General features: G+C 44.4%; 1 protein-coding gene across 1 annotated transcript; it reads right to left on the reverse strand.

The window, feature by feature from the left end:
- Nucleotides 1-47,695: 47,695 nt before the first annotated feature.
- Nucleotides 47,696-99,012, reverse strand: AS3MT (arsenite methyltransferase). Its single transcript, XM_044299693.1, has 11 exons — nt 98,909-99,012; nt 98,223-98,271; nt 97,847-97,974; nt 95,500-95,650; nt 93,362-93,498; nt 88,242-88,311; nt 75,410-75,491; nt 73,967-74,095; nt 69,960-70,102; nt 68,569-68,679; nt 47,696-47,782 (listed from the first exon to the last, which is right to left on the reverse strand). The coding sequence occupies exons 1-11, from the start codon at nt 99,010-99,012 to the stop codon at nt 47,696-47,698; spliced, it is 1,191 nt and encodes a 396-aa protein (XP_044155628.1).
- Between the last annotated feature and the right edge of the window lie 30,828 nt (nt 99,013-129,840).

A 129,840-nucleotide genomic window follows, 5' to 3' on the forward strand; every position in this document is an offset into this window, starting at 1 on the left:
AAAATCAACGCGGCCTCCCTGCCCACCCCCTCCAGGTACCTATCCCCAGGGGTGAGACCCGTGCACTTACCAGTGGAAACCTGTTGCTGGTCAGGTATAAGGACAAGAGGGATGTCCTTATGCTGTCCACAATCCACGGTAACAGCACCACCCCCGTCTCTGTGCGAGGTACCAAGGCAACGGTCCTCAAGCCCGATTGTATCGTCGACTACAATCGGTATATGGGAGGAGTTGATCTCTCTGATCAAGTCTTCAAGGCATATAATGCCATGAGCAAAACCCGGGCATGGTACAAAAAATTGCGGTCTACTTGGTACAGGTTGCCTTGTACAACTCTTTTGTACTATCCCGAAGCGTTGGCAGCACAGGGACATTCCTCCAATTCTATGAAGCAGTCCTCAAAGACCTTATCTTTTCGGACCGGGAAAGAGCAGGCCGGAGTACCTCGGGAACTGGAGGCGCCATGGATCGTCCCTGGCCAACACTTTCCAGGTGTGGTTCCCCATACTGGAAAGAAGGGACGAACCCAAAAAAGATGCAGAGTGTGTCACAAGAGGGGGATATGGAAGGACACCACCACTCAGTATGACACTTGCCCCGATCATCCGGGCCTCTGCGTTATCGATTGCTTCAGGGAGTATCATACTTCCATGGAGTACTACATTTTTATAATCCCCAACAGTCCACTAGAGAACATAAAAAACTATGGCTCTCAGACTTTGGAGATACGGAAAAAAAAAAATTCCCCCAAAAAATATTAGTTTTTGTGCAGGCATCCTCAAACTGCGGCCCTCCAGATGTTGTAAAACTATAACTCCCAGCATGCCCAGACAACCTACAGCCATCAGCAGGGCATGGTGGGAATTGTAGTTTTACAACATCTGGAGGGCCGCAGTTTTAGGATGCCTGCTTAGTGTCTCCAAAGTCTGAGAGCCATACATATTGGGCATCGTCACGTGCGTAAAAATCGTCTCTATAAAAATAACATGTAACCCAACCCCCCCCCCCCCCCCGGATGAACAGCGTTAAAAAAATAAAAAAAATTTGTCACCTAACATCAGAAAAAGTGTAATAGTGAGCGATCAAAATGTCATCTGCACCCCCAATTAGTGCCTATAAAACCGCCATCTCATCCCGCAAAAAATGAGCCCCTACATTAGATAGTTGCCCAACAAAAAAAAAAAACTGTAGCTCCCAGGCTATGGACATCTAAAATCTAAATAAATTAAAAAATATAGACATATTAGGTATCGCCGCGTCCATAAGAATCTGCCCTATAAAAATAACATTTGACCAAACCCCTCGGATGAACAGCGTTAAAAATATAAAATAAAAAGGTGCCAAAACACCAATTTTTGGGCAAAATTTCCATTTGAATCCTTTTTTCCGGTAATAAAGTAGTTTGCAGAAACACCCCATATGTGGTCGTAAATGGCTATATAGCCGCACGGCAGGGCATAGAACGAAGGGAACTCCATATGGTTTCTGGAAGGCAGATTTTGATGGACTGTTTTTTTTTTACACCATGTCCCATTAGAAGCCCCCCCGATGTAGCCTAGATTAGAAACTCCAAAAAAGTGACCCCATATAAGAAACTACACCCCTCAAGGTATTCAAAAGTTACTTTACAAACTATGTTAACCCTTTAGGTATTCCACAAAACTAAATAGCGAATGTAGAAACATTTTTAGAATTTACATTTTTTGTTACCTTGCCTCAAAAAAGTGTATATAGAGCAACCAAAAATTTACCCCTAAAATAGTCCCAAAACAACAACCACCTTATCCCGTAGTTTCCTAGATGGGGTCACTTTTATGGAGTTTCTACTCTAGGGGTGCATCAGGGGGCTTGAAAGGGTACATTGTGTAAATAAACCAGTCCAGCAAAATCTGCCTTCCAAAAACCATATGGCGTTCCCCTTCTTCTATGTCCTGCCGTTTAGCCAAATAGTAGTTTACGACCACATATGGGGTGTTTCTGCAAACTACAGAATCAGGGCAACCCATTTTGAGTTTTGTTTGGCTGTTAACCCATTTTTTCCAGTAATAAAGTAAGGGTTAAAATGGAAAATTTTCCAAAAAATAGAAATTTCTAAATTGTTTCTCCATCTGCCATTAACTCTTGTGGAACACCTAAAGGGTTAACAAAGTTTGTATACCCAGTTTTGAATACCTTGAGGGGTGTACTTTCTTAGATGGAGTCCCTTTTTTGAAATTTCTATTCTAGGGGTGCAACGGGGGGCTTCAAATGGGACATGGTATAAACAAAACCAGTCCTGCAAAATCTGCCTTGCAAAACCCATATAGTGTTCCCCTCCTTCTATGTCCTCCTGTTTGGCCAAACAGTAGTTTACGACCACATATGGGGTGTTTCTGCAAACTACAGAATCAGGGCAACCCATATTGAGTTTTGTTTGGCAGTTAACCCTTGTTTTATTCCTGGAAAAAATTTATTATATTGGAAAATTTCCCAAAAAATAGAAATTTCAAAATTGTTTCTCCATCTGCCATTAACTCTTGTGGAACACCTAAAGGGTTAACAAAGTTTGTAAACCCAGATTTGAATACCTTGAGGGGTGTACTTTCTTAGATGGAGTCACTTTTTTGAAATTTCTATTCTAGGGGTGCAACAGGGGGCTTCAAATGGGACATGGTATAAACAAAACCAGTCCTGCAGAATCTGCCTTGCAAAACCCATATGGTGTTCCCCTCCTTCTTGTAAATTTTGTTTTATTAACAAGTACAATAATAAAATGATACAAGTTTAACATAATATAAAATGGGATAAAACATCACCATTACAGATGGAAGTTTGCATATATTATAACCTGTTGAGACATCACAGGAATGACACTTCCTAAATTCAAAAAGCATATTAAAAAAAGTGATTATTTGAAAAAACATCAATATAAATCAGTTCAGAAGTTGATTCAGAAAATGGTGAAGGGAAAGGAGGGGTGGGAAGGGGGGAGGGGAGAAGAGGGAAACAAAACAAAGGGTCAAACAATGTGGGGGAGAAGAAAAAATTGTCACATGTTTCATTAGATAGTTCAAGAGCATAAGGAAAGAAAAGTAATAAGAGATCCAAATGTATAGACTCAATCAAAGAACTTGGACAGTTTGCCAGTGGAGATATAGCTACACCACTTGTTCCAGATCCCGAGGTACTTTTCAGGGCTGCCGGCAATTATCCATTTTAGTTTTTCGAAGCGACTGATAATTAGGACTTCCTCCATCCAGTCCTGAATAGACGGAACCTCCTCACTCAGCCAATGTCTGGGAATTATGGTTTTAAGTGCAGCAATGAGAAAGGGAAACAGACGGTCTTTAATGGCGTTATGTTTTTTATTATATAGCCCAAGCAGAACAAGTTCTGCATCCATCTCTATTTGTGACCCATATATTTCAGTAATAATTTGGTTGAATTTTCCCCACAATGGCACAATCTTAGGGCAGGAATACCAGATATGAGTTATGGACCCAACTCCTTCACCACATCTCCAGCAGCGTGCAGGAATTTCGGGGTTAATTTTGTTCAAAATAACAGGAGTCCTGTACCATCTGGAAAGTATTTTGTAGTGCGATTCTTGGAGTCTAGTGGACGTGATTTTGGGAATAGAGGAATGTAGAATTGCCATGGCTTCTTTCTCGTTAAATTTGTTAAGTTCTTTAGACCAACTAGACAGGAATGATGGGGAGGATACCGTGTTATTAACAATGGAGTAGAACCTAGAAATTGCGTGGCTTATTGGAGTCTTATTAATCATCAATTTGGTAAGATCATGTTCGCTAACTTGGGTCATGACTCGAGGACTTAGCACTGAGAGATGCTTCGTTATCTTGTCGTATTCCTTCCTATTAAATTTGGGGAGATCCCCATTTTCCGTATATTTGGCGTAATCCACTGGTGAGGTGGCTGAGTATAGGGCTTTCAAAGGTATCATATAGCCATTAGGATGTGAGGTGATTCTATTCCTAATCCGTCTCCAACCGTTTGGGATTGATGCTAACAAGGGGAGTTCCAGGCAATTAGAGAATGGGATGGTATGCTTCTTGATAAGACTATGCCAAACATGAATAGCATGCTTGGTGTAGGGGTTATCAACTTTAGCATAGAGATGTTTATTGCTCTTGGTCTTCCAGATCAGGTAATGGAGGGGGCATGGAGCACATCCCTCTTCCAGATCTACCCAGAGTTTTCTGGGAGGAAAAACATTCCATTCTTTGATTCTTGTCAGGGTCGCAGCAGCACTATATTTACCAATATCCGGAAGCCCAAGTCCACCCCTATGTTTTGATCTCGTCAAGATATCAAACGAAAGTCGGTTTTGCCCTCGTTTCCACACAAATGAAAGAATCTTCCTTTTAATAGCCGTATAAAAATTTTTGGTAGTGCCATAGGAATACCTTGGAGGAAGTACAAAACCCTGGGGAGGGTGATCATCTTAATTTCTTAATTAAGTTAATACGACCGAACCATGAAATGGATAGGTCATTCCATTCTTCTAGATCAGTCTTTATCTTCTGCATAAGAGTGGAGAAATTCAGTCGGTAAAGGTCATTTAAATTATTAGAGATGTTCACGCCTAGATACTTAAAATATGTAACCGTGGGCTTTAGGCCACTAATCGACTTTATGGTCTCCCACGTGTAGCTATTTATGTTAACATAAAAAATCGTGGATTTGGTTAAGTTAACTTTAAAAAAGGATAAGGTACCGAACTGGTCTAGCTCCGAGAGAAGATTTGGGATAGAGGTAAGCGGGTTGGTGATAAAAAATAATATGTCGTCTGCGTAAGCTGCAGCCTTGTGGGTAAGTCTGTTCGTTTTCAAACCTGATATGTTGTTATTCTGTCTGATTTTGGCTAAAAGTGGTTCAAGAGAAATAATAAATAGAAGGGGAGACAACGGGCACCCCTGTCTAGTGCCATTTCGGATCCTAAAACCTTGAGAAGCAGTTCCATTCACCAATATACGTGCGGAGGGAGTGGTGTACAAAGCTTGTATTTTCCTAATGAAGGAAAGTGGAAGACCGAACCTGGAGAGGGTAGCCATCAGAAAACTCCAATTTAGCCTATCAAAAGCTTTTTCAGCATCGGTTGAGATGAAAGCTAAAGGTATCTTATTTTTTTTACAATACTCCATGCCTAACAAGGCCTTCATGATGTTGTCCTTGGCCTCCCCTCCCGGCATAAAGCCCACCTGCTCCGGATTTATAATTGAGGGTAGAATGGACTGCATTCTATTTGCCAGGACTTTGGCATAAATTTTTAAATCATTGTTCAGGAGTGAAATAGGGCGGTAATTCTGGCATAATGTGGGGTCTCTATCCTCTTTAGGGATGAGTGTGATATTAGCTGTCATTGTTTCCTGTCTAAAACTATTTGATGGGCCAACTTCATTGAAATATTTAGTAATGTAGGGAACCAGAATTTCTTTATACTTTTTATAATAAAAAATTCCGAAGCCATCCGGACCCGGGCATTTACCAGATGGCAACGTAGCAATTGCGTCCTCTATCTCGGCCTGGGAAAAGGGGGATTCTAATTGTTCTTTTTGAGTTTTGTCGAGGGTTGGCAGATGTATCTGCTCAAGGTAATCTTGGATAGCCGCATCAGTCGGATTCGAGACCAGTTCAGCACCCTGTAAATCATAGAGTTTACTATAATAGTCGCGAAAGACTACTGCTATCCTATCACTCAACTGTTCTGTGTCGCCTTTCTCGTTTCTGATCTTCTGAATAGTGGATTTGTTTCTTTGTTTTTGAGTCAATTTAGCTAGATCCCTTCCACATTTATTTGCGTGGATGAAATACCTAAATTTACTCTTAAACAAGTATCTTTCAGATTCCCTATTTAGGGCTTCTTTGAGCTCCATTCTGAATTGTATAAGTTGTCTTTCGGTGTCTTTGGCGCATGACTTTTTATGTAATTTTTCTAAACTTTGTATTTTAGCTGTCAAGTCCAGGATCTTTTGCCTTCTTTCTCTTTTTTTTCGCGCTCCAATTTGCATCAAATGTCCCCTAATAACAGCTTTATGTGCTTCCCATAGGGTAGCCCAAGAAATATCTTCCTTATTATTTTCCTCAAAGAAAAATTTTATTTGTGCGGCAATAAAATTACAGTCTGGGTCCGACGATATCAGGGTATCGTTGAGTTGCCAATTAAGGGGCCTAGTACATTTGTCCACTGCAGATAAAGTGACGATGAGTGGTGCGTGATCCGAATGTAAGAAATAGTCATATTTAGCTCCACAAATTGTGTCAAGTGTATTATGCTTAACATAAATCTGATCTATCCGCGAGTACTGGTTATGTACCGTTGAAAAATAAGAATAATCCCTATCCCCAGGGTTGCAAAATCTCCAGGCATCTACAAGCAATCTATCGTGTAACATTTTTTTAATCTTTTTAAGCTTGTTATATGGAAAAGAGGTTATACCCTTGGAGGTATCCATATTAGGTTCCATAGAGATGTTAAAATCTCCACCCAATATCAATTTACCTTCGTAGAAGGAGTCGACGAGATCGAAAACATGTCTCAGAAACCCAACTTGTTCCCTATTTGGGACATAAATATTGACAAAGGTAATGAGCTCTTCCCCTATCCAACCCTTCAAAAGAATGTATCTGCCTTCTGGATCGATTATTTTATCCTTTTCTTTGAAGTCTAGCAATTTATTGATTAAGATAGAGACACCTTTGTTTCTTCTAAGTGGGGTATTGGCATTATACCATTGTGTATAAACCTTGTTCTTAGATTGAGGAGTGTAAGATTTTTTGAAGTGCGTTTCCTGAATCATTGCCACACCAACCTTTTTGTCCCTTAGGTACCTCAGGATCTGTGACCGCTTTTGTGGCACGTTAAGTCCGTTGACATTGTATGATACAATTATGAGCTCCTGCATAGTGAGATAAGTGACAAGGTTATGCTCTTACATGTGACAAATAAATGGTAAATCAACAAAACAGCATGAATAAACAAAATTAACTCAGAACAATAATGTTTGACGCTGCACATCTCATTCATGAGCATTAGTACAGCAGTAGGAGAAAAGAAAAAGCCTTGGACTAGACACAGGCCTGCTCTATGCCCGGTGGTCGTCCAAGAAAGGAATGGCTTCCACGGAGGGAGATCCCTGGGGGGGGAAGAGAAAGCTCCCTCAGGAATTGACAATTTCAATCGTCCTGTGCAGGAAAGAGACTATGCACAGGGAAAGCTAGAAAATTTTGGTATAACTATTAGTGGGCAGGAAAAAAAAGAAAGAAAAAATCGACATACGTCCCCGACGCCTGTGAAGGAAAAATAATATCACCATAAATTTGAATTACCTATCATTCAACATGGGTATAAATAAAGTAAAGAGGAGTAGGATACTAAATAGCATGGAAATGGAAAAAATGAAAAGATAAGCATAAGTAGTACTATAATCAACTACATCATGAGTTGCATTTGCGCTACTTGTAAAGCATTGCGAGGCACACATAATACAAATGTGTAAGGAATGGTATTACATGTACGAAGTTCATTTCAGTCACCACTCAAAGATCTACGGTTCTTGTACGGAGTCTTAGGAAATGACTGGTCCAACACTTTAGATCTTTTGGCTTGTGTAGGAGTCACCGAGTGCCAGTCGTCTCCTTTCGGAAGAGTGGGAAAGGGGGCTTCTTCATCTCCCATTGTGGTCCAGTCTTTAATTTGGATATGTGTGAGGTCCATCTTTTGTAGAACCATAGGGAGGTCCTCAGGCGACTTAACAGTAAAAGTCCTGTTCTGAAAAGATATCAGCAGACCCAGTGGGAACAGCCATCTGTATTTTATTCCTTTCTCACGTAGCTCCCTAGTGAGCGGCTGTAGAAAACTTCTAACATAGAGGGTGTACCTTGAGATATCCTGGTAAAGTGTGACATCTTGACCTTCCCATTCAATTTTTTTAGCTAAACGGGACTTGTACAAGATAGCTTCTTTGGTACGGAAGCTTTGCAGACAGCAGAGGACGTCCCTCGGGCTATCACTTTGTATGTGTTTTGGCCTAAAAACTCGGTGGGCCCTTTCAATATAAAGCTCCGTCTTCTCATCCTGTTGCAGGAGCTCGTTGAAGATCTGGGTGAGAACAGTTTGGATATCTTTGTCTAGGACCGTCTCGGACAGACCCTTAATCCTAATGTTATTGCGTCGAGATCTATTCTCTAGATCATCGACGTGTAACTTAAGTTTATACATTTCCTTACGGTAATGATGTAGTGTCTTTTCTGTGTGAGACGCATGCTGAGTCAGTTTTTGTGTGGATTCCTCTATTACTTCTGTTCTAGAGGCAATGTGTCTCAAATCGGTCTTAATTTCAGAAAGTTCCTCTTTCATGGTAGCAGAAAATTCTTTAAAGAGGCCTTTGATGCATTCAGCAGTTGGAAGCGCTTTGACGTAATTTTTAAGTTCGTTTAAAGTGCCCATGTCGGATTCTTCCTCACTGTCTGAGCCGCTATAAAGAGCTTCAGCGACTTTCCTTTCTGAATGTTTCGCGCTTTCCGCCGATTTTTTGGGCGTCTTGATGCTTTTACCGGATGCCTCTAGCAGTTGTTTTGATTTGCCCATGTTTGCTATTCACAGGCGTCGGGAAGAATTTTGTGGCTTTACTTTACATCACAGAGAATCAGCGAGTTGATCTGGTCCGCTGTGCAGGTAAAAGACAGTGTATCGCGTCAGCTTGCAGTTGAGTGATTACTCACAGTATATGCTCCATTTCTCAAGTATTACACAAAATTTTGGCTGGAGATGCGATTTTGTAGCAGATGCGATTATTAGCGACAAAAAAGTTCGCAACAAAAAATTCGCGGCCGATTTTGCGATTATTTTTGCGAATATTCGCAGGGCGAAAAATCGCTGCCGGACTTGTAAACCAGCTTTCTTTTGGGCGAATGTCTATCGGTGCTCCGGTAGTAACGGATGCAGGTCAGATGTTATCTTTATAGGCGGAGGGGACTGCGGGAGGTAGTGTTGGTATGTTTGTGTCCTTGGGTCTCCAAGACTTACCCCAACCACCGCGTGCACCAGGGAACCGCTGCTATTAGCTTCCGATCGGTCCGCAGGCAATTCTGATCCAATTTGGGTCTAGGTGATGATTGCAAGACGTGTCAGACTTTCCAGCAGGCTTAGATGTAGTGGAAGTCCTGGTCGTTTCTTTAGCTGGCTGGATCTGAGGCAGCTTCACCTGAAAATTTAGCTCCCGGCTTTTGATTGCACAGTAGGCCGCAAATATAAAAGTCAGTTTAGAGCCTTAATTTTGGTACCGGAGTGATCCGGACCGTGTGCTGAGCACAAAGAAGTGGTTTTCGTGGATTTACCACCAGAAATAACGCCGATGCAGAGCTTTAAAGATGTTATAGAGCAGAGCTCTGCAGCAGTGTGACTTGCTCCTTCAGTGGCTAGCTCCGCCCCCCGGTGTTCCCCTCCTTCTATGTCCTCCCGTTTGGCCAAACAGTAGTTTATGACCACATATGGGGTGTTCCCCTCCTTCTATGTCCTCCCGTTTGGCCAAACAGTAGTTTATGACCACATATGGGGTGTTTCTGCAAACTACAGAATCAGGGCAACCCATATTAAGTTTTGTTTGGCAGTTAACCCTTGTTTTATTCCTGGAAAAAATTGATTATATTGAAAAATTTTCCAAAAAATAGAAATTTCTAAATTGTTTCTCCATCTGCCATTAACTCTTGTGGAACACCTAAAGGGTTAACAAAGTTTGTAAACCCAGTTTTGAATACCTTGAGGGGTGTACTTTCTTAGATGGAGTCACTTTTTTGAAATTTCTATTCTAGGGGTGCAACGGGGGCTTCAAATGGGACATGGTATGAACAAAACCAGTCCTGCAAAATCTGCCTTGCAAAACCCATATGGTGTTCCCCTCCTTCTATGTCCTCCCGTTTGGCCAAACAGTAGTTTACGACCACATATGGGGTGTTTCTGCAAACTACAGAATCAGGGCAACCCATATTGAGTTTTGTTTGGCAGTTAACCCTTTCCTAGAAAAAAATTGATTATATTGGAAAATTTTCAAAAAAATCAAAATTCTTAAATTGTATGTCCATTTGCCATGAAGTCTTGTGGAAGACCTAAAGGGTTAACAAAGTTTGTAAAAACTGTTTTGAATACCTTTTTGGGAGGTTTCTATTATCTAAGCCCCACAATATGACTTCAAACCTGAACTGGTCCATAAGATTTCTGAAAAATTTCAACATTTGCTTCTAAACTTCTAAGCCTTGTAACATCCCCAAAAAATAAAATATCATTCCCAAAATGCTACAAACATGAAGTAGACATATGGGGAATGTAAAGTCATCACAATTTTTGGGGGTATTACTATGTATTACAGAAGTAGAGAAACTGAAACTTTGAAATTTGCTAATTTTTCAAAATATTTAGTAAATATGGTATTTTTTTATGCAAAATAATTAACTTTTTTGACCCAATTTTAGCAGTGTCATGAAGTACAATATGTGACGAAAAAACAATCTCAGAACGGCCTGGGTAAGTCAAAGCGTTTTAAAGTTATCAGCACTTAAAGTGACACTGGTCAGATTTGCAAAAAATGGCCAAGTCCTTAAGGTGAAATAGGGCTGAGTCCTTAAGGGATTAAAGTAAGCATGATGAGTCTTTCAACAAATGAAGTTGGAGATTTGGTGAGGATTATTGGTGTCCTCAATGCTAAGAAATAGAGGCCGATACTACATGCTCTACTATCAAGGAGGCATCGGAATAGCTTCAAATGTATTCTTCAGCAGGACAACAACCCCAGATATACAGCCAGTGTCATTCAAGGGGTTATCCAAGAGTCAGACAGACCTCCCAGAGTGGTCGACCTGTAGTGGAGATGATACTTACCTGGTCACCGCTACTAGGTTCTGTGTGCCTGCTGCGCTAATATCAACATCAATTTAAGGAGGGCACGTGACAACTGGTCACTTGACGCAAGCAGAGCAGGTCACCGCTGCAGCCTGTGATTGGCTGAAGTGGTCATGTGTCCACCCGTCAACGGATGTTGATCTCAGTGTGTCAGGTAGAGGAAGGGTCGGCCCATGAGCTTTAGACACCATACCCAGCGGCAGGAACTTGGAAAGTATGATCTCCACCAGCCGCTCTGGGAGGTCTGTCTTACTCTTGGATACCCCCCTATAGAACTATGTTCTGCGTAAAGGAGAACAAGGAGTCCTGAAAGTGATGATTTGGCCCCACCAGAGCCCTGATCTCAACATAATCGAGTCTGTCTGGGATTACATGAAGAGTTAGAAGGATTTGAGCACATCAACAGAAGATCTGTGGTTAGTTCTCCAAGATGTTTGGAAAAACCTCCCTGTCAAGTACTGTACCTTCAAAAACTGTGTGCAGGTGTACGTAGAAAAACTGGTGCTGTTCTTTAGATTTAGTCTTTTGTTCATTTACATTGCATTTTGTTAATTGATAAAAATAAACTATTAACACTTCTGTTTTTGAAAGCATTCTTATTTTTTCACAGCAAAAGTTCAGCTTGCCCCCCTTCACTCAGCGCTGGTGCACATAGCTTTTCTGCTGCCCGAGGCAAATATTGAAACGTCCCCCCCATGCCAAATTCTCAACCGAACCCCTTCCCTCCAGTCCTACTGTTAAAGGGGTTGTCCTCTTTTTACTTCTGATGATGTATCCTCAGGATAGGTCATTAATATCAGATCGCCCAGGGTCCTCTGGCACCCCCGGCCGCAACGATCAGCTGTTTGAAGAGAAGGCAGCACTTATATGAGAGCTTCTTTTTCTGCTTTGTTCACTGGCTCGCCGTAGCATTTGCAGATAAGCAGGTAAACAGAGCAGAGAAGGCAGCGCTCATACAAAAAAAAGTGGACAGCCCCTTTAAAGACATACTTGGAAAACATTACATACAGCCCTACAGAACATACAGGATAATAAAGCGCCACATATGTACCTCTTACATCCAGTGTCTTCTCTGATGTAGACATTCTCTTTCCTCTTCTCCTGTCAGACCAGACCGCCATGATGACTTCTTTCAGCCACGCCTCTTCTCTGCAGAGTTTAAGAGACATCTTACTTTCCTACTTTTCCATCATCCTCCCATTTTCTCAACACCCCATCCTGCCCCTCCATATTGTGTCCACTGTGCCCTCCAATACTTCTCTGCAGAAACAGTCCCCCTGAAAATACTGGTACCGCACAGATAGTGTGTCAGTACAAAAACACCCCTTTATATTGTACGCTAGTACAAAAGAATCCCCCCTTCATTTCAGATTAGACCCCCATATAAAACCCTAAATGAGATCCCCCAATTTTAGACCAAACCTGCTTTAGACATCTATGTCATCAGAACCCATATAAGACCCCAGTTTTAGACCTCAGATCAGACCCCCAATAGACCTCCATGTAAGACTCCGACCCAATATCAGACCTCAGCTAAGACCCCCATTAGACCTCCAGACACCCATATAAGACTTCCAGACCCCCAGACCATACCTCCAGACCCACATATCAGACCTCAGACCAGATCCCCATATCTGACCCTTAGACCCCATTAGACCTTCAGACTCCCACTAGACCTCTATACCCCCATATCTGCCCCCTATTAGACATCCAGACCCCCATATCTGACCCCCATTAGACCTTCAGACCCCTATTAGACTTCTAGACCCCCATTAGACCTCCAGACCCCCAGTCAGACCTCTCCAGATCCCCAGACCTCCAGACCCCCCATTCAGACCTCCAGACCGCCCAGTCAGACCTGCAGACTACCCAGTCAGACCTCCAGACCCCCCAGTCAGACCTCCAGACCCCCCCCCCTTAGTCAGACCTCCAGACTGCCAGTCAGACCTCTCCAGATCCCCAGACCCCCCATTCAGACCTCCAGACCGCCCAGTCAGACCTCCAGACTACCCAGTTAGACCTCCAGACCCCCCAGTCAGACCTCCTCCAGACCCCCCGGTCAGACCTCCAGACCCCTCATTAGACAACTCCAGACTCCCAGTCAGACCTCCAGACGCCGCCAGTCAGACCTCTCCAGACCCCCATTAGACCTCCATATTAGACCTCAGATCAGACTGTAAAATAATAAAGTAACTTACCTCTCCTGTCGCCACTCTCCCTGTCCTGGCTGTCTTCTCTTCTCAGGGCCGGTGCTGCAGTCACCTGACCTCCTGCAGTGTCAGGTCAGAGTGCGCTCTGTATGTCCTGACGCTGCAGACAGCCAGGACACAGCAGCGTGGGCTTTGAAAAGAGCAAGTAGGAAGAGGTGTAAGTAATGGACAGCACTCACAGCGCTTCTCTCCCCCTCCTCCTGCAGACTAGTGAGCGCTTATAAAGGAAAAAGTACAGTACCACCCCCTGGCTTAGGGGCCCGGTCGCAACTGCGACTACTGCGACCCCTATAGTTATGCCAGTGTGTATATATATATATATATATATATATATATATTCTGTATATACACACACATTAGCCCTATTTCCATCAAACACACCTGGCAGCTATGTCGGACTATCTAAGGCTACTTTCACATCTTCTTTCATGAAAATAAAACCGGCTGCATCCGTTCTAAACGGATCCAGTTGTATAATCTGTAAAATAGCCAAGACGGATCCGGCACTAAAACCATTGTAGGTCAATGGGGGATGGATCCGTTTTCTTTTGTGTCTGAGAAAACGGATATGGCACCTTTAACTTACAGTATAATGTGTTTCATGCCAGATCCATCTGTCTCCGCATCCTATGACACACTCAAAAACACTGCTTGCATTTTTCTGTCCGGCACGGGAGCGGAACCAAACGGAATGGAATACATTCTGGTGCAATACGTTCCGTTCAGTTTTGTCCCCATTGACAATGAATAGGGACAAAACTGAAGCATTTTCTTCCAGTATTGAGATCCAATGACAGTGAAAGTAGCCTTATGTGTATGGGGCCTCCTGACAAGTTGGATTTTAGCAGCCCAGTCTTTCTGTTCTCGGAGATATAAGCCACCGTTAGAGATGTCCAGCAATGGTTTTATCCCCTCACCTATTCTTTACATATGCATGCTTGGCCGGGCATGCAAATATATGAGATGATCGGGAGAGATAGCTGTCAGCTGGTGTATTGCAACCTTAAAGAGGACCTTTCACTAATATACAAACTAAAAACAAACTATACCTGTGGGCAGTGCGGCGCCCAGGGGTCCCCCTGCACTTACTAGTATGCCTGGGCGCCGCTCCGTTCACCCGGTATATGCTCCTGTGTCTCAGCTCCGTCTGTTGTATTGGACTGATTTTTTTGTAGGAGGCGTGTCCCTTGCTGCAGTGCTGGCCAATCGCAGCGCACAGCTCATAGCCTATGGTGGGAGCTTTACAGGCCACACATTTTATGCCTTCTTTTATCAATTCAGTCCACTCCTTATCATAATTTAAAACTGGAAGGTGTTGCTTGACAATTTTACATACAGTGGGATGCGAAAGTTTGGGCAACCTTGTTAATCATCATGATTTTCCTGTATAAATCGTTGGTTGTTGCGATAAAAAATGTCAGTTAAATATATCATATAGAAGGCACACACAGTGATATTTGAGAAGTGAAATTAAGTTTATTGGATTTACAGAAAGTGTGCTATAATTGTTTAAACAAAATTAGGCAGGTGCATACATTTGGGCACCACAAAAAAGAAATGAAATCAATATTTAGTAGATCCTCCTTTTGCAGAAATTACAGCCTCTAAACGCTTCCTGTAGATTCCAATGAGAGTCTGGATTCTGGTTGAAGGTATTTTGGACCATTCCTCTTTACAAAACATCTTTAGTTCATTCAGGTTTGATGGCTTCCGAGCATGGACCGCTCTCTTTAAGTCACACCACAGATTTTCCAATTATATTCAGGTCTGGGGACTGAGATGGCCATTCCAGAACCTTGTACTTGTTCCTCTGCATAAATGCCTTAGTGGATTTTGAGCAGTGTTTAGGGTCGTTGTCTTGTTGAAAGATCCCGCCCCGGCACAGCTTCAGCTTTGTCACTGATTCCTGGACATTGGTCTCCAGAATCTGCTGATACGGAGTGGAATCCATGCGTCCCTCAACTTTGACAAAATTCCCAGTCCCTGCACTGGCCACACAGCCCCACAGCATGATGGAACCACCACCATATTTTACTGTAGGTAGCAGGTGTTTTTCTTGGAATGCTGTGTTCTTTTTCCTCCATGCATAACGCCATTTCCTCAATATTTTCCTAACTGTGGAAACAGACAGCTGAAATCTCTGAAACGGCTTTCTGTATCCTTCCCCTAAACCATGATGTTGAACAATCTTTGTCTTCAGGTCATTTGAGAGTTGTTTTGAGACCCCCATGTTGCTACTCTTCAGAGAAAATTAATAGAGGAGGGAAACTTATAATTGACCCCCTTAAATATTCTTTCTCATAATTGGATTCACCTGTGTATGTAGGTCAGGGGTCACTGAGCTTACCAAGACAATTTGAGTTCCAATAATTAGTTCTAAAGGTTTTGGAATCAATTAAATGACAACAGTGCCCAAATTTATGCACCTGCCTAATTTTGTTTAAACAATTCAATTATAGCACACTTTCTGTAAATCCAATAAAAATCATTTCACTTCTCAAATATCACTGTGTGTGTCTCCTATATGATATATTTAACTGACATTTTTTATCGTAACAACCAACGATTTATACAGGAAAATCATGAAGATTAACAAGGTTGCCCAAACCTTTGCATCCCACTGTATGTCCCTGTACTCTTCACTATATATAGAGTAATAAAGGTCACCGTATTTTGTGTGGAGTAGTCTCTCGTTATCTTCTTTTTATATGAATCCTGTTTTAAGGGAAAGAGCAAGAAACTCATATCTAAGGAAAGTGCCCAATCTCTTGCTCCTTGTGTTCTCTGTGTAGCATATAATCTCCTATTTAACCTGCTGTCGATACCTTTCACCTCCCGCAGAAAAGCTTCCTCATTAGAGCAGTTGAGCCTCGCTCGTATCATTTCCCCCTTGGGAATATTGCGAATCACATGCAGGGGATGACAGGAGATAGCTAGGAGAATGGTGTTACCTGCTGTCTCCTTCCTGTAAGTTGATGTACATATTCTAGATCTTCCAGTATCGCCTCTCAAGCATAAATTCAAAAAGTTAAAGGGGTTGTCCGGGTTCAGAGCTAAACCCGGACAATCCTCTATTTTTACCCAGGCAGTCCCCCTGACTTGAGCATCGGGGCAGTTCATGCTCCGATGCTCTCCTTTGCGGTGCGCTAAATCGCACAGGGCAAAGGCTCTTTTGTTTACAATAACACACTACAGGGCAGAGGCTTCCGCTGGGCAGTGTGTTCTGTGACGTCACCGGCTCTCATGGGCGGACTTTAGTGCTGCCCTAGCCGTTTTACTGGCTAGAGAAGCTCTAAAGCCCGCCCATCAGTGCCGGTGACATCACCGGGCTTCCTGAGCAGCCGGAAGAAGATGCTTCAACGCTCCTGCAAGGGACCCGGTACGTCACCGAGTCTAAGAAAAGTTCACTTCCGGTGAGGAATTTTTCTATAAGAAAACGGGGCTTGAAAAATGTCACGGAAGGTGTACAGGAAACAAGACACCGCAAAATGAATATATAACTCACTGGATCCAAAACTAAGGAACAAAAGGGAGACCCCTGCATAAGACCTGGCACTCTCCCTGACTGCTCAGCCTATGCGAACACCCCAATGGTGGATGATCGCATATCCTCGTACCTCGACTATATAACACCTGAACACCCTACAATAGTGAGGGGGCACGACCACCGGCTCCCTACACTAGACACGGAGGGAGTCAGGGTCACCTGGGATCCAGCAAACAGAAAATCACAAAAGAATGTACAACACTTATCTTATAGAAGACTGGGAAATAGGATCAGCATGCACACACACTCCAGGAAGTTGTATAAACCGCACACTAATGCATTATGGGGAGGAATTTAAAGGGATGCAATCAGTCCAACTACATGACAGCTGAGAGAGGCTAACAAGATGAGGAACTGAAAACCAAAACAAAGAAAGCTCAAGGAGGAGGTTCTGAAAGGCATCTGTCAGAGCTTCTCAGATGTCTGGTTGTGACAGTACCCCTCCCTCTACGAGTGGACTCCGGACACTCAGAGCCCACCTTCTCAGGATGGGACCTATTGAAAGCCCTGATGAGACGAGTGGCCTTAATGTCCGTCACTGGGACCCACATCCTCTCCTCAGGACCATAACCCTCCCAATGAACGAGGTACTGGAGAGAACCGCGGACAACACGAGAATCCACAATCCTAGAGACCTGAAATTCAAGATTCCCATCAACCATAATCGGAGGAGGAGGCAAAGGCGAGGGTACAATGGGTTGAACATAAGGTTTTAATAAGGACTTATGAAAAACATTATGGATCTTCCAAGTCTGAGGAAGATCAAGACGGTAGGCAACAGGATTGATGACAGACAGGATTTTGTAAGGCCCAATAAACTTAGGACCCAACTTCCAGGAGGGAACCTTCAATTTGATATTCTTGGTAGACAACCACACCAGATCACCAACATTCATGTCCGGACCAGGCACACGTCTCTTATCTGCCACACGCTTATATCTCTCACTCATGCTCTTTAGATTATCCTGAATCTTTTGCCAAATCGATGACAAAGATGAGGAGAATCTGTCCTCATCAGGTAAACCAGAAGACCCCTCTCCCGAGAATGTCCCAAACTGCGGATGAAACCCATATGCACCAAAAAATGGTGACTTATCAGAGGACTCCTGACGACGGTTATTTAAAGCAAACTCAGCAAGGGACAAAAAAGAACACCAATCCTCCTGATTCTCCGCCACAAAACAGCGCAGATATGTCTCCAGATTCTGATTGACGCGCTCTGTCTGGCCATTCGACTGCGGGTGGAAAGCAGAAGAGAATGACAACCGAACCCCCAAGCGAGAACAGAAAGCCTTCCAGAATCTGGAAACAAACTGCGTGCCCCTATCAGAGACTATGTCTGAAGGAATACCATGCAATTTGACAATGTGATCAATAAATGCCTGCGCCAGCGTCTTAGCATTGGGCAAACCAGGAAAAGGGATGAAATGCACCATTTTGCTAAAACGGTCCACCACCACCAGAATCACAGTCTTCCCCGAGGAACGAGGCAGGTCCATTATGAAGTCCATGGACAGATGTGTCCAAGGACGGGAAGGAATGGGTAGGGGAAGGAGAGGACCTGATGGCCGTGAATGAGGGACTTTGGCACAGGCGCAGGTCTCGCAGGCTGCCACAAAACCCTCAACCGACTTACGAAGCGCAGGCCACCAGAATCTCCGAGCGATGAGATCCACTGTGGCTCTTGCCCCCGGGTGCCCAGCAAGGACCGTATCGTGGTGTTCCTTAAAAATCTTGTGTCTTAAAGCGAGAGGCACAAAATTCTCACTACCCCCGGAGAACGTATCCGGGAGCGAGATCTTAGGCTCAGAACAAACTCCATGAACGCAAGCTGAACCGGTCACTAGAAACTGAGAAAGAGTCTTACGGAGATCATCTACCTCCAATGAAAGACCCTGGAAGCGTTCAGTCAAAAGTGAAACCGGATCCATGCTTGAGACGGTTTGGGCGGTTTATAATGTCACGGAAGGTGTAAAGGAAACAAGACAATTCAAAATGAATATATAACTCACTGGATCCAAAACTAAGGAACAAAAGGGAGACCCCTGCATAAGACCTGGCACTCTCCCTGACTGCTCAGCCTATGCGAACACCCCAATGGTGGATGATCGCATATCCTCGTACCTCGACTATATAACACCTGAACACCCTACAATAGTGAGGGGGCATGACCACCGGCTCCCTACACTAGACACGAAGGGAGTCAGGGTCACCTGGGATCCAGCAAACAGAAAATCACAAAAGAATGTACAACACTTATCTTGTAGAAGACTGGGAAATAGGATCAGCATGCACACACACTCCAGGAAGTTGTATAAATCACACACTAATGCATCATGGGGAGGAATTTAAAGGGATGCAATCAGTCCAACTACATGACAGCTGAGAGAGGCTAACGAGATGAGGAACTGAAAACCAAAACAAAGAAAGCTCAAGGAGGAGGTTCTGAAAGGCATCTGTCAGAGCTTCTCAGATGTCTGGTTGTGACAAAAAAGCTGTGGAAAAGGTAGGACATGGATGTATGTTATATGTTTGTCTGTCTTGTACTAATGTAACAAAGTCCTCAATCCCGGACAACCCCTTTAATAGATGACAGTTCATGATTTACACTAAAAGACAGAGACTCCACACATTGATTTAAATATGAAGAGAATGAAGGTATGTTCACCACATCGCCAGAGCAGACAAACAGCAGGTCGTCGATGTAACGCCCATACCAACGTATACAGTTGCAAGAAAAAGTATGTGAACCCTTTAGAATGATATGGATTTTTGCACAAATTGGTCATCAAATGTGATCTGATCTTCATCTAAGTCACAACAATAGACAATCACAGTCTGCTTAAACTAATAACACACAAATAATTCAATTTTACTATGTTTTTATTGAACACACCATGTAAACATTCACAGTGCAGGTGGAAAAAGTATGTGAACCCCTAGACTAATGACATCTCCAAGAGCTAATTGGAGTGAGGTGTCAGCCAACTGGAGTCCAATCAATGAGATGAGATTGGAGGTGTTGGTTACAGCTGCCCTGCCCTATAAAAAACACACCAGTTCTGGGTTTGCTTTTCACAAGAAGCATTGCCTGATGTGAATGATGCCTCGCACAAAAGAGCTCTCAGAAGACCTACGATTAAGAATTGTTGAATTGCATAAAGCTGGAAAGGGTTATAAAAGTATCTCCAAAATCCTTGCTGTTTATCAGTCCAAGGTAAGACAGATTCTCTATAAATGGAGGAAGTTCAGCACTGCTTCTACTCTCCCTAGGAGTGGCCGTCCTGTAAAGATGACCGCAAGAGCACAGCGCAGACTGCTCAATGAGGTGAAGAACAATCCTAGAGTGTCAGCTAAAGACTTACAAAAGTCTCTGGCATATGCTAACATCCCTGTTAGCGAATCTACGATACGTAAAACACTAAACAAGAATGTATTTCTTGGGAGGATACCACAGAGGAAGCCACTGCTGTCCAAAAAAAACATTGCTGCACATTTACAGTTTGCACAAGAGCACCTGGATGTTCCACAGCAGTACTGGCAAAATATTCTGTGGACAGATGAAACCAAAGTTGAGTTGTTTGGAAGAAACACACAACACTATGTGTGGAGAAAAAGAGGCACAGCATACCAACATCAAAACCTCATCCCAACTGTGAAGTATGGTGGTGGGGGCATCATGGTTTGGGGCTGCTTTGCTGCGTCAGGGCCTGGACGGATTGCTATCATCGAAGGAAAAATGAATTCCCAAGTTTATCAAGACATTTTGCAGGAGAACTTAAGGCCATCTGTCCACCAACTGAAGCTCAACAGAAGATGGGTGTTGCAACAGGACAACAAGCCAAAGCATAGAAGTAAATCAACGACAGAATGGCTTAAACAGAATAAAATACGCCTTCTGGAGTGGCCCAGTCAGAGTCCTGACCTCAACCTGATTGAGATTCTGTGGCATGACCTCAAGAAAGCGATTCACACCAGACATCCCAAGAATATTGCTGAACTGAAACAGTTCTGTAAAGAGGAATGGTCAAGAATTACTCCTGACCATTGTGCACGTCTGATCTGCAACTACAGGAAACGTTTGGTTGAAGTTATTGCTGCCAAAGGAGGTTCAACCAGTTATTAAATCCAAGGGTTCACATACTTTTTCCTCCTGCACTGTGAATGTTTACATGGTGTGTTCAATAAAAACATGGTAACATTTAATTCTTTGTGTGTTATTAGTTTAAGCAGACTGTGATTGTCTATTGTTGTGACTTAGATAAAGATCAGATCACATTTTATGACCAATTTTTGCAGAAATCCATATCATTCCAAAGGGTTCACATACTTTTTCTTGCAACTGTATCTTGAGAGAAAGGATGTGTGTCGATGAGGAGAAAGTTTCTCTTCCACCATGCCATAACAATATTGGCAATGGAGGGAGAGAACTTGGCCCCCATCGACACACCTGAGACCTGCAAGTAAAAATCGCTATTGAACATAAAAAAAAATTGAGTATGAGCCTATCCCAGCCACAGGCGCCATTTAATCCAATTCAAATGAATGGGGCTGAGCTGCAATACCAAACAGCTGATCGGTTGGGGTGCCGGGAGTCAGATCCCCACTGTGACCTATCATCAATTATAAAATCTTGGAAAACCCCTTTAACTGCATAACATGCAGCCAGCAAAGAGTTTGTTGCAGCAAGGAGTCCAATCACATGCATGCGTGTGACTGACGTGTGCGACTATAGCCTTAAGGGGAATATTCACACATAGTCGATATGCTGCATATTTCTCATCAAAGTAACAAATCTCATCCACATGCTGCAGAAAAAATTTGCATGGAAATTGACATAACATGTGTGTCACGCCCATGTTCATGGTCGTGACTCCTTGGGAGCTGCATGCAGTTGCCCGCGGTCTGGGTGTTGTGTCAACCACAGCTGGGGGCACTTAGTTGTTTGCCTCAAGTGCGGTTGCCGCGGACAACAGGTATGCGTGCGGTTGCCTTTAGTTGTGTGGGTGTTTGTATGCACTTTCTATGTCTGGTGTGCACAGGGTTTATGTATGTGTGCACTGTGACACTTCCCTTCGCCTGTGGCTGCCCGTGGCAACGTGTTGTATTGTTTACATGTGTTGGCAGTGTCTCGGCCTTCTGGCCGGCTCCCAGGACACGGTTGCCATGCATGGCGTTGTCGCCGGTAACAGCTGCAGTGTGATAGTTTGTGCACTTCCCCTTTTAGTGGCTTCACTACCCTGTTTGGTGATGAAAGGGTTAACTCCCTTTCCACAGTGTGTCTATGTGGGTGTGGCCACTTTGGGCTATAAAGCCTCTGTGGAGACCTGAAGCTGAGGGGTTCTTCAGCCATGGTTTGCTGGAGACATCCTCCTGGTTATTCTCCATCTCTCCAGTGAGGGCCACTCTTGTGGTCATAACTCTTGTTTGATGTTATGAAGATGTGTTTGTGTTATGCTTGTTTATTGCACCTTATGGTCCTGGGTTCCTGTGTGATGTGTGTTGTGTGCTGTGTCCCTTGTAGTGGATAGCAGCACTTGCACATGGGTTCCAGGCTTAGTGTCTGTGGCAGGTGAGTGTTGTGTTTGTGGCATGTACCTGCCATTGCCATAAGTTGTATATGTTCTCCCTCCTTTTGCAGCTTGGCCACTTTAGACTCCGGTTTCTCCGCGTCCAGGAGGAACAGATAGTCTACCCAGCTCCTAGCTCAGGGACCTGCGGAGGGTTAGTAGGGATCCGAGGTTCCGGAGCATGAGCCCTCCTACCATCAAGGTCGGCTCATGCAGCTAGGAGTTATGGTCAGAATAGGGAAGCTCTAGGAGGTGACCTGCTCCTTAATTCTGTCTCCCTGGTCGAGCAGCGACTACCATCATCTGGCATCGCACGGCTGAGGGTTTTCCCCATCCTCAGCCTTGACAGTATGACCACAATGGCTCCTCACGTGGTGTGACCTTCGGAAGAGGGTGCAGCATGCATCGTCATAGGTTTGTGCGGTGCATGCACGTTCTCCGGAGGGAGAGCGGTTTTATGGATCACCGCTAACGGCGCGGTTGGTGGCTTATTCCCTGCCACCTTACCTTCTGTGTCCGTGTTGGTGATCCCTCGTCCCTCTCTTTGTTCCTATCTCTGGTCGTTTGCTGGCAGCATTCCGTTTGTGTTCCGGCTGTGTGCTGGTTAGGGGTGTCTGTTGGCAGCGACTGGAGTGGGAACGTCAGTAGAGAGTGGACGCAGCTTCAGTGCGGTCTCCCCGGGCTGTTTCTTTGCTGGTCTCTGGTTCCTGTGTGTTGCTCCAGAGGCTGGCAGTCGGATCCTGGTTCCTGTGTTGTTCCAGGGTCCGGCAGCAGTCCTGGGGAGACTCGCATGTACCGGCGCTGATTCCCATTTTTTCCCTTCTCCCATCCCCTTTTGAGTTCCGCTTTAGTTTCCCCTTTTTTTTGGTGGGGGGGGCTTTGAGGGGTGGGAGTGTCACACCCATGTCCATGGTCGTGACTCCTTGGGAGCCGCATGCAGTTGCCCGCAGTCTGGGTGTTGTGTCAACCGCAGCTGGGGGCACTTAGTTGTTTGCCTCAAGTGCGGTTGCCGCGGACAACAGGTATGCATGCGGTTGCTTTTGGTTGTGTGGGTGTTTGTATGCACTTTCTATGTCTGGTGTGCACGGGGTTTATGTATGTGTGCACTGTGACACTTCCCTTCGCCTGTGGCTGCCCGTGGCAACGTGTTGTATTGTTTACATGTGTTGGCAGTGTCTCGGCCTTCTGGCCGGCTCCCAGGACACGGTTGCCATGCATGGCGTTGTCGCCGGTAACAGCTGCAGTGTGATAGTTTGTGCACTTCCCCTTTTAGTGGCTTCACTACCCTGTTTGGTGATGGAAGGGTTAACTCCCTTACCACAGTGTGTCTGTGTGGGTGTGGCTACTTTGGGCTTTAAAGCCTCTGTGGAGACCTGAAGCTGAGGGGTTCTTCAGCCATGGTTTGCTGGAGACATCCTCCTGCTTATTCTCCATCTCTCCAGTGGTAATAACTCTTGTTTGATGTTATGAAGATGTGTTTGTGTTATGCTTGTTTATTGCACCTTATGGTCCTGGGTTCCTGTGTGATGTGTGTTGTGTGCTGTGTCCCTTGTAGTGGATAGCAGCACTTGCACATGGGTTCCAGGTGTAGTGTCTGTGGCAGGTGAGTGTTGTGTTTGTGGCATGTACCTGCCATTGCCTTAAATTGTATATGTTCCCCCTCCTTTTGCAGCTTGGCCACTTTAGACTCCGGTTTCTCCGCGTCCAGGAGGAACAGGTAGTCTACCCAGTTCCTATCTCAGGGACCTGCGGAGGGTTAGTAGGGATCCGAGGTTCCGGAGCATGAGCCCTCCTACCATCAAGGTCGGCTCATGCAGCTAGAAGTTAGGGTCAGATTAGGGAAGCTCTAGGAGGTGACCTGCTCCCTAATTCTGTCTCCCTGGTCGAGCAGCGACTACCATCATCTGGCATCGCACGGCTGAGGGTTTTCCCCATCCTCAGCCGTGACAATGTGTTGCAGACTCGCAGCATTTCTGTGGATTTTCAACACAGCTTTCACCTTTTGCAATTCATAGGATAAAAACCTTCCAAAATTCCCCTCTCAAATGTTCATTTTGCAGCGGATCTGCCATACCCCAGACCTGGGAGAATCTGCAATTGTTCTGTGTTAATAAATTGTAATGTCATATTCTGCATCATACTCATGCAGTTTAGGTATGGCTGGCAGGAACAAATCTAACCGCCCTGTTCCTCCCCTCTTGGTAGGAGTGTGGAGGAAGGAAGCACCTGCTTGAGCTTCTTCTCCAAGAGCCTCATACTATTCTTCTGTGAGACCCTTACTCCAGGAAGATTGCCCGAACCAAGATACAGCTTGCCCAAAAGTCACAGCGGATAAAGTCAGCAGAGTGACTAGCAAGATTCAGCTTTACAGACCCTGCTGCTGTTGAGGGAAAACAGATCAGACACCCATCACCTAGAATAACCACCAGGCCGTGCTCATGTTAAGCCTGTACCTGTAACAGCGGCTGCTGTGCACCACTGTTCCCCTGCTTACCGCCGTGGTCCTGGGCGCCGCGTTTAGCGGTGATCTGCTGCCAATGCTTATAATTCACCGCTGCAGTCCTGGGCACTGTCTGTGTAGGTACTGTTGTTCTGGGATCCGCTCCACAGTTTCCTTTCAGCCTTGGCCACAGCATGCTTGCTGCTTGTTCCCTGCAGCATTTTCTTAAGGGCCGAACCGCGTCACTTCCTGTGCTTTATGGGTTAGATCATGTGACCTTGCTGACCAATCCTAGCCCTCCTCCAGATATATAAGTGGCTCAGCCACCTTCCCAGATGCTTCAGTGTCAAGGTCCTTGTGTCCAGCTAAGGTTCCTGATATCTGCTTGTGTTCCTGATTCGTACTTGTATTCCTGGACTCTGCTACCTGTTTCATCCCTGCCTGCTTGCCTTGACTCTCCTGTTGGTGACCTGAATTGCCTGACCTGTACCTGTGCCACCTGCCCTGACCTATTGCCTGTATGACTTCGCCTCTGCCTCATCCTTCGGTCCTGCACTGTTGCTCCTGGTTACGACTCAGCCTGCTGACAATGCCTGTACCTCTGGTACCTTTCTCAGGTACAGTCATGTGAAAAAATTAGGACACCCTTTGAAAGCATGTGGTTTTTTGTAACATTTTTAATAAAAGGTTATTTCATCTCCGTTTCAACAATACAGAGAGATTAAAGTAATCCAACTAAACAAAGAAAACTGAAGAAAAGTCTTTTCAAGATCTTCTGTAAATGTCATTCTACAAAAATGCCTATTCTAACTGAGGAAAAAGATAGGACACCCTTGCCCCTAATAGCGAGTGTTACCTCCTTTGGCTGAAATAACTGCAGTGAGACGGTTCTTGTAGCCATCTACCAGTCTTCGACATCGGTCTGAGGAAATTTTACCCCACTCCTCAATGCAGAACTTTTTCAGCTGTGAGATGTTTAAGGGGTTTCTTGCACGTACAGCCCTTTTCAAGTCACCCCACAGCATCTCAATGGGATTCAAATCTGGACTTTGACTTGGCCATTCCAGGACTCTCCATTTCTTCTTTTTCAGCCAATCTTTGGTTGATTTACTAGTATGTTTTGGGTCATTGTCATGTTGCATGGTCCAGTTCCGCTTCAGCTTTAATTTTCTAACTGATGGTCTCACATGTTCTTCAAGCACCTTCTGATACACAGTAGAATTCATCGTGGATTCTATGATGGTGAGCTGACCAGGTCCTGCTGCAGCAAAGCAGCCCCAAACCATGACACTTCCACCTCCATGCTTCACAGTTGGTATGAGGTTCTTTTCTTGGAATGCTGTGTTTGGTTTACGCCAAACATGTCCTCTGCTGTTGTGTCCAAATAATTCAATTTTGGACTCATCTGTCCAAAGAACATTATTCCAGAAGTCCTGGTCTTTGTCAACTTTATCTCTGGCAAATGTCAGTCTGGCCTCGATGTTTCTCTTGGAAAGCAAAGGTTTCCTCCTTGCACACCTCCCATGCAAGTTAAACTTGTACAGTCTCTTTCTGATTGTAGAGGCATGTACTTCTACATCAACAGTAGCCAGAGCCTGCTGTAGTTCTCGAGATGACACTTTAGGGTTTTTGGAGACCTCTTTTAGCATCTTGCGGTCTGCTCTTGGGGTGAACTTGCTGGGGCGACCAGTCCTGGGCATGTTGGCAGTTGTTTTGAAAGCCCTCCACTTGTAGACTATCTTCCGGACAGTGGAATGGCTGATTTCAAAATCTTTTGAGATCTTTTTAAATCCCTTCCCAGACTCATAGGCTGCTACAATCTTTTTTCTGAAGTCCTCTGACAGCTCTTTTGCTCTCACCATGGTGCTCACTCTCACTTCAACAGTCAGGAGCACACCAAACTAAATGTCTGAGGTTTAAATAGGGCAAGCCTCATTCAACATGCAGAGTAACGATCTACTAATTATGTGCACCTGGTGTGATATACCTGTGTGAGATCTGAGCCAATTTAAGAGGGAATACATGTGAGGGTGTCCTATCTTTTTCCTCAGTTAGAATAGGCATTTTTGTAGAATGACATTTACAGAAGATCTTGAAAAGACTTTTCTTCAGTTTTCTTTGTTTAGTTGGATTACTTTAATCTCTCTGTATTGTTGAAACGGAGATGAAATAACCTTTTATTAAAAATGTTACAAAAAACCACATGCTTTCAAAGGGTGTCCTAATTTTTTCACATGACTGTACCTCTTAGTCCACCCGGACCAGCTGCCTCGTGTGCCAATCCCCCTCAAGAGATAGCGACCTGGTGTTCCCCTCGGGAAAGTCTATCCCCACCATCCGGGGTACTGTGAAGAATCGAGGGGTTCACTTAGACAACGCCCTTAGAGGAGGTAGGACATGTGGCACAGTGGGTTCATACCCGCTGGTTCGTGACAGTACCACACAGTGGACATCTATATATATATATATACATGCCTGCAAGTGCCATTTACTTGTCAAACAACCAGCCACCATACCTCCTCATCTGGTGCCAGAATCTGTACTTTGTGCTTAAAGGGCTTCTGTCAGCCCACTAAACCGTTTTTTTTTTTTTTTGTTTAATAATAATCCCTATACTGCGAGCTCTGCATACATAAGCTAAATAATCATTTTGGTTCAGTAGAATTTGATAAAAAGCTATTTTTATAATATGTAAATTACTTTGCTACCAGCAAGTAGGGCGGCTACTTGCTGGTAGCAGCCGCATCCTCCGATCCTAATGACGCCCCCTCCGCATTGTGATTGACAGGGCCAGGGAACGGAATCGTTCTCTGCTGGCCCTGTTTGAATTCCAAATCTCGCGCCTGCGCCGTACCTGTCTTTAATTGGCGCAGGCGCACTGAGAGGCAGCCGCTCTCTCGGCCGCTCCATCCTCAATGCGCCTGCGCCGGGTGTAGATGTGACGTCATCGGCGCAGGCGCATTGAGGATGGAGCGGCAGCCTCTCAGCGCGCCTGCGTCGATTAAAGACAGGTACGGCGCAGGCGCGAGATTTGGAATTCAAACAGGGCCAGCAGAGAACGATTCCGTTCCCTGGCCCTGTCAATCACAATGCGGAGGGGGCGTCATTAGGATCGGAGGATGCGGCTGCTACCAGCAAGTAGCCGCCCTACTTGCTGGTAGCAAAGTAATTTACATATTATAAAAATAGCTTTTTATCAAATTCTACTGAACCAAAATGATTATTTAGCTTATGTATGCAGAGCTCGCAGTATAGGGATTATTATAAAAAAAAAAAAAAAAACGGTTTAGTGGGCTGACAGAAGTCCTTTAATGCTGTTGGATGTGCTACTAGTTTGTAAAGAGAGACCTATATCTATACCTTTACTTCTGGCCTGATTCTTCAAACCTCCTTTCCATTGCACTGATCCCCAGGGAGCAACGACCTTAGGGAGTGCACCGTGACACAACATCTCAACTTTTCTTTCACCTATGGACCTGTCCTAATAATACAATGTACTTTCCCTAAACTAAACCTCCTGCTGAAAAGTACAGGTGCTGATATAAACAGACTGGAGTATACTTTGCAACTTGGAGGCTAACTACCATGAGAAACATAGCAAACCGTCTACGCAGGGTCCCCCGGGTGTCATTACACGATCTTGTTAAACATTAATAGATAATATGCTGATAGCGATGGTAAGACTAAATTATCAAAGTCAATCTGTATCTTTATCTACAATCAATCTGGAATGTACCAGAGATGAATAACCAGGTTGAAGATCGCAGGATCTATTTATCAGTTATGTCCGCCATAAACATTTCATTATCTCCTGCACTGCAACATCTCTTTTAAACTGGATCTACAAAACCTTTGCCTTTGCTTTGCATAAACCTGGGTCAACAATGTCAGGAAGCTCTCCTACGGCTACTTTCACACCTGCGTTCGGTGCGGATCCGTCTTGTATCTGCACAGACGGATCCGCACCTATAATGCAAACGCTTGTATCCGTTCAGAACGGACCATTTGCATTATTCATTGAAAAAAAGTCTAAGTCAAAACGGATCTGTCCTGACTTACATTGAAAGTCAATGGGGGACGGATCCGTTTTTAATTGCACCATATTGTATCAGTGAAAACAGATCCATCCCCATTGACTTACATTGTAAGTCAGCACGGATCCGTTTGGCTCCGCATCGTTAGGCGGACACCAAAACGTTTTGGTTTCCGCCTCCAGAGCAGAATGGAGGCGGAACGGAGCCAAACTGATGCATTCTGAACGGATCCTTATCCATTCAGAATGCATTGGGGCTGAACTGATCCGTTTTGGGCCGCTTGTGAGAGCCTTGAAACGGATCTCACAGGCGGACCCAGAAACGCCAGTGTGAAAGTAGCCTAACCTGTAAAGACTGTGCTTTAATAGTTACAGAAGATAGGAATTGATTATTATTTTTGCTGCATGGCGCCCTCTTCTGGTGCCAAACTGTTCAAACACACTGGAGCTCTAAAGGCTGACAAGTTTCCGCTTCTTGTTTCTCAGGTCAGGATGACCGCGCTGTTTATGAGCAGATATTAAACTTTATTACAGCATTTGTGTATCATCAAAGCCACTTCTCCATTTTCTTTGTCTTACAGGATCATACTTTAAAGAGGACCTGTCCATACCTCCCAACCGTCCCAAATCTGGTTGGACAGTCCTGGATTTCGGCAGCTGCCCCATTGTCCGGGAAGTGTGTCCCGATTTACACTTTAACCGCATCCTGGGGACGCAGATACAGTTGAGTGCAATGGTGACGCAGGGATCCATCTGCTCACTGCTCCACCATTCACTGGCTTGTGCTCTCCCCGGCGACATCCCCTGTCTGTTTTAGTAACAACTTGCATTCCTCATGTAATAACAATTCTGGAGCATCTATCCTCATGCCCCTGTGATGTACCATTCCTTTATCATTCCTTCTAGAAGTTATGTATGAATTGCTAGCAGTCTGCAATGAAGGTCCAGCTGGGAGTTACCAGGTGATGGTGTGTCCCTGCACAGTCTGACTATATCCAATCAGTACTACAAGAAAATTTAGACTAGCACATTCATGGTCACAGGTGCATATCCATAAAGCAAGCATACAGAGAACTAATAAAAGCATGGCTGCACACCATTTCACATGCAAACAATAGTACTGAGAAATTGGGATCATTCTAAATTAAAGTGGTATTGTATCTACTGTAAATGGAAAAATAGAAAAGAAGCTGTCACACTGACTGGTAACACCCAGCTGAACCATCTTCATTGCAAACTACTACAGAATTGTTATTACATTAAAATATAATTTCAAGTAGTTGCTAAAACAGGAGAGGTGACAGGTCCTCTTGAACACAATATCTGAAGATTCACATATTTTTGCACAAAAGGGCATACGGAGAGTGTGGTAAATGAGACAAGTGACGTAAAACAGGACTATCAATAAGAGGAGAGCAGTAAAGAGTTGTAGCAGTAAATACTGGAGCTTTCCATAGATAAGGAGTGTGAAAGTTTTATCTGATTGAGATCTGGTCCATGGTTGTGATGCCTCCACCAGGTCTTAGGCTAACATTCTTCAAGTGATGCAGAAGGACCTAAATCCATGCTGCCCATTCATTCCTGTGTCTCAGATTATTTACTCACAGACTCTCCATTCTCTCTGAGATTTGAAGTTGTGTTTTAAAAGAGTTTTCTGGGTGTACTATTTTGATGGACTATCCTCGGTGTGTGAGGGTATATTAGGTGCAGGGAGATGTTCCTTTTGTTGGAGAGGACAGTGAGCTCCTGACAATGAAGTTTCTCAGAGATTAGAGGACTACCTATAACACAGAAGAAGGGGTTCTGCAAATATTTCAAACAGTGATCTTTTTGTAATACGGGATGTAATTTCCATGTATCTCCCCTCTGCATGTGGTTTGGAGGTGACTACCAGAGGCATCTGATGTTTTCTTGCTTTGGTCTGTATTGTAGGAACTCACTTTTTGGTATCCTTCCTGATGGTTCCGGTCATTTGATTAATAAATGTTCTTGGACGGTAACCCAGATTTAAAAATATGTTTCATGTTTGTCCCTATGTGTAGGGTTAGAACATTTACGGTTGTATGTAATAGCTTAACTGTACACGGTGGGGTTTTTATGACTTTAGGATGGAAGATGTCCCATCTGAGGTACAGTATGTTGGGCAGCCAGTTGGCTTCTGGTAAAGTGATGTCTCTATTTTATTGTTATGTATTTTGACTGTGGTGTTCAGAAAGTTTGTTTCAGGAGAGAAGTAATTGACTGTTAATGTGTAACTGCCGATCTATTTTTATTTGTGTAATCTGTAGGGCCAGTGATACTGACATTTTTTGTAATATACTTTAATTAATGAAATCATACATTTCTATTAGAAAGATAGCTCCAAAGTGGCCCATTTTGAGTCTTAAAAACTGTCCTCTGTCTTCTGTTTACATAACACAGTGTTGAACAAGTCTCCACAGTTATGTAAACAGAAGACAGAGGAGCGTTTTTAAGACTCAAAATGGGCCACTTTAGAGCTATCTTTCTAATAAAAAAGTATGATTTCAGTCATTAAAGTATATTACAAAAATGGTTGGTATCACTGTCCCTATACATTACACAAATAAAAATAGAACGACAATTACACTGTAAGTTGATGGCAGAATGAAAATGAGTGAAATGCTCATGGGATGTTTTTAGCATTCAGACTCAGTCTAGATAATTAATATACTGTCTGTGTAGCAATAGTAGGCCAGAGGTCTGATGGGACAGGAGGACAAGAAGTCCCTTTCATGCTTGGCCATAACAATGTTTGCATATTGAGGTGTCATTTTATTTCCCATTGCTGTACCGGGCTGTTATAAATATATACACACTGTGACCAAATAAAAAGTACTTATAGATGAGAATAAACTGTAAAGCTCCACCACAGATTCACTAAGAATTATTTTATTTTCTATGAAGACTTACGGTACTTCATCCTGGTGTGGAATATTACTGCATAAAAAATTCAACATAGTTGGCAGCTAGGATGGTTCCTTCTGATAGAGGACCATTTATAATACGTTATATAATAGGTCCATTGTGTCTTGACGGTGGCAAACTTTATCCTTCACCAATGATTTAAAAACACCTTCTGCAGAACCCGAAGGGGACTACTGTAAAGGGTTCATTGCTGTAATGTTGTGTTATTGAATTAAATGTTAATAGCACTGTATGGACAACTAAAGGTTAACACCTTGGCTCAACAGCCGAGGAAGCAACTTTGCTACCAGAGTACTCCAGGCTATTTTCGGAACTTCCATAGCAGTGAATGGCCTTTAATTTGGAAGCCCCATTCTGCAGATAGGAGATTGGATTTTACCTTTTTAATAAATATTTGCCATTTACTATCTTGTTTTATGTTTTCACCTTTTTTGGAGTGCCTTGTGACCATTTAGTTGCTGTAATTTATTAGTTGTGTGAGTTTTTGTTTATTGGTCCAAAGTACCCTTCTGGGCCACCTGCTCTGCGTTTAATGTATTTTGGCTGATGAGAAAACTGTCTTTCCTTGAAATTTCTTAGAGTATTTGTGTGCCCCCACTATTTATACTTGTTGCTGGTGAGTTCTGTTTACCTGCTGAGAGAATGAGAGGACTAGCTATTGAATCCTTGTTTTGTAAAGGGAAGGTGGTGGCCAAGGATTCTTTTGCAAGAATAACTGTCCAAGGTACATATTTTTTCTAGACATTTGGTAATGTTAATTTACGGTTTTAGGAATCCTCATTTGCAAGTTTGCTTTTGTAAAGATGGAAATCTGATTTCAGCCCCCCGATGAAATTCAGCCATTTACTGATACAGCACTGTCAATTGGCTTTCATGCATTTTTTCAGGGAGGTTGAGGTGCTATCAAGTGGCACCAGTCCTGGGTTGGCAATGATGTGGTCAAGAATCTTGTTTTATTGGAGCTCTTCCCAGTTGTGGACTCTTTGGCCTTATGGGTGCAATCTTTTAGGGACTAGAGCATTTTGTTACACACTGAGTTTTATTTGCCGTGAACTGATTATGCTCTAAGAGTAGTATGGTTGTCAACTTGTTGCATCATTTGGGTTTGTCATGCTTGCAATTAAATATCTGGATTAAAGCTGTTCCAATTCCTGGTTTTGCTATGATGTTGCACTTTATCCCATTTTGAGTTTGCCAGGTTCTTGGAGTTGGTGCCATGAATCAGTTTAGAGGAGGTGGGGTTATTCCCAGAGAATCTCTCAAGCCTGGAATGGTCTTCATGTGGTGGACCTTACAGCAGTCCATTTCCACTTGGTCAAGTCATGTTCATGCATGGAACAGATGCTGTAATTTTATAATTGGTTTATCCCCTTTTTGGCTCTGATGCAATCTTAACTGGCCTTTTGTCTTTCTTTAAGTCAAGACCATTTGGTTCATTTGTCCATTCAGCTACTGGCTGTTGTCTTTTTTTCATTATGTCCGGGGTAGTAAGCTTTGAATGATTGCTTTATCATTAAACAGTTGTTGAAGGTTTATAAGGAGATCTAATTTGGTTCTGGATGGGAGGTGCCCTATTTCTCCTAGTATCCTGTAGTCCTTATGTCAGGTAAACTGCAGAATGTTCTTCAGAATATGAATCCAGCTGCTTTAGGAAGTTGGTTCCAAGGAGACATTATGACAAATGTTATTATTTCCATTCCTTTAGAATTGGGGTGGCAACTGAAGATAGTCATCTAAATGTCTAGAACTTTTACATTGGTGGTCCGTGTCTGCCAGTGCCCCTACTTCTATTAGGAACATTACTCATTGAACTACTAATACTCCCATTTTTTCCTTTACCACCACTCCCCACCTCTCCTTGCTGTGTGTACAGTTGCATGGCTGCTTCTGATTGATTTATCAGCTTCTGATATAAATGCTGGAGTGCAGTCGCACTGTCCTGTAATGTCCCATGCAATGTAGGACATTACAGGACAGTCCGACTGCACTCCAGCAGGAATGTACCCCTCAGACCTGGACATCACAACCATAGACCACATTTTTCAATCAGAGGATAACAGAACTTTCACACCCGTTAGGCTAGGATAAAATCACTGTTTAATTGTCCGTTCTTCTGATCCATCACAAGAACAGAAAAATAAAGAAAAAAAGGATCCTGTATTTAACCACTTCAACCCCGCTAGCTGAAACCCCCTTAATGACCAGGCCACTTTTTACACTTCTGCACTACACTACTTTCACAGTTTATTGCTCGGTCATGCAACTTACCACCCAAATGAATTTTACCTCCTTTTCTTCTCACTAATAGAGCTTTCATTTGGTGGTATTTCATTGCTGCTGACATTTTTACTTTTTTGTTATTAATCGAAATTTAACGATTTGTTTGCAAAAAAATGACATTTTTCACTTTCAGTTGTAAAATTTTGCAAAAAAAAACGACATCCATATATAAATTTTTCGCTAAATTTATTGTTCTACATGTCTTTGATAAAAAAAAAAATTTGGGGGTAAAAAAAAAAATGGTTTGGGTAAAAGTTATAGCATTTACAAACTATGGTACAAAAATGTGAATTTCCGCTTTTTGAAACAGCTCTGACTTTCTGAGCACCTGTCATGTTTCCTGAGGTTCTACAATGCCCAGACAGTACAAACACCCCACAAATGACCCCATTTCGGAAAGTAGACACCCTAAGGTATTCACTGATGGGCATAGTGAGTTCATAGAACTTTTTATTTTTTGTCACAAGTTAGCGGAAAATGATGATTTTTTTTTTTCTTACAAAGTCTCATATTCCACTAACTTGTGACAAAAAATAAAAACTTCCATGAACTCACTATGCCCATCACAAAATACCTTGGGGTGTCTTCTTTCCAAAATGGGGTCACTTGTGGGGTAGTTATACTGCCCTGGCATTCTAGGGGCCCAGATGTGTGAGAAGAAGTTTGCAATCAAAATCTGTAAAAAATGACCGGTGAAATCCGAAAGGTGCACTTTGGAATGTGTGCCCCTTTGCCCACCTAGGCTGCAAAAAAGTGTCACACATCTGGTATCGCCGTACTCAGGAGAAGTTGGGGAATGTGTTTTGGGGTGTCATTTTACATATACCCATGCTGGGTGAGAGAAATATCTTGGCAAAAGACAACTTTTCCAATTTTTTTATACAAAGTTGGCATTTGACCAAGATATTTATTTCACCCAGCATGGGTATATGTAAAATGACACCCCAAAACACAACTTCTCCTGAGTACAGCGATACCACATGTGTGACACTTTTTTGCAGCCTAGATGCGCAAAGCGGCCCAAATTCCTTTTAGGAGGGCATTTTTAGACATTTGGATCCCAGACTTCTTCTCACGCTTTAGGGCCCCTAAAAAGCCAGGACAGTATAAATACCCCACATGTGACCCCACTTTGGAAAGAAGACACCCCAAGGTATTCAATGAGGGGCCTGGCGAGTTCATCGAATTTTTTTTTTGGGCATAAGTTAGCGGAAATTGATTTTATTTTTTATTTTTTTCACAAAGTCTCACTTTCCGCTAACTTGGGACAAAAATTTCAATCTTTCATGGACTCAATATGCCCCTCAGCGAATACCTTGGGGTGTCTTCTTTCCAAAATGGGGTCATTTGTGGGGTGTTTGTACTGCCCTGGCATTTGAGCGTCTCCGCAATCATTACATGTATGGCCAGCATTAGGAGTTTCTGCTATTCTCCTTATATTGAGCATACAGGTAATGAGATTTTTTTTTCCGTTCAGCCTCCGGGCTGAAAGAAAAAAACAGAACGGCACAGATTTCTTCATTCGCATCGATCAATGTGGATGAAAAAATCTCTGCCAAAAAAAAAAAAGGAGGGGAAAGGCGTCTGCCAGGACATAGGAGCTCCGCCCAACATCCATACCCACTTAGCTCGTATGCCCTGGCAAACCAGATTTCTCCATTCACATCAATCGATGTGGATGAATAAATCATTGCCGGGATTTTTTTTTTTATATACAAAGTGTTTGCCAAAGCATAGGAACACCGCCACCTCCTCAGCTCATATGCCTCGGCAAACGTATCTTTTACTGCAGAGGAGAAATCTCGTCTTGCAGCGCCGCATACACCGACTTGTGTGTAATCTGACAGCAGCGCAATGCTTCTGTCAGAATGCACATCAGTGCTGCAGCTAGTCGATCGGTTGGTCCACCTGGAAACTTAAACAGAACAATTACTTTTTTTTTTTTACCTTTTATAGGAACAAACCTCTCCTTCCCCATGGGTACAATGTGCAAAGCGCAAATCGCCCAAAGATGTGGCGAAGTACAGTTATGCACTTTATCCCAGGTGAAAGGAGAGGTTTGCAGCAGCTGTGATGTGAATGGGCCCTAATAGCCCTGTGTGCCTGTCCTGGTGAGATGTGATCCCTATGCTAGGTGTACCTGTGTGTGGGTACTTCTGGAAACACTCTCCAAGCATAGGGCAGGGTGGTCAGGACAGTCAGGACAGAATAGGCGTGTGTCACGCCTTATTCCACTCCTGCTACAGACACGACATCTTTTTCGGGGTGACGGTTGGGTTGAGGTCCCAGGCACGACATTGGGGAAATGTCGCTTCGTGTAGACGGCAAACTACACTGGTGGATGGGGCCACGGAACCTCCTGGATACAGGAGGTTCTCGATGATCTCTTCCTGAAATTTGAGGAAGGATCCTGTTCTCCCAGCCTTACTGTAGAGAACAAAACTATTATACAGAGCCAATTGAATCAAATATACAGACACCTTCTTATACCAGCGTCTGGTGCGTCGGGAAACTAAATACGGAGACAACATCTGGTCATTGAAGTCCACCCCTCCCATGAGCGCATTATAGTCGTGGACACAGAGGGGCTTTTCAAAGACACGGGTTGCTCGCTCAATTTGTATTGTCGTGTCTGCGTGAATGGAGGAGAGCATGTAAACGTCACGCTTGTCTCTCCATTTCACCGCGAGCAGTTCTTCGTTACACAAGGCAGCCCTCTCCCCCCTTGCAAGACGGGTGGTAACGAGCCGTTGGGGGAAGCCCGCGCGACTAGTTCGCGCGGTGCCACAGGCGCCAATCTGTTCTAGAAACAAATGCCTAAAGAGGGCCACACTTGTGTAGAAATTGTCCACATAAAGATGGTACCCCTTGCCGAATAAGGGTGACACCAAGTCCCAGACTGTCTTCCCACTGCTCCCCAGGTAGTCAGGGCAACCGACCGGCTCCAGGGTCTGATCTTTTCCCTCATAGACACGAAATTTGTGGGTATAGCCTGTGGCCCTTTCACAGAGCTTATACAATTTGACCCCATACCGGGCGCGCTTGCTTGGGATGTATTGTTTGAAGCCAAGGCGCCCGGTAAAATGTATAAGGGACTCGTCTACACAGATGTTTTGCTCAGGGGTATACAAATCTGGTTGAAGTGGTCTATGAGGGGCCGAATTTTGTGGAGCCAGTCAAAAGCTGGGTGGCCTCTGGGACGAGAGGTGCTATTGTCACTAAAGTGCAGGAAACGCAGGATGGCCTCAAATCGTGCCCTGGACATAGCAGCAGAGAACATGGGCATGTGATGAATTGGGTTCGTGGACCAATATGACCGCAATTCATGCTTTTTGGTTAGACCCATGTTGAGGAGAAGGCCCAGAAAAATTTTAATTTCGGAAACTTGGACTGGTTTCCACCGGAAAGGCTGGGCATAATAGCTTCCCGGGTTGTTTCTGCCACGACTAAGTCCAAGAGCTCCGCAGTCAAGAACAGCTCAAAAAATCCCAGGGCCGAACCGATCTGAGCTGTCTCAACCCGAACTCCAGACTGGGCGGTGAAAGGGGGAACTACAGGTGCGGCTGAAGTTGGGGACTGCCAATCAGGGTTTGCCAGCACCTCTGGGATTCTAGGGGCTCTACGGGCCCGTCTGTGCGGTGGCTGCGACGGGGTAACTAATGCACGTGCCACCGTACCAGCTTCAACTGCCCTTCTGGTGCTCGCCACTTCACCATGTTCTACGGCAGTGCTGGTACTAGGTCCAGGGAGGGCTGCGCTGCTGGTGTATGCCTCACCACGTAATCCGACAGCGCCAGCCCCACTCTGCTGCCCTTGAAGCGGATCCTGCACAACCTGTGGTCTAGCGACACGGGGCCGGGTACGCCTGGTGCTATCAGGGACCTCAACCTCCTCGTCCGAACTTTGGGTCAGAGAGCCACTGCTTTCTACAGGTTCATATTCTGACCCGCTAGATTCATCAGATGAGGGTTCCCATTCCTCATCCGACTGGGTCAGAAGCCTGTAGGCCTCTTCAGAAGAATACCCCCTGTTTGACATTTGGGCAACTAAATTTAGGGGTATTCCCTGAGACTACCCAAGAAAAAAAGCAAGCCTGTCTTACAAATGGGAGGCTAGCAAAGTACCGGAGGCCGCTGCGGTTGATAAAAAATATCAAAACTGATTTTTTTATCGCCGCAGCGCGTGTAAAGTGATTGTGCAGTGATCAAAAAATAATAATTTTTTGTCACTGCGGCGGGGCGGGCGTGGGCGAACGCACGTGTGGGCGACCGATCAGGCCTGATCGGGCAAACACTGCGTTTTGGGTGGAGGGCGAACTAAGGTGACACTAATACTATTATAGATCTGACTGTGATCAGTTCTGATCACTTACAGATACTATAAAAGTACAAAAGCTGATTAGCGATACGCTAATCAGCGAATAAGTGACTGCGGTGCGTTGGGCTGGGCGCTAACTGATCCCTAAACTACCTAACCAAGGGGCCTAAACTATCCCTAAAACCTAACAGTCAATACCAGTGAAAAAAAAAAGTGACAGTTTGCACTGATCACTTTTTTCACTTTCACTAGTGATTGACAGGGGCGATCAAAGGGGTGATCAAAGGGTTAATTGGGGTGCAGGGGGTGATCTGGGGCTAGTGTGTGGTGTTTGGTGTACTCACTGTGAAGCCTGCTCCTCTGCTGGATCCAACCGACGAAAAGGACCAGCAGAGGAGCAGGGAAGCCATATAACACATCATATTTACTAATATGATGTGTTATCTGGCTTCTCATTGGATTTTTAAAAAATTAGCAACCTGCCAGCAACGATCATTGGCTGGCAGGTTGCTGACGTGACCCCCCTTTAACTTTTGCCGGCCCGCGATGCGCATGCGTGACTCTGCGCAGCGCTGTCACCTCCGGAACGCGAATCTGCTTTAGGCGGTCCGGAGGTGGTTAAAGCATCTGTTATGCACATTTGGCATCTGTTTTAGCCATTTCTGTCTGCGATCAGTTATTTTAGATGGGAAAAAAAAGACCTGCATGCAGAAGAATCTGTTTTTTTCTTTATTTTTCTGTTCTTCTGATGGATCATAAGAGCAGAAAAATAAACAGTGATGTGATCCAGGACTTGTCTATGCACAGCTCCAATATTTACACCTCCAACTGTTTAATCCCCTCTTGGATCTGCTTTTATTACTTATCTCATTCCCACATTGTTCCTAGATCCTTTTCTCTATAAACATAGGACTCTTCAAATATTGTGTTAACCTCTTTATAACCCGGACTGATAGAGCTTTTTTATTTGCTGAGCTACCAAAGTAGTTGATTAAAATGCAGTCATTTTGATATGTATTATGAATAGTCTTAGGTAAACTTGAGCATCTTTCGCGATAGTTTTGTTATCATGGACGTTACTGTTTTCATTTTCCTTTTGTTCTCGTGGACGTTACTGTTTTCTTTTTCCTTTTGTTCTCATGGACTTTACTGTTATCTTTTTCCTTTATTTATATTTTATTTGATGTGTTTTATATCTATTTCTGTACATATATATTTTTTTTACATAATATGTCCTCCACAAGGTCATAAAAGACCCCGGGGGCCAATCACCATTTTTCTTTTTCTTCATTTTGCAATTTTTCTACTATGTTTATCATAAAAAATTCGCTCTATGGTGACAACAGTCACTGACAGAGTCTGCTAAGACCCAGAAGCTCTGCTTTGCTGGTAGACAACCGGCGATCATGTGATCCCCAGGTCCAATGAGGGCAACAGCATTGCCGCTTCCTGTATTCAATGAATAGACCTCTATGTATCCTGGAAAAGAGAAGATGGAAGCCATTATAGACTGCTTCTATTCTCTCCTTAGGAGCCCTGGCAGCAGAAACAGATTGACCGCAGAAGCGTTAATGCTGCAAAGGCAAAAACACCACTGCCAATTATAGACTTGAACTACCCTAGTCAGCCAAAGACAGTGGGTGGCCGCTAAGGGGTTAAATCATGTCAATAAAGGGGTTATCCCATAACTAATGTAAAAAATTTAAATCTGATCATATAGTGCATAATAATACCTTTCTAACAAAGCTAGAACCAGCCCTGTACCTCACATGGACCCAGAGAGCTCCCCATTCATTGCTCTGCTAAATTTATATCAAGCTGACAGCTCAAGGGGAGTGTCTTTTCTGCTGCAGCTCAGGGGGCGTGTCCATGCTTTTCTTATCACAGCTCCGGGGGGCGTGTCCATGCTCTCCCTATCACAGCTCAGGAGGCAGGTGACAGATGAAACTGAGCATGTGCGGCCATCTCAGTGAGCAGGACAAAGAAAAAGAAAACAAACAGCTGGTGGCGCTATACAGATACATTTTATTGAATAACTCAGTGGCTATGCAAAATTTTTAATAACATACAATTACAAAAGTATTCAGATCCAGGTGCTAGTTTGAAAGCTGTAAAATATTTTTCGTGGGGCAACCCCTTTAAGTCAGTAAATGGCTTTAACAATAGGGGACTCAAATTTTTTATCTTTTTTTTTTTTATCTACCATGATACAAATATAATATTCCCTTTATCAACAGTGGTTTACCAAAACGAACGATTAACCATTATAACTTATAACAATACTAACCATAAGTGTGACCCTGGTACATATCTATTCAGACTAGTATGTTACCAACGTATCATTGTCAGTTTGGGTCAAAGAGGTGAGTAAGTAATTACAGTGACAAATTTAGCCGTTCTTAGGTCCAATTGCAAGGCAGTTGTAAAAGGATACTGTAATAGATCTCATGTCAAGCTCAAACCCATCTCAAGTATAGTGTCTTGTGAGTATAGTCTTTATACCAGCGACTGTGGGCTGCACCCCAGATGCACAACTTGAAACTTGTTCATGGGCTTCAAGAGGAGGAAATAGATAATTATTGAACAATAAAGGATCAACATGTGACCATTTATCACAATTTTTATTTTCTTGCTCCTATTCCTTGTGCCCTGGCTCCAAATACTGTGGAAAGTCCAGGGCTCCTGGGTTACCAGAGAGTATCTGCACTGAAGTACCATGACACACAATGTCTGGACTACAGTGGATCTTAAAGACAATCAAACTGAGATCTAGTGAAACCTGATCAAATTTTATCCGTTCTTGGATTTGGAGATTAAAATGAAACAGGGCCTGGTCTGTAGGTTTCTCTCCATGGTGGCTGTATTACTGCAGAACTGGACGGGAGAAGAGCTTCGCTTACAGTATAAGGAAAATCTGAATAAAAAGCAAATCTTCGCTTTCAGGCAACCAAATTAATAGCAGATTATTCATGAAATCCCAGATTAAATCTTTCTGCCGGCAAAATGGGAGAATGTGGGGAAGCAAAATGGAGGTACAGTACTGTGCAAGTGTTAGGCAAAAGTTTTTGTGGCAAAAATGCTGCAAAGTAAGAATGCTTTCAAAAATACAAGTGTTTAATGCAAAAAAATGAAAATGATACATAATCTAGTACATGACAATCTCTTTCTAACAAGCTAGAACCAGCCCTGTACCCTATATGGATCCAGAGATCTCCCCATTCATTGCTCCAGTTGTTCTGCTAGATTTATTTCAAGCTGCCAGTTTAGGGGGGAGTGTCCTTACTCAGAGGGCATGTCCTGTCTGCTGCAGCTGGGGGCAGTTGAAGGATGGAATTGAGCATGTGCTTCCATCTCAGTGAGCAGGACAGAGAAATTAAAAAAAGAGCAAACAGCAGGTGGCGCTGTACCGATAGAATTTATTGAATAACTCAATAGCTATAGTACATTTTTAATACCATGCACTTACAAAAGTATTCAGATCCAGGTGCTGGTTTGAAAACTAGAATATTATTCATGGGACAACCCCTTTAATAGATTCAATTTAATTTCTTTCACCAGCAGAAAAACGACCCTAAACATACAGCCAATGTACTATCTTCAGCGTAAAGAAGAACAAGGAGTCCTGGAAGTGATGGCCCCCTCAGCACCCTGATCTCCATACTATACAGTCTGTCTGGGATTACATGAAGAGACTGAAGGATTTGAGAAAACCTTCATCTACAGAAGATCTGTGGTTAGTTCTCCAAGTTAGTTCTCTAACCTCCCTGCCGAGTTCCTTCAAAATCTGTGTCGAAGTATACCAAGAGAAATTGAAGGCAAAGGAACAGGAGGGGGAGGGAGGGGGTAACACCAAATATTGATTGGATTTAGATTTCTCTTTTATTCATTCACTTTTCATTTTGTTAATTGATACAAAAAAGCACTTCTATTTTTGAAAGCGTTCTTACTTTTGTAGCATTTCTCCTACCTCTGCCCAAAACTTTTGCACAGTATTGTACATTTTAAAGTAACTCCACCCACCCACGCAATCATAAACCCATGAAGTAGTAAATGCCGAAATTAGCTAAAAGAAGATTGCAGGACTGTAATAAATGGACATTTGGAAAGTAGATAATTTTTTTAATACTATTTCTAATTTTTTTTTTATGTTTGCATTTTATTTTAAGTTTTTCCATTCACGGCAATTGCACCGCAACACAAACACTGGTATGTGTGATATCAGTCCAGAGTCAATCGGCTGTAAAGTGGTCGTGCCATGTTACAGTCCTCACACCTGAACCCCCTGCAGTTCTACCCAACTGAACATAGAAGGGTTATATAGTGATCTCAATTTGGTTGAGTAGAACCATGGAGGGCTTGGGTAAGTCTAAAGCGAGCCTTAGGCCCCATGCACACGGCCGTTGTTCACGGCCGTGTGCGGGCCGTGGAACCGCGGCCTGGATCCCTCCTGAGAGCAGGAGCGCACGGCGTCACTGGTTGCTATGACGCCGTGCGCTCCCTGCTGCCGGCACAGTACAGTAATACACTGGTATAGATCATACAAGTGTATTACTGTATTGCGGCGGCAGCAGGGAGCGCACGGCGTCATAGCAACCAGTGACGCCGTGCGCTCCTGCTCTCAGGAGGGATCCAGGCCGCGGTTCCACGGCCCGCACACGGCCGTGAACAACGGCCGTGTGCATGGGGCCTTAAAGTGTGGCTGTATTATGTAACTAAAGAGGTCATAAAAGTCGGTTAGGTGGAGGTCTGACCTCTGTGAACCCTAAGGGTCCATTCACACGCCCGAATGTGTTTTCCGGATCTGCAAAACACGGACACCGGCAATGTGCGTCCGCATTTTGCGGACCGCACATCGCCGTCACTCTCATAGAAAATGCCTTTTCTTGTCCGCAATTGCAGACAAGAATAGGACATGTTCTATTTTTTTGTGGAACGGAAGTGTCCGCATGCGGATTGCGGATGCGGACAGCACATTCCGGCCCCATTCAAAATAAATGGGTCCGCATCTGTTCCACAAAATTGCGGAACGGATGCAGACTTATTTTGCGGACGTGTGAATGGACCCTAATGCAGGTGACAATGGGGGCTCCAAATTCCCATTCTCAAAAGCAGGAAAAATCTTCACCACCATTCTCTATAGTGATGAATGGGAGCAGCACCAGTCTCTAGAGAGTCCTTGCTCTCTGGCCAAGAACAGGGATTGAAGGTCCCTTGTACTTGTCAAGTTAGGACTCCCGCCTGATTCTCTTTTATTATGAAAGTTATAAAAATGTGGGTTTTTGGACAACCCTTTTGTGATGACAGAGGATTATTCAAGGGCCTGTATTGTCAAATGATTATTATTGTTACTATTATTATTATTATTATTATTATAATATTGGGTGGAAATGAAGTTTATTAAAATGTGCTGCTCAGTGGAAAGTTTTAGCCTGCCTCAAACATTCTGCAAGTAAAGGCAGTGGCCAACAAAAGACATAAAATGAAATGGAAAAGCAACAGGTTTTGGAAGATGACATTTAAACCCCTTACATTGTGATCACACCAAGAGGCAGCGTTGGACTTCACAGCGGGACAGGAAAGAGAGCGATGCTCAAGTGAGCTCATTAAAACTGGAGGTACAGTGAGGAAATCACTAGAGACCACGGCTGGACCCGCTGTGCTTAGATTAACACTTGCAAATTGACATTTTGCCTTCCTATTCTGCCGATATATTAATGTAATATTCATGGAATATTCTAAGCATATGGCCTTGCAGGGTGTCATTGTGCATTGGTGTATAAATATCATGCTAAGCCGGCCTTATGAGAAAATGAATGGGTCTGGTCTATTGAAAAAAAAAAAAGCTTGCTTTGTATGAAAGGCAAGAAATAAAAAATTAATCACAGGGAAATACATTAAGGGAAATGTCTTCATGTATTTTTCCTAACAATGGCATTACTGCGTAAAATACTAAATCAGTTTGTAAAAATATCAGTCATATTCATTTAGGCTTTTAAGGGTAATTTATTTCACATTTCGTAGAATAGGATTTTATATGGCAGATGGAAGACAGCAGACTTCAAGTATCGATACTATCCCGGAGAAAAACTGCAGAGTCGTTGTCAATGGAACATACTCAAACTGGGCTAAAGTCAGCAGCGGGGACCACAAGGATCAGTGTTAGGCCTGATTCTATTTAATCTCTTTATTAGGACTTCACTTGAATGGGGTCTGCGATCCGCATCCGACAGTCCGCACCGTAAAAAGTAGTGCATGCAATACCGTACTTCCAATTTTTGCTTCTGTTCTGCACTGTATCTTCCGGATTGCAGACCCATTCAAGTGAATGGGTCTGCATCTGTGATATGGTGCACACATGGCTGGTGCCTGTATATTGCCTCGGTTAGCAGGCCGCGATACGACCCTCTAAGTGCTCACAAGAGCTTCGGCACTGGCGGGGACCTCATGGGAACCCAACAGTACTGTCAATAGTTCATCAGTAATATACCGCTATGTGTTGTGTGGACCTCTGCTTTTATTGGATCTGTTGCATGTGCTATATTTGGATTATTCAGTAGACCTTTTATGCATGATGCTGGGCTATTTTATATGTCTTGTTTACACCTTACTAAAAAATTTTAGGAGGTCCCTGGACTCTGCAATATGCACACAGTGTTGCAGTATCAAGAGCATGCCAATGAGCACTGGCATATGGACTTTTAGTTTTACATGTATCATACCCTGGACTTTTGACTCTAAAGCCCTTTTCCATAACATTGATACATACTGGGACCAGTGGCGTATCTATCACGAGGCAAACAAGGCATTTGCCTAGGGCGGCACTTGCCAATGGGGCGGCAAAATGCCTTGTTTGCCCCTTGTCCCATCAGTCTTATCTGCCTCCGGTATACTCAGAAGATCCGATGGTATATTCTAACCCCCAGGCGTTCCCATGGTGACGGTGACGCTTGCCTGGGGGTTAGACTATACCATCGGATCTGAGTTTTCACGCTCTCAGTGAGAGCGTGAAAACACAAATCCGATGGTATAGTCTAACCCCCAGGCGTTCCCATGGTGACGGTGACGCTTGCCTGGGGGTTTGAATATACAGGGCCCCGCCGCTCACAGGAAAACATTTAAAAACAAATCAGTAACCTTAACTTTATTCATTGGTGATGTCTTTACTGTATACCTTACTCTGTCTTTTCAGCTCCGGTAACAGCAGGCAGTGCGGGCAGGCGGCGCTCACTCACTGACGTCACGTGCCTGCGCCGCCTAGTGGGAGGAGCAGGCGCGTGACGTCAGTGAGTGAGCGCCGCCCGCCCGCACTGCCTGCTGTTACCGAAGCTGAAAGACAGAGTAAGGTATACAGTAAAGACATCACCAATGAATAAAGTTAAGGTTACTGATTTGTTTTTAAATGTTCTCCTGTGAGCGTCGGGAAGGGGGGGCGGGGGAATCTGTGGATGGCACTGTTTAGGGGAGGGGGGGGGGGAATCTGTGGATGGCACCGTTTAGGGGAGGGGGGGAATCTGTGGATGGCACCGTTTAGGGGAGGGGGGGAATCTGTGGATGGCACCGTTTAGGGGAGGGGGGGAATCTGTGGATGGCACCGTTTAGGGGCGGGGGGGAATCTGTGGATGGCACCGTTTAGGGGAGGGGGGATCTGTGGATGGCACCGTTTAGGGGAGGGGGGATCTGTGGATGGCACCGTTTAGGAGAGGAGGGGGATCTGTGGATGGCACCATTTAGGGGAGGGGGGGATCTGTGGATGACACCATTTAGGGGAGGGGGATCTGTGGATGGCACCGTTTAGGGGAGGGGGGATCTGTGGATGGCACCGTTTAGAGGAGGGGGGATCTGTGGATGATACCGTTTAGGGGAGGGGGGGGGATCTGTGGATGGCACCGTTTAGGGGAGGGGGATCTGTGGATGGCACTATTTAGGGGAGGGGGATCTGTGGATGGCACTATTTAGGGAAGGGGGATCTGTGGATGGCACTATTTAGGGGGGAGATCTGTGGATGGCACTATTTAGGGAAGGGAGATCTGTGGATGGCACTATTTAGGGGGGAGATCTGTGGATGGCACTATTTAGGGGGGGGATCTGTGGATTGCACTATTTAGGGGAGAGATCTGTGGATGGCACTATTTAGGGGGGTATCTGTTGATGGCACTATTTTGGGGAGGGGGATCTGTGGATGGCATTGTTTAAGGGAGGGGGATCCATGGATGGCACTGTTTAGGGGAGGGGGATCTGTGGATGGCACTGTTTAGGGGAGGGGGATCTGTGGATGGCACTGTTTAGGGGAGGGGGATCTGTGGATGGCACCGTTTAGGGGAGGGGGATCCGTGGATGGCACCGTTTAGAGGAGGGGGATCTGTGGATGGCACTGTTTAGGGGAGGGGGATCCGTGGATGGCACTATTTAGGGGCAGGGGATCCGTGGATGGCACTATTTAGGGGAGGGGGATCTGTGGATGGCACTCTTTAGGGGGGATCTGTGGATGGCACATAGGAAGGGGTGGGGTTTAGAGAGAAAGGGGTTTGGCCTTGACAGGAAGGGGTGGGTCAAATTTATATTAGGGGGGTGCCCGAGTTTAGTCTCGCCTAGGGCAGCACAAAACCAAGATACACCACTGACTGGGGCAAAGTGTTGAAGGTGCTCCATAAATATAGCTTTTGGACCATACTGACAGAATGTGTTTTTGGATAATGTATACCCAAGCGACAAGTTTGTCTATGATAATACAAGGAGACATAAATGTATATGGGTCATGTGCAAAATTGGTGCAGTCAAGATAGATAGATATGGTTAATAATGTACTAAGGCCCCATTCAGACGACCATATGGCTGCCGTGCCCGTGTTGCAGACTGTCAATGAGTCCGCACTGCCCATGTTTTGTGGACCCACTGTTTGCGGTCCGCAGCACTGCCACAGTGACCAGTCCATACGGTCATCTGATTGGGGCCTAAACCAAACTGATATGTAGACAATATACAGTAAGGGCTGTTTCACACGAGCGGATGCCGTGCGTGACATCCGCTGCGTGAATGACAGCCAAGACCCGATGCAGACTGCAGGGCTCCGTGCTTCTGCTGTCCGCAGCGGGTCTTGGCTGTCATTCATGCAGTGGCTGTCACGCACGGCATCCGCTCGTGTGAAACAGCTCTAAGTGTACTTCAGGATTTACAAGAAATTCAAAAAGGAATCTATGGCAGACATTTAAGGGAACATTAATACAGCGCTTTCTTTCTAGCCTCGTTCAGGAATTAACATATCAATTTTTTTTTTCTGCAATGCAAATTTCAAATCTGCTTGCAAATTTTATTAAAATCAAAAATTTAAAAAAGTTAAAATCTGCTATGTGAACACTGTCTTTCAGGGTCTGTTATTGGTCAACGCAAGATATTTTCTTCTTCGTGTGTGTTTGGTTGCTCTGTTTTGTTACATGCTGTCCTTCATATTCTAGGCTCTACGGGCATCCATTCGGTTTTGAAGAATTGCAAGACTTAGTCTCTTCACTGTAGTCTGCATATTGGAATGGATCACTGATTATATCCTGGAAGGAAAATCAAATCAAAGAACATCAATTCATATTATAATAATTTCCTACCTAATCAGAAAGTGATGGTGTGGGGTATATAAGCAGCGGTGTCCGTATAGGTTATACAGAGGCGGCAATTACAATTGGGTCCAGGTGCCCTCAGAACCATCTGCCATCTAAGAAGATATCAGTAATATACCGTAAATAGCACATGGCTGGAGGAGGAACCTGTTGCAAATTTACAAACCGGATTCCAAAAAAGTTGGGACACTATACAAATCGTGAATAAAAACTGAATGCAATGATGTGGAGGTGCCAACTTCTAATATTTTATTCAGAATAGAACATAAATCACGGAACAAAAGTTTAAACTGAGAAAATGTACCATTTTAAGGGAAAAATATGTAGAATTTCATGGTGTCAACAAATCCCCCAAAAGTTGGGACAAGGCCATTTTCACCACTGTGTGGCATCTCCCCTTCTTCTTACAACACCCAACAGACGTCTGGGGACCGAGGAGACCAGTTTCTCAAGTTTAGAAATATGCTTTCCCATTCTTGTCTAATACAGGCCTCTAACTGTTCAATCGTCTTGGGCCTTCTTTGTTGCACCTTCCTCTTTATGATGCGCCAAATGTTCTCTATAGGTGAAAGATCTGGACTGCAGACTGGCCATTTCAGTACCCGGATCCTTCTCCTACGCAGCCATGATGTTGTGATTGATGCAGAATGTGGTCTGGCATTATCTTGTTGAAAAATGCAGGGTCTTCCCTGAAAGAGATGACGTCTGGATGGGAGCATATGTTGTTCTAGAACCTGAATATATTTTTCTGCATTGATGGTGCCTTTCCAGACATGCAAGCTGCCCATGCCACACGCACTCATGCAACCCCATACCATCAGAGATGCAGGCTTCTGAACTGAGCGTTGATAACAACTTGGGTTGTCCTTGTCCTCTTTGGTCCGGATGACATGGCGTCCCAGATTTCCAAAAAGAACTTTGAATCGTGACTCGTCTGACCACAGAACAGTCTTCCATTTTGCCACACTCCATTTAAATGATCCCTGGCCCAGTGAAAACGCCTGAGCTTGTGGATCTTGCTTAGAAATGGCTTCTTCTTTGCACTGTAGAGTTTCAGCTGGCAACGGCAGGATGGCACGGTGGATTGTGTTCACTGACAATGGTTTCTGGAAGTATTCCTGAGCCCATTCTGTGATTTCCTTTACAGTAGCATTCCTGTTTGTGGTGCAGTGTCGTTTAAGGGCCCGGAGATCACGGGCATCCAGTATGGTTTTACGGCCTTGACCCTTACGCACAGAGATTGTTCCAGATTCTCTGAATCTTCGGATGATGTTATGCACAGTTGATGATGATAGATGCAAAGTCTTTAGCAATTTTTCGCTGGGTAACACCTTTCTGATATTGCTCCACTATCTTTCTGCGCAACATTGTGGGAATTGGTGATCCTCTACCCATCTTGGCTTCTGAGAGACACTGCCACTCTGAGAAGCTCTTTTTATACCCAATCATGTTGCCAATTGACCTAATTAGTGTTAATTGGTCTTCCAGCTCTTTGTTATGCTCAAATTTACTTTTTCCAGCCTCTTATTGCTACTTGTCCCAACTTTTTGGGGATTTGTTGACACCGTGAAAATTTGAATCAACGTATTTTTCCTTTAAAATGATACATTTACTTGGATTAAACGTTTGATCTGTCATCTACGTTCTATTACAAATAAAATATTGACATTTGCCATCTCCACATCATTGCATTCAGTTTTTATTCACAATTTGTTTAGTGTCACAACTTTTGTGGAATCCGGTTTGTATGTTAGGGTACTTTCACACTTGCGTTGTGAGGATCCGGCAGGCAGTTCCGTTGCTGGAACAGCCTGCCGGATCTGTAAATCTGTATGCAAACGGATATCATTTGTAGACCGATCCGGACGTGGACCCATCTGACAAATGCATTGAAATTCTGGATCCGTCTGTTCGGTGTCATCCGGAAAAACGGATCCGGTATTTATTTTTTCTCGCAATTTTAAAGGTCTGCGCATGCGCAGACCAGGAAGCCATTGCTGTTTTGCTGGAACACTAGGTACCGGATCCGGCATTAATATATTTCAATTTCAATGCAAGTGTTCCAGAATTTTGGCTGGAGAAAATGCTGCAGTATTTTCTCCGGCAAAATACCGTAAGAGGGACTGAACTGAAGACATCCTGATGCAGACTGAACGGATTGTTCTCCATTCAGAATGCGTTAGGATAAAACTGAAGCATTTTATTCCGGTATTGAGCCCATAGGACAGAACTCAATACTGTAAAAGAATAACGCTAGTGTGAAAGTGCCCTTAGATCCCAGGAGCTTTAAGTTACACCTCTATTTATAAACTTCATGAATACTCCTACAAACCAGCAGTAAAATGCATTGAGAGGACTCCTAAGCTCATTCATATAATGGAGAGGAGTCCTCTCAATGGATTTCACTGCTAGCGTGTGGGAGCACAGTGTCAGGATGCAAGCGAGTATGAAGATAAAAAGTACGTAACTGGCATAATCAGCACTATTTACACTATACACTGCTTACTCTAGTTTGGGGGGTGCTTTGGAGCTGACAGATTCCCTTTATATATACAGTGGGGTTTAACCACCCTATCAATTACCCTGAACTGGAATCATTCAATTAAAAAAGGACATCACTGATTTGAGTACAGCTCAGGGGCAGTGTGACTAAAGAGGAAAGCCGGTACTAAGAATTCTGGCTCAGGCTAGAATGTTGAATTTAAAACAAGACCAGAATGGTGGCTCTAGCTGTGACCTAGCCTGAGCTGGAAGCAGGCTGAAGTGGGAACTATCTATACTTGTTCTGTTTCATTTTATCTATTGTATCTAGAAATTGCAATAAATTAGGACTTCTGGCATGCCTGACGATCAACTTTTTGAAAAGGCCGCTGCACACCAGTGAGCACCGCAACCTTTCCCTAGGCCTGTGATGTCACGTTCTTCGGTCACATGGCCTAATGCAGTGATGGCTAACCTCCGGCACTCCAGCTGTGGTGAAACTACAACTCCCAGCATGCTCCATTCATTTCTGGAGCTCTGAGAACAGCCAAGCAAGTGTGCATCTTGGAAGTTCTAGTTTTACCACAGCTGGAGTGCCGGAGGTTAGCCATCACAGGCCTAGGAGCAGCTCAGTTCTATTCAAGTGATTGGGGCTGAGCTGAAACACCAAGCACAGTCTCTATATGATGAGTGCCGCGCCTTCCCGAAGCAGCTGATCGGCGGGGGTGCTGGAACTTGGACCCAGGATAAGCCCTTTAAGATTAGCTCAAAGGGGGTCCAGGTACTTTAGAGTGTTAAGACCACATTCATTTAGGAATCATCAGATATCCAAATGTATGGATGTCCACCAATGAAGACGTGTCAAAGCATGTTGTAGATTTCTGTTTTTAGTTGGAGGTCATGTCATTTAATTCTTCTGATGAAGGAGCAAGTGGTGTCAGACTATGCCATGTGGGACCCAATGGTGTAACACCAAGCAATGAACAGTGATGTGTTTGATAAGTTGCTAGGAGGCTGAAGTGCTCGAAGGAGCTTCTCAAACAGCTGATCGTGGAGGGCTGGAGGTTGGACCCCCACAGATCTGATCTTGATGACCTATCTTGAGGAGAGGCCATCAATATCCAACTTCCACAAAACCCCCTTTAAACATTGCGTACAATTTCATCCTGTGACCTTAGGAATGACAAGTATTTCTTAAATTGATACAAATTGAAATGCAGGCTTCCGCCATAGTCAAGAGGTGCTATTGTCAGGATTGTTACCACGTACATGCTTACAATGACATTCTTCTGCTTTGCAGGTGCAAAAAAAACTAATAGATTTTCTTATCAATTACCTGAAATGTTTAACAAACCTGATTTAGCCCCTGGTTTAAACTAGTCCTTCTACTAGTAAATAGCTGGGGGTTATAGGTAAACTGGTGAACTTTTGACAAACACAGCCCTATATGTGAGACTTTCTACAGGGGACAGGGATAACATCTGGCATTCTCTACAGGTGCCTTCACACATGGCAAATTATGTTGCAGAAATTTTTTGCAACTCAAAATCAGTTCCATTCCTATGAATGGGGATGCTTTGGCGGCATGGTTTTCTGCAGACCCCATTCAGGTGAATTAAACAGATTTTTATCAACGGAAAACAAAATCTCCTGCGTGCAAAGGTACCTACAGTAAATAGTATGGTGCCAAAATGCACCTCATCTACATCCTGTTGAGATACCAGGTTTACCTGCTGGGCCCCCATTCTGTCCATGGTACATTTTTTGCCCCAGTTTTACATAATCTTAACAAAATGCATTTTTTTTGCATTGATTATGTAAAACCATGCCAATAAAATGCACCGCAGATGTTTTGCGGGTGCAACGTGTAAACCTAGAGATTGAAATAAACTGAAGAACGCTTATGACTTTTCTAATTCCACATATTGCAATTGTACTGTTTTCACCAGAGGGGTAACTTGAAGTTGTGGGGCCTTGGTGCAGATGCTACATTTAGGCCCTTTCTCCAAAAGCCTTAAAAGGTACAGTATGTACGTAGACCTTTGCAACCACAAGTACTGTAATCTTGTCCCCTCAGGCCCTACACTAGACAGTGCATCAGTGGCACCTGGAGTTTTGCTTCAAAGGGTTTTTCCGACAAAGAACATTTATGGGATATGGTATCAGTGCCAGATCACAGGCAGTCCCACAGTTTTGTCCCTCAGTGATCACAAGAACAGGTGCAGTCCTCGAATAAGACTACTGAAAAGGTTTAATTATTGCTTAAAGAGTTAATGCAAAGTTATTGAGTTAAATGTTGTGATTTAATATGTTTATCTACTCAGTATCAATGTATAGGGCAACAAAACAGTTAACAGATTAGCAGTCGGTTTAAGGTTACCAGAGTGATGGACCTGGTACACCCCCTGGCTACTAAGGAGAGTGAGTCTAGCAGATCAAGGGAGAAGACCTACATGTGTAAGGGCTAGGCACAAGTTCAAAGAACCTCTTTCCCTGAGACTTCAGCTGCCAAGGAAGCAAGCCCATTAACAGTGGACCCCTGAGAGAAAGAGATCATCTTAGAAGGTCCAAAACCATCCAAGATTTGCAAGCTTTAGACAGCAAGTTATTCACTTGTTTTTTGACAGAAAGGCTTTGCTGCTGTGGAAAGGATTATTGCCTCCAGCACCCATCACACTTTGAGACAGACTGGCCATCTGTATCTAGTTTCTGCCCTCTCAGCCCAGGAATTGCAGAAGGAGTTAATAAGGACAGTACAGCACCCTGTGGTTATCTTGGGAAGATAGCCAAGTGTTTGAAGTAAGACTCAAGGGGTACTACAACTACCATCATTGTTGTTGCTTCTACACTGCTATTGATAAGCTTTAGGACTGTGCTTTTGCTGCTATATGTACTACTACTTTTACTTCAACTCAGTAAAGGGATCATTACTTATTGACTCCACCATCTGAGGGCTTCTTCATACGCACTTCTGCCTTGCACTCAGCCAAACATTCTCCATCATCAGCACCCAGCTACCACCAGACTGGAGCCCTAATACCAGGTTGTGCCCCAAGGGAAGAAAGTGGGTGCTCTACATCCACTGCAAAGCCTCAGGGAGCTCCAGAGGACCGTGAACTGAGTACTACAATCCCTCCCAGGGCCACAACCACCACTCCCATCCTGTATGCCCTGTGCCTCCCCTTTAGGTTGCTGCACACACAGAGGTCCCCAATTCCCCATGTGAAGGAAGCAATAGTGCTCAAGAATGTCCACCACTCCATTCACTTCTATGGGACTGTCGAAAATAGTACTATCTCTGAGTGCTGAGCAATAAATGTTTTAAATCCCTTTAATAACCTAGTATCCACACATTCTTATCTGTTTGGGCACCTTTAGGCTTAAGCTGGCTGTATGCATTCAATAGCTGTTGGACGAACAACCAAAAGCTATCTCACCCATTTTCCTAGCGCCGCGACAAGTGGGGGGCAGCAGCAGCCGTGGCAGCAGCGCACAGGGAGATGAGCGCTTCCATTGTGGAAGCGCTCATCTCCATAGTCAACTCTATTGCCGTCCTCAGGACAGCGATACAGATGGATGCTGAGGGGCAGGGGAGAGGCGTCTCCCTTCCCCGTTCCTCTGATAGGCTGCAGGCCTAGTGCTTGCAGCCTATCAGAGGCCGGTGCAATGACGTCTACACGCCGCCTGAGCCATACAGCGAGGGACACAGGCCGGAAGAGGCCTGCATCGGATTGCTGCCAGCCTGATGGAGATAAGTATGTGAGTTTTTTTTATATTGTACAATATAGGGGAGGAGCGCTGTGGGGGCACTTGTTAGTGATACACGATTGGGGGGCACTTGTTACTGGCACATGATTGGGAGGCATCTATGGGGGTGCACTTCTTACTGGCACATGATTGGGGGCATCTATGGGGGCACTTCTTAGTGGCGCATTATTAGGGAGCATCTATGGGGGCACTTGTTAATGATCTAATAACAAGAACAGGCGCACTCTGCGGTCTAACTAAGCCCTCAAACTGGTGTTAAAATTGAGAGATTAGCCAACATGTCCTACATGAGGACATGTCTGAGCCCGAACACCGCGCCAAGGTTTCTCAAGTAGCTCGGGTCCTAACACTCACCTACCTGAGCCGTATGGGAAATACCAGGGGCCAGTGGGAGAATTACAGGAGTGTAAGGACCGACTCACAGACCACTCACCAGTTAACTCCAGCATCTACCATGCCAGCAATGGGAGGAGGGAGGAGTCTGCGAGTCCCACTCAAGACTGGCTGGTATGGCCCAGGCTTCACAGGTGCACCTAAATGTAGCCAGTTTGAGGGCTTAGTAAGATCGCAGAGTGCACCTGTTTTTGTTAATAGATTATTATACTGTCTATCACATCCACACAATTGCTATCTTGTGTAGGACGTCTCTTGTGGTACTTGTGGTCCGCGGCAGGCATCCTCCACTGTATGCATTTTTTCTGGGGATCGCCATTAGCAACCGGCCACAAGTGCAGGATTTGCTCCCCTGTATATATGTGCATAACTGCATATGGGTTTGAGCATTTCCTGCCTGTTGAACACCACGCTATTTCTGTTAGTTAGGCACTTGTTAATGGCACATTATTGGGTGGCTCTATGGAGGCACTTCTTACTGGCACATTATTAGGGGGCTCTGTGGGGGCATCTTTGGGGCACTCCTTACTGGCATATTATTGGGGGGCACTATGGGGGCACTTTTTACTGGCATATTATTGGTGGCACTATGGGGGCACTTCTTACAGGCACATTATTGGCAGGCACTATGGGGGCATCTACTGAGGCCACAAAGAAGGGGTATTTTATATAGAGGGCTCTGAATAAGGGAATTTTATACTGGGGCACATTATGGTAAGTACTATGGGGAAGCGGGGAAAGAAGTACTATGAGGTCATCTATGGGGGGCACTAAGAAGGGGTATTTCATACTTGCAAATTATGGGGGACACTGAGGGCATCTACTGGGCATTAGAGGGGCATTTTATTCTGATACATTAGGGGGGGCACTAGGAGGAAGGGGGAGAGTAACACTATGGGGACATTTACTGGGGGCACTATATAGGGGTATTTTATACTAGCACATTATGGGAGCACTACAATGTCCCATTAGCTCAACTGGGGGCATTAAAAGGGGGTATTTTTTGCACTGGCACACATTATAAGGGGACATTTTTTGTACTGTCACATTATAAGGAGAATTATTACTACTGGGGGCATTATGGTGGGCTTTATTTCTACTGGGGGACTATGGAGAACATAATTACTAGTATGGGCACTATGGGAGCATTATTACTTCTGGGGACATGTTGGGGGCAAAAATGGTGGTCTGGTCTGAAGGTCTGAAAGGAGAAAATGAGGAAAGAGAACATCTACATAAAAGGAGACGTCACTGGATGTAAGAGGTATGTGGCGCTGTATTACCCTGTATGTTCTGTAGTGATATATGTAATGTTAGGAGGGAAGGGGGAGAAACTAAACTAAACTAGAAACTTGGATTTCTGATCTAAGTGGTTCATCCATGAAGGTGTCTGTGAAGAATCTGTGTTTTTTCCATGTGTCCATTTTTTTTGCCCCCTGTTTGTCATTCATATTTTACAGACACTACTAGGCTGAAAATTTATTTCCAGAGCATCTCCTACCAATGGTCCGTGAAAAACTCTGACAGAACATGGATGTCATCCGTGTTGTGGATTTGTAGACATCAATGGGTGTGTTTGGTCTGCATGACGGACCAAAGTGGTGTCACTGATGTGTAAATAAACACATTAAAATCAATGGGTATGTGTACTGTCTGTGGAGAAGATGGACAGCACATGTCTGTGATTCAGTGACATATGAAAGGCCTTAGTTAAAGGAGGGTGGAACATTTTTGCTTGGTATAAACTGCTGTGACGGCAGGTTTCTACTATGATTACTTCCTGAGTAAAACTAGCCAGGGACCATCTCTTTTCTATATGTTTCGTTCTTAATGTATAGGCTCAGAAGCAGGGAGAAGGAGGAGATGATACCATGGATAACCATGTCAAGGGAGCAATAAATGACAAAAAGAAAGTATTTAAATACCTAAAACAGGAAGGTAGGGAGGAAATATTGAAAAACTAGACTTAGACTAGACTAGGAAAAAAATAGACTTTTTGCAAAAGGAGTAAAACTGACCCTAAAATGTCCTTCAGTTATATAAATGGTAAAAGGTTTAAACCTAAAAGTGTTGGCTCTTTACAGAGTGATGAGGGGGGAGTTGCACAGAGCAATGAGGAGAAAGTGAATATATTAACCCCTTCACTACCGAACGACTTTTCACCCTAAATCCCAGTCCGATTTTTGCAAATCTGACATGTGTCACTTTATGTGGTGATAACTTTTAAACGTTTTTACTTAGCCAGGTCATTCTGAGATTGTTTTCATTGTCACATATTGTACTTCATGACAGTGGTAAAATTTAGTCAAAAAATTTCATTTTGATATATAAAAAAATACAAAATTTACTAAACATTTCGAAACATTTGCAAATTAGCAAATTTCTACTTCTCTACTTTTATAATAGATAGTAATAACTCAAAAAATAGTTACTAATTTACATTCCCCATATGTCTACTTCATGTTTGGATCATTTTGTGAATGCCATTTTAATATTTGGGGACGTTAGAAGGCTTAGAAGTTTAGAAGCAACCTGTCGCGGCGATACCTAATATGTCTTCTTTTCTTTTTTTCCAAAATTTTGACCCTTTTTTTTTTTTTTTTACTTTATTTTGGGAAAAGGACGCTTTTTTTTAACTTGAAACGTACAAAAAATTTTGGAAAACTATCTTTTGTAACTTTTTTTTTTACTTTCTTTTTTTCCCACTCTGGGACTTTTGGGGGTCTGATCCCCTTTACAATGCTTTAAAATACTTCTGTATTGTAAAGCATTGTGTCACGGCTGAGGATGGGGAAAACCCTCAGCCGTGACAGTATGACCACAAAGGCTCCTCACATGGTTGCACCAGGTGAAACCGCGATTATGGCGGATTTCTGTACGGCGCTGGTATCCTAGGGGTTAAACATCTCGTTCTCCACTGTATTCACTAAGGAAAACAAACTGTCAGATGCAGGGGCTTAAATAGAAATCTAATCTGGGCCACCATGCCCTGTTTCTAGCTCCTCCCACTACCTGCCCTAGCCCCCATCTTTTTCACTGGCAAACACAGGAGTAGTCTTACAGCTGTCCACCACGCCCGTCGGCCAAATCAAATCCTTATATAGCAATAGATATCCTTCTGCATAACGCTGAACAGTTGGTAACAATACCTGTAAAAGTGTCCCCTTCCACACTGATTTCTCACACAAACCATAGGCAAGCAGGAAGTGCACCACCTTCACACATGCAACACATCCCTATTTTGCACCCTTGCACACTCTTACAACACAGGACACAATTTAGTGAAAATGCACAGTGCCTCTCACGCATCACTATTTCCAAAGGCAGCACAGCCTCTTGGAATCTCCATCTGAACATTCTCCTTCTGACACCCTGGTATGTAAAGCAACGACCATACCTGGGAGTGTGTGCTCAATAGGGATGTGTCTGTGATACGTTCCCGCTGCCCAGATTACATATACATCTTCCACTTTATCCAGACAGATTGCACACCCCACACCTCACCTTCCTAAGCACACAGCACATAACATGCTTCCCATGTGTAACACACAGATGCACCATTCCTGGTTAAGGGAGAACCGAGCACAGAGGACTCAGGGAGCTGGAAGGCGCAAATAGGGGACAGGGCCTTTTGTTCATGGCCAGGCCCATTGAGACTGTATTAAGTAAAATTAGAGGCACAGCTTTTTTTTATGTCCAGGCCACCTTCCCCACGGGCCCCAAAACAGCTACATGGTCTGCCTCTATTGGTGGCATGCCACTTCTCAGATGAAATGCAGAGTATAATAGAAAATTCCCCAGTAAAAGTGCCCTGTCTGACCCAAGAAGAGTTGCAGAGGCATCTTAAAAAGATTAAAATAGACAAATCGCCGGGACCAGATGGCCCCCCCCCCACCCCCATATCCTAAGAGAATTAAGTAATGTCATAGACAGACCCTTATTTCTGATATTTAAGGACTGTATACTGACAGGGAGTGTTCCACAGGATTGGCGCTTGGCAAATGTGATGTCAGTATTCAAAAAGCGGTCAAAATCAAAGCCTGGAAACTATAGACCAGTAGGTCTAACATCTGTTGTGGGTAAACTGAAGGTTTTCTATGAGATGCTATCTTGGAGTACCTCAATGAAAAAAAGCTAATAATGCCTTATCAGCATGGCTTCATGAGGGACCAGTCATGTCAAACTAATTTGATACTGCACCACATGAAAGGTTAGTATATAAAATGAGAATGCTCAGACTGGGAGAAAATGTCTGTATGTGGGTAAGTAACTGGCTCAGTGATAGAAAACAGAGGGTGGTTATTAATGGTACACACTCAGATTGGGTCACTGTCACTAGTGGGGTACCTCAGGGGTTAGTATTGGGCCCTGATCTCTTCAACATATTTATTAATGATCTTGTAGAGGGCTTACACAGTAAAATATACATTTTTGCGGATGACACTAAACTGGGTAAAGTAATAAACACGGAAGAGGGCAGTATACTGCTACAGATAGATCTGGATAGATTGGAGGCTTGGGCAGAGAAGTGGCAAATGAGGTTTAACACTGACAAATGTAAGGTTATTCACATGGGAAGGAATAATGCAAGTCACCAGTACGTGTGGCTCCCATGCTGAATAAGCGTGGGGGCCATTGACCGAAGGGCACGGGGTGTAGGTAAGGATTAATTACCGGGGAGGGCTCTCTCTGGACCGAGCGCGCCCAAGGGGAGCATATATAAAGGTTTAACTCTTCCTCCACTTCCTCTTGGTGTGTGCTCGGCCAGTGAGGAGTTTACAGTTGGGCTGCACCAGGTGAAACCGCGATTATGGCGGATTTGAATGAGGCTGACCTCCTGGCTCTCTTACAGGAGAAAGTTGCCAGGGAATGTTCGGCATGGTTAGCCCCCCTGCTCTCAGCAAGCACACCGGGGAGCTCAGTGTCCCCTCAGGCGGCTGCTGCTCCTTCTGCCTCACGCCCAGCGCAATCCTCGCGTTCCCCTGCCCGCCTATCCCCTTTCCCAGTCAGGTGTCGCAAGCGTGGCCGGGTCCCATACAGGGCACCTGTGTGCAGCGTACCTGACTCCCGACACTGCCCAGCCCTGGTTTCATGTCCCCCTGTAGGCAGCTTGGCTGTTTTTTCACGGCTATTGGCGCTGGAGACTGCAGGCGTTTGGCAGCCCCACCATTTTATCCGATTACCAAAACCTTTGAAGGATGACCTTCGAGTTTGGTTGCAGTTCCTCCATTCCTACGACGGAGTTTAGTGTTTTCCGGAACTGGAAATCAACAGCGACGCACTTCACCTTTTTTCTGATGCTGGTTCTTTGGGTTACGATGTAATTTTTAGGAGATCGCTGGTCGGCAGCGCCTTGGCCTTCGGATTGGTTGGATCACAGTTTGACAAAAAATCTAACCTTTTTGGAACTTTTCACGATTGTGGCGATTAAAGTATGGGGTCCTCAGATGAGGAACAAGCATATACAGTTTTGGTCAGACAATAAAGGGGCAGTTATAGCGATTAATAATCTAACCTGTCATTCTCTGCCTGTACTGGCGCTGTTGCGTCAGCTTGTTCTAACGTGTTTATTGCATAACGTGGTTTTCAAGGCATGTCATGTGCCGAGTAAGTGTAATGTGATGGCTAACCCTCTTTCTCATTTGTGGTTTCATCGTTTCAGGATGCTGCATCCAACTGCGGACATGGCGGGCTTCCCACGCCCTCCTTTTCTATGGAAACTTCCGCTGATTCAGAATGCAGTGGCTCCTTCCACATGGTCCAGTCATGGTAAGGCATGGGTTGAATGGTTGTCATTTGCTGTGGCGGACGTGTTGCTTACATCTCACTATTGCCATAGGGTCACACAATTATATTTGCGTCATCTTCGTGACACGGGCTGTTCGGTGGGCGTGGTACAAAAACGGCTATAGGGCTGTCTCCTTCGCATTTCGTCTACTAGGTATCCATGACGTCACTAAAGATTTTGCCATTTCTCTGATTATAAAAGGGTGGAGGAAGGAATCTCGTCCAGTTGACAAATGGCGACCCGTGTCATTTGCTTTACTATGGAGAATTTGCGATGTCCTTCTTTTCATTTGTTCTTCCGAATTCGAATCGCGTCTGTTTTCATGCGCTTTTGTGCTATATTTCTTCTGTGCAATGCGTCTCGGAGAATTAGTTGCCCCGTCATGTACCATCGAGTCTCCGCTAATGGAGGATGACGTGTGCTTTTTTCCAGATGCAGTAAAGGTCCGCATTCGACGTTCAAAGAAGGACATTTATGGGCAATGCGTTTGGCAGTCTATCTCCTGTATTGATGGCGTATTTTGCCCAGTGCGTGTGGTTCGTTTATTTTCAGATGTCCGTCTCGGTGCTCATAGTTTCTTAGTTCACGCCGGTGGTTCTCCTCTTACCAAATATCAATTCACAACATCTTTAAACACTGTATTGCTAAGTCAGGTTTGTCCCCGTCAGAATTTGGTCGTTTCGCATCGGGGCATCTTATGCTATATGTGTCATCCACAGATCTCCCCCATAATAGTGTCATCCACAGATCCCCCTCCCCATAACAGTGCACAGATCCCCCTTCCCATAACAGTGCCATCCACAGATCCCCCTCCCCATAACAGTGCCATCCACAGATCCCACTCCCCATAACAGTGCACAGATCCCCCTCCCTATAACAGTGCCATCCAAAGATCCCCCTCCCCATAACAGTACCATCCACAGATTCCCCTTCCCATAACAGTGCCATCCACAGATCCCCCTCCCCATAACAGTGCACAGATCCCCCTTCCCATAACAGTGCCATCCACAGATCCCCTCCCCATAACAGTGCCATCCACAGATCCCCCTCCCCATAACAGTGCACAGATCCCCCTCCCCATAACAGTGCACAGATCCCCCTCCCAATAGCAGTGCCATTCACAGATCCCCCTCCCCATAACAGCCCTGGCCCCGCCGCTCACAGCAGTAGACTATTCCTTAATGTCAGTAACTTTTACTTGAACTTTAAATCAGATCTATGATCTCTATTAGTTTACAAATACAATGAAGCTCCGGTAACAAGCAGAGCGGGTGGCGGCGTAAGGTGACGCGCTTGCTCCGCCCACTTTATGAATGAAGCAGGCCGAGCAGGCGCGTCACGTGAGTAAGTGACGTTACGCCACCACCCGCTCGGCCTGTTACCGGAGCTTGATTGTAAGGTAATAAAGATGCGCTGATTTAAAGTTCATGTAAAAGTTACTGCTGGTTAAGGACCTGCAGGCGTATCACCTGACCGCCCGCTCCTGCCCACATAGCAACGAATCGGCCTGATTATTCGATAACGGGATTCGTCGACAACAAATCCCATTATCAAATATATTATCAATAACTTTGATTAATCTTTGCAGCCCTAATAAATATATCAGGGGTCAGTACAGAGATCTCTCCCATCATCTATTTATCCCCAGGACCGTGACTATGACGAGGGGACATCCTCTGCGTCTGGAGGAAAGAAGGTTTGTACACAAACATATAAGAGGATTCTTTACGGTAAGAGCAGTGAGACTATGGAACTCTCTGCCTGAGGAGGTGGTGATGGTGAGTACAATAAAGGAATTCAAGAGGGGCCTGGATGTATTTCTGGAGCGTAATAATATTACAGGTTATAGCTACTAGAGAGGAGTCGTTGATCCAGGGAGATATTCTGATTGCCTGATTGGAATCGGGAAGGAATTTTTCACCCTAAAATTAGGAAAAGTGGCTCCTAGCTCAGGGGACTTTTTTTTTTCCTTCCTCTGGATCATCTTGCAGGATAACAGGCCGAACTGGATGGACAGATGTATTTTTTTCAGCCTTACAAACTATGAGGTTACATAGTTTAGCTGCCATGAAACGTAAAAATATAATGCTTCTTGGCGAGGTGGATTGGCTGATTCATTCAAACAAATTCTGATGCTTAGGTACCGCGAGCTAGGGGGCTTAATTAAAAAGCAAACAAATCTCATAAAACCACTTTAAAGTGTGTTTTCTGCTTTTAAACACTTCTATTGACTTGTGCCTGCAGCCTTTTACCTTTCTCTGAACACATGTGGGCAGTTTGAGCCGGTGCAGAGTACATTGTATTCCACAGCAGAAGCACACACCTGTTGGGAAACACTCGGCTAGACAACTCCAGTTCGTACCTGCCATTTTCTAAGAAATTATTCATGATTCCATCATCTGCTAGAAGTAGCAATATACTGTAGCTGATTCTGCCGGTCTCAGCGGTCAATCACCCAAGAACAAGTTTATTTTACTACGGGTTCCCCTCCTGGTCTGAACAAGGCAGCACCAGATACCTTTGCAACCACTTTTTTTTAACTTGTTCTATGTATAAAAAAAAAAAAATCCATTTGCAAATAATTAAATGAAAAAAAAATCCCCTATTCTTTTGTTTTCACGCTTCTAGTTTGGAGGTTAGAACAGATCTGTATATACAGCCTCATTCTGCTTCATTTTTCATTTTAGATGCATTGGAAAATGTTAGAGAAGGTGGATATAGCCTTTGCTAAAGGTAACTGAGAGCACCAGAAACGTAGCTTAAAGGGAATGTGTCATCAGAAAATCACATATTGTTTAAACCACTTTTTATGTTTAACGTGTTTTTAAAATAATTTTTAGTGTTGTTATTTTTAATTTTCCATGTCAACATCTATATTTAACCCCTTAGTGACGAATTACGTACTATGTATGTCATGATGTGGTGTTAGTTACCGCATCATGACATGCACATACTTGCAGTGACACCGGCATCTTAACGGGTGTCACGGACAACAGAGCTGTCCGGGCACCCATCAGGGACCAATCAGAGCGGTCCCCGTTTCCCAATTGCTGTGATTGCTCACTCAGATCCGTCTGAGTGACCAATCGCAGCGCGCTCAGCTTGCCGGCAGGAAAAAGAAAAATAACATGGTTATAAGGGAAAATAATAGCATTCTGAATACAGAATGCATAATACAATAGCGCTGGAGGGGTTAAAAAAAATTGCCAATTATAATTTGGAAAATTAGACAAACTCCAAAATGTAAAAATAAATTCTTATTGTACCCGTAGATGAATACCGTAAAATAATAAAATTCTCACTACACCCCTAGATGAATACTTTAGGGGTGTAGTTTCCAAAATAGGGTCACATTTTGGGGCACCTCAGGGTAACTTCAAATGCAACACAGCGCCTGAAAATTATTCCAGTGAAATCTTCCCTCCAAAAGCTATATTGTGCTCTATCTGTTCTAAGCTCTGCCGTACGCCCATTCAGCAGTCGACAACCACATATGGGCTGTTACTGTAAACTGCAGAATCAGGGTAATAGATATTGAGTTTAGTTTGGCTGTTAACCCTTGCTGTATTACAGTAAAAAATTTATGAAAATTGAAAATCTGCGAAAAAAGGGAAATTTTGAAACTTCATCTCCATTTTCCTTTAATTCTTGTGGAGCAACTAAAAGGTTAACAAAGTTTGTAACATCAGTTTTGAATAACTTGAGGGGTGTAGTTTCTAAAATAGGGCCTTTTTTTGGTGGTTTCTACCCTTAAGGCCCACAAAGTGATTTCATAACTGAACTGGAAAGAAAAACAAACGAACCAGCACCTCCATAATAAGTAAATTTGAGAGCGCAGGTGCACGCTGCCTTGGCTGAAACACAATGTGATTAGTAGAACTAGAAGTAACAGCACACTGCTAGTCAATTGCACAAAGATATAAGCAAATACTGAATAAAAAATAGCTGCTTGGTGGCCATACTTACTGCAAGTGCAGTTAGAAGCTCTTTGCGCATATAATTGATCAAAAATATGTCGGGCCCATCTACCAGACGACAAGGTGGCTTCTAATCAGATTGGGCCTACTCTAACATGCCTCTCCTGGGCTTACAGCCTACAATCTGGGCAAAGTAGCACCCAGCTGTATCCTACACATGCCTCTCCCAGGCTGTCAGCCTGCTATATGGACAAAGTAGAATACAGCTGTACAATCTTTCTAATTAAAAGCACATGATAAATGGGTGGTGGTGCACGGTTCAAACTCACCAAAGTGGCAGTGACAATAGAAAAGAAAAACAAACAAACCAGCACCTCCATAATAAGTAAATTTGAGAACGCAGGTGCAAACATATTGCAAGCTGACAGCCTGGGAGAGGCATGTGTAGGATATAGCTGGGTACTACTTTGCCCAGATTGTAGGCTGTAAGCCCAGGAGAGGCATGTTAGAGTAGGCCCCATCTGATTAGAAGCCACCTTGTCGTTTGGTAGATGGACCCGACATATTTTTGATCAATTATATGCGCAAAGAGCTTCTAACTGCCCTTGCAGTAAGTATGGCCACCAAGCAGCTATTTTTTATTCAGTATTTGCTTATATCTTTGTGCAATTGACTAGCAGTGTGCTGCTACCTGTAGTTCTACTAATCTCTTCATAACTGAACTGGTCCTTAAAAAAGTGGGTTTTAGACATTTTCTTTAAAAAATTTAAGAATTGCTTCTAAAATTCTAAGCCTTCTAATGTCCTAAAAAAATAAAATGACATTTTCAAAATGATGCCAACATAAAGTAGACATATGGGAAATGTAAAGTAATAACTATTTTGTGAGGTATCACTATCTGCCTTGAAAGCAGAGAAATTAAAATTTTCTAAATTATACATTTTCCCAAATTTTCTGTAAATTTGGGATTTCTTTTACAAATAAAGGTGAAACATATTGACTCAAATTTACCACTAACAGGAAGTACAATATGTCACGAGAAAATCTTAGAATGGCTTAGATAAGTAAAAGCATTCCAAAGTTATTACCACATAAAGTGACACTGGTCAGATTTGCAAAAATCTGTCTGGTCACGAAGGTGCAAAATGACCCAGTCATTAAGGGGTTAAACAAAACCCTTAAAATCCTGCAGTTTTTGCCAATAAACCTAATAATAGGCACCACTTCTTTTACTGCAGTCACCTGCTTATGTATCATTCCTATCCTGCCTGTAATGATATCACCTCTGTGTACAGATAAGACAGGATCCTCCATTTACAATAGGCGATTGTCGGAGCTTATCTATTCTTTCCTTGTACAATGACCTCTGCACAGGTCACAGAGCAGCTTAGAAAACTCTCCCATAGAAGTCACTGAGGTTTCCTCCTGACCATTGTGTCTACGGACCATGGGGCTGCCATAAAGCAATTTTCTTAATGCTCTGCAAATGTTGTTAAGAACAACTCAGGCAAGATGGCCGCCCCCATAATCATGTTCAGAAAATAGAATTAAAAAAAAATCTACAATTAGAAAATAAAACACACTAGAAGAAAAAGATATGTGTACTGGTTTTAACTGGATTTAACTTTCCTTTACGGATCCTTGGATCAATTATAGAATTTTTAACAGGAGGTCCACCTCTGCATCGCATGTACAGAGCACAGAAAAAAATATTACTGCTATGTCACAAAACGTGTATAATGCACACTACAGGGAATATACAGACAGTGATATTACAGTTAGTGTTGGGCGCGAATATTAATCGTGAATATCGGCACTTCGAGAATTTGCTAATATTTCAAATATAGTGATATATATTTGTAATTTAGAATATTCTACTTTTTTCATCAGTAACCTCCCTGCTTCTTGCTTGTGGGCCAATGAGAAGGCTGCAATGTCTTTGTCTGAGCTTAGCAACATCCCTGGCAACCAATAGGAAAGTTGCCTCCCCCTTACTATATAAGAACCTCCCCAGCAGCCATTTTCTACAGTTTTTTTTGCAGTTCTGAGAGAGAGAGAGCAGTGTCATTGCTCTGCTCTGTGCTTTCCTCTCATTACATTAGATAGATAGTTAGATAGCTTAGATATATAATACAGATAGTTAGTGTAGGTTATATCCTGATATAGTGTATCTTTTGCATTGCAGGGTGTTAGGTAGTGTCATAGGTTCTGCTGTCCATACATACATACATGCAGACTAAAATGTGAAGCAATCGCGTATATATTTGGGCACTCTAACTGCATATAAAGCCATTTTTAATGTTCTGCCGTGCCAACCATTTTCTCCAGTCTCAGGAAACTTCTAGCAGCTAGGAAAATGTAGCAAAAGTGACCCACGTCTATATTTTGCGCGCATTACGCGAATATTACATTGCCGATTTTTCGCAATTAAGAAATTAATCTAGAATTTGCGAATATATGACGAATATTCGCACAAATATTTGTGAATTTTCGCAAATTAGAAAATAGCCCCTGCCACTTATCACTAATTCCAGTACAAGAATCAGCGATATTGTAAGGTGGAGTAATTGTAGTCGTAGTTAGGTACGGTAACTGGTACAGGAGTAAATAGCCAACTGCAGGTGTAAAACGCTGAAAACTTAAACTGCACTTTAAACATATCAAAGTTTGGATCGGTGGCGGTCTGAGTCTGAGACCTTCACCGATCTCTTGAATGATGGAAGAGAAGCGCTCGCTTAGCCAGTTCTCCCTCCTCACTGCAGGACAGGAAGCGAGATGGACTCAATAGAAAGTGTATGGGCCTGTCTCGTTCCCATCTGGTGCAGCGAGGAGAGAGTGCGCTAAGTGGGAGATTCTCTCCCCTCATTCTAGGGGTCAATAGGAGTCTCAGCGCTCACACCCTGACCGATCTAAACTTTTGATATGTCCCTTATGACATATCAAAAGTTTACTGAAAGTACAGGGACAATTAAAAGGGGTTCTACACCTTTTGCATGGATCATCATCAGATCAGCAGGGCTCTGCCACCCAGCGATACTGTAGTACCGCTGCCTTCTCAAACATTTGATCGGCAGGGGTCCCATGTGTCGGACCCCCGCCGCTCAGTTGCAGATCTATCCACAGGATTGATCATCTGCACAGGATAGATCATCAGTAATCAAAAGTTATAGAACCTCTTTAAACTTTAGTCACTGTGAAATCACTGCCTAGACAATAGATCTGTAACAGCGACTGCTGTGCGCCGCTGTTCCCCTGCTTACCGCGGCGGTCCGGATCGCCGTGTTCAGAGGTGATCTGCTGCCAGTGCTTCCCCATTCACCGCTGAAGTCCTGGGCTCTGTCCTTGCAGGTACAGTTTGTTCTGGGATCCGTTCCACAGTTTCCTTTTAGCCCTGGCCACAGCATGATTGCTGCTTACTTCCCTGCGGCACTTCCTTAAGGGCCGACGCGTGTCACTTCCTGTGCTTTATGGGTTAGATCATGTGACCTCGCTGACCAATCCTAGCCCTCCTGCATGTATATAACTGGCTCAACCCCCTTCCCAGATGCCTGAGCGTCAAGGTCCTTGAGTCCTGCAAAAGTTGCTGATTTCTTTGCTTGTGTTCCTGTGTACCTGACCCATGCTTGTGTTTCTGGACTCTGCTACCTGTTTGATCTCTGCCTGCTTGCCTTGACTTTCCTATTGCTGACCCGAATTGCCTGACCGGTACCTGCTCTGACCTATTGCTTGTTTGACTTAGCCTCTGCCTCATCCTTTGGCCCTGCACTATTGCTCCTGGTTACAACTCAGCCTGCTGACTACGTCTGTACCTACGTCTGTACCTCCTGGTCCACCTGGACCTGCTGCTTCGTGTGCCAATTCTCCTCAAGAGGTAGCGACCTGGTGTTCCTCTCGGAAAAGTCTATACCCACCATCAGGGGTACTGTGAAGATTGAGGAGTTCATTTAGACAACGCCCTTAGAGGAGGCAGGACACGTGGCACAGTGGGTTCACACCCGCTGGTTCGTGACAAAGATCACTGCAACTTGGAAGTTAAGTGAGGGCTTCTTTATTGAAGATTATGCATAGAAACAACGCGTTTCAGGGATTCAACACTTCCTCTTTTTCAGGTTACAAATGCATATATAGAGTTAGACCACAGACACATATATAAATACACACAAAAGGCGCCAGAAGGAGGCAAGGAGCATTCAAACAACACAAGGACGTCCTCCCTTTGGATGAAACATATGCATCTCAAATAAAGTGATTTTTAATATAGGAAAGTGCAGAAAAAACAACCAAGTTCATACAGTCATGATTTCACAAATTAATTCCTAATAATACATAAATTACAGCCATGTTACCTCCACTGAGCACAAAACAAAACCCACCTTATTAGATTCTGATGCGTTTTCCAAGGGTAGAAATGAAAAATGCTCCTCAAATCTAGAGATTTTCAGGATTCCTTGCAGCTCCTCGTCCACCTCAACAGCCTGTCCTTCCTTAAAAAAACATTACATAGCATATAAGAGATTTATTTGTGAACCTTAAAGGGGTTGGCCAATATATATTACTAGCACACGTGCGGGAACAGCACATACATGCAGCTAATAACTGACCCATTGGTGCCAATAGTTTAATATGTCTAATTTATCTATGTCTATCTTACCTGCTTTCCTGCGCTGCAGTCCAAAAATGGCTGCTAACGGAGGGTCACGTGACCAGTCCCGTCCATCATGTGCATGCGCTAGTCCATATGTATTCCACACTGAATAGTGGCCATTTTGGAACCACATCGCTGGCAAGCAGGTAAAAGGACCTGCACCTTTGGCTTCAAGGGGTTGTCCTCGTTCAGAGGTGAACCCGGACCTACCCCCATTTTCACCCAGGCAGCCCCCTTATATGAGCACTGGAGCATTTCATGCTCTGATGCTCTCTTTTGCCCTGCACTGAATTGTGGCACTAATGGGTGGGCTTTAATGCTTCCCAAGCCTGTAAAACGGCTAGGGCAGCGCTAAAGCCTGCACATTAGTTCCGGTGATGTCACCAGGAACACTGCTAGGTGGAAGCCTCCTCCTAGCAGTGTAAAAAATATAAACAAACAGCACTTGCCCTGCCCGATACAATTCCAGACATCTGATGAAGTAAGGCTGTGTTCACACTAGATGCTGTGCTGTATCGTACAATGGATCTAAATGAAGACTGGCGGACCTCATTAAAGGAGTTGTGTAGTGTGAGGATATTGATTACCTATAATCAGGATAGGTTATCAATATTAGATTGATGGGTGTCTGATTCCCATCACCACCCACCGATCAATTGATGGGGCCTTGGCGCTCGCAAAAGCACTGTTTCCTCTTCACTGTTTAACTGCACACCATCTTGCTTGTAGCGGCTGCGCAGTGTAATTGCAACTGTTCTTCCCATTGAAGCGAACAGGACGAGCAGATGCAATTGCACACCACTGCTACGATCTAGAAAGCGTGCTGGTAAACATTGAGGAGGACGCAGCACTTGCACAAGTGCCATCACCTCTTCAAACAGCTTATTGGTGGGGGTGATGGGAGTTGGACCCCCGCCGATGTAATATTGATGACCTGACCTAAAGATAAGTCATCTATATCATCACACTACACAACCCTCTAAACTGCTACCACCCACCTCTAGGATCCCCACCAGTCATAAACTGACATATCCTAGCCGTCGCTTTACAAGATGGGAGCCCACTTCAATGCTTAAATTGACCCAGTTTTAATAAAAAGTCATAAAATCAGAAGAATACCTTGAAAGAAAAGTTTACATCAAACTGTATTTCATTTTCATAACCTATGACGCCCCCTTTGTACATTGCCTGACACTTTTCCTTGTTAGCGTCCTTCGGGAGCTTGAATAGTCTGAAGGTAGCAGAGACGAGCTTGTAGTCACCTGAAATGAACACATTGTGAAGATGTACGAACAGTATGGTACACAAGTACTGTCAGTACTGAAACAGCTACACCTAGTGGGCAATACATAGTAATGCAGTGCAGCTGTGGATCCTGCACATGTACAAGGGTGGCCAGTCTGCTGAACCTTTGAAAGCCAGTTTGTGTGTGGTACTGCAACTCAGCCCACTAACAGATGGGGTACTGTTTGTAAAACCTCTTCAACGCAAATATGTAGTAGTGTAGGAGTTCTAAGTACAGATATATCAACATATCACTGCTACATGTTTCCAGCCCACAAAATACCACTTTCCCGACCAACTGCTTACTATAATGTCTGTGAAGGTTCTCATTTATCCAGGTCATGGTATATATCTGTAAAGAATAATTCAAGGCAACTGGACATACTGTAGATTTCTTGAAAACGTTTCACTCTAGGGCTGCAACGATTAATCGATGTAATCGATTATATTCGATAACTGGATTCGTTGTCGACGAATCCAGTTATCGAATAATCGCCGATTCGTTGCTATTCGGGCGGGCGGGCGGGCGGGCGCTGCATCTTTATTTTACCTTTTTACAATGACGCTCCCGCTCCTGTAACAGCCAGGCAGAGCGGACGGCGGCGTAACGTCACTCAATCACGTGACGCGCCTGCTCCGCCTCCTTCATTCATGAAGTGGGCGGAGCAGGCGCGTCACGTGATTGAGTGACGTTACGCCGCCGTCCGCTCTGCCTGGCTGTTACAGGAGCGGGAGCGTCATTGTAAAAAGGTAAAATAAAGATGCAAGCGCCGGGGCTGTTAGGGGGAAGGGGGGTCTGTGTATAGCACTGCTATGGGGAGGGGGGAGGATCTGTGTATAGCACTGCTATGGGGAGGAGGGGGGGTCTGTGTATGGCACTGCTATGGGAAGGGGGGTCTGTGCACTGTTATGAGGAAAGGGATCTGTGCACTGTTATGCCCATAACAGTGCACATATCCCCCTCTCCATAACTACGCCGTCCACAGATCCCCCATAATAGTGTCGTCCACAGATCCCCCATAAGTGTCGTCCACAGATCCCCCATAAGTGTCGTCCACAGATCCCCCATAAGTGTCGTCCACAGATCCCCCATAAGTGTCGTCCACAGATCCCCCATAAACGCCGTCCACAGATCCCCCATAAACGCCGTCCACAGATCCCCCATAAACGCCGTCCACAGATCCCCCATAAACGCCGTCCACAGATCCCCCATAAACGCCGTCCACAGATCCCCCCATAAACGCCGTCCACAGATCCCCCATAAGTGTCGTCCACAGATCCCCCATAAGTGTCGTCCACAGATCCCCCATAAGTGTCGTCCACAGATCCCCCCATAAGTGTCGTCCACAGATCCCCCCCATAAGTGTCGTCCACAGATCCCCCCCCATAAGTGTCGTCCACAGATCCCCCCCCATAAGTGTCGTCCACAGATCCCCCCCCATAAGTGTCGTCCACAGATCCCCCCCCATAAGTGTCGTCCACAGATCCCCCCATAAATGTCGTCCACAGATCCCCCCATAAATGTCGTCCACAGATCCCCCATAAGTGTCGTCCACAGATCCCCCATAATAGTGTCGTCCACAGATCCCCCATAAGTGTCGTCCACAGATCCCCCATAAGTGTCGTCCACAGATCCCCCATAAGTGTCGTCCACAGATCCCCCATAAGTGTCGTCCACAATTTGTTTTAATATGGCCTTTGAACATAATTTTTCAAGTAAGATCATATAAACCTCTGTTTTGTAATTTTGTCGTTTTTCCCGATTAATCGATTAATCGTAGAAATTAATCGGCAACTAATCGATTATTCAAATAATCGTTAGCTGCAGCCCTATTTCACTCGTTCTTCCAACGAGCTTTCTCAATTCTGAGTGATTGTACAAAAATTCTGGGAATAAATATGTAACTGAATCCACATCTGGTAATTATACCCAGCATTGGGTCAAAGGTGTCGATGCCATTATCCTAATTGGAGTCATTAGGTTATAAAGACTTCCCAGAAAAAGGTGTCAAGACAGCATTGTATGTGGCAGACAATAGATGTCTAACCCCCCCACCTCTATTCAAGCTTGGCTTCTCCATTTTTACGTAGATGGCCTCCTTCACGCCTCGTTTGTACCAATCGGCCTCCTTATCCAAAACACGTACTTGACTGTCTTCAAAGGTGTGACCTGTTCCTTTTAGATGTAAGTACACGGCTGAATCTTGACCAGAGGTTTTGGCTCTTCTATGCTGAGCCATACGCTGATGTAGTTGTTGTTTTGTTTCGCCGATATACAGTTCTGAGCATTCCTCATTGCACTGGACTGCGTACACAATGTTGTCCATTTTGTGTTTAGGCGTTGGGTCTTTGGGGTGAACCAGTTGTTGCCTCAATGTGTTGCTGGGTTTAAAGCAAACAGGAATGTGATGTTTATTAAAAATCCTTTTGAAATTCTCAGACACCCCAGCTACATATGGGATAACCATATTCTTGCATCTGTCATGCTTCTCGCCCTCACTGGTAGTCTTGGTGCTCTTTCTTCTCCTTCCTTCTGTTTTGACAAAGGCCCAAACTGGATACCCACAAGTTTTAAGTGCCCCTCTGAGGTGTTTGAGTTCCTTCGCCTTGGCCTCTGTGCTGGTGGGGATTTTCTCTGCCCGGTGGTGTAGAGTCTGGATGACTCCCAGTTTGTGGTCTAGAGGATGGTGGGAATCAAATAGCAGGTACTGGTCTGTGTGTGTTGGTTTTCGATAGACCTCTATTCCCAGCTTCCTTCCCTCTTCCACTGTTATAAGACAGTCCAGAAATGCCAGTTTGTTGTTCTGCATATCTTCCCTTTGACCCAATGCTGGGTATAATTACCAGATGTGGATTCAGTTACATATTTATTCCCAGAATTTTTGTACAATCACTCAGAATTGAGAAAGCTCGTTGGAAGAACGAGTGAAACGTTTTCAAGAAATTTACAGTAAATCCTGTTGCCTTGAATTATTATTTACAGATGTTTACTATAATGCATTCGGAAAGTCTTTAGACCCTTTCACTTTTTTACATTTTGTTATGCTGTGCCCTTTTGTTAGAATTTTTAAAAAAATTCTCAGTTTTCTGCCATCAGTCTACACTCAATACCTCATAATACAAAGTGAAGACAGAATTTTAGAAATCTTTCCTAATTTTTGGAAAATGAGAAATGAAAATCTTTCGTTGACATAAGTATTCAGGACCCTTTACTCAGAACTTAGTTGAAGCCCCTTTGGCAGCGATTATCACTTCCAGTCTTCTTGGGTATGATGCCAGAAGGTTTGAAAAGCTGGATTTGGGGATTTTATATCATTCTTCTCTGCAGAAGGTTGGATTGGAACCTTTGGTGGACCGCCATCCGGAGATGTTCGATTGGGTTCAAGTCAGGGCTGTGGCTGGGACATTCAGGACATTTTCCGACAAATTTTAGTTTTTTTTAGAATTAGACAGACACAATTTTAATTTCAAAAATTGTAATAAAAAACCCTTGTTTTCACCCACTTTTTCCAGCTTCTAGGTCAGTAAGGTGGAACAGGTGCTTCGTAAATATGCAACTCATTCTGACCACTATATTTCTCAGTGTATCCACGCCAGACAAATGGCATAATGACATTAATAAATCTCCTGTTCCCTATCTATTACAAAGCTGGTTGCCAGCAGCCACCACTAGGGGGAGCTAAGTGTATGGCAATATATGACGTTACAACTGACTGAAATGGAAACTGTAATATTAATCTGTTTGCACTGAGGTGCCCCTAAGTGGTGGCTGCATGAAAAAGAGTTTTCAGGATTTCAGCCCTTGGCCCTTTGATTCATTCTTAGGGTTTCAATTAACTTACTGACAACATCTTCTAGCTCCTTGCTAAAGGTGATGTACCGTGAAGTGACAAGGCGTGGGGTACTGAATCCTATGTCTTCAGCGAACTTGAAAAGGTCCTTCCACAGCAATGCTCCACCAATACCTTCACCTGGGTCAAAGAGAATAGCTGCATTAAAGTTATTCAAGCTCCATTCATTAATCTGCTCACCTCTGAGTGATCTGGCACTGAGCCATAGGAGGAGGTAAAAGTCACAGTCGCTCCTAGGGTCCCACAACATGTCCAGGAATATCAAAGTTTATATTCTTCTCCTCCCTCTAAAGGAGTATTCTGGTTAGATGATGGTATCCCCTATCCTGTAGATAACTATTAGATCGGTGGGGTTTTCACGGCTAAGACCTCACGATCACAAGAGTAGGGACCCTGTAATCTGCAATGAATGTAGTGGCAGATCGAGCATGTGTACTGCCGTTCCATTCATCTCTAGGGGACTGCTGGAAATAGCAGAGTGCTGTACTTGGCTATCTCTGGCAGTGCCATAGAGAGTGAATAGAGCAGTAGTGTCCATGCCTGACCTACCACTACATTAATTGCAGATTACAGGGCCCCCATTTCCGTGATCAGTGAGAGTCCCAGTGGTTGGATCTCCCCTGATCTAATAGTTTTCCCCTCACCTGTGGATAAGAGATGACTTTTGTCTGCCCGTTTACTGACCTCTGACTGTTTACTGAACTCCGACCTTCTGCTGCGTGTGGTGACCTCACACTATTTACCATTAAGCACATACTCTGCCGGCCCTAACCTTGGCCTGTCCCTGACTTCGATTATGCCTGACTCCTTGGTTCCGTGCACCTGTGTCTCTTGACCTCCGTTAGCCAGCTGTTAACCGCACAGGAACTACTACAGGTGATAGCCCCTATTTCCTCATAGATTTTCCCCTATGTCCTCATGGGTTGTAAGCTCTTGCCAGAAAAGCCCTCATTCCTCTTGTTTAATAATTGACTAGTTTGTTTGCTATGTAATGTATGTTTTAGTTTTTTACACATGAACTCTCTTATTGTAAAGCACTGTGGAACATGTTGGTGCTCTAGTAATAAAGATTATCATTATTATTATTATAGCAGCCTGGTGGTTCCCCTGCAGCGATGTCCAGATCCCTGTACCTGGGTTAAAGGGTGAATACCAGAGACTGCTAGGATAGCACTGTCTAGGATTGGCCCAAAATTAAATATTTTGGTTCCACATGGCCAGCTGGACAGAGTAAAGAAGGACATGGATGGGTAACCTCCGTTCTAGGGATAACTGTGTGTCCTGGAGGGGAGGTGAGAAGTGCATCTATCAGATGTTTCTAGCATGTCCTAGGGATATGATGAGAATACATTTTTAACTTTTTTCTCAATAACAACTATAGAACCACTTTCTCTGACAGCTACTTATGTGTCCAGAAATTTAAAATCCACTTACCCCACACCATTTTGTTTTTCTTCAGTTCTTCAGAAAGTGTCTTGTTGATGTACATGTCACTGAAGAACATTTCACCTCCATTCTGGTGTAGAGAAGACACATCAGTTTCATGAATATCAGCACCTGCTTGCGGACAAGAATAGGCATTTCTATGGGGGTGACGGGCTGGTGTGTTGCGGACCCGCAATTTGCGGGCCCGCAACACACCACGGACGTGTGAATGCAGCCTAATCGGTCCTAAAAACCAGTGTGATGACTTTTTTACTGTTGTGTCAATCTAATATACAGTATAAAGCTGAGTGTATGTGTGTGTGTATGTCCGCTAAAGGAATCTGCACCGTCGCATTTACAATCACGAAATTTGGCCCACAGGTACATCAGGTGTACGGGAAGGTTTTAGACTAGGTCTCAGCTCTCTAGGACGTACCGTTCCTGAGATATTCCCAAAAAAATGCATTAGCCAATAGAAGCTTGGTCAGATGACCCTTATAAGCCAATAGGAGCTTGCAGGCGGTTAGCATCCACGTACACAGTTTCTTTCACTTCAGGTTTCCGTGACATCCCAGCCATTTATCTTTACTGCTATAGGAGAGCTTTAAAGGAAATCTGTCACCAGGATAATTGTTATTAAAGTAAAGCCATGGTCTAATAGCACTTAGTACTTTATTTCAAGATGTGCCTTTGTTCCAGCAATAGATTTTTTTATCCTCTGAAAATCCAGTTTATTTGGTATGCAAATGAGCCAGTAAGGTGCCCAGAGGGGCGTCACTCTTGCAGGAAGGAGCCCAGACACGACACCTGCCACAATGTGTCCACCCTCAAAAGACGTAAAAACCCTGCCCCCAGGTCCCGCTAAGCCACGCCCCTGATATGTTAGGCCATGCCCCCTCCCACTCCTGAGCCGACGGGGATTGAATAAGATGAAGATAAAAATCAACTTCTGTCAGCTGCAGGGGTGGGAGGGAGGGTGACTTTTTCCCGGCAGCTCACACTCAGACAGAACAGTGCTGCTGTCTTAGAGTGAGCTCTTCAAAAGAACACACCCCCGATCTGGTTAGACCACGCCCCCTCCCACTCCTCAGTCGACTGAGATTGAAAAAATTAAGTTAAAAATCAACTTCTAGGTCCCGCTAAGCCATGCCCCGATCTGGTTAGGCCACACCCCCTCCACTCCTCAGCCGACGGGGATTGAAAAAATTAAGGTAAAAATCAACTTCTGCAGAGGTGGGAGGGGGGGGGTGACTTTCTCCCTGCAGCTCACACTCAGACAGTAAAGGCCACTGTTAAGGGGGCGGGCCCCTGTGGAGGTCATTGTCAAGGGGGTGATGTGCTGTGAAAGTCACTGTTAAAGGGGACGGCTGCTATAAAGGTCAAAGTTAAGGGGGTGGGCAGTGGTGGAGGTCCAATTTTAAGGGACGGGCACTGTAGGGGGGGTCAGTGTTAAGGGGTGGGGGGCTGTGGAGATCACTGTTTTGGGGGCAGGGTGCTGTAGATGTCACTGTTATAGTGGATAGTGTTGATATCTTTTAACGACACACATAAACAGTAAATGAAATAGAGCGAAGCCAGGTCCTTCAGCTAGTAAGTCCTATAAAACGCAGACTATTTTGGTAACTTTCTGTAGAACTAATGGTCATATACTGACACCTAGTGGTCACACAGGTAACTGCTGTTAGATTGACCAAAAACTGTGCGATACTTAATTTTTTATATAGTCACAATAGAACATAAAACAAATATCAGATGTTGAAAGTGAGACATTTTACCATTTCATGAAAAAAAAAAACTCATTTAGAACTTGATAGCAGCAACGCATCTAAAAAAAGTTGGGACAGGGGATACAGAAGGCTGGCGCTGGACAACTAAGGCCCCTTTCACATGGGCGTTGCGGGAAAATGTGCGGGTGCGTTGCGGGAACACCCACGATTTTTCCACGCGAGTGCAAAACATTGTAATGCATTTTGCACTCGCGTGAGAAAGAACTTCTTCACAGAAGTTCGGGCTTGGGTTAGGTGTTCTGTAGATTGTATTATTTTCCCTTATAACATGGTTATAAGGGAGAATAATAGCATTCTGAATACAGAATGCATAGTAAAATAGCACTGGAGGGGTTAAAAAAACAACAACATTTAACTCACCTTAATCTCCTTCTGTCTTGATCTTAGCTGTCTGCGGCAACAGGACCTTTGGTGATGTCACTCCGGTCATCACATGATCCATCACCATGGTAAAAGATCATGTGATGGATCATGTGATGACTGTGACGTCACCAAAGGTCCTTGTTGCTACACAAAGCTAAGATCAAGACAGAAGGAGATGCCGGCTGCGCGAGCAAGTGGATTATGGTGAGTTAATTTTTATTTTATTTTTTAACCCCTCCAGCGCTATTTTACTATGCATTCTGTATTCAGAATGCTATTATTTTCCCTTATAACCATGTTATAAGAGAAAATAATAATGATCGGGTCTCCATCCCGATCGTCTCCTAGCAACCGTGCGTGAAAATCGCACCGCATCCGCACTTGCTTGCGGATGCTTGCGATTTTCACGCAACCCTATTCACTTCTATGGGGCTTGTGTTGCATGTATTATCGCACCGCAACGCACAAAGAGGAGCATGCTGCGATTTTCACGCAACGCATAAGTGATGCGTGAAAATCACCGCTCATGTGAACAGCCCCATAGAAATTAATGGGTCGGTATTCAGTACGGGTGCAATGCGTTCAACTCACGCATCGCATCCGCGCGAATACTCGCCCATGTGAAAAAGGGGCCTAAGTGTTCCTAATTAAAAACAGGAGGAGCAACTTGGGCAGAGGTTCACCAATCTGCAAAAAAAACTGTGTGTGAAAATTGTGGAGCAGTTGCAGAAAAGACTTTGAATATCCCACCATCTACAGTACATAATATCATCAAAATATTCAGAGAATCTGGAGAAATCCATGTGTGCAAGGGACAGGCTGATGGTCAATATTGAATGCTCGCAATCTATGGGCCCCCAGACAGCACTACATTAAAAACAGCCATGATTCTGTACTGGAAATCACTGCATGGCATCAGGAACACTTCCAGAATCACTGTCTGTGAGCACAGTTTGCTGTGCAATTCAGAAATGCAAGGTAAAGCTGTATCATACAAAGAAGAAGTAATATGTCAGCCGTATTCAGAAACCACCATCTTCTGTGGTCCAAAGCTTATTTAAAATGGACTGAAGCAAAATGGAAAACTACTCTATGGTCAAATGTATCAAAATCTGAATTTTTGGGGGTGAAACCAGAGAAGCTGTGTCATGCAGACTCAAGAGGAGAGGGACCATCCAGCTTGTTATCAGAGCTTGCACCTGCGTATGGCATTGCATTAATACCTATGGCGTGGGCAGCCTACACATCTAGAAAGGCGCTATCAATGCTGAACAATAGAGGTTTGACAACAACATATGCTCCCATTCAGACGTCTCTTTCAGAGAAGACCTCTTATATCTGAGGAAGACAATCCTAAACCACATACTGCATCCATGAACAGCATGGCTTGGCAAAAGAGGAGTCTGGGCGCTGAAATGGCCAACCTGCAGTCCAGACCTTTCACCAATAGAAAACATTTGGTGCATCATGAAACGAAACATTCAACAAAGAAGACCTGGGAATGTTGAGCAGATAGAATCCTATTTCAGATAAGGATGGGACAACATCCCTCCCCCAAAACTCTTTCTTTTTGCATTAACATACAGTTACAGGTTGAAGAGCAACATGTGGAACTTCTACTTTCACCATCTCTTGTTGCATCAGTTTGTCTGTGTTTAATCCAGCAAAAATATCAGTGGGATATCATCGTTATTACCACTGTTGTTCCTACTCCCAAATCTGATTACATATGCCCCTGGACATGATCAGTCAATAATTAGGCTAATTTTACACTCGCGTTTTGCCTTTTCGTTTGTGATGTCCGTCATGGGCTCTCACAAGCGGTCCAAAACGGATCAGTTTTGCCCTAATGCATTCTGAATAAAAAAGGATCCGCTCAGAATGCATCCGTTTGCCTCCGTTCCGTCTCTAGTCCACTCTGGAGGTGGACACCAAAACGCTGCCTGCAGTGTTTTGCTGTCCGCATGACGAAACTGAGCCAAATGGATCCATCCTGGCACACAATGTAAGTCAATGGGAACGGATCCTTTTTCTCTGACACAATAGAAAACAGATCCGTCTCCCACTTTCTATCGAGTTGATGACGGATCCGTCTTGGCTATGATACAGATAAAACAAACGGATCAGTTCATGACGGATGCATGCGGTTGTATTATTGTAACGGATCTGTTTTTGCAGATCCATGATGGATCCGCCCAAAATGCGAGTGTGAAAGTAGCCTTATTTTTATGGTCATTTGTACACCATGATGCACAAAAAAATTTAAGAAAATGTCAGCCTACAGGGACTGTTTGATAAAATGATGAATTTCTTGTAGTTTATTTAAAAAAAAATAATCCTTAGTATGGAAGGGCTCACACTACAAAAGAATGGATAGCGGAGGGTTCTCTGCTCTCTGGATCACCCTCAATCCAGAAAATATGGAGTACAATAATTATAGAAAGGACAGGCACACCTCCTTCTGGTATGGAAGAGATAAAATCTGTATATATATATATACTGTATATATGTATTTTATATATATATATATATATATATATATATATACACATACGGATTTTATCTCTTCCATACCAGAAGGAGATGTGCCTGCCCTATCTATAATTCTATTTATTTAAAAAAGGTCAATTGGCCACAGCCCTCTGTAACTGTGATACATATAACTAGGACGTAGCACTGTATCTTTAAATTCTGCATCTCTCAGTAAAGTGCCAGCCTGCCTATGTTACACAATGATGCATGGGCTCCTGTCCTTTCTCTAAAACCTATATCTTTCAATTAATTATAAATCGATCTAGCTATTTCTCCTCTTCACTGTAACAGAACCCCTCTGATACTAAACTAGCCGTTTCCTGCCCTGACTGCCTATCCCTCCTATGTCTAACCCCAGAAAACACATGCATTCCCTGATAGGAATGTTATACTGTATAGTGTCTATGACATGTGCACAATAGTCCAGTGGCGTGCCCGGGGGGGGGGGGGGGGGGGATGGAGGCGCTCATTGCTGAAACTCTGACACCTGTGACCCAGTCCCACATACTGTGGCGGGGCAGGGAGTGGAGCGCATAGTTCCATGACTCGCCGCCGATACCCACCATAGGCTTCATGCCTAGTAGGCCTGAAGCCTATGCGGTAGTGAAATCCCGGCGCAGGCGCGTGTGATGACATCATCGCGCGCGCCTGTGCCGGGACTCAGCAGCACAGTGCCGGGACTCTGCAAGCAAGCGCAGGTAAGTATTTAGCTTTTAGGGTTTCTTTTTTTTTTTTCTTTTATGTGCCAACTTTGGGGGACATGATGGGGCTGGGGTGCACACAGGGCATGTGGGGGCAAACTTTCATTTTATAATGTGGCAACTTTGGGGTACATGAGGGGAGTTCACACAGGAGGATGTGGGGGGGGGGATATGGTGGGATACTGTGTGGCACAGTGGAGGGGCAATTTATTATGGGAGGGATGGCAATGTGGGGGACATTACTGTGTGGGGGGCAGCGTGGGGGACACTACTGTGTGGGGTTAGCGTGGGGGGACACTACTGTGGGGGGCAGCGTGGGGGACACTACTGTGTGGGGGCAGCATGGGGGGACACTACTGTGTGGGGGGCAGTGTAGGGGACACTACTGTATGGGGGCAGTGTGGGGGACACTACTATGTGGGGGGCAGTGTGGGGGAAATTACTGTGTGGGGGGCAGCGTGGGGCACACTACTGTGTGGGGGGCAGCGTGGGGGACACTACTGTGTGGGGGGAAGCGTGGGGGACGCTACTGTGTGGGGGGCAGTGTGGGGGACACTACTATGTGGGGGACGCTACTGTGTGGGGGCAGCGTGGGGGACACTACTATGTGGGGGCAGTGTGGGGGGCAGCGTGGGGGACTCTACTGTGTGGGGGACACTACTGTGTGGGGGGCGGCGTGGGGGACACTACTGTGTGGGGGACACTACTGTGTGGGGGCAGCGTGGGGGACACTACTGTGTGGGGGACGCTACTGTGTGGGGGGCAGTGTGGGGGACACTACTGTGTGGGGGGCAGCGTGGGGGACACTACTGTGTGGGGGGCAGTGTGGGGGAAATTACTGTGTGGTGAGGTGGACACTACTGTATGGTGCCAATGTGGGGGACACTACAGTGTGGGGCCAGTGTGGGGGAAATTACTGTGTGGGGGGCAGCATGGGGGCCTTTCTATTGGGGAGGCACTGTATAGGCCAGTCTATTATTTCTGGGGACACTATACAGGGATTATTGCCTGGAGCACAATAGAGGGTGGTATTATTACTCAGGGCACTCTAGGGGACATTATAAGTGCTGTAGACACTATAGGAAGATTTGGGGTCATTTATCAAACTGGTATAAAGTAGAACTGGCTTAGTTGCCCATAGCAGCCAATCAGATTCCACCTTTCATATTTGACAGCTCTTTTGGAAATCCAGGTCTACTTTACACCAGTTTGATAAAGGACTCCAATTATGTCTATTAGGGTCACTATTTTTTCAGCAGTATAGTACCCGGGGCATTGGGGGGCACAATGGGCACAGGTATTGGGGGTGGCAGCAGGATCACACTGTGGGGACTAACGTGTCTCATGGCGGTCTAACGGAGGAGAAGAGGAAAGAGAAGATCTACATGACAGGGGATATCCCTGGATGTAAGAGGTATGTGGTCAAGTATTTGGGGGGGGAGGGTCCAGAGAAATGACTCGCCCCGGGTGCCAAACACCCTGGGCACGCCACTGCAATAGTCCCTTATGATTGGCTGAGGCAAGGCATTATGAGTAAGTCGAACTGATTTGTGCAGGATGAATTCCCCAAACATTTTGATTGGACACTGGTTTTCAGGAAATGTATAACTAATTTTATTAACTTAGAATAGATTTGCTTGTCTCTAATCATATCATCCATGCTGCTGGCTTAAACTTTAAAGGGGTTGTCCCCTTTATTTATATATTTATATTGATGACCTATCGTCAGGATAGGTCATCACTATCAGATTGGCGGGGATCCAAAACCTGGCACTCCCGCCGATCAGCTGTTTGAAGAGAAGGCTATGCTCATACAAATGCTGCCTTCTCTAGTCTGTTTACCTACTCGTCGTCCCAATCCAGGGGCGGATTGGTCATAGACCTTACAGGGAAATTTCCCGATGTGCCGATGCCCAGGGGGACGCCTGAGCCCTCCTCATGGCCGACCAGTTGAAGTTTTTGAGGGTGTATTTTGTGCTGCTGGCAGCAGTATTTTGTGATGGACTGTAGTATTTGGCTCTGTTGGGGTGGTATAATGTGCCACAATACGGTATTGCTGGCTCTGCCTTCCATTAATTTGGACCCAACTACAAAACGGGGGCTACTTTTAGTATTTTTTCCAGGGCTACTTTAAAAAAAATAAAAATATTCGTTTTATTGAACATATAAAAAATGCAAGGTATACAAAGTACACACAACGGTATGTACAATCCAAAAATGACAATTACAATTTGTACCATTTCACATCATATATTCGTGTTACCAAATAAACATTTTCACAAATATCGTTATTGTTGCTTTTATCATATTCAATACATTACATGAGCTCACAATTGCCTTGACACATTAGCCAAAGAACTAGATAGATCCTGCTGAGTGTACATTGATTGCGGTGAGGAACACCACCTTTCCCATACCTTAGCAGATTTGGAGGCACATCCTCTATTTTTGTATACAATATTCTCATATGGTATGATGGTATTTACAAACTTTTTCCACTGAGTCAATGTGGGCCCTCTCTCCCCCATCCACCTAATCGCCACTGCTTTCCGTGCCAAAAACAGGTCTCTCTCAAAAATATTCTATCATAGTGATCCTATAGTTCCTTATCCAGAATACCAAAGATACATACTTTAGGGTTCATGCACAGGTACTGTGCGTCCCATAAGAATAGTTAAGAAGTCAGTGATTTTTGTCCAAAACCTCTGAATGTGAGAACACATCCATATCAGATGCCAAAAATCAGCGCCTTCTGTGGAGCACCTGTGACAACAAGAATGTGATAGCGCACCAATTTTAGCCAAACGCAAAGGAGATAAGTATCCCTGGTGTATTATACATAACTGTATAAACTTGTTATTTATAGCTGGAGATACCAGAGCAAATCCTCAATATCTTCATCTGTAAGGTCTGGTATCAATGATTGCCATTTGGTGATCACCTTTAAGGGAGCTAACTTACATTTAGCATTCAGTAGGTGGGTATACAAACCCGAGATAAATCCTTTGGAGCCTTGAGACCTAATCACTCCAATCATAGGAAATCTGGTAATCTGAATTTGGTTTGTACCAAAATGTGTTGGTAGAGCATGACGTATTTGCAGGAATTTATGGAACGAACTCCTGGGCAGGCCATATCTATTACACATTGTGTCATATGCACAAAAATTGTTGTCTTCATACACATTTCCTAACAAGTGCACATTATGCTGTTTCCAGAATAGAAGCATGAAAGGTGTCTGCATCTTTTGTAATAGTAATACCCAAATATTTAAAGCTAGATACTATAGGTCAGTGATGGCAAACCTTTTACAGACCGAGTGCCCAAACTGCAACCCAAAACCCACGTATTTTTCGAAAAGTGCCAACATGGCAATTTAACCTGAATGCTACAGTCCAATATAGTATATCTTCCATGTACTTTATTATTTAGCTATAATAGCCTGCCTACATTCAGTGTGCTGCCTGTGCAGTTCATAGTGCGCCCTGCGCTGATGAATGGCAGGAAAAGTCTAAGGCATATTGGTATGCCTTAGACTTTTCCCAGGGTGCAGGTGCTCATAGAGAGGGCCCTGAGTGCCGCCTCTGGCACCCGTGCCATAGGTTTGCCACCACTGCTATAGGTAATTCTCCATTAAGAAGTTGTACAGGATCCATGGTATATAGAGGAAAAAGTATGGACTTAGACCAATTAATTTGGAGACCAGAGAAACAGCTAAATCCGTCAATTAGTGATACAGCCCTAGGAAGAGTAGTTTCCACTTCTGACATGAAAAGCACCATGTCGTCTGCATATAAACCTGTTCTGTCTTCACCCTGTCCCAGACTCACACCCCTGAAAACTCCATCACCTCTAATGCGTATGGCTAAGGGCTCTATAGCTAGGGCAAAGAGCAAGGGGGAAAGTGGGCAGCCCTGCCACGTGCCTCTACCCAGCTTAAAGCTATTTGAACATGTCCCATTCACCAAAATATTAGATTTTGGTTCCTTATATAATATGGAAATCCATTTGATGAAATTAGGACCAATTCCAAACTGTTCCAATGTGGTTAGTAAGTATGGCCACTCTATTGAGTCAAAGGCCTTGGCCGCATCTAATGAAGCCAATGCCCATCTGTTTTTTAGCTAGGCCTATCTGTGTAATTACTTGGACCCTTCTGATATGATCAGATGTAGATCTTCCAGGTAAAAAACCTGACTGATCTGGATGAATCAATGGGCTAACCACCTGGCCCAATCTAGATGCTAGAATTTTTGTCAGTATTTTGTAATCGGCCTGTAATCGGCCAGTAAGGATATCGGCCTGTAAGAGCTTCATTCTGTAGGATCCTTTCCTGGCTTCAATAAAATCACAATAGTTGCATCATATAGGGATGGTGGCAAACTTCCCTGCAAAAACGACTCAGTGTACATACGCAACAGAGGTAGAGTCATAGAGGCGGCATATTTGGAATATATTTCCACTGGTAGCCCATCCGGGCTAGGAGACTTCCCTTTCGCAAGTGTGGAAATAGCATCTGAGATCTCCTGAGCTGTTATCTGGGCCTCCAATAAATTCCTTTACTCCTGCGAAAGTTTGGGAATCTCTATGTCTGACAAATAGCTCCTCACTTCATCCATTGTGTATTCTGCCCTCCCGGTATATAGCATCTGGTAATAATCCCTGAATCTGCTGACAATGGCATCAGGTTCTGTTAGAAGATCACCATTTGCATCCCTTATTCTAAGCATCGCTGGGGAGGCTGGATTTTGTTGAATTATATGAGCTAATAGCTTACTAGATTGGTTCCCCAATTCAAAGTAAAATTGTCTGTTAAAAAATAACTTGCGCTGGGACTTCTCCTTCAGGAGGTTCAGGTATTGGCTACCCTTCATAAGCCAGTTCTGCTTGTTCTGTTCAGTGGGATCGCTGATGTATAGCCTCTCCAAAATAGAGCATTCAGAAGCCACCTCCTCTTCTAACCTAGCCGAAGCTCGTTTTACAAATGAGATGGAAGATTTTAGGCAGCCCCTCAAGTAAGCCTTTAATGTGTCCCATCTCAGCAAAGGATCCATATTGTCATCATGAATCTCTAACAATACTGACAATTGGTCTGGAATACGATCATTGGAGGAAAAAAGAGTAAGCCAAAAGGGATGTATCCTCATTGAGTGACCAGCCTTCCTAAGCCCAGGTAGAAATGTTAGAAGTATCGGTGAATGATCAGATATTCCTCTTACTCCATATTCAATCCTATAGTCAGTAGAGCAGGCATCAGAATTCCCCATAACGTAATCTATTCTGGATAGACTATTGTGACTGGCAGATTGACAAGAGTAAATTGTGTCGTCAGGATGTTTAAGTCGCCACATGTCTATCCACCCAATCTCTGCCATTAATTTAGCCAGGGAGGATCCGGATAGATCCACACCCTCCGGGATCCCTACTGGGTAAAATCTATCCATGGCATTAGACATTGTCATGTTATAATCGCCCATGCACAGCACCCTAGCTGAAGGATATGAAACAGCAAAGCTAATGGCTTGGTGAATAATTTGCAGAGAAGACGGGGGGGGGGGGGGGGGGGGGTATATACACACCCAGCAAGACATATAGAATGCCCTGGATGTATGCTGCTACAAATATATATCGACCAGCGGGGTCGATCTGCATTTTCTCAAGCTCCCACCGCAGTGATTTATGTATTATTAAAGATACTCCTCGGGACATATTCGTATAGCAGGAGTGCTGCGACCACTGTTGCCACGGTTTCTTAAGCCGCTTAACTGTGTCTGCGATTAAATGTGTTTCCTGCAAACACAGGATGTGTGGGTTAAACGTACTTATCTCTGAGAATACCATGACTCTTTTCTTAACACTCCCCAGACCCCGGATATTCCACGACATTACTCGCATGTCCGCCATTTTGGTATATAAAACTCATTAATTCGGATCCACAACACATACTTACATCTCCTATCCCCCGTATTCAATACCCTAGCTATCTCATGTCTTGGCGAGCTCCATAGTGTAACACCGACATAGTACAAAGCAATGAACACATATAAATAAAACATAGAACAGTACAGTTTGGCAGGACTCGGAATATAACTTATTCCAAGCAGACGATCTTCAGTCCTGCAAGTAACTAAACAATGTTAAAGCCCCCGTGGCAACAATTAGACGGGGTGTACTAATGGTAGAATTTACCAATCGCACTTATGTTGTCAGCTGTAACATACAAATACGCATACCCTAACTTTCACACAAGTAAGTGAACAATGTGTATACGCACAACTTGAAGACATTATCATATACGGTGGTGCCACCTTCACATATGCTGCGGCCATGATGAGGCATGGCAGCATACCACAAGTGTCCCTAGGAATAGCGTCATCTGTGTTCCCTGGCAGGACGGGGGCTGCTCTCCAACCAGGTGACTCTGTTTATGCCTTGCCAGTTGAAGGATGTAATCTCTATCATTGGAATTCAACAGTCGCGCTAGCAGCGGTCGTGGGGGAGCTCCCGGTGGCGGTGCTTTGGCGGGAATCCAACTATGCGCAGATTATTACGCCGTGTACGATTTCATTGCACTTCTGTTGCCAAAAGTCCACTTTCTTTTGCAATTCGGAGATTTGCGCAGGTATCAGGTTCACTCTATCCTCCATATCAGAAAGTATCTGTTCAGACTCTTTAATGCGCTCACGCATGTTCTGCATGTTGGCCCTTAAAAGGCCTATATCCACCTTCACCTCTTCCATCTTCCCGGATAGAGAGGACCGGCAGGTTGTGATGGCTAGTAAAAGCTGCTCCGTCACCTGTTTGAGTGATGGTTCGCCCTCTTGAGTCGCTTCCTCCGCTTCCACCAGCGATTCACCAGAGGCTGATGAGGCGCGTGACTGCGCTTCCGCTCCACCGCCATCTTGGCTATCTAGGCAGGCGAACTCCTTACGTTTTTCTGCAGCAGTAAGAGCCCTGTTTCGGGACATTTTCGGAGCACAGGATCTGCCCGGTCCCTTACCCACCGGTGTGGAAATGTTGGCGTTCGTTTAAGTTCAGAATAGACCGAAAGTTAGGGTATGAGGTCCGGAGCTTCTGCTAACCGCGTCCGCTCATGTCAGCTTCCGGCCACGCCCCCTTCCAGGGCTACTTTAAGTTCCCAGTCCGCCTCTGTCGCAATCTCAGTAGTGAGCAGGTGTAACTACAACTAAGGTGTCCCTATTCACTTTTATAGGACGGCTCCTTCCTATTGACGTGAATGGGGACACCATCGTTGTAATTACACCTGCTCACTGCTGCAGTTGCAACTGCGAGCAGGTAAACAGAGAAGAGAAGGCAGCTCTCATACAGCTGATCGGTGGGGTTGTCGAGAGTTAGACCCCCGCCTATCTCACATTGATGACTTATCCTGAGGATATCAATATAAATAAAGCAGACAATCCCTTTAAGGTGTGAAAAATTGATAGCTATTAGTGTTACCTTTAAAACTCTGTAGACTTCCTTAAGCACAGTCTTTTTGTCAGCACAAAGGTTTATCACGCAGTTAGATCTGCAGGAAACAGGTAATCGGTATCAGTAAAGTGCATAATACACACTGATATCACCCCCGAAAATAAAACTAAAGGGTTGTGCAGCCAGTAATATCTGATCGGTAGGGGTCACCAACGCCGATCAGCTGTTTGAAGAGAAGGTTGCGCACATGTGAGCACTACTTCTTCCTTAAGATTACACTGCACCAGAGGAAGGCAATGCTCACATGAGAAACGTCTCCTCTTCAAACAGCTGATCGGTGGGAGTGTCAGGGGTCGGACCCCCACGACCTATCCTGAAAAAAAAACCTCAATATTAGTTGCTGCACAATCCCTTTAAAGGGGTGTGACCAACTAAACTATTTATGACATATCAAACATGAATACCATAAATGTCTGGTTACATTTCCAGAACTCCCATCTAATGGAAGAATACATTAAAAATACATATGAGCAGCCACTAGACACAGACAGGCTTGTTTGTTACCAGCTGGTTGGAGGGCTGCACAGAATGGTATCGAGGGCTGCATGTGGCTACCTGAGCCACAGGTTCTGCTCCTCCGATTTAGAGGAGCGCTCTCTCACTTTCTCCCAAATCTCACCATCCAGCTGACACACTCACCATCCAGCTGACACACTCACCATCCAGCTGACACACTCATATAAAAACTTCAGTGCTGGACTGGGGGGCCATTTGAGGAAACTATTCTGAGGGCCACCCTCCATCAATACAGAACATCTTCTCTTTGAATTGTATGGTGGTACACTGTGCTGTCGTCATTGTACACATAGGACCAGTGTTGGAAAATGTATTTTGGGGGTCTACCGTACAGTCAAATATTACCTGCTCACACCGCAGCAAGATGCTGCCAGATGATAGACTATGGGGGTCACTGCAGCAGCTTTGAGAAGGTAGGTCCTGGGGAGAAGAGGACACTGGCAGCTTTCCTCTATACCTAGAAGTCATCTCAGCTCTGATTGTGTCTATAATAATAAACTGGGGAGTTTCTTTAATAATTTATCAAGTTTTTTATAAGAACACAGGCTGGTTGAGGTGCTGTACATTGAATGTCTGTATGTAGTGCTGTAAGTCTACTGTGTTATGTGCCACTTGTGCAGGGGGTGGGAGATTGGGGGCCCTGCTCAGGGGCCCACCTGGGGATTCACCTGTACCCCTGTGGGCCAGTGTGAGCCTGCATAGGGCACATCATCAATAAGATCTGATGGGTTATAGAGTGAGGGGCCACAAGGTGGACATATCTACTGTGAGAGGGGTACAATGTGGGCATTTATGCTGTAAAGGAGGCACAATGTGGGCATTAGTACTGTGTAGTAGCACTAGAGGGAAATGCTCTAGATTACCCTGTTATATATTGGGATGGCTCGGTCGTACAGGAACAGCAGGTATTTACCAGGTACAGTCACCATTGGTTCCTTATGTGATTATTCTTTTTTCTCTATTACCACAGGGACCTTGTTCCGGATGCAGCAGACATCACACTGATGCCAGCCACACCCTGGATGAGGTAGGACCAGTTGGTTCTTTCATTTATTGAAAGGTGTATTGGTACCGCCATGTACCCTATGATAGATTTTATTAGGTGGGACTGGGTGAGTGTAGTTATGCATTGGGAGGAGTTAGAGGAGTGGCTTAGTGTAAAAATCTTCTGCCATGGCACGCTGCGCGCACCGATTAACTGCCCCCTGTTTATGTAAATTGTAATGGCTGGGGGAAGGAGGACGGACGCAAATCGAAATCCTTGCCCTGGGTGCAGGAAAGCCTAGCTACACCTCTGGGTTATTTGTAAATCATCTCATAAAAAAGAAAAACTAGTGACATGAAATTGGCTCCAATGGAAGTTATCTTCCGCTGGACCTTTATGGCCCAATATAATGTCATAGTCTGAGTTCAACCAAAGGATCCTGTGGTATTCAGGTACAGTATACCCTATAAAAATTCCTTAATAATATACAGATTTAATTTACATATTTTCTACTGGCACACATTATAAGAGAGTATTTTTTGTACTGGCACACATTATAAGGAGGCTTTTTTTTTACTGACACACATTATAAGGGGGGTATTAATACTACTGAGGGCATTATAAGGGGCATTTTTTGTACTGCCACACATTATAAGGGGTCATTTTTCTACTGGCACATATTATAAAGGGGCATTATTACCAATGGGGATATTATGGTGGGCTTTATTACTACTGGGGGCCCATAGATAATTTTATTACTTCTGGGGCACAATAGGTGACAATATTACTATTGGGGCACTGAAGGGGCACTGTTACCTCTAAGGGCACTCTGGGAGAGGATTATTACTATTGGTAGGAATTTTTGGAAAACTATTTCTGTGGGTGCAAGGGGAACCCTGGCATAGTATCAGCGTAGCACAATTATTACAGCACTATTATAAGGGGTAATTTTTCTACTGGCACATATTATAAAGGGGCATTATTACCACTGGGGATATTATGGTGGGCTTTATTACTACTGGGGCCCATAGAGAACATTATTACTTAGGGAGCACAATAGGGGACATTATTGCTATTGGGGCACTGTAGGGGCACTGTTACCTCTAAGGGCACTCTGGGAGCGGGTTATTACTATTGGTGGGAATTTTGAATTTTGGGAGCACTATCACTGGGATGGGCGGGGGGTTCTCGCACCCTGGCACAGTATCAGTGTAGCACAATTATTTGGGGAGATACTGATACTATGTTTACAGTACTACTACTATCAGGGGCACTATTATCGAGAGCATGTGTGTCAATAATTATTGAAGGGGGCACTATCAGCGTGGTACTAGTATTTGCAGGGAGACTGTTTCTGCAGTGTGCAATTGGGGAGCACAGTGGACACAATATTGGGGGTAGGCAGGATGGGGTGTTCAGAAGGTGTGGAGGATAATGGAAAAGTAGGAACCTAAGATATCTGTGTGGCAAACTCCACAGAGATGAGACATAGCTGAAAAAATAATCATGGAGGTCTGATCTGAATGGAGAAGATGAGGAAAGAAAAGTCTACATTACAGGAGATGTCACTGGATATAATAGGTATGCAGAGCTGTATTCTCCTGTATGTTTGCTAGCGAGGAATGTAATTTGAAAAGTAATAGTTATCCACCATGAGTAATGTGCTGTCTGTCATTTTGTCGGGAAGATTAGTACTGTGACACAGTGAGAGGTTTGGTCTGGGAAAACAGGTATTTTACTCCCAGCATGTGCTGCTGGGCTGATTTAGAGCCAGGTGGGGTCAAATACCGGACCGGATTTTAAGTGCCGATCTGGGTTTTGGCAGCACCTGGCTGTCCTTAAAGGGAGTCTTTCACGCAGATTCACCCTAATAACAGTGCTATGTCCACGGCATCCCCCCTATTAAAACGGTGCTTACTGTTTGTTCCTTGCTAGCATCGTTGTGGAGAAAAACACTTAATCCGCATGCAAATGAGTCTGTGAAGGTGCCCAGGGGCGGCGTTACAACGGCAAGTGCCCAGGCCCCTTAGTCATTTTCATACGAAGGCACTCCCCCTCCACCGCGTCTGCCCACCCTTAGTCTCTGTTCTAACCTCCCTCCTTCCGTCCGTAATCCAGCGCATGTGCCGATGAACGTGATATCGGTGCGTGCATTGAATGAGCACTGTCGGGCCGGGGCATCGCAGTTTAGCGTGCGCATGCGCAGGGATTACGGACGGAGGTGGAGGTACTGTCTCAGGAAGTCAACGGGGAGGAGCATCACGTTGTCTTCCTCAGCCGCAAGCTCATTCCAGCCAAGACCCGGTACAGTATAGTCGAGAGAGAGTGCCTGGCTATCAAGTGGGCACTAGAATCTCTCCGCTATTATTTATTGAGGATAAAATTCCGCCTGGTGCAGGGGCATCATTTGGTCAAAACATTCGGGGCTGGAGCTCACAGGAGTATACATTTAGAAACTGTAATCCGTATCCTGCAGTAACTTTAAATCAGCGCTCATCTCTCTTTACTACCTTACACTCAGTTCCGGTAACAGGCAGTGCGGGAGGCGCTCTCTCACTGACGTCACGCGCATGTTCCTCCCACTAGGTGGCGCAGGCACGTGACATCAGTGAGTGAGTGCTGCCACCCGAACTGCCTGTTACTGTCTGCAGCTGAGTGTAAGGTGTAAGGTAGTAAAGAGAATAGCGCTGATTTAAAGTTACTGCAGGATACGGATTACAGTTTTTAAATGTATACTCCTGTGAGCGGCGGGGAATCTGTGGATGGCACTGTTATGGGGAGGGGGATCTGTGGATGGCACTGTTATGGATGATCTGTAGGGTTGTCCAGACGGCTAGGCCCTTCACTGTAGTTATTAACCCTATTCAGCTGTCCCCCATTCACTGAAGGGGGGACTGCTGAAAGGGGTTAATAACTACTGTGAAGGCCCCCCGGTGGCGATGAGGGCGTGGATTCATGGGGTGGGGGCGTGGCTTCATGTAGGCTCGTGCCCCGGATGTCTTCAGACCCTAGCAACGCCCCTGGCCTGGTGACTGACCACTCCCCTCTCAAGTGGATGAGCCAGGCAAAGGACAGAAATACCCTGGTCACCCAATGGTTTCTCTCCCTACAAAACTTAAAGTTTTCAGTGGAACACAGGGCAGGCCGGTTACAGGGAAAGATGTCCCTGTCCCGGGTAGACTGTCCTGGCAGTGTGTACACCCCCTCACTGTGAAACAGTGAGAGGTTTGGTCTGGGAAAACAGATATTTTCCTCCCACCATGTGCTGCTGGGCTGATTTACAGCCGGGTGAGGTCAAATACCGGACCGGATTTTAAGTGCCGGTCTGTGTTTTGGCAGCACCTGGCTATCCTTAAATAGGCAGCTGGGCTCAGTAGCCAGGTCTCTGTGTTGGGATCTGGGAGCCTTGTGTCTAGATGAAGGCTTGCTATCTGTTTCATATATGTGAATGGGGTTGTGTTAGCAGAAAGCACATGGATTTCTCCAAGCGCCATTCAGATAATTCGACAGACATAGAAATTTCTGCAACAAATCTGCAGCATGTGAATTTGCCCTTATTCTCTACTGTCACATCTTTACTACTTACACCACAACATCAAATGTCTCATCCAGTAGATCTGCTTCTTTCAGGTTTTCTATGTAACCTTTAGTGAAATTCACATTAGGTTGCTGGAATCCAAACTTCTGTGTATGATAATCAATATATTTTCTTGAAAGCTCTAACTGGAAAACAGAAATTAAAAGAATAATAATAATGGCAGCTATGGTAAAAAATAATACAATAATAATAATGATAATAATAATAATTTAAAAAAATTTAAGAATAATTCCTGAAAACATAGATGTTCTATATAATTGAAAATCTTCTATAGTTTTAGTTCAGAGCTACATTAACAATTCTGCAAACTTCAGAGCTAAAATCTTCCAGTATTCCCTGCTGCCTCAGTGTCTGGTATAATCTGATGTAGATGCTCAGCTAAGCTGTTTAGAGGATGTCGGTCAACAAGCTTCTAGACTGTTTCCAACTAGAGATGAGCAAAGTTTTGACAGTAATTGCGTCACCTCTCGTCATTTAACCCCTCATATGCAGCGTTCAACGCTGATCAAGGCATCTGAGACTCACATTTAGATGCTCAGGGGTTAATCCAGGGTTAAAAAATATTATACTCACCTCATCCACTTGATCGCAGAGAGGCCTTCTGCTCCCGTCTTGATTAAAGAAAGCCTACCAAAGGACTTGCAGAAAGTGTGAAGATATCCCCATGTGATCATACTGGCCGCGTGCAGTGACATCACCGCACGGGGCCAGCACGATCTAGTGGTGACATCTTCATGCTCGCCACACTGCACTGCACCCTATCCATATGACTCAAGATCTGCTCTTCTGGACAATTGGCTTAGTAGATCCACTTTACCAAGTTAGAACTTAGCAACAGATCTATGTCAGCTAGTCAGCACTCAACCTATAGCTGATCACTCAGAAATGTCACATTGACAGGCCTACCTGATAGTGGATCCTGTGGGTTGCCATGAATAGAGGTCAGTGCCTCTAATTTGGAGTCACTGGGCAACAGCTGATGGGAGTAGACGTCGTTAATGGTAGAAAAATCAGGAGACAGAAATCATAGTTGATCAAGCAGAAGGTCAGAGCTGGCAGAGTTCATGCAATAAGATAATTCAAGTCTGGGACGATAGTGTTGGATAATTCAAGCAGACAAGGTCAAAGGCAAGTGGCAATCCATATCCCATAAGATACAGAAACTAACCAATTTGTCCAAGGAAATAGCAGAGGGGATGAGGTCTATAAATAGCCAAAGAGTTCAGTTCTGAAAGAGTTAATAATTGTTTAGTTGCTGACTTGGGTGTAATCAGGTAACACAGAGTCAGTGAGTGCAGATAGTAGAGCTGAATTTATATCCTGACCACAGTGACCCACATACCAGAAAGTAGAGCATGGCACACATCTTGCATGATGAACAAGTGTCTTTGCATCCTGTTCATTTGTGAAGGTGTTTGTTATTTGCTGTTTTGGATTTGACCCAAACTGTTTTCTGGCTTTACCTGGATACTGATGGCCATGACCTACTGTATAGCTGTCTGTGTTGCATGAACTCTGCCAGCCTCGACCATGAATTGGAACAGCCACCTTCTATTTTTCATTTTGGTGTCTTTTTGAAATGCCATCTGCAAGTCATCAACAATTGCTATTGGAGGCTACTCCAAAGACATGAATTGGAGATTCCCCTGCCCAAAAACCACAGAGGAGTATTATAGGGTGAAGACTGGTCAAGCCCTTGTAAAATAAAATAGTGACAACGTAGGATCATGTTCCTGTCCTGAGATTATTAGTCTCCTATTGCCACCACTGTGTGGCACCTGGAAAAGTTGTAGCTAGATAGAGGAATTGTATAACAACCCGCTTGGAGGAATACACTGCAGGTTCCTTATATTAAAGATGGAGAGCAAAACTAACTCAAATAGACCTTCCTTTCAACCAAGCAAGGCTACAGGTTAACAACAGTACCAAGTAAATCTGCAATGACTTTTAACCCTCCACTTCCCATTTGTTTTCCTCTCTCTTTCTGCTTTCCTCACTCCATTCTAGTACCCTACTCTTTTTCTACTTTATATATGAATATTATCTGCTGCTAACAAATTACCATAGACATGATATCATATCTGCATAAGGATACTGTCATAATTCTGATCAGTATAATACAGTACCTGCTCATCAGTCATGTCTACTCCAGTGACGTGTCCCTTGGGTCCAACCAGTTTACTCAGAATATAACAGTCTCTTCCACTCCCACTGCCCAGGTCCAGAATCCTGCAGTTCTCCAAACACTGTGGTACTGTGAGCCCACAGCCATAATACCTAACAGAGACAATACAATAAAAAATAAAGAAAGCATAGGAAGCAAAAAATATTACAGGGCATAGTGTTCATATATTGACTACACCCTAATTTACTAGTGAACTTCCAGTTCTAGATTATGCATGTGATTTAATACGGTATTTTGCAGATTATGGGGCAGATATTCGTTACACATGCCAGTCTTAGTAAGGGTACACGGCGACATGTGTCAAGAAACACAAAGATATGTGCGACTTGTCTGCAACTTGCTGTCACGTGGCGTGATTTAGTTATGAAAACACAGCCAGGTCACAGGCTAGTCACATGTCGTGCGCGACTTATATTAACGCCTATGGAGTAAAAGCCGCGTGACTTGCAACACACAATCAATCAATTTTTTTATATCTCAAAAGTTTTTTATTGTCAAATATGCATATCATACGAATATCATACTCTGTGGACGCAGCCACTCAGCGCATAGTCAAGACAATACACAAGACTACAATATACAGTGGCCGCGGCCACATACAAAAATACATTGACCAATTTTGTATATTAAGGACGTTCTACGGCACATCAATCAATTTTTTTGTGACTGTCACATTGCAGTCACAGCATGTCGTATTACTACACCATTGACTATCATTGCATGAATTGTCTCTCAACTTTCTTGTCGCGTGACGCATAATGCTGTATAGATGTACCTTAAAAGTTTGTTGGTGCAGAATGCGCCAAATTTATTAAGTGGTATAGGCCTCATAATAACTTTGGCGCAATTATGGGCAGTCAATGTGCTACAAATTCACATTAATGAGGCCACAATCGGTGGAACGATATTGACTAAATGATAGTAAATTGTGAATTAAACAAAATATTATTGTCAACAAGTACCTAATAAATATCACAGTGATACTATCTATGGCGTTGTACTGATACTCCAGCTGTTTCTTATGTCTCGCTTTATCAGGCAATGACTCGGCTCTATTTATGGGAAGCCTTTATATCACACCTGTCTAAGCTGATGACAGTATAGAAATCTGGAGTATTATTTTTGAAATCATTTAAACTACCTTCCCTCCAAAAATTTGAATGGAGCCCAATGGGCGCTGCTAGCCCTGAGTGAAAGTTTATGTTTATACCGGATTCTGTAACACAGATGTGAACGGAGACTAAGGCCTTTTTCACACGGGCATCCCAGATTTGCTCCGGATGCGTCGCGTGAGCATTGTGGGAAACCCCCGCGAGTGCGCACGCAATTTCAGTCAGTTTTAACTGCGATTGCGTTGCGTTGTTCAGTTTTTATCGCGCGGGTGCAATGCGTTTTGTGTAATAAAAAACTAAATGTGGTACTTAGACCCGGACTTCCTCACTGAAGTTCGGGTTTGGGTTAGGTGTTCTGTAGATTTTATTATTTTCCCTTATAACAGAGAAAAAGAGAAAGTAATAGCATCCTTAATACAGAATACTTACTAAAATGTCGATTTAGGGGTTAAAAAATAAATAAAAAATTAACTCACCTTATCCACTTAATCGCGCAGCCGGCATCGTCTTCTTTCAGGACCTGCAAAAGGACCTTTGATAACGTAATCACGCTCACCACGTGGTGAGCGCAGTGACATCAGCGCAGGTCCTGCTGAATGAAGATAGACGATGCCGGCTGCGTGATCAACTGGTTAAGGTGAGTTAGTTATTATTTATTTTTTAACCCCTAAATCAACATTTTAGTAAGCATTCTGTATTAAGAATGCTATTATTTTCCCTTATAACCATGTTATAAGGGAAAATAATACAGTGATTTTACTTTAATGGGTTCCGGGATTTCTCATCCCTATCATCTCCTAGCAACCATGCCTTAAAATCACACCGCATCCGCACTTGCTTGCGGATGCTTGCGATTTTCACGCAGCCCCATTCATTTCTATGGGGTCTGCGTTGCGTGAAAAACGCTGAATATAGAGCATGCTACGATTTATTTTCATGCAACGCACAAGTGATGCATGAAAATCACCGCTCATCTGCACATCCCCATTGAAGTGAATGGGTCCGGATTCAGTGCGGGTGCAATGCCTTCACCTCACGCATTGCACCTGAGCGGAAAACTCTCCCGTGTGAATAAGGCCTAAATATTGAGGTGGGTTGAAAAAGAAAGTTTAATTTAACTGGCCCCAGTATGCATTATCAAACTAAATAATGAGAATTCACTTGGTAGTTCCTTACCGTGACGTTATATCTTCATGAATTTCACTCAGGGCATCCTTAATATGTTTTGGCAATGGTTTTGCAGGAGCGGCACAAGCTGAGGTTTTAATATCTTTTGTGTTACTCAGATGCTTCCCATAATAATGCTGAAAAAAAAGTAAAATTAATATTTCATATAGAAGGGTGACTATCCGAATAAGCAATAATCATCAATTCTATCTGCTAAATTTGAGGGTCTATGCAAAAGTTTGGCAAGGTGAAACAACAAAACCATGACGTGTGGGTGTTATCTGTGTGCTTGTGCCCATCGGTGTCCATACCGCAATTACTATGGAAACTTTCCCATGACCAGAGAGCTGGACATATGTTGGAGCTGAACAAGTCTGTGTATTACCTTTACATCTTCATGCGTTTGGTTGGAGCCACAACTGGCCTCAGTCAGGCTAGACAAAAAATAAAATAAAATGTAAAAAATTAGTTTGCCGTGTTCCTTATCACATTGTATTATGTTTCTGTTGTGTAACACGGTTTATACCTCCTGTTAAAGAGAAACTTTATTAAAATGTATATTTAACAGGGATCAGACATCAATTGGCCAAGTCTGAACAGTATGAAATTGAAGTATAAATACTGAGTAATGAATAAAGCTAAAGCTTCTCTTTTTCTTCAGAGGCCTCATCATGTCTGGGTCTCACCACACCTCAATTTATCCACATTTGTCTCCAAGTGTAACAAGAAAACTGGTATAATGAAGTCTATTATGTTGAGAAGCCAGAAATTGGTGCTGCTATTCATGTTTTATTTTATCATTAATTTTACATTTAGTATTTCTTTAAGAGAGTATTATTTGGACACTACATTTGGGCTCTATACAGTAAGTTTATATGAAATTCATAAAGGAATATTATCTTGGCACTGTGTGGCAGCATTATGTGGGCTTGTACAATTATAATAAAGGTGAATCTAATCGAAAAGAGAAATAGAACAAATCCCAAAATATCAGGTGGTGGCCCTTCTATATTGTCCCTTATTCTATATTTTGCATAGAGTACAAAACACAGCTGGGTCTAAAGCCTGTACATTGGAGGGAAGCGTAGTACCCTTTTGTAGACCAGGACTGTCAAGACATTTAGCAGGTAAGTATTTCCAATATTCACTCTTCTGTACCAGTGAATCCCATACATACTCTATGACCAGGGTTGTCAAACGTCTATAAATCTTTGCATTTTTTTTTCCAGTGGTTGTTTAAAAAATGTAATATGTCTGTGATTTTTTTTTAAACTAGAGGAACGTGTAAAGATTTCTGAGATCATCATTTTAAAGTTCATTGTAAAAGCTGTTAATATGTTCACATCAGTATCTGAGATGTATCTATCTATCTATTATCCATCTCATATCTATCTAAGACAGGCACTCCTCATTTGAAATAATCCAGAAGGTATGTGCCCTCTATACAAGGGTTTATTGTGCAACCTTTGTATCCGTTTGGATACTATTTAAAAACAAGGAATAAAAACTCAGATGATGCCAAAGAAGGGGGTATATCTCTCATACCAATATATATATTAGATCTACAAGAAATCTGCAGAACCTACTACAGATGAAGCACACTTATACATACATACATATTGTATCAATGATATTAAACCACATGTGTTTCTAACAGTGGATTTTGGGCTGTCTATATACTAGAATCACCATAGTACAGATGATTATATGTCTTTTATATATTCAGCCCACAATCACAACTAGATTTTTTAGTGATCTCTCAAAAATACTCAATTATAAAATCTATTCATCAAATTCACTTTTCTTCTATTAATAATTGTACCACTTATCCTTTCAGTTTATGGTATAATCAGTTGTTAGATATATAATGTTCGCTATCCATAGTGGTATGGCGCATATAGTCAATTCATAACATCTGCCAGTTAGTGGTTGTCTTCACATACAGTCAGGTCCATAAATATTGGGACATCAACACAATTCTAACATGCTTGGCTCTATACTCCACCACAATGGATTTGAAATGAAACTAACAAGATGTGCTTTACCTGCAGACTGTCAGTTTTAATTTGAGGGTATTTACATCCACATCAGGTGAACGGTGTAGGAATTACAACAGTTTGCATATCTGCCTCCCACTTGTTAAGGGACCAAAAGTAATGGGACAGAATAATAATCATCAATCAAACTTTCACTTTTTAATATTTGGTTGCAAATCCTTTGCAGTCAATTATAGCCTGAAGTCTGGAACGCATAGACATCACCAGACGCTGGGTTTCATCCCTGGTGATGCTCTGCCAGGCCTCTACTGCAACTATCTTCAGTTCCTGCTTGTTCTTGGGGCATTTTCCCTTCAGTTTTGTCTTTAGCAAATGCAATGCATGCTCAATCGGATTCAAGTCAGGTGATTGACTTGGCCATTGCATAACATTCCACTTCTTTCCCTTAAACAACTCTATGGTTGCTTTTGCAGTATGCTTTGGGTCATTGTCCATCTGCACTGTGAAGTGCCGTCCAATGAGTTCTGAAGCACAGCAGCGATGGCGCGCTGTGAGAGACCCCTGCTTATGCAGTTCAACAACCCGACCACGTTCAAAAAGGGAGAGAGTTTTTGCTTTTGCCATCACAACGTGTGACTACCTGACAGAAAATGACAATGAATCCACATCTTTGCACAGATTTGGCCTTTTAACCACCTCAGCTCCACTAGCTTAAACACCCTTAATGACCAGGCCACTTTTTACACTTCTGCACTACACTACTCTCACGGTTTATTGCTCGGTCATACAACTTACCACCCAAATGAATTTTACCTCCTTTTCTTCTCACTAATAGAGATTTCATTTGGTGGTATTTCATTGCTGCTGAAATTTTTACTTTTTTGTTATTAATTGAAATTTACCGAATTTTTTGCAAACAAAATGTAATTTTTCACTTTCAGTTGTAAAATTTTTCAAATAAAACTACATTTATATATACATTTTTCTCTAAATTTATTGTTCTACATGTCTTTGATAAAAAAAAATGCAATAAGTGTATATTTATTGGTTTGCGCAAAAGTTATAGCGTTTACAAACTATGGTACAAAAATGTGAATTTCCGCATTTTGAAGCAGCTCTGACTTATTGAGCACCTGTCATGTTTCCTGAGGTTCTACAATGCCCAGACAGAAATCTCTCTCTAAAAGACAACTTTTCCCATTTTTTTTTTACAAAGTTGTCATTTGGCAGAAATATTTATCTCACCCAGCATGGGTATATGTAGTAAAAAGACACCCCAAAACACATTGCCCTACTTCTCCTGAGTACAGCGATACCACATGTGTGACACTTTTTTGCAGCCTAGGTGGGCAAAGGGGCCCACATTTTAAAGAGCACCTTTAGGATTTCACAGGGCATTTTTAACACATTTGGATTTCAAACTACTTCTCACGCATTAGGGCCCCTAAAATGCCAGGGCAGTATAAATACCCCACAAGTGACCCCATTTTGGAAAGAAGACACCCCAAGGTATTTTGTGATAGGCATAGTGGGTTCATGGAAGTTTTTATTTTTTGTCACAAGTTAGTGGAATATAAGACTTTGTAAGAAAAAAAAAAATAATAATCATTTTCCGCTAACTTGTGCCAAAAATAAATAAATTCTAGGAACTCGCCATGCCCCTCACGGAATACCTTGGGGTGTCTTCTTTCCAAAATGGGGTCACTTGTGGGGTAGTTATACTGCCCTGGCATTATAGGGGCCCTAATGTGTGAGAAGTAGTTTGAAATCCAAATGTGTAAAAAATGCCCTGTGAAATCCTAAAGGTGCTCTTTAGAATGTGGGCCCCTTTGCCCACCTAGGCTGCAAAAAAAGTGTCACACATGTGGTATCGCCGTACTCAGAAGAAGTAGGGCAATGTGTTTTGGGGTGTATTTTTACATATACCCATGCTGGGTGAGAGAAATATCTCTCTAAAAGTCAACTTTTCCCATTTTTTTTTATACAAAGTTGTCATTTTAGAGAGATATTTCTCTCACCCAGCATGGGTATATGTAAAAAGTCACCCCAAAACACATTGCCCTACTTCTCCTGAGTACGGCGATACCACATGTGTGACACTTTTTTGCAGCCTAGGTGGGCAAAGGGGCCCAAATTCCTTTTAGGAGGGCATTTTTAGACATTTGGATTCCAGACTTCTTCTCACGCTTTAGGGCCCCTAAAATGCCAGGGCAGTATAAATACCCCACATGTGACCCCATTTTGAAAAGAAGACACCCCAAGGTATTCCATGAGGGGCATGGCGAGTTCATAGAAGAATTTTTTTTTGGGCACAAGTTAGCGGAAATTGTTGTTTTTTTGTTTTTTTTCTCACAAAGTCTCCCTTTCCACTAACTTGGGACAAAAATGTCAATCTTTCATGGACTCAATATGCCCCTCAGCGAATACCTTGGAGTGTCTTCTTTCCAAAATGGGGTAATTTGTGGGGTGTATGTACTGCCCTGGCATTTGAGGGTCTCCATAATCATTACATGTATGGCCAGCATTAGGAGTTTCTGCTATTCTCCTTATATTGAGCATACGGGTAATGAGATTTTTTTTTTCGTTTAGCCTCTGGGCTGAAAGAAAAAATGAATGGCACAGATTTCTTCATTCGCATCGATCAATGTGGATGAAAAAATCTCTCCCAAAAAAAAAAAAAAAAAGGAGGGGAAAGGCGTCTGCCAGGACATAGGAGCTCCGCCCAACATCCAAACCCAATCAGCTCGTATGCCCTGGCAAACCCGATTTCTCCATTCACATCAATGCACATCCAATCGATGTGGATGAATAAATCATTGCCGGGATTTTTTATTTTATTTTTTTAATATACAAAGTGTTTGCCAAAGCATATGAACACCGCCCCTCGGCTCATAAGCCTCAGCAAACGTATCTTTTTTACTGCAGAGGAGAAATCTCGTCTTGCAGCGCCGCATACACCGACTTTTGTGTAATCTGACAGCAGCGCAATGCTTCTGTCAGAATGCACATCAGTGCTGCAGCTGGTTCATCGGTTGGTCCACCTAGAAGGTAAAAAAAAAAAAAAACAGGCCGCAATGCAATAAATTTATTAACATTAACTTTATATAACATTTGAACGGAACATTGACTTTTATAAACTTTATTGAACTTTTTGAACAGAACATTAACTTTTTTGCTTACCGGTGATTTTATTTTTATTTTTTTACCTTTATAGGACAAACCTCTCCTTCCCCATGGGACAATGTGCAAAGCGCAACTCGCCCAGAGATGTGGCGAAGTACATTATGCACTTTGTCCCAGGTGAAAGGAGAGGTTTGCAGCAGCTGTGAGTGAAAGGGCCCTAACAGCCCTGTGTGCCTGTCCTGTGTGACGCAATCCCTATGCTAATAGTGTACCTGTGTGTGGTACTTCCGGAAACACTCCCCTAAGCATAGGGCAGGGTGGTCAGGGCAGTCAGGACAGAAATAGCGGGTGTCACGCCTTATTCCACTCCTGCTACAGACACATCCTTTTCGGGGTGGCGCTTGGGTTGAGGTACCAGCAACGACATTGGGGAAATGTCGCTCGTGTAGACGGCTCACTACACTGGTGGATGGGGCCACGGAACCTCCTGGATACAGGAGGTTCTCGATGATCTCTTCCTGAAATTTGAGGAAGGATCCTGTTCTCCCAGCCTTACTGTAGAGAACAAAACTATTATAGACAGCCAATTGAATTAAATATACAGACACCTTCTTATACCAGCGTCTGGTGTGGCGGGACACTAAATAAGGAGCCAACATCTGGTCATTGAAGTCCACCCCTCCCATGAGCAAATTATAGTCGTGGACCGAGAAGGGCTTTTCAATGACACTGGTTGCTCGTTCTATTTGTATTGTCGTGTCTGCGTGAATGGAGGAGAGCATGTAAACGTCACGCTTGTCTCTCCATTTCACCGCGAGCAGTTCTTCGTTACACAAGGCAGCCCTCTCCCCCCTTGCAAGACGGGTGGTAACGAGCCGTTGGGGGAAGCCCCGGCGACTAGGTCACGCGGTGCCACAGCAGCCAATCTGTTCTAGGAACAAATGCCTGAAGAGAGGCACACTTGTGTAGAAATTGTCCACATAAAGATGGTACCCCTTGCCAAATAAGGGTGACACCAAGTCCCAGACTGTCTTCCCACTGCTCCCCAGGTAGTCAGGGCAACCGACCGGCTCCAGGGTCTGATCTTTACCCTCATAGACTCGAAATTTGTGCGTATAGCCTGTGGCCCTTTCACAGAGCTTATACAATTTGACCCCATACCGGGCGCGCTTGCTTGGGATGTATTGTTTGAAGCCAAGGCGCCCGGTAAAATGTATAAGGGACTCGTCTATGCAGATGTTTTGCTCAGGGGTATACATATCTGAAAATTTGGTGTTAAGGTGGTCTATGAGGGGCCCAATTTTGTGGAGCCGGTCAAAAGCTGGGTGGCCTCTGGGACAAGAGGTGCTGTTGTCACTAAAGTCCAGGAAACGCAGGATGGCCTCAAATCGTGCCCTGGACATGGCAGCAGAGAACATGGGCATGTGATGAATTGGGTTCGTGGACCAATATGACCGCAATTCATGCTTTTTCGTCAGGCCCATGTTGAGGAGAAGGCCCAGAAAAGTTTTAAATTCGGAAACTTGGACGGGTTTCCACCGGAAAGACTGGGCATAAAAGCTTCCCGGGTTGGCGGCTATAAATTGAGTGGCATACCGATTTGTTTCTGCCACGACTAAGTCCAAGAGCTCCGCAGTCAAGAACAGCTAAAAAAAAACTTGTGCCGATCCGATCTGAGCTGTCTCAACCCGAACTCCAGACTGGGCGGTGAAAGGGGGAACTATTGGTGCGGCTGAAGTTGGGGGCTGCCAATCAGGGTTTGCCAGCACCTCAGGGACTCTAGGGGCTCTACGGGCCTGTCTGTGCGGTGGCTGCGACGGGGGAACTAATGCACGTGCCACCGTACCAGCTTCAACTGCCCTTCTGGTGCTCGCCACTTCACCATGTTGTACGGCAGTGCTGGTACTAGGTCCAGGATGGGCTGCGCTGCTGGTGTATGCCTCACCACGTAATCCGACAGCGCCAGCCCCACTCTGCTGCCCTTGAAGCGGATCCTGCGCAACCTGTGGTCTAGCAACACGGGGCCGGGTACGCCTGGTGGTATCAGGGACCTCAACCTCCTCGTCCGAACTTTGGGTCAGACTGCCACTGCTTTCTACAGGTTCGTATTCTGACCCGCTGGATTCGTCAGATGAGGGTTCCCATTCCTCATCCGACTGGGTCAGAAGCCTGTAGGCCTCTTCAGAAGAATACCCCTTACTTGCCATTTGGTCAACTAAATTTAGGGGGTATTCCCTGAGACTACCCAAGAAAAAAAGCAAGCCTGTCTTACAAATGGGAGGCTAGCGAAGTACCGGAAGCCGCTGCGATTGATAAAAATATCAAAACTGATTTTTTTTTATCGCCGCAGCGCTTGTGAAGTGATTGTGCAGTGATAAAAAAATAAATTTGTCACTGCGGCGGGGCGGGCGTGGGTGAAGGAGGGGCGGGCGTGGGTGAACGCACGTGTGGGCGACCGATCATGCCTGATCGGGCAAACACTGCGTTTTGGGTGGAGGGCGAACTAAGGTGACACTAATACTATTATAGATCTGACTGTGATCAGTTCTGATCACTTAACAGATACTATAAAAGTACCAATGCTGATTAGCGATACGCTAATCAGCGAATCAGTGACTGCGGTGCAGTGGGCTGGGCGCTAACCTACGCTAACTGCCTTACAAAGGGGCCTAAACTATCCTAAACCTAATCGTCAATACTAGTGAAATAAATAAAGTGACAGTTTACACTGATCACTTTTTTCCCTTTCACTAGGTGATTGACAGGGGTGATCAAGGGGTTAATTGGGGTGATGGGGGGTGATCTGGGGCTAAGTGTAGTGTTGGTGTGTACTTACAGTGATCTGTGCTCCTCTGCTGGGACCAAGCGACGAAAAGGACCAGCAGAGGAGCACAGAAGTCATTTAACACCTTATATTTATAAATATAATGTGTTAACTGGCTTGTGATTCGTTTTTTTGAAAATCACCAGCCTGCCAGCGATGATCATTGGCTGGCAGGCTGGTGACGAAATACTCCTCTAACTTTTGCCGGCGTGCAATGCGCATGCGCGGGCCGGCTGTGAGCGTAATCTCGCGTCTCGCGAGATGATGCGCCGGCACGTGACGGAGGAATGAATCTACCGCCTCCGGAACGCGATCCTGCTTTAGGCGGTCCGGAGGCGGTTAAAGGCATGTGGTGCTAAAATTTTGATCAGCTGAAAAACAGCCTGTTTCAGTTTATTCGTTGTTTTCATTAAATTGAATGCTCAAAAATGTTTTGTCTCACTCCCATTTCTTCTTGTTGCATGTTGAAGATCTGCTTGGAACCTTGTTAAGATCCAGCCATGCTAAATAAGATTTTTTGCCATTTTTCAAGTGGTCTTAAACTTTTGATCAGGACTGTAATAATACATAGACATATACTTCAAATTCTGAGGGCAATACAGTCCCTGCCCCTCATTGCCCTATTAGAAATAGTAATAAGGCAATAAGGGGCATGGACTGAAACACCCCCCCCCCCCCTTCATAATTTCAAGCATATGTCTACGGGGGGTTTGAAGTCTATGGGAAGCTGCTGTGGGGAGAATAAGCTGTGAACAGGTCTGTGTGTGTGTGTGTATATATAGACAGTACAGACCAAAAGTTTGGACACACCTTCTCATTCAAAGAGTTTTCCTTATTTTCATGACTATGAAAATTGTAGATTCACACTGAAGGTATCAAAACTATGAATTAACACATGTGGAATTATATACATAACAAAAAAGTGTGAAACAACTGAAAATATGTCATATTCTAGGTTCTTCAAAGTAGCCACCTTTTGCTTTGATTACTGCTTTGCACGCTCTTGGCATTCTCTTGATGAGCTTCAAGAGGTAGTCACCTGAAATGGTCTTCCAACAGTCTTGAAGGAGTTCCCAGAGATGCTTAGCACTTGTTGGCCCTTTTGCCTTCACTCTGCGGTCCAGCTCACCCCAAACCATCTCGATTGGGTTCAGGTCCGGTGACTGTGGAGGTCAGGTCATCTGGCGCAGCACCCTATCACTCTCCTTCATGGTTAAATAGCCCTTACACAGCCTGGAGGTGTGTTTGGGGTCATTGTCCTGTTGAAAAATAAATGATGGTCCAACTAAACGCAAACCGGATGGAATAGCATGACGCTGCAAGATGCTGTGGTAGCCATGCTGGTTCAGCATGCCTTCAATTTTGAATAAATCCCCAACAGTGTCACCAGCAAAGCACCCCCACACCATCACACCTCCTCCTCCATGCTTCACGGTGGGAACCAGGCATGTAGAGTCCATCTGTTCACCTTTTCTGCGTCGCACAAAGACACGGTGGTTGGAACCAAAGATCTCAAATTTGGACTCATCAGACCAAAGCACAGATTTCCACTGGTCTAATGTCCATTCCTTGTGTTCTTTAGCCCAAACAAGTCTCTTCTGGGGTGGTCCGCATGTGAGCCAGTTTCTTTGTAGCGCTTGATGGTTTTTGTGACTGCACCAATTTTTCCGACTGACTGACCTTCATTTCTTAAAGTAATGATGGCCACTCGTTTTTCTTTACTTAGCTGCAGTCTATTCAGTAGGACTATCAGCTGTGTATCCACCTGACTTCTCCACAACGCAACTGATGGTCTCAACCCCATTTATAAGGCAAGAAATCCCACTTGCTAAACCTGACAGGGCACACCTGTGAAGTGAAAACCATTTCAGGTGACTACCTCTTGAAGCTCATCAAGAGAATGCCAAGAGTGTGCAAAGCAGTAATCAAATATAATCAAATACTGCGCAGTATTCAGTTGCACCACCAGATGTCACTTTGGTGTTCTCTAACATTAAATTCACTTTGGAAGAGAATTGGTTTTTATATTCCTAAAAATAATATATCAATGACTAATGTTAGTATTTCAGTCCTCCGTTAGTTGTTGTTATTCACAGATAACTCCTTGTTATGTTGCATTATTAGTCCTTTATTAGTTTTCAGCAGCACTAACAGACACTTGCATAGATTAATGGCGGGTTAGCATTGTTACTCTCTTTGTTATCTATTTGTTATATGAAAGGTGCACAGAGTGCTTTAGACACAATTTTTCATGTCAGTACGTTACCCGTTCCTGTGTCTGTGATGCTGTACACTTAGCCAGTGTTTTGCTCTCTTCTCTCACTTTGCCGTTCGTGTTGGATCCATCTAGGCGGCTGCTCACTTTCCCCGCGGCGTCCCACGTGTCTGGGGAGTCCCACGTGATCAGGAAGTGGATTGTTGTTTGTTGCCGTCCGGTCCTAGAGCGAGTTCGAGGAGTGGCTCTTATTGTGTTAGGCAAATTTATTTCTCAGATTTGTGGGAGGGGAGGCTGGTGAACGCCGCTATTTAGGGCCGTCCTCGGGCCCTTCGAGATGTCAGCACGCCAGCTTTTCAGCCACCCACCCACACCATCTTACGGTTATTTCATATTAGGATGGCCCCCTTTAGGTTGCCCTTCTACTACAGCAGTTATGGCATAACTCAAACTGCTAGGCAGAGTTAGGGTGAGGTAGGTCAGGTTCGTTTCTGATAGCCGATCCGACCACAAATAATGGTTTAATGCAATATTTTCAGTCTCTCATATCTGTGATGCTCCTTTTCGTATGTTCATTACTGTATTAGGCCAAATGCGTTTTGGAGATAATTTCTCCTTCCTCAGAAATTTCTCCTTTCTTACCTACATAACACACATAGGTTTAACCAGCCATCAGCGCCCTAGAGGGCCCCCTCCCCCTCTGAAGCTCTGCGTGTGAGCGACTACATAACTGTCATACAGAATGTGCTGTCTGCTGTTGTGTCCCTGTTGTATATGGGAATCCCAACAGCTCATGGAGTTTGCACTACCTTGCAGGCCAGGGCTCTCCAGGTCACTGGTCCGGAGATCAGGAGGTTAGAGCAGTGAAGTGCTGCTAACCTTGCCAGGCCCTCTCTCTCACACAGTGCTCTGCTACTGTAGCGATACTAGTCAGGGGAAGCAGCAGAGCACAGCAGACAAAAGGATTTCGTGGGTGGCTGCAGGGCCAAGGAGGAAGGGAGACGTACTTCGATTGGAAAGGGGGTGGAGACAATCAGCCTGCCCAGGCCCCTTAAACTCCCGGGCCTCATAACAACTGCGTGGTCTGCCGCTATGGGCAGTACGCCAGTGATAAGGACAAATATTAACAAAATGTCTGCTTTTTCAGCAGGAAAAACATACTCCCTTCTTATGACTAAAACTCTTGCAAGCAGACCCAGGGGTAGCTCCCCCTAACTGCATAGGTTTGTCACCAGACATAAACTCAGGAGTCTCTCTACCCAGAGAAAGCCGCCACGTTATATGATGATTCGTCCTTAGAGGGACCTTAGATCTCTCTCTCAGGCGTCTATCAATACGTACGGCAAGGGACATAGTCACTTCCAATGAGTCAGGATTTTCGTGAAAGGCCAACACGTCCTTTAGCCTTTCGGATAATCCCTGACAGAATTGGCTATGGAGAGCTAGGTCATTCCACTCCGTATCTGTAGCCCATCTCCTAAATTTAGAGTAATAGATCTCCACAGAACGCCTGCAGTAAACCACGTAACTTAGTCTCGGCCAGGGAGATTCGATCCGGATCATCGAAGATAAGACCTAGAGCTCTGAAAAATTAATTTACCAACCTGAGAGACCGTGATCCGATCGGTAGAGAAAAGTCCCAAGACAGAGCGTCCCCTTTAAGCAATGAAATGATAATACCAACTCTTTGACTCTAATCCCCAGATGAGAGCGGACGTAACTTAAAGTACAATTTACATGACTCTTTGAACCAAATTAAATGATCACTTCCCCCCGAAAATCTCTCCGGAAGTGCTTCCTTAGGTTCAAGACAGGCCTGATAACTATTACTGGCATCAGCAGCCTATGATCCCTGGATCTACGTGCGGAGGTTGGCTACCTCCAAAGACAGACACTGCAATTGTCTAGCCAGTTGTCACGACCCTTGGTCATGGTCGTGACTCCTTGGGAGCCGCATGCAGTTGCCTGCGGTTTGGTGTTGTGTCAACCGCAGCTGGGGGCACTTTGTGGTTTGCCTCAGGTGCGGTTGCCGCGGACAACAGGCATGCGTGCGGTTGCCCTTGGCAACGTGTGTTTATGTGCACTTCCCTTTGTCTGTTTGTTGTGCACAAGGTCATGTTTGTATGCACTTAGACACCTCCCTTCACTTGCGGTTGTCTGCGGCAACGTCTGGTGTTGTGTGCATGTGGTGGCAGTGTCTCGGCCTGCTGGCTGTTCTTCAGGACACGGTTGCCACGCATGCCATTGCCGGCGGTAACAGGTGAGTGTGTTTGTGTGCTTTTCCCTTTGTGTGGCTTCACTACTCTACAAGGTGTTGGAAGGGTTAACTCCCTTCTTTCAGTGTGAGCACTGGGTGTGTCTGACTATTGGGTGTGGCTTCTTAGCCCTATAAAGCCTCAGTGGAAGCCAGTAGTCAGAGAGGGTGCTTCAGCCATGCTTGCTGGAGACATCCTCCTGGTTATTTAACAACTGCCAGTGGGGGCCACCCTTCTGGTCATAAAACTATGTTACACGGTGTTATGAAGGTGTGTGTGGGGGTTTCCTTATTATTGCAACTTATGGTCCTGGGTTCCTGTGTGATGTCTGGTGTGTGCTGTGTTCGTTTGTGTTCTGAACAGCAGCACTTGCACATGGGTTCCAGTTTTTTTTGTCTGTGGCAGGTGAGTGTTGTGTTGGTTGCATTTGCCTGTCACTGCCATAAGTTGTTTCTGTTCCCCTTGTAGCTTGGCCACTTTAGACTCCTGTTTCTCCGTGTCCAGGAGGAACGGGCTGTCTACCCAGCTCCTAGCTCAGGGAACGACGGAGGGTCAGTAGGGATCCAAGGTTCCTGAGTATGGGCCCTCCTACCTTTAAGGGCGGCCCATGCAGCTAGGAGTCAGGGTCAGATTAGGGAAGCGCTAGGAGGTGACCTGCTCCCTAATCCTCTGTCCTGGCCTTGCAGCGACTCCATCTTTTGATACCACACGGCTGAGGGTTTTCCCCATCCTCAGCCGTGACACCAGTGCAGCGATAGAATCCATAGCCACACTGACACAAACAAAAATGACGGTTTTCGGTGGTTGATAATGTCACGTAGTGATGTGGAAGGGAACACCACACAGACAACTGTAGAGAAGGGGAAAGGAACTAAGCCTCAAAGCTAGGGAAAAAGAAACGGTCACCACCTATAGAAATCATAATCCTAGCCCTGACTCCTATCCGTATGAACAGACCTTGAGGGTAGGAACGTTCATACACTGGAACTAAGACCCTGGAAACCCTAAATAGCCCTGGAGCAGTGTCTGGGCTTGAGATGGCCTGTTCCTTCCAATTTAAAAGAACCAGCATCTCCCTGTCAGATCACATCACGTGCAGCCAGTCTCTTAGATCTTCTGACACCTGTCACGTTAGAGACCGTGACAGTATGGGACTGGGGTGCCTAGGGCCCACCAGTAAAATGTATTCAAATATTACCTGCTTACACAGCAGCAAGATGCTACCAGATGACTGAATATGGGAGTCCCTGCTGCAACTTTGAGAAGGTAGGTCCTGGGAAGAAGAGGACACTGGCAGCTTTCCTCTATACCTAGAAGTCATCTCAGCTCTGATCGTGTCTATAATAATAAACTGGGGACTTTCTTTAATAATCTATCAAGTGTTTTATATGAACATAGGCTGGTTGAGGTGCTGTACATTGAATATACAGTATGTATGTAGTGCAGTAAGCCTACTGTGTTATGTTCCACTTGTGCAGGGGTGGAAGACTAGGGGCCCACAGGGGGATTCACCTGTACCCCTGTGGGCCAGTCCGAGCCTGATCACACCTATACATTTTTTTTATATCCAACCATTTTTTGTATACTCTGTTCTCCTCTCTTTTTTAATTTAATAGATAGTACTTTTTTCAATCCTAAATTAGGGGCTTTTGTATAAGCAATTTGGGGAACCATCGTGATCATGATGGTCCCGCAAATTACTTATACAAAAGCCCATCATTTAGCATTGTTAAAAGAGAGAGTATACAAAAATGGTTGGATACTTACCCGGGGGACTTAATGCTGATTTAGAACTCTTCGGTTTCTTGTAGAAAGAGGGGTTGGTGTTCTTTGTTGATGGGAAATGGGAGTCCGACTGTGTTACCAGCACTTCGATCTCCCCTTGGTGGGAGGCCCCCTTCCCAACCACCTTCTTGTCAACAGTTACTTCTTCATTGAAGAATAAGAAATAAATAAAAATAATGATACTTATAGAATTAAGTTATATAAACAGTGACTGCAGAAGTATTCATAGTAGTTCACTAGAATTATATTTGCCAGCTGTACGATCATATAGAATGTATTCCAATATTTAGAATAATTTATATGTATTTCTACTTTATGCCATCTTAAACATGGCCACTGAGGAAGGAGTTATGTTGACTCCGAAACGTGTCTGGGATTATTAAACATATTTACAGAATCTACAATCCACGCAAGAAAACTATTTCTCTAAGGCCTCATGCACACGACCGTTGTTTGGGTCCGCATCCGAGCCACCATTTTGGCGGCTTGGATGCAAACCCATTCACTTCAATGGGGCTGCAAAAGATGCTGACAGCACTCCGTGTGCTGTCCCCATCCGTGGCTCCGTTCCGCGGCCCCGTTAAAAAAATATAACATGTCCTATTCTTGTCCGTGCTTTGCGGAGAAGAATAGGCATTTACATTGCTGGCGCCCGTTCCACAAATTGCGGAAGGCAACACGGGCGGCTTCCGTTTTTTGGCACGGCCGTGTGCATGAGGCCTAAAAGGAATTTGGAGCACTCCATGAATATTTTACACTCGCATTGTATGAAGAGCCAGACAGATCAAAACTAGCGCACCTGATCACGTGACGCGCTGGGAGCACGAGAGTCTCCGGGATCAGAGGAGGATCTTGTGGTGAGACTGTGTGAGTAAGGCTGCCAGACAGGTAACAACACCCGCTTTAACCAGAAACAAACGGTGACTCTATTATTCACTACATGGGACGCCACAATTTATGGATAATATCTACCAACAGTAAGTAAGTGATATTAATCACTTTAATCAACACTAAAACGAAGACAGTGACATTTAATGGTGGATATACTTACCATGTAAACGCGATATATAATTACTAATTGGAGACATTATATACTTACCAATTACCCTATGTTTTAAAAGTGAACATATGTAACAGTCCTACAGGCTCACCTGTGTCAGAGGACCGCTGGCTGGAGGTAGGAGTGGAGCCCAGTGGCAAGGACCGCAGGCAGGTAGTAAGCGTGGTCAGACAATCCGGATGGCAACAGTGGCAGCAGTTCAGTAGGTAGGGATAAGGCAGAAGAGTAGTCGGTAGGCAGGCGGTGGGTCAGGGCAGGCGGCAGTAAGCGTGGTCAGACAATCCGGATGGCAACGGTGGTAGCAGTTCAGTAGGTAGGGATGAGGCAGAAGAGTAGTCGGTAGGCAATTCCTGGTCAGCAGTGGACTTCCAGCAGTAGCAAGAGCAACAGATGAGGAGAAGCTTGATCAAGGCTCAGGAGCTCAATAATCAGCAAGCTAGAGTGCAAGGGGCTGGACTTATATAGGGAAGTACCAGGTGTGGGGAATCAAGGGTGATGAGCAAGGCTTGGCAAGACTGAGGTTAACTAATAGGTTTCAGGGAGGAATGTCCAGAGAGGATGGTAGCCTAGTAAGCAGGGCTACCGCCTGGGATGTGGCCGGTCACGGGTTCGAATCCCGACAGTACTCCCCCCCTTCCAAGGTGACCTCCGGGCACCGCAGGAGCAGGCTTACCGGGGTGTCGTTGGTGGAACTCTTTTACCAGTCTGGGGGCGTGGACATTCTCTTCTGGCTCCCAGGAGTTATCCTCGGGAGGGTAACCCTCCCACCCAATTAGGTATTGTAGTCTTCCCCGGTGGATCCTGGAGTCGAGGATCTTTGCGACAACGTATTCTTCTTCACCCTGTACCCTCACGGGTGGTGGTGGGGGCGAGTGGCGGCCTGTGAAGGTGTTCTCCACGTATGGCTTGAGGAGAGAGCAATGGAAGACAGGGTGCACCCTAATGGAGTCCGGAAGGTCGAGCCGGAACGTGACCTCGTTGATTTGTGCGGTGATCCGGAACGGACCCATGTATCTTTGGGCAAATTTTTTGGAGGGGACCTTCAATCTGAGGTTCCTGGTGGACAGCCATACCTTGTCTCCCACATGGAAGCCCGGGGTGGGTTTGCGACGTCTGTCTGCTCCCTGTTTAAAGCGCCTCTGGGCAAGCTGGAGGTTGTCTATAATGTTCTCTTGTGCCTCCTGTAGGGTTGTTAGGCGTTCGGCCACTGCTGGGAGGGTGGAGGCAACGGGTAGGTGGGGAATGAACACCGGGTGTGAGCCTGTGTTAGCAAAGAAGGGGCTGTGCTTGGTTGAGCTGTGCTCAGCATTGTTGTAGGCGAACTCGGCCGAGGGGAGATGATCAAGCCAGTCATCCTGCAGGTGGGAGCTGAAACAGCGTAGGTATTGCTCTAGGGTCTGATTAGTTCTCTCCGTCTGCCCGTTTGACGGAGGGTGGAAAGCAGAGGACAGGTTCACTTTAACCCCGAGCGCCAGGCAGAAGTTCTTCCAGAACTTTGAGGCAAATTGTACACCTCGGTCGGAGACCACGTCGTCCGGGATCCCATGCAGCCTAAAGACCTCTCTGAGAATAAGATCGGCCGTCTGTTTGGCTGTGGGTAGGCCTTTGTAGGGGATGAAATGGGCCATCTTGGTGAGACGGTCGACCACGACCAGGATGGTGTTCATCCCTTTTGAAGGAGGAAGGTCTACCACAAAGTCCATGGAGATCGAGCCCCAGGGGCGGGAGGGAATCGGGAGAGGTTGTAACAGACCCACGGGAGAGGAACGAGGAGTCTTATTGCGGGCACAGACTGTGCACGAGGAGATGTACCTCTTGATGTCCTCCCTGTATGTTGGCCACCAGAAGGAGCGGGAGAGAAGCTCCTGGGTCTTTCTTGTGCCAAAATGGCCGGCCACCTTGGAGTCATGGTTGAGTTTGAGCACTTCGAGCCGTGTGATTTCTGGTACATATAGTTGTAGGTCCTGATGAAACCAATGACCGTTCTTAAACGTAAGGCTGACATTGCCTGTGGGGTGGGAGAGGAAGGGGTCATTTTCATATCCTTCTTTGATTGTGCCCAGGAGTTCTTTAGAGTAGGTGGCCCCTACGACCCTTCTCTCGGGCAAGATGTTATTTTGGCCCTTGTTACTCTGTGAGGGCTCGGAAAACATTCTGGAGAGGGCGTCAGCCTTGCCGTTTTTTGATCCAGGGCGATAGGTGATGAGATAGTTGAAGCGGGAAAAGAATAGGCTCCATCTGGCCTGTCTGGCTGAGAGTCTCTTAGCGCTGCGGATGAACTCGAGGTTCTTGTGGTCAGTTAGTACGATTATGGGGTTGGTGGCTCCCTCCAGCAGGTGTCTCCACTCGGAGAAGGCATCCTTGATCGCCAGTAGTTCTTTGTTCCCGATGTCATAGTTCTTCTCAGAGGGGGACATCTGGCGGGAGAAATATGCGCACGGGTGTAATAGCATCCTCTCCCCTGTCCGTTGTGACAAAACTGCCCCCACCGCAGAGTCTGATGCATCCACTTCGACTGTAAATGAGAGCTCGGGGTTCGGGTGGATTAGGATTGGGGCAGAAGTGAAGAGGAGTTTCAACTTGGTGAAGGCCTCCTGGGCCTCGGGTGTCCAGGAGAAGGGGACTGCCTTCTTGGTGAGTTGGGTGATTGGTGCTATGACCTTGGAGAAGTTCCGGATAAACTTCCGATAGAAGTTGGCGAAGCCAATGAATCTTTGTATCTCCTTCTCGTTTTTCGGAACGGGCCAGTTCATCACAGCTTGGACCTTCCCCGGGTCCATACTTAGGCCCTCTGGGGAGATGATGTATCCAAGGAACTGAGTGGTGGTTCGCTCAAACTCGCATTTCTCTAGCTTGATATAGAGAGAGTTCTGTCTGAGCCTCTGCAGTACCCTGCGGACGTGTTCGCGGTGCTGCTCGAGGTCTTCAGAGAAGATCAAGATGTCGTCCAGGTAAACGACTACAAACAGATCCAGCATGTCCCTGAGTACGTCGTTAATGAAGTGCTGGAAGGTGGCGGGAGCATTGCAGAGTCCGAAAGGCATGACCAGGTACTCGAAATGACCATAACGTGTCCGGAAGGCGGTCTTCCATTCGTCCCCAGGGCGGATTCGGACGAGGTTGTAGGCCCCTCGAAGGTCGAGTTTGGTGAAGATCTTCGCTTCCCGGAGTCTCTCAAGGAGTTCGGAAATCAGTGGGAGCGGGTACCGGTTTTTTACGGTTATGTCATTAAGCTTTCTGTAGTCTATGCAGGGACGCAGGGAGGAGTCTTTTTTCTCTACGAAGAAAAAGGGGGCTCCCGCGGGAGAGGTGGAGGGCCGGATGAACCCCTTCCGCAGGTCCTCGTCCAGGTACTCTTTCAGAGCCTTGAGTTCAGGCTCTGAGAGGGAGTAGATACTGCCAAAGGGTATTTCGGCCCCGGGCAACAGTTCTATAGGGCAGTCGTAGGATCGGTGTGGTGGCAGCTTGTCTGCGTTTTTCTTGTCGCAAACATCCTGGAACTCGCTGTATTGAGGGGGTAGCAGATCCTTGACAGATAGTTTTGAGATGGTGGTGTCTTCGGGTGGAAGGACGGGTTTGTGGGAGCAATTTAGCGTGCAGAACTCGGATGGGAATCGTATGCAGCGGGTTTCCCAGTCCACCGAGGGGTTGTGGGTGGCCAACCATGGGATGCCCACGATCACTGGGAACTTCGGGGAGGCGATCAGAGAGAAGTGGATCTTTTCACGGTGATCTGGTTCTATGAGGAGTTGTAGTTCGGTGGTCTCGTGAGTGGCCGGCCCCGAGGAGAGTGGGGATCCGTCGACGGTTTCCAGGTCAACGGGGGCTGCCTTGATTGTCAATGGAATATTCTTTTCGCGGGCGAAGGTTAGGTCCATGAAGTTGCCTCCCGCCCCGGAGTCTAACATCGCTGAACAGGGGAGTTGTCGCCCCTCAATCTCGATGAGGATGGGGACGATGAAGTGGGATCCATGAGCCGCCGTGTTGTTATTTTCAGGGGCTGCTGGTGGGGTTGGAGGCTGTGGTTGCTCCTTTAGTTCCGTGACGGCAATAGTCTTTCGGATCTTATGAGGACATTTGATGGCAAAATGACCCGGCTCCCCACAGTAGAGGCAGAGGTTTTCGGCCAGCCGTCTCTCCTTCTCAGCTGTGGATAGAGACCTACGTAGAGCGTCGACCCTGGCATCTGTAGTTCAATAATCTCGCTCTGTTGGCTTTGGACTACGACTTGGAGCTGGGCAAATTTCTCCTGATATGTAGTACCAAATTCTTGAAGTTCAGAGACCTGCTTACGCAGAGTGGCCATTGCGGACTCCATAGTGTGGCTGATTATTCTGTAACAGTCCTACAGGCTCACCTGTGTCAGAGGACCGCTGGCTGGAGGTAGGAGTGGAGCCCAGTGGCAAGAACCGCAGGCAGGTAGTAAGCGTGGTCAGACAATCCAGATGGCAACAGTGGCAGCAGTTCAGTAGGTAGGGATAAGGCAGAAGAGTAGTCGGTAGGCAGGCGGTGGGTCAGGGCAGGCGGCAGTAAGCGTGGTCAGACAATCCGGATGGCAACGGTGGTAGCAGTTCAGTAGGTAGGGATGAGGCAGAAGAGTAGTCGGTAGGCAATTCCTGGTCAGCAGTGGACCTCCAGCAGTAGCAAGAGCAACAGATGAGGAGAAGCTTGATCAAGGCTCAGGAGCTCAATAATCAGCAAGCTAGAGTGCAAGGGGCTGGACTTATATAGGGAAGTACCAGGTGTGGGGAATCAAGGGTGATGAGCAAGGCTTGGCAAGACTGAGGTTAACTAATAGGTTTCAGGGAGGAATGTCCAGAGAGGATGGTAGCCTAGTAAGCAGGGCTACCGCCTGGGATGTGGCCGGTCACGGGTTCGAATCCCGACAACATAGTATATTCACTATACGAGTGCAGTTTAACGGTGGACATTATACATCTATGTGAAGACTAACTGGCAGATGTTATGAATTGACTATATGCGCCATACCACTATGGATAGTGAACATTATATATCTACCAACTGATTATACCATAAACTGGAAGGATAAGTGGTACAATTATTATTAGAAGAAAAGTGAATTCGATGAATAGATTTTATAATTGAGTATTTTTGAGAGATCACTAAAAAATATAGTTGTGATTGTGGGCTGTATATATAAAAGACATATAATCATCTGTACTATGGTGATTCTAGTATATAGGCAGCCCAAAATCCACTGTTAGGAACACATGTGGTTCAATATCATTGATACAATATGTATGTATGTTTGTATATATGTATGCAAAAGGCTCCATTCACACGTCCGCAATTCTGTTCCGCATATTGTGGACCCATTCATTTCCATGGGGCCGCACTATGTGCTGCCCGGATCCGGAATTGCGGATCCGCACTTCCGGGTCCGCAATTCCGTTCGCGAAAAAAATAGAACATGTCCTATTCTTGTCGGCAATTGTGGACAAGATTAGGCATTTTCTATTAAGTGCTGGCGATGTGCGGTCCGCAAAATGCGGAACGCTCATTGCCGGTGTCCATGGATCCGCAAAACACACACGGATGTGTGAATGGACCCTAAGTGTTTCAACTGTAGTAGGTTCTGCAGATTTCTTGTAGATCTAATATATACTGTATATAATGATATGAGAGCTATAACCCCCTTTTTTTGGCATCATCTTGGATTATTTCCTTTTTATTTTTATTACTTTGTATAATTTTTTCAATTTTTTCAATTTTTGTGTTTTTATTCCATGTTTTTAAATAGTATGTAAATGGCTGCAAAGGTTGCATAATAAACACTTGTATAGAGGGCACATACCTTCTGGATGATATATTTTATTATCTAATATTGACGGGGTGAATAAATTTGACAGAGCAACATACTCATAACTACAAGGAGGTGAGCCGCTATAATCAACTTTTCATATCCATCTGTCTATTTATCTATTGTCCATCTCATACAGTGGATATAAAAAGTCTACACACCCCTGTTAAAATGTCAGGTTTCTGTGATGTAAAAAAAAAATGAGACAAACATAAATCATTTCAGAACTTTTTCCACCTTTAATGTGACCTATAAACTGTACCACTCAATTGAAAAACAAACTGAAAACTTTTAGGTGGAGGGAAGAAAACTAAAATAATGTGGTAGCATAAGTGTGCACACCCTCTCATAACTAGGGATTTAGCTGTGTTCAGACTTAAGCAATCACATTCAAAACCATGTTAAATAGGGGTCAGCATACACCTGCCATCATTTAAAGTGCCTGATTAACCCCAAATAAAGTTCAGCTGCTCTAGTTGGTCTTTTCCTTCGCATCCCACATCAAAAGCCATGGTCCACAGAGAGCTTCCAAAGCATCAGAGGGATCTTATTGTTAAAAGGTATCAGTCAGGAGACGGGTACAAAAGAATTTCCAAGGCATTAGATATACCATGGAACACAGTGAAGACAGTGAAAAATATGGCACAACAATGACATTACCAAGAACTGGACGTCCCTCCAAAATTGATGAAAAGACAAAAAGAAAACTGGTCTGGGAGGCTACCAAGAGGCCTACAGCAACATTAAAGGAGTTGCAGGAATATCTGGCAAGTACTGGCTGTGTGGTACATGTAACTACAATCTCCCCTATTCTTCACATGTCTGGGCTATGGGGTAGAGTGGCAAGACGAAAGCCTCTTCTTACGAAGAAAAACATCCAAGCCAGGCTACATTTTGCAAAAACACATCTGAAGTCTCCCAAAAGCATGTGGGAAAAGGTGTTATGGTCTGATGAAACCAAGGTTGAACTTTTTGGCCATAATTCCAAAAGATATGTTTGGCACAAAAACAACACTGCACATCACCAGAATAACACCATACCCACAGTGAAGCATGGTGGTGGCAGCATCATGCCAAGGGGCTGTTTTTCTTTAGCTGGAACTGGGGCCTTAGTTAAGCTAGATGGAATTATGAACAGTTCCAAATACCAGTCAATATTGGAACAAAACCTTCAGGCTTCTGCTAGAAAGCTGAACATGAAGAGGAACTTCATCTTTCAGAATGACAATGACCCAAAGCATACATCCAAATCAACAAAGGAATTACTTCACCAGAAGAAGATACAAGTTTTGGAATGGCCCAGCCAGAGCCCAGACCTGAATCAGATTGAAAGTCTGTTGGGTGATCTGAAGAGGGCTGTGCCCAGGAGATGCCCTCGCAATCTGACAGATTTGGAGTGTTTTTGCCAAGAAGAGTGGGCAAATCTTGCCAAGTCAAAATGTGCCATGCTGATAGACTCATACCCAAAAAGACTGAGTGCTGTAATAAAATCAAAAGGTGCTTCAACAAAGTATTAGTTTAAACCATATTATATTATTTTTATATGTTTTCTTCCCTCCACCTAAAAGATTTCAGCTTGTTTTTCAATTGAGTTGTACAGTTTATAGGTCACATTAAAGGTGGAAAAAGTTCTGAAATTATTTATCTTTGTCACTTCTTTTTGTCAGAAACCTAACATTTTAACTGGGGTGTGTAAACTATTTATATCCATTGTATGTATCTACCTATTATCTATCTATCTATCTATCTATCTTCTGTCTGTCTGTCTGTCTGTCTATTTCATATCTACTCTATCTCTCTTTATCTATCTCTCTAATATATATATATATATATATATATATATATATATATACATACATATATCTTATTTAGAACTTTTTATTCATTTTATTTATTCTGTGGGGTTTCTTGGTAGATAGGGTAAGCAGGCTCAGAACAGAGGCAAAATATAAGTTCTTAACTCAAAAAGTCAGTGTTTATTCACACTTGAGGCAATTACACAAAACAGCACGTAACATTGCAGTCTTGGTGTTAATTCACACACAATGGAAAGTTCATATAACACAAGTCACCTTGCTGGCAGTTCTGCCTCCAGTAGTCCACAGCAGGCTTTAGGAGGCCTGTTTCCCCTGCGTGCATCTTTCAGCTCTCCAGCACAGCACAAAGCCTCAGATCCCAAACACAGAGACATCTCTGCTGAGCCCAGCTGCCTATTTAAGGACAGCCAGGTGCTGCCAAAACCAGGACCGGCACTTAAACTCTGGTTCGGTATTTGACCTCACCTGGCTGGAAACCAGCTCAGCTACACATGCTGGGAGGAAAATACCTGCATTGCCAGACACAACCCCTCACTGTGTCACAATTCATTCTAAAAAAAAAAATCATTTGGCTATAAAAAGCTGTCTGTGATTTTGGGACAGGTTGCCTAGAAAGAAAAATCATGTTGGTTACCCCTCCTGCCAGCTGCCACAGTGACAATACATCTGTGTGCAAGGGGGAATCTTTTAACATGAAACATAGAATTAATACTTTAATTTTGGAGATCCTGGACAGAGCAATGAGGGCATTGAAGGTAATTGCCCCTGACCAACCATCAGATCCATGATGCACTTGATTTAGATTAATGAAATGCATTGGAGGAGCGCTCATCACTTGCATTTTTTGGTCTGAATAAGCAAGTGGTGCAAGTTCCCTCCGACCATGGGCTGGAGGCGCTGCCCTAATGCCCAAATTGTCGATCTGCCCCTACCTATAAGAAAAAGAAAATGTAATGAGGGTTACTTACCTACAATTAGACATTTCCAGCAGTTCAAGATGAAGATCGAAGCAGCAAAGAGACCAGAAGGTTGAGGTTTGAAGCTTTTAAAGAACCGGTCACTTTTATGTCATATACGTCTCTAACTTAAAGAGCAAAAACCCTGCCACACTGCTCATATATACCTTAAGTGGATCATATTACTGCAAACACTTTTTTTTTTTTTGTGGGGGAGGGGGTTAGTTTCACTGTAGTGCTATTTCTGATTGGCGATAATTAACTCCTTAACTGCCTGAGAGTATTCATTCACTTAACCTTTCCAATGTCAGTAGATAGACCTCTTTAATCCTTCCAGTGCCAGATAACCATGCAGCCCATTGCGCTACATCTTACGGAATATCTTCATTGATTTATAAGACACACACCATTCTCAAATTATTTACTTTTATATATAGGCACACACTTATTTACGCCTATACCTAGAACATAGTAGACCTATGGGTGGCTGGTCATGCGCAGTACACTCCTATTCACTTGTATAAGGAGAGCACTTGGTGGTGGGCGGACCAGAGTCCTCCAGCCACCACTTTCTGTTTGATTTTGATCAGTGCAACTTATCATAGTCCATAGACCCAAAATCCGTTCTTCAGATTGAGTTTGGCCAGGATGAAATGTATTTGGAGTATCAAAAACTTTTACAATCATGGTGATTCCCAATGTTTTACCATGGGGGAACTATTTTTCCTTTCCCATAAATCCTTATGTTACTCACCTCTCCCAGATCCAGTGACTTCCTTGCCCTTGCAAGGAGCCTCATCAGGCTGTTGTGGCAACTGAAACACAGGGATGCCATCAGTTCTGGCAGCTTATTTAAAGGGAATGTATCCCATATATGTTTTTTTACTACTTAAAACCAGATAGTGTAACATTTCTTTTTTTCTAATCTGCTTTTATGTTTAGATTTTAAATTTAATTTTTATTTTCTGTACATGATATAGGGGGCAGCCGTCTTGCCTGAGCTGTTGTTTAAAGCATTTAGAGATATGTTTTGCAGCAAACACATAGAGGCAACGTGGAGGCCAAGTTGCTGCTGTGGCTGTGCAGGAACTACATTCACCCAGTGGGCCGTGTATTGTCCCTGACCGTAGTTACCGCTCCACACGTCGGCGCTGCCGTGCACTTTGGCAGACACTGACAGGCTGAAGGACTGGCCCATCTTCTGTTCTACATGTGTGTGCAGGGCTGGTACTGCCTTTTTGGCAAAGAAATTACAGCTTGGGACTCTCCACTTTGGCTCGGCACAATGCATCAGTTCTCTGAAAGTTGCAGAGTCCACCACTTGGAAAGGGAAGGACTGCAGCACCAGCAACTTGGCCAGGAGCAAGTTCAGCTTCTGCACCGTTGGATGAGTGCACGCATACTGTTGTCTCTTGGCAATCGCTTTGGCGATCGATTGCTGATGGAATGAGTGACAAGGAATAGGAGGGTGAGGAGCAGGAGCATCAGGACCGGTAGATGATAGGAAGGACAGACAGCTACCTTCGGCTGAGGTAACGGAGTCTTGACTGCCTGAAATCGGCTACGAGCCACTGGGTGGTGCAGCGGTTGCTGCAGCAGGCTGGACCACCACATCGGAACCACGGTTCTCCCAGGCCACTTAATGGTGATGCTGAATATTTTGACACAGGGCCGTGGTGCCAACATTGGCAACCTGGCCACACTTCACCTTCTGCCCACAGATTCTACATATGGCCATGTCCACCTCCTCCGGCGGCTTAACAAAAATCTGACACACTGCCGAGTAGGTGATTTTACCCCCAACACTACGCACTGATTGACTGCTACCGCCGCTGCCTCTGTGAACCCATGCACCGCTATTTCCCGGGCATGTAGGCTCCTGCAAAGCGGGTGGTCTACCCTGGGCACATTTGGCTACCGATCTCCCACTGCTGCCACCATGCTGACTCCCAGCCCCGCTAGCGACTTGCTGGCTCTGCCACTGCCTCACGGGCAAGCTGCCACCCTCTTCTCCCGATGATGAAGCCCCTTCATCACCCGGCTCCCAAGTGCAATCAGCTACATCATTATCATTGAGTACTGTCTGCACGTCACTGATGTCCTCCTCAACGGTCTCTGGGTCAGGAGCCTGACCACTCGTAACACCAGCTCCAACGCCACTCTCCTCATCACTACTTGCCCGCTTAGTGGAGGAAGCGGAGGATGTCTCCTCCACATCTTGGCTTGCCAGTAGCTGCTGACTGTCTTCTAGTAGCTCGTCCTCACTGTATAGTGGAGCTGAGCCCATAGCATACAATACTTCTCTGGCTGAGGGAACAGAAAAGGACAGAGGCAGGTTGAGGACAGGTGAGGGCACAGGGCCTTCTTCCAGGCCATGCAAACTAAGGGCTGTGTCTGATGAACCCACCGACTCTTGGCTGGTAGTGTCTGATGTTACTTGGGACGAAGTGGATGACCGAGTCAACCATTCAAGAACCGCTGGGTTGCTGGTGAAAACACGACCGCTAGATGACACCGGGAGCTCAGGCATCTCGCTGCGACTCCTGCTGCCACGCCCCCTTACTCTGCTGCGACCTGTGCCTACGCCAGAAACATTTAGGCCTCTGCCACTCCCCTGTGCAGGGCCTGGCACTTCTCTGTCTGACATACTGTTAGATCAAATAAATAAATAAAAAGGAAATTAAAACACCCCAAAAAAGTCTGTAATTTTCTCACTTCACCACACAATGACTAATAAGCCTTCCCCCCCCCCCCACACACACTAATACACACAAAATAGGGCTTTAGAACATATAACTGCACCGCTGAACAGCAAATATATTTTTATTTTGCCACTAATACACAACAAAAAGGGCTTTAGAACATATAACTGCACTGCTGAACGGTAAATATATTTTTCTTTTGCCACTAATACATGCCACAAAAGGCTTTAGAACATATAACTGCACCGCTGAACGGCAAATATATTTTACTTTTACCACTAATGCATGACAAAAAGGGCTTTAGAACATATAACTGCACCGTTGAACGGCAAATATATTTTTCTTTTGCCACTAATAAATGACAAATAGGGCTGTAATTTTCACACTTCAGCACACAACAGCTAATAAGCCCTTTTTTCCCCACTAATACAAGCCAAAAAATGCTTTAGAACATATAACTGCACCACACAAGGGCAAATAAGACGTGGAAATATTTATTTGTAATAAACCCTGTTAATGGCTGTATCAAATAGCACTTGTACCAGCAAGGTGTAATGGGATTGTTTCTATTACTCAGGCTGTAACCTCCCCTACTGAACCCTGTTTAACATAAATGCTGTAGAATGATTCCTCCCTATCATTTTCCTACACCTTGAATAATCTTTTCCTGCACTTGTAAATCGTTTTTTTCCAGCACAATTAAGTTTTTCATAGCACTGTCCCTAGCACCTGCTGACGTCTCTCCCTGCACTAAGTACACTGAAAAATTGCAGAATCCAAGATGGCTGAGGCTATTCATAGGGCTTTGACATCACAGGGCTGGCTGGCTGCTGATTGGCTGCATGAATGGCATTATGAGTGATCCCGCCTTCCCAGAGTTCCTTGCTCCATGTCCTCACACGTGCAGCAGCCATTTTAGGAAAAAATGTGATTCGTTACCACGAAGCGTGAGGAAATTCGGATTCAGTGTGAATCAAATTTTTCCTGAAATTCGAATCGAATTCCACTTTAATTCGCTCATCTCTACCCCTAACCTTACGGGCCCCATAGCCAGTGCCTGGTCTGCCTATGTTGACGGTACGCCACTGTACCTGACATATCTCTCTAATAATTTACCTATTATCCATCTCATATGTATCTGTCTATTATCTATCTTCTGTCTATCTATATATTTCATATCTACTCAATATCTATCATCTATCTATCTCCTATCTATTTATCTATCTCTAATATATATTGTAACGGCACCCCGGGCATAAAAGGGGGTAAACGCCGTTTTTGAGATATTCCCTTTCCAGATGCAAAGGCAGCTACTAAAGACACCAATCTCCCGAACTGGAAACCAAGAATGCTGCATACAGCCGAATAGGAAAAACCAGATGAAAGGTTTACACTCCTAGCAGTCGAACTCGTAGCATACAATAAATCCCCCAACGAGAATGAGACCAAGCTCTGTGTTGAGGGTAAAGCAGTGGACAGCCAGAGCTGTGTGTTTATTGTTCTTATATACACATTCTTACACATTAGTACCACCCACAGGGTTTTGTAAAACAACTAGTAAACACGTACAATACACTCAGACACTCCCACACAAAATCCTCCCCTCTGCCTGTGATACAATTACCTTACACAATGGGTTAATGTAATTATCACAGGCAGGAGAATACACAGTTTTACACAATGTCTTCTGCCCTGGAGACAATTGGGAAGTAATCCAATTTATCTCAAAGGGCAGAGGCAAAACTTCATTAGCCACATGGTAGCAAAAGAAAATAAAAGACATAAGAATATTTAACTGTGCAGCTATTGCAAAAAACATAGACAGTTTCTATCTCTATCTATCTTATATCTTAGTTATAATTTTTTATTTATTCATTATTTTTTTTCATTTGGCTATAAAAAGCTGTCTGTGATTTTTGGACAGGTTGCCTAGAAAGAAAAATCATGTTGGTTACCCCTCCTGCCAGCTGCCACAGTGACAATACATCTGTGTGCAAGGGGGTACCGTGGGAATCTTTTTACATGAAACATAGAATTAATACTTTAATTTAGGAGATCATGGACAGAGCAATGAGGGCATTGAAGGTAATTGCCCCTGACCAACCATCAGAGCCATGATACACTTGATTTAGATGAATGAAATGCATTGGAGGAGCGCTCATCACTTGCATTTTTTTGTCTGAATAAGCAAGTGGTGCAAGTTCCCTCCGACCATGGGCCTGGGGGCGCTGCCCTAATGCTCAAATTGTCGATCTGCCCCTACCTATACGGAAAAAAAAGGTAACAAGGGTTACTTACCTACAATTAGACATTTTCCAGAAGTTCAAGATGAAGATCGAAGCAGCAAAGAGACCGGAAGGTTGAGGTTTGAAGCTTATAAAGAACCGGTCACTTTTATGTCATATACGTCTCTAACTTAAAGAGCAAAAACCCTGCCACACTGCTCAGATATACCTTAAGTGGATCATATTACTGCAAACACAGTTTATTTTTTTTTCGTGGGGGTGGGGGTTAGTTTTACTGTAGTGGTATCTCCGATTGGAAATAATTAACTCCTTAACTGCCTGAGAGTATCCATCGACTTAACCCTTCCAGTGTCAGTAGATAGACCTCTTTAATCCTTCCAGTGTCAGATAACCATGCAGCCCAGCCCATTGCGCTACATCTTACCGAATATCTCCATTGATTTATCAGACACACACCATTCTCAATTTTTTTACTTTTTCATATAGGCACACACTTATTCACAGTAGACCTATGTGTGGCCGATCATGCGCAGTGCACTCCCATTCACTTCTATAAGGAGAGCACTTGATGGTTGGTGGACCAGAGTCTTTCAATCACCCCTTTCTGTTTGATTTTTAGTTTTATTTGATTTTTAGAAGATCCAGAAACTGTTACTTTGGTCTTATCATAGTCCACAGACTCAGAATCCGTTCTTCAGATTGAGTTTGCCCAGGATTCAAGGATGAAATGTATTTGGAGTATCAAAAACTTTTACAATTGACCATCACAGTGATTCCCAATGTTTTACCATGGTGAAACTTTTTTTCCATTACTATAAATCCTTATGTTACTCACCTCTCCCAGAGCCAGTGACTTCCTTGCGTTTGCAAGGAACCTCATCAGGCTGTTGTGGTAATGGGAGAACAGGGATGCTATCAGTTCTGGCAGCCTATTTAAAGGGAATGTATCCCATATATATTTTGATACTACTTAAAACCAGATAGTGTAACATTTCTTTTATTCTAATCTGCTTTTATTTTCTATATTTCTTTTTCTAGATTTTAAATAACATTTTTTTTTTCTGTACATGAATATAGGGGCAGCCGTCTTGCCTGAGCTGTTGTTTAAACATTTAGAGATATGTTTTGAAGCAAACACATAGAGGGTCATTTATTAAGACCAAAGTTATGTAGAGGCCGATGCCGATCTAAATGTAAGATAGCTTCCTTGCTGGCTTACACTTAGACCAATTCCTACACCTAAAACAGGCATAGAAAATTATAAATGCCCCCTTCCCCACCCACTTTCTTTAGGCCTGGCATGAGTGGGGAAAAGTCACAGATTGTGGTGCAAATAAAATGACCCCTGGGATTCATCTGGTTTCCGTACTTTCTTTTCTATGACATAACAGAAACCAGACTGATCTGTTCTGCTTGCCCATAAACCTCTATTTATGACGGATTAAAACGGAATGCATCTGAAGGTTTCCGTTTTGAATTCCGTCTTACGATTTCCGTTATTTTCCATTATAACCATGTTATAACGGAAAGCAATAATGGAATTCATAACGTTGATGCGAACCCACACTTTCTAGAGTAAGATTGAGACAACCAGGGGAATTGATCACATCCTGCACTTCACAATTCTGGCTTCAAAAAGTAGCAAATCAGGGGCTTTGCACCTTTTTGGGTTTACTTGAGCAAAAATGTTGCCACTTTTTGCATTTTTACACCACTCATTCTAATTTTCAAAAGTGGAAAGAAAATGGAGGTGGTTAGCTATGTTAATGAGTTTCACTCCCGAATTATCGCCTCCACTTTTTAAAAAGTCATGAAAAAGTCGCAAACTCACTCCAGTAGGGAGGCAGTGTAAAAACAAAAACACTGTAGTAGCATTTCTAGGTTTAAAGATGCACCAGATTTAACAAACTACGTGCGACATTTGATAAACTTGGTACAAAGTATGCCAATGAAAACTTAAGTTCCCCTTAAAGTATGAGGTTTTTTAAAAAGGCCCCAAATTTTTTAGAGCAAATAAGCTCAAAAGTCTCGAAGCCCTATTTTCAGATTTTTGATGGCAGAATTCTGGAGTACAGGGCTTCCTGGTTGTCAAAAAAATGGGGGAAAAAAAAGCAAAAACTTGTCCCTATGAGGTAAGGCTGATTAAACTATGAATCAGATTTGATACAGATAGCTGCTAGATAGCGTTTATGCATACAGCTGATACTCCAGCCTTCATAGACATACAGTAACAATCTGGACTTGTGTCTGATGTGACCTTTCTGTAAGTATGTGGCTGCTAAGGAAAAGCTCAGTGATATGATTTAGGCAGCCGACTGTTGTCCTTTACTCTTGGTATAATGACCATTTGATTTTCAACATCTTCACTGTGCTTGTGATTTTCCTGGAGATTAATATTGATGACCTATACTTAAGATAGGTGATCAATATCTGATCCGTGGGAGACCGACTCCCAGCACCTCGCCTATCAGCCGTTTGAAGAGGCCCACACAGCGGCCTCTTTATAGGCCAGTGATGTCACATTCATCAGTCACATTGCCTAGGAGTAGGTCAGTCAAGTGGATGGGTCTGGGCTGCGATACCAAGCACAGCCGCTATACAAAGGACGGTACTGAACCTGGTAAGCTGTGAAGGGGCCCACTGCGGCCTCTTCAAACAGCTAAATAGTGGCGGTGCTGGTTGTTAGAACTCCACCAGATTTTAATGACATATCCTTAGGATTTGTCATCAATATTTTCTTCTTGGAAAAACCCTTCAATTTTTTTTCTCTCGAATTTGTACAGAATCTTACAGAAAAACTTCGGTATGTCTTAGTAGAGTCTCCTATGGCAGCCCTATTATAGTACGATGTATAGGCCCTTAGTCTGAGGCTAGGTCACTTACCTCACCTCACATGTCTTGAGAAAGGGCTGTTGCACAAGTGGATAGTCAGGAGTGAACTGTTCGCTCCAGCTCATTTCCCCCTTGTTCAGCCATATTTACGCTACATGGAGCAATCATCCCCTGTGTATGGGAATAAACAATTGCTCCTGTATCTCCATACAGTTTCAATATTCAGTCATCTGATGAACGAGTGTTTGCTTATTCGTTGGGTGATCGTGGCACTTTTACACGGAGCAATTATGAGGAATGAGTATGAAGATTCGTTCCTGGTAATTGTCATGATCCTCGGCCCATGTAATAGGGGCCAAAATTACATTCT

The sequence above is a fragment of the Bufo gargarizans genome, chromosome 6, assembly GCF_014858855.1.
Source record: "Bufo gargarizans isolate SCDJY-AF-19 chromosome 6, ASM1485885v1, whole genome shotgun sequence".
NCBI classification, from domain to species: Eukaryota; Metazoa; Chordata; class Amphibia; order Anura; family Bufonidae; genus Bufo; species Bufo gargarizans.

Excerpts from the sequence above, each read along its gene's own strand:
- AS3MT (XM_044299693.1), bottom strand. The coding sequence starts at position 99,012 with ATGTATGGGATTCACTGGTACAGAAGAGTGAATATTGGAAATACTTAC. Across the intron at positions 93,499-95,499 it reads TAGACATGACTGATGAGCAG|TTAGAGCTTTCAAGAAAATA; the intron begins GTACTGTATTAT and ends TCTGTTTTCCAG. Across the intron at positions 88,312-93,361 it reads GAGACATTTGATGTTGTGGT|ATCTAACTGCGTGATAAACC; the intron begins GTAAGTAGTAAA and ends TGTTTCCTGCAG.